Genomic DNA, 142,795 nt, shown 5'->3' with positions numbered 1-142,795 from the left:
CTTTCTTGCTTGCTCTTTAAACATAAAATCAGATTAGATGAAATATGCATACGCCAATATCGTCCCATGACAGCTCCGTCTGTTAATGTAATAGGCGAATCGCTTGCTAAGCACATGTTTTCCCATCTCCTCTGCAGACTTGTGTTAACCGCCAGCCCATGAATTTTTCATCTTCCATATGTCATGGTATACAGATGCCATAGAGAGGGGAATTTAGAGGAGAAATGCGTACATGTTGTAAGTCAGATTTTCTAATCAAGACATGGACTGTATGCAACAATGATCTGATGTTTTTGGGGAAAGCCACGTTTTCGTACACTGATCTTACATATCTTTACAATGATATAGCGTTTTATATGTAGTAATCTTTATATGTTATTTGCAGTAACTGGCCTTAACACACTTACCTATCTTGCACGCACAGTCACTATTTTAAGTAAAAGCACTTTCTTCCACTGGCATCAGCAGCATTAGTATGACTTCTGGGCTGTAGAATGTACAATCTTCTTGATTATCCCTATTATGTCATCAGCAACACACCAGCTTGCTTGCTGCTCATCTGTTTTTAGCCAACCGCACGGACAGATAAACAAGCTTCGGGCTATAGGCTACTGGATTTCAAATGTCTGGACCTGTTATACAGAGCTCAAAGATTTCTCAGAGGAGCACGACTGATCGAGGATAATTGACCAGAAGAGGAAGAAAGGACTCATAGGTATACCCCTTGCGTAAGTTAAAAGATCACACCAATGGGTTTATAAGTCTTATTTGGTGCAAATCACACATGGTTTTAAGAACTAAAATCTCCTTTGACTCTCCAGCTGTCAAAAACCAAGAGACAAGACAGAAGCTGATAAAAATATTGATGCACTTTAAAAAGTTATTACACAGTCACAAGCTTAATAGAAGCAGTGATTTGTTCTTTTTTTCCCTCCTGTGCCCTGGATTTTGCATCTAAGGTAACTCTAAAGGGTACTCCTGATGGACGGGGATGTACGTGCAGCCTAAGACAAAGACTGCACCTGGCAAAAAAAATTGTTTTCTTTTTTACACATCCATTCCTCCATCCATTATCTGTAACCACTTTTCCTGTTCAGGGTTTTGGGGGTCCAGACTCTATCCCAGCTGTCATTGGCCGAGATGGAGGGTACAATCTTATCAGGTCACAAGTCTATCTCAGGGCCAACACAGAGAGGCATACAGTGCACAGACAGACAACCATTGACACCTAAAGGGAATTTAGAGTAATCAGTTACCCTAACATGCATGCCTTTTGGACTGTGGGATGAAACCGGAGTACCTGGAGGAAACCCAGGCAAGCAGTGGGAGAACATATAAAGTCCACACAGAAAGTTCATAGCCTATAGGTAGACTTGAGGGACCTTCAAGCTGTGAGGTGGCAGCACTAACTACTCCACCACCGTGCTGGAAGTCCTTTAAATATTTTTTAGGTAAAACAAATAATCCAGGATGACCTTTTAAATAAGACAATTTCAAGATCAACTAATTTAGCCCTCCCACCCACAAAAACATGTATTAGTAGTGTATCAATTATATTGAGTATTGAAATATCCACACCAGATGTTTTAGTTTTGTCATTTGTTGAAAAGTGGTGTCATAATTGTGTTATTTGTTTAGATGTATAACACATTTAATCACAAAGGGCAATAAAAAGCATTTGGATTCCTTTATTTTTGTCAGAAAACCAAACCTATACCTCTAAATATTTTTTTAAATTCAGTATTACAAAGGTAACCAACAATTTGTAGATTTAGAGATTTCCTTTTTTCTTATCATTGCAGCATGAAAATATTTTTATGGGCCATTCAACACAGTAAAACATTTAGTCATCTGCCTATTGTCACTATTGTGAAATCCATTCCTTGTTGGTGCATTCATGGATCCTCTGACATATAAGATTTTGTAGATAAGATTAGACAAGATATGACTTATTCTTACAAACAAACAATATTTTAAATGACAGTAACAGCCAGATTCACATGATCATGCCAGATATGTGGTTTGTACAGGTTAAAGTTTTCTTCAGCTGGGTCTGACTTTCATACTTAGGATATCTGATTGTCTTTGAATGCACCAGCAAAGATCAGAGAATGAAAGGTAATGAAATGTTCAGTATGAATGATCACCTAAGACAGGTGTGTTGTAACAAGATGATGGTTTCCTGGAAGGCTGGAAATCAATCACAATAAAACTTTTATAGTTAATTAACATCTCTCAGAAAATAAACATCGTATGTGCATTCTAAACTTGTCTCCATCTAGAGTGAGTGATTAACAGCTGAGGCGTTATGGTTACAAATATTCTGACAGGTCATTATTATGCTTGGAGGTAGAAATACAGCACAAAAGATGGATTTTTTTTTTTTTATCAAAGCAGTTGTGTAGTTTAAAACTGATAAAACTTTAACCAACCAGGTCAGCTTGACCTCACTCATAGTATTATGTGATTATTCCAGTAATACATCAGTGTTGTAGAGTGGTGGTTTAAATCAAATATTGTATTTGCATCACTTAAAGATTCGGCAGCTGAAAATAGGCACACACTGAGTAATTCTTCAAGAAATTCCAGATGCAAATTGTGATACAACTCCTCAATGCTCCGAATAAAAATTAAATGCAGAGCATGTTGCAACTAAGACTGAACATGTCTGACTCATCAGTGTAACTGTAGATGCTGTTTACAAAGTCTGTCTCTGTCGGTGAGGCTGGCATTAAACCAGCTCATGAATGCTGCCTTGTACCTTGTAGGGCAGCAGGTAGAGGCTCGTTGCCCGTTGTTATTTTTTGAAAAGAGCTTGTGTAACTTAAGTGACGTCAAAAAAAAAAAATCATTGTTACACTGCTGACACATGACAGTAGCAAAAGTGAGGATTATAGTCTAGGTGGTGGTGATAGATGTTTCCTGTTTGGATTTTTTTGTATCCCAACATGGCATGGACATTTCTTGGAAAGGCGAATAACTGCTTAAATGGTGTCACTGCTGGCGGTTGCTTTAGACACGTGTTCACTACGGTGTTACTTTGTTTTGAAAAATGAAAAACTAGAGGGACGGGAGAGAGCTAGTTTTGTTATTATTTAATTATTTCCGGATTTCTGGACTCTTAAAATCCCTAAAATACAGTACATTAGCATATAAACAAGAATAAATGAACAGAAGATAAAAGTATCCATTGGCCTATTTTGTTATGGGAATGATGATTATTTATAATCACCATGGCTTAATGCTGTGTAGCTTTTCAAAATGATAAAGTCCCTATGATTGGGCTCATTGGCCAACTCAATCCCATCAAGTGTAACTAGAGCGTGATCTATTAGAATACATATGTTTTATTGATGTATGGGCTCCGTGTTTATCCTAGCATTCATTTATTTATAGGTCGACGCTGTGATTTTTTTTTTCTTCCTCCAGTAATGAATAGGATAAGCCTTGAAGCTTATCCACTGCTCCCTTTCATCTCTCCCTCCCTCCCTTTCTCCAATCCCCCCCCCACCCCATTTCCCTCCCTCCCCTCTCCCTCTCCCTCTCCCTCTCTCTCTCTCTCTCTCTCTCTCTGTCTCTCTCCTTCCAAAAGCCAAATTGAAATACTGTATTTTTTTAAAGCTCCAGTCGTACTGAGTTGCTGCTGCAGTCTGTCAGTATCAATGATGTGGAAGCGTTTGAAGGTTATCCCGTTTTTAGCAAATCCTGCACATTATGTAACTTTGACTCTGTTTTACATTTGGCACTCTTGGAACAGTGGGGTGTGTATTTGGGACAGTCCCTCTGCGTGCTCCTAACATTTCTTTCCAAAATGGGATTTATTTTTTAATTTCCTCTGTTGGAACAATAGCCATTACTTGCCAACACTTGGGCACAAGCAAAAAAGCTGAAAAGTAACATGTTCCCTTGTTAGATATTTACAGCCTTTATTGTGTTGTAGTGTATTTGTTTTATTTTTGTCAGCAGAGCAGTGCTGTGAGTTATTACCGATTAAATACACACAGACGCATTGTGCCATCTTGTTGGACTTTAACCAACACCAAATTGTTTTTTCCTATGTAATTACACTCTGTGCGTGTCTGTGCACGTGTGTGTGTGTTTGTGTGTGTTGTACTAAACACTGAGTGATATTATTATGTTACAAAAGGTCAAAGTTCATTGCCCCCCTCACTGCATTTGTGTGTGTGTGTGTCTAAGTGGAAGTGGCTTAAGATTAAACTCAGTCATGTCTCAAATGTGATGTGTGTCCGTAAGTACTTAACAGGCAAGGCTACCATCATGAGAGAATCACATGAGGTGGACGGAGTGAAACAAAGACAGAAGAAGAAAGGAGGGAATGAAGAAAGACATTTGAAGGAATGATTTTCTCTCTATAATTTCCCACTTATTTTGGCTGTAAATTAGGTTTGTGGCATTTCTCTTGTAAAACATGTAACACAGTGACTGCATACCATAATTTTCTATTTACTTACTAAATGGAAAGCTTGAGTCAACAGCCTTTATGAGTTTGTGCAGTTGTAAAGTACACACATTCACACCCCTGTCGAAACACACACCCCAATGAATCCGATGAGAATGATTTTATAATCCGTCGCAATAATAAACTTCTTTGAACAGTTTAATTGGCTCTTCCTGGAACGGCACGGCTTCGCTTCATTTGATCTGATGAAAGAGTAATCTTGCTTCTCCCCAGGGGGAGCATGCACAACGGCACACAAATAATGAATTAAGAACACTAGCATTTTTTTCCAAATGGCTGCCATAATAAAGCAGGTAAATTCACACTGCACTTGTACCAGTTTCCACCTAAATTGCTTTCATGTTTACTTGCTTATGTATTTAATTTTCAGTTCATTTTAGGTGAAAATAATCCTGGTTCCTGGAAGGGTAATGGATTGTGGTCACATGGAGATTGATTGTCACTTGAAAGCAGTGTCGTCCTTTGAAACATTTGGAAAGCTTCCAGAAACATTCCTCGTGTGTGAAGAGTCACACTTATTGTACACTGTTCTAGAAATGGTATTACACTGAATAGCTTGTATGGCAAGGGGTGAAATTTGATTTGAAGGCATCTGGTGTGTGTACAAGGGAAACTGGAGTAGGCTATCCAAAAAGGAAAAAGGAATATGTAAAATTGAAACTGACAAAGTCATGATGGTTTGGGAGAATGTCCTCTTTCCTCAGCTGAAGAATATTAACAATGACAGTGTGAGTGGAGAGTCTGTGTACAGCAAGAGTCTGGTCACAGAAATGAGCCCAGTGTGTATGTGCACATGCACCCACACGCACACATTTATTTGAATAATACGATGTCGAGAATATTCCAGGCATTTAAACATGCATCTGTTAATTGTAACCCCTAACTTGCCTGATCCCAAAGGCAAATAAAGTGAGTGTCAAACCGAAACCGTAACCTTAACCAAAATTATCCTCAATTTAATTCCTGAAAAATCTCTTTCCTTAGTCTGGCTTGGCAGGAAGTCCTCTCTCCCTCTCCCTCTACCTCTTTCTCTCTCTCTCTCTCTCTTTTTCTCATTCTCTCTCTCTCTCTGTCTTTCTCTCACATACATACACACACTCACACACACTCTCACACACACACACACACACACACACACACACACACACACACACACACACACACACACACACACACACACACACACACACACACACACACACACACACACACACTTTAACAGTGCTCATGGCTCCAGTAGCTAAAAGAACGATTTACACAATTTTATAAGTACAAGATAAAAATATGGGAGAATATTTTAATGTCTGTGTAAACACATACTTGCTGGGATGTGGGCTTGTCTCCATGGTAACGCCAGTCAGAGCGTGCCGGGCCCAGCGTTTTGACAGGTTCCGCTGATGATGATTGATAATTACTACCTGACTTGTTGTCCCTGTCTCCACAAACATATGGTGGGAGCTGCCCTCCGCCATATATCTGCTAAAATGTTCAGTTTTCTGATAATAGCTTTTTAATGTTGCATTTTGTTGTGCATGCATAGCAATCACCCCACCTTCCCCAACCCCACCCCTTTGTAATTACATTTGCCGCCGCTCACATAGTTATTACAGAAAGGAAAGAGAAATAGATATGGGAAGCAGAAAAGTGGGAGAAAGTTAAAAAGAGGATGTGTGTGTATGGGGGTGGGGTGGGGGTATTTGATTTCACTTTGAATTGATGTGTTCCTCCCAGTGCTGCTGGATTTAAATTTGACAAATCGTCTGGATTAACACAAAGAAGAGCGTTTTTACAGTATAGTCACATATTAGAATATAAACACCAGATAATAGCCGTTGTGGTGGGCTGTAGTTTGAAATGGCAAGCGAGACTCTTTATTCCACATCCAGGCACACGGTATTTTATTATGCAGTGTGTTTCTATGCATAAAGCTTGTATTTGGCTGCAATTGGAAGCAATCTTGTTATATTCACAGAGGCCATAGAGGAGGACATCAATCTATAAACATGATTTATCTACTGCGCACTATCTACTGGTGCATTAGCATAGACCTTCTCTTCTGCATCTTATTACCTGACTGTATGCTGCAACCTCAGACTTCAGACCTGACCGCCATTTAAAGCCTCAGCCAAACTGAAATTAAAGATTGAAGCGTATTAGTATTCCTCTTTAGGTTTGTAAAAACAACATAATTGAGGCAGTTTAGCAGAAAGGAGATAATGAGTCCTTCTTTTTATGGAAATATGAAAACATACAAGTTTGAGCTCCTCCTCATATGTGCAGGATGCATTTATATCCATTTTGTTGAGTTATTTTATGTTTCTCTGTTATTTATCCAAACAGTTTATTGGCCTCAACGACTGCCGCTTCCAGGAATAGGAACATTATCAGCAACACTCTCTCACTAATTATGTCTTGGCTTCCGTGAGCTAAATCGGATGAAACTATTAGACCTGATTTTACATGTCTGTAGCTGCAGATGGGCAGGACATCTACTTCACCTGTGCTGGTTCATACAATGCATGGCGCACCTGCAGCAAGCAAAACCAAAGTCATTTCTAATACTGTGTGATTGAGGTCTGCCACAGGCTATGGCAGCAGACAGGCTCTGTGAAGGAGATAATGATGCTTGCACACACAGCTGTCAGTCACCAAGCTAAGGGGAATCGTCTTTGAGGGAAATAAAAACAGACTGTAGCCGATATAATGCTGTATTTGTGTAGGAAATGATGGGTTTGGGAAATAGAGTGGAACGGGGTGTCAGAGCTGTTGCAACAAGGATAGGAGATCTGGTGAGAAGCTCCCCAGACCACAAAATCTCACATTCCTATCTTTTAGGTGTCATTATAGTCATATATAGTATAGTCATTTATACTGAACAGAAGCATGGTGTCTGTTAGTGAGGTTCTGTTTCTGACTCATTGAAATGAAGATAACTGGAATTTGGTTTTTGGTATTTTTTGCTTTAAGAAAATAGAAACAGTGTCCTTGTGATTCTGGATAATCCACAGGCAATTGGAAGGATTTATTTATGAAAGTCTGCACAAAGTCCACCGTTTCCCTCTTCGATTTAACATCTTTTAGCACATTATTTTGGTTCTTTTGGTTTGTTTCCAGCACCAAACAACAAGCAGACAAAGTTAGCAGCTAGTTAGGAGCTTTTAGCAGTCGGTATTTCCCTCAGGCATTAGTGAAGACCCAAAGAGCTAGAAGGAGAGAGAACATTTGACTTCCTCTGTGACAAATAGGACTCCATATAAATGTGCTGTTGCTCTATGTCTACCGGCAAAGGTTGTTTGCTAACAACTTCCCCGTAGGAATTTTAGAAGATGGTAGTATTGAAACTGTGTTGACAGGCCTCTTGTTTTCAAGAGGGTCCTGAATCACAAATACAGAAATACATCCACTCCCACCCAAACCCCTCAAAACCTCAAATAATGTACATAAAATTCATTACAAAACCAAATAATATGTCCAATACAGCAGCAAATAAAAGATTAAAGTAAGCCCATTAGAAACATGTGACAGTTGCTTTAAGATGTGAAAATAAAGATGACTGGAAGCAGTAGTAAGAGGTGATAATCTAAAAGAAAGAGGAAGGTTATTGTTATATGTCAGTACTATGTCTGCAAATAAATATTTAGAGTAGTTCAAGGTGGATTTTAATGCTGTGGGCATCACAAGCAAAATTCTACTCACTTCTGTTGTAATAAGGTCAACAAATGGAAAAAAAGAAATTACAATATGAAAATGTAATTTATCTTATTCTCTTGGTAATCTGGATTGACTTGCCCATTAAGAGATTGAAGCTGAGTAAATAACGTGATGTGTGGTCAAACAGGCCTGTCTAGAGAAGCTGTTGAGGACCAGTGAATGAGTCGACTGCACCTCAAGAGACTGTTGTTAGAGCTCTTTAAGTAACAAGCCGGACTAATCCCTGCCTTTTACTCAGGCATATGCTCTAATAGCCTTGTATTACACAGGGTTTCTGTGTCAGTAGTCAGGGTAGGCCTTCCTGATACAGGTGACGTTTTCAAAACACACCACTGTTCACTGGCTCCGATATTATTTGGTGAGTGATGTAAATTGGCACTCTGGCTGCTTGGTGGCGTTTTTTACTGAATTTTCTCATGTTGCAGCTGCATCCACAGTTAAGAAAATAATGAAAACATTTAAGCTTTATTTATGTTAACCCCCCCATATGAATTACTGTACTTTTACATTCTGCTGTGAAATGTTGTGCAGTTTATCAATGATGATCTCCCTCTGTGTAATTATGAGAAATTAATTAACACTTGTATCATCTCTCAACCTACGTTTTGATGATTAATAAAAACAGTGCACTTCGTCCACCCACACACTCTGTCTCACTGTGGCAGCGTTGTGTAATTTTTGAAGATTGCTGCGATAAAGATGCTTGAAGTATTGCTGTTCATTAAAATTTTTTTAGTGCTGTCAGTGTGTCTCAAATGGCTCTGCGCACGAAACATGCCTCGAGCACAAGAAGAGAGGAATAACTTTGCTGTCAGATGTGACAAAGTGAGAATTATACACATGTACAAAATGCCTGATATTGGAATGTGAAATGACAGTCAGCAACAAACGATGCAGAGGAGGGTTTGTTTAATACTCACTGCTTTACATATGGAAAATCATAGTGTAGTTTTGGTTTCAGCTGTGGGGGAGAAAGAAAGCGAAGTTTGTAGTAGTCCAACCAGACAAAAAGTGATTTATTTTCATGTATTTACTTTTTATTAACCTGGAAAACTGCTGTGAGGACACTAGTTCTTGTGCTGACCACAAACATGTGGCTCAAACCGTACTGCACCTAAAAATCCTTAACTACAAATCATCAAAGAAAGGTAAGTGAAAGGCTGTGAAGCTATGTGGCGTGAGAGATTGAACTCAAGTCAACTCAAGGCAAAGAATTGTTTTTTTAAACTTGTTTCTTGTTCTCACAGCTGTTGTCTTTCTGACTAATGGTAACTTTGCACTCACCACCTCCACTGTGGATGCTCGAATAATGTGACTCTGGCAAAACAATGTCGATCAACACAGTAAGCACAGAAATCATTATTTAGTGCTAGTTTGAAGGACTTGTGTTCCTAATTTAGGTAGCTGTTGCTCAGAAGATGCAATTGGTCATGAACTAATCCATGGTCACTGGTCCAATTCCCAGGATCAACATGTCCTCAGGTAAGACTTTGAACCTCAGTTTGCTTCAGTGCTTTTCACTGTTTTTAATGCAAATTCTTGTATAAGTCAGGTACGATGTTGCCTTCTTATAAGGGTTGGCCTGTGGGCCTAATAGTTTGTGTAAGAAAAGCATGTAACATGAAATAGGTGTTTCACAAACCTAGCCACAATGAAAACATTATATTTTTACTAAGAAATTATCTTGAGAAAGAGCCATTAACTCAGAGACATTTCTTAATTTCCATTGCCTCCCTAAACCGTGGTCAGAAACATACAGCCCTTGAGGACCGCTTTTGAAATGTTTCCAATGTCTGCGATCTTTGATGTATAGTGAAGACGCACCATCGCCTGTCACTGCTGGCTGAGGAATCAGTCATCGCTGCCTTTTTATATTCTCTCTGGTGCTGTTGCCTTGCTACTTTGGAGCCTCCCTTTTCATATCCCAGTGCCTCCAGTGGAGTCAAAATGTTCCACCAAAGTGTAATATCACTTCAGTGATCACACATTTAATGCTCTGCTGCTCTACAGATTAAAGTGGGTGTCTCAAGAGTTGTATCACAGTGTGTTTTGTATCATGATTTGTCATCTTTTATTCATTATTTGTTAGGTTTTATTTACTTTGCTTATTTTTTTGCAGTCTGGCAGGTGCTATTATTGTTCCTCGTGAATCATATTCCATTACATTCTGTTATATTATGTGTAAATCTAAATGTAAGTGACACGTCTGCTTCTGTTTCAATCTGAAAAGTTCCCCTTTTTCTGCAGAACTATTGCTTCATTTTGGACATCTCTCTTCTTTTGAATTTTTACATAATCTGTTCAGTGAGTGGGTTTGAATACTGTCTGTCATAGCGCTTTATTTTTATGACTGGCTGTACAGTTCTAGTGGCCCACTCTAACCCAGTATGTCAGACCTGAGTACCCTTCTTTGTCTGTGTGTGGGCATATTCACAGGTGCGGTTTCATTTACTGTTATATCCCGGGAGAAGATTCGTCCTCACATGTCCAGATACAGTAGCTGTCCTCAAGCTGTGGTCAATGTGATCTGCACTCACAGGATGTTTTACAGATGACTTTACACTGCGTTTGCTTAAAAATCATTAAAGTCCTCTAGCTCCTCACCGTGTAACTCATTAAGGAGTGACTTCAAATTGACTGAATGGATCTCTCTTGGAGAATATACATTGATTATAACAGAGCCGCTATGTAACCCTGCCTGTCATTGCCTTGTTGCCACTTAACTAACCTGTTTCAGCATTTATTAACATTGATTTTGTTGTGATATTTTGTAATTTTATGTTACAATTTTGTGAGCTGCACTTCTGGTCAACTCACTCTTGCATAATCTCAGTGAGGCATTACTTGTTTACGTAAAAGGTAAATTATTATTATAACTAAATTGTGCACTATTGTATTGTGTTCTGTCCTGAGGGACAAAGTGTACTGTGTGGACGAGGCCACGTATTGCAACATGGATGTTACCTTCGGATGTGAGCTATGCTTATAATTGCTGAGTGGGTGTCAGGCCTTTAGTGAATTTGCAACCAAGAGACAACAAAATATGTCAAAACATGTTTTCCACCTACCACTGCTTGTTCTAGTCATGCCTCACTCATCCTCCTCCCCCTTCTTCACCTTTTTGTTTGAACTTGGACCTCATTATGGTGCAAGGAAGTTGAAGGTAAACTGTAGAATTAAGAGTGTGAGTAAAGGCATGAGTGGGAGTTTAGTTTCATCCAAATGCAGAAGGGAGATTCAGTCAGTCACTCACAGTTTGTCATGGTGATGAAAACTCTTAGATGTAACTATTTCACATCTGATGAGTCAGAACATTTGTTACATCTGTAAAGAGATTAGTGATTAATTTGTACATAATTTACTAAATGTTGTTTATTGAGCTCAGTAGGTTTTATAACATGATGTTAGGCCAGAGTTGTGGTGTTTGTCAGCAGTGACTTTTGCATTGCAGCATTTACTTTATAAGTGATAGATTTCTATATGACCTTTTATAAATGTCCATAAAATGAATGATCAACATTTAAAACAGCAACATTGCACTTTTGCTTACCATCATCCTTGCAATCTGATTTCTGCAGTATACAGTAACAAGATGAGTTGACAGCCATGCTGGAAGCCCTGTGAGAAGCTTTAAGTTAGTGCTGATATCAATATGGTAACAACCTAACAATTCTAAAATTATGATTTACTAAACATTAATTGCCACTGCGGCTGACAGGAATTATTTTTGAGTGTATGTCAAAAAATAAATAAATAGGTAACTATTGCAGGCATTTGAAGTTATGACTATTTCAGTCAGTTATTCCAATCTGCCAAATGAGAGGTTAGGTACATTAAAGTAATTTTAATCCCTGGGCTCTCCTGTGTTGATCAAATTGAAGAATGTGAGCAATTTGTCTGATCTCCTTCAAAGAAATGATCATGAAGTGAACACATGTAGATATTAAGCTTTTTTTTCTTTTTTAGTCAATTGTGTGAGCGTTATCAACTGAGACATCCATCAGTTGAATTCTCCAGTTGGCTTGATATGTGTCTCCATTCTCAGCAGCCTCTCAATCAATCAGTCCATTTTGTTGTGGTTCCCTGTGGGTCCACTTTGTTGATGCATAGAAGCATCAGAACCCTTCTTGAGCTGTCTCTAATGTCTTTTTCATTATCTTTGGCATCAGCTGAATGGCATCTGAATGGAAACAGAGGTGTTAGGGCTGTGTTTAATTGAATCTGAGAGGGTAGAAATTATTAGACAAATCCATGTTGTAAAGCTGTGAAGAGCTGAGAGCATTCAGCTGGAGATCAAGTTGTTAGCATGTGCATCTCACAGCTGAAGTCGGCGCTACGTCCATGGCTCAGGGTTGTGCTCTGTGACAAGACATGATGGATTCACACCCCAGGGAATACCCCTTACCTGTGTGTGTGTGTGTGTGTGTGTGTGTGTGGTCTCACTTCGCTCCCACTGTTCACTGCTTTGTAGCTCTACATTGTAACAGCAGTGTGTGTATGTGTCTGTTGTGCATTTGTCATGGGGTTGTGAGTGTGTGCGTGCGTGCGTGTGTGTGTGTGTGTGTGTGTGTGTGTGCAGTATGCCTTCTGGGGTTTGTGAAGGACCAGGCACGTGTCCTTTGGTCACTTCAAGGCACATCTCCAAGTCATATCAGTGACCCAGATAAGCTGAAAGCCACTGACTGAAAAATAAGTAACTCATTTGGAAGAAAAGGGAACCTGGTGGCTTGTTCAGCAGCCATTTTTAGTGTATGACTAAAGTGCCCAGTTGTTGGCGGAAGTATCATGTATACCTAAATAAACTTGTTCTTTTCTAGTATGGTGACAAAAGCACTTAAGGCCCACTGAGTGGTAAAAATATCACATGTCTCAGGGGGATGTAAAATCCTAAATGTTTCCATTGTAGAAAATCAATCTGCACAGATTCAGTTCATGTTTGATTTCTTTTTGTGTTTTTCTAAAGCTGATGCCTCCTTCCTTATGCAACTCTGCCACAAGGAGATCACTCTCAGCTCTGCATAACTTCTGCCGCACAGAAACATTGCTCGCACTTGACCTTGTGTGCCTGTTTGTGCATGTTTACAAAAATACACGAGTGCAGCGTTTGGCCTCAGTTTGCATTTATATCTGTCTGGGTTGTTTAACTACGTCAGGTCGTCCTTTGTCAATAAGTCATTGAATTTAAATCTTCTCGTTCTGGTGTCACCGTGTGTTATGCAGAATCGTTTTGCTGTAATTGCAGCATTTTCTTACACAGCAGTATTTAACCTGATGAAAAATGTAAACAGACAGGCAGGTTATGCAACTGAGTGTACGGTGTCAGGGGTTTTGATGATTGGTCTATAAACAGAACCGCACTGAGAGTGTGACCTCACTCAAACCTGTGTGATGTTTGTTTAGTGTTACATGTTAAAAAATAAATCGCTTATAAGTCGAACCTACAAGCATTTGTCATCTGTCACATAATGTTTGTTTTGTATGATTGCATATGTTTTTAAAGCACTGCATATGTCATGATTTTTCTTTAGATGCCATGTAGTTTAAAGTGGAGTCTATTTATAATATGTCTCATTTAGTAACATATAGCCAAATTGCAAAGTAGCTTAGGCAACACATGCTGTATTTGCCATAAATCTTTTTGTGAATCTAGCTTTTCAAAATAGACATAAGTAAATAAATAAATAATAGGGTTTGTGCCATTTCTCAGCATTAATGAGTAAGTTGAATATGTGGCAGAGTGAGCAGCACAGTGAGAAAACACTCGGGGAAGAAACACACCCAGAGCTTTCTAAGTAAAGATTACAGTGTTGAAAACTTGTTTTTTTTGTGCCAAAGGGATGACAAATGCACAACAAATGCCCTTGGAATTTTCCCTGGGCTGTTTCTCCACAGCGTAGCGGTTGTGAAAATAACAACATGAAGTGATATGTTGCTACAGTAAGTCGTGATCATTTTACCCCTTTTTATAATGACTGCCTCTGAGTTTTCTTCAGCTCCAGTGTTGTTGTAGCGTTTTCTTGATGGGAATTTGATCCGACAAAAATAATCACAGGACCCATTTGGCGGAGTACAACCTGGGATGTGACTTAATTGTCATTGCAGATGGAAAGAAAGAATGTTGATGCTGTGAAATACGTGACTGAACTTGGATTATTTGAAGTTTCTGTCTTTTTCTTTCTGTCTCTCTCTCTCTCTGTCTCCTTTGAGCTTATCTCTGTTTGTGTTACTGCGTGGAGGGAAGGCACTCTGCCAAGAAGTTACATTACAGTCGCGGGTTGACATAAATGTGGGTGTACAAAGGACTTGGAGAGCTTAAATACTTTATTGTGTGTGTAATGTGAACTGAGCAATTATACATGCCAGCCTTTCATACAAAAATCTCATATCAGGCAGGTTCATGTGTTTTTAATTAACTGTGTTCAACTGAGACATGAGCAGGCCTATCAGAGACAAACCAAAACTGTATATGATATGGAAATCAGTCCATCTAATGTGCTATATAATATGATTTTGTATTAGACCAATGTTGTTGATGAGACAACAAATGTGCCAGATCTGCTGTGAAAAACAAGACAGAACAAGATATCATCATATATGTTCTTGTGGTGAGAAACACATACAAGCTTTGTGTTTTTGTAGCATCTGTGTTAAATATTTCTCTGAGCAGAGACCATTTGTTTAAAATGTCTTCCCTCTTGTGGGTTTGTGGTTTAAGCAGCATCTGTCATTTATAGTATTACACTAACTATGTGACTGTTAACGACGCCCTCATATGAAACCTTAAAAATACATCTGTCTGAATTTAAATGTAGTTTCTTTTAGGCTGAGAGGGAATTTGAGGATCATGTTTACTAGCACATTGGAGCCATTTGGCACCCGGCTACCCCCATGCAGCACAATATTGCACTAATCCAGTTTAAAAATAATTAGCTACAGGCTAGCAGGCCAGTGAAATTCCATTCCCTGATTGTAAATGTTGCTGTCAGCATTCGTCATCTTCAGCTTAAAGTTAATGTTCCCTGGGAGGAAATGCATTTTGGGTTGTAAATGTTTTCATATCTCTTTTTACTCTTCCTTTTAAATATATTAGGCAAAAAAAAACTTGTCTTGACCAAATATTGGCAGCAACAAGCTGAATATATATATATTGATAAAATGTCACAGTGCTACATCAGCACATGTGTTTCTGCCTGAATAGATCCTCTCATTGCCATTGTTTCCTTATCCTCAGCTCCCAACCTGAAGGGGCGACCTCGAAAGAAGAAGCTGTCCATCTCTCAGAGGAGGGACTCCCAGGGTCAGGCTCAGGGTCAGGGGTCATCAGGGTCAAGCCAGGGGTCAACACCAGTGGCAGCACAGGACCCTTGCAGCCCAGAGAACAAACCTACTACAAAGGTAAGATAAGAAAAAGTAGCGTACGACTTTATTTATCCCAAGGGGAAGTCTTACAGTTTTACAGCTGTGGTGCAGTAGGTAAGACATTATACAGCTGCAAGTAAAAATTGTTTTTGTTTTTGATTTTCTCGAATCATTGTCATCAGATCGCCTGTTGTTGTTGAGCAATATGAAAAATATAAAAATACAAAAATGTGTGATTGCTTAAGACTGAGACCTGGAGAATATTTATTAGTTTTACTTTGAAAATGACTCAGACAATTCATTATTTTTCTTTCCATAGGCCGTGATTAGTCATCTGACTAATTTATTCTTTGATAGATCACTTAAGTAGGCAGAGTTATTGAGTAACACTCTTGTTTGTCTTTGTTTTTTCTCTTCTTTTAACCACACAATAGTCATTTAGACAGGTACAGCATCCAACAGTGAAGCTATAGTGGTTTCTCTGTGTTTATTAGAAATAAGTCAAATCATTACATTTGGCATTTTTTTTACTTTGTATCATTCATTCTCTAGTACTATTTGTTTTTCTACTGAATATATATTCAAATATAATTTTCTAAGTGAAGGAAATATCTACCCTGAAAGACCCTCAACAGCTGTTATTCCTATGACCTTGGACAGTTAAATCAATATTAGCAATTCTCTCTCAAAGCTTGAGTCAAACTAATCTGTGTCTAATCTGTGATGACAAGAAGTGCTGCACCATTGATAATCAATGAGAGGCAGCCTCTGTACCCCGTAAGAATATTTGTTTGTGCTTGAACCAAAATATATTTCATCCAAACTGTCCAACATAATCTAAATAACACTCTGTGAAGGGTTCAATTTTCATGTAAAATTACATCTGCGGACTTTTTTCTCCGCCCTCTCGCTCTTTCTCTTTGCAGGTCAAACCAAACTGTAAAACAGTACCCAATGGAAAAATAACCCCAGCCAAACATAAGGCCACCAGCCTTAGCAGGAAAACCTCAGCTGAGGAGAAGGAGAGAGGGAAGGAGAAGGTGAAGGAGGAGAGGAATGAAAAGGAGGAGAGGAACGAGGAGGAAACATCAGAGGAGCCTCAAGCAGAGGAACAGGCTTTCTTAGTAGAGCTCTACAAATACATGAAAGAAAGAGACACGCCTATAGAGAGGATCCCCTTCCTTGGCTTCAAACAGAGTGAGTAGGACAACTTATAGTCTGATTCCCTCACTGGCAATGTGTAAACAATGGAGGATGTAGGTTAGACTCAGTAGTTTAATAGTAATGTTTGTTTGGGTACATCTTCTCTGAGTCAGTTTGGACATTTGGGCCGTAACATAGTCGGGCAGTGAAGGTAACATAACGAAAAATAAAATAACTGAGTGAAAGACAACTGTAGAAACTGTAGAATTTTTCTTCCACAGAGGAAGAAAAACATACTATTTGACCCCTGGATTGGCATGTGCTCTGAAAAAAAAAGAAAGAAGAAGATGTATATGTTTCAAATAACAGTTCAGATATTTGAATATTGACTGGACTCTGTAAGTCATGCACCAGAGGAAAATTGGCTGGGAAAATCCCTGTGTGGATTTTAATCAGCATCTCTTACCACATGTTATCTACTCTCCACTCTGTTCTGATCAGATATGAAAGCAGTAGCTGCTTTTCAGTCAATTCAAGGGCAGACTTTGTCTTAACATAGAACTTTAGCAATTTAGGGGAAGAAGTCAAGATGGATGCCAACTACTGCAGGCATTTTGCCCAAAATCTCTAAACTACACTGCTGTTAAACAGTAAAAAAAAACACATTCAGTCTGTGGTAATATTAAACTAAAGGAATAATACTCTGGGTTGGGAAAAATCACATCTAGCGGTTAGTAAAAGACTCTGGAGTCTGCCTGTCAGAGCACATTTTGGTTTACTTTTATATAAAGAGAGAATACCTTCTCACATTTGTCAAAGGGGTTTCCTGTGAAGGCCAAGAACGTCCTCTAACAGTGTTAAAGAACATCACATATATGGGAAACACGTCTGCCCTGAGATGAAAGATTTTCTAAAATAGGTCGAATGCTTAGTTTGCACTTGGTGTGCACGGGACAGGGGGAAGAAATGTGCTCGTAAACATCGTGAAGTGCGCTCTCTGGTCTCTTTAAACTGAAAACGCATGCTCGTTTTATGTGTTTGATTTTTGGGCAAGATGCATGAGAACGTAAGTTCTCGTGTCAGAACTATGGTATTTCAAAATTTACCTCTTGCTTTAACTCCGAAATCAAGGAAGGAAAATCACATTTGCATTCATGTCAAACAAGCCAAAAAGGATTTAGAGATTCACATCAGAACGCAGTGCCACAACATCAGCAAATTAATAAGACGCAGGAGAGGGATGGAGTCGTCAATGAAGTTAACAGGGATAGTTTATAGCACAGTAAAAGTCACTACTCTAAACTGTTACATGAAGGTAAGCTGCGGTCACCTCGAGTCTAACCTCACCACGGTATTTTGACAATTCTGTCATCTTGACTGTCGACACGTTGTTGCTTAAATAGGTCATTGTGGTTGAGGGAGATAAAGAGAAGGAGCGAGGAAGACGTAGAGAGAGAGAGAGAGAGAGGGGGAATTACATACCCAACATGCTTTGGTTTTTGTTGGCATTTTTCGGTTTGAGCTCCGAATAATGTCGAGGACCGAACGGCAACTGCTTTACATACAGTGCACGCTTTGAATCTCAAAACCAGACACATCATAAGCAGGGCCCTCATTAAATGGTGAAATCATGCTGTTTAAACTTCGTCCTTGGCAGTGAGCACACATCAGCACATGTAAGGAGAAGGCTGAAAAAAGGAAAACAAATCATAATTAATACAACAAACCCTCAGATGTAATCAGAGCCGTTTTCATATTCTTCTCTTTAAACTCGCTACAAATGCATTAAAAGATCAAAGAACTCGCTTTCCTCTAATGGAAACTGAAATTATGTTATTTTAGTCGCATTTGAGAAATAATCTTTTTATGAACTTCTCTGGAGTTTAACAAAGCAACAGATGGTTGAATTTTACCAGACTCACCAGTGCTTTGTTGGCTGAGCCACAACAATATCCATTTGATTCAGCTCCAAAACAACTTTTTATCTGAATCTGAACATGGACTATTTATGTATATTTCACCTCATCTCCTAGCTGAGTTTTTCTCTTTTTTTGAAGACTACAATTGGGACTCTTTACTGCCTGGCAGAGATGTACCAAACAATGTATTCAGTCAATCTGCCTTTACCTTGAACGTAGTAATCTGGTCTTTTTACATTTGCTGTTTGCTTGTCTGAATCTCATGTTGAATTTATAGTTTTACCCCTGGGGTTGAATGCATTAAACATCTAAGAGCAGAAGTGATGATGTGAGAGCAATTGGACTCTTAACTCCACTCTTTTAATGATAACATGTTTTACACTACTATCATTATTACAACTAACATCATAACTATCATAATACCTTGTTGAGAAGTGGTAAAGAAATATATTTTAGGGTTGCAACTAACAATGATTTTTCAGTTAACCGATTGGTGAATGTACATGTAATGGGGGGCTTTGGCCTGTCTGTGCCCAGGGACCCATTTACTCAAATGTCTAAAACCCAAAGATATAGTGCTGGAAATAAAATTAAAAATGTATGTTATAAAGCAAAAAGAGTCCAACGTGGCATCTTTAGATGTGTTGCTTTATCTAACAAACATTTAAAACTCTCCAAATATTTACCCAAATCATATAAAAAAAGATACGAACAGGAAATCTTTACCTAGGGAAAGTACATGGAATGTTTGGCATTATCACAGTTGTTGAATATGATTACTAAACTATAAAAATGTTTTTCATTTGATCAACTACTCAATTCAGCTGTAATGTATGTCTCATGTTTTATCTGCTGGACGAAGTGGTCTAAAGATGGTTCCATTCAACAAACCTTCACTATTAGAAAAATGGAAAATGTGTCCCTAAATGACTTCAGTTAACCCATTCATACAAGCTGTATGCACACTTACAGTTGCACCTGAATCACAGGAAATGACAGAAAATAGTAGGCTGTTACATTTTAGAAGAAGTACAATTGGAGAGGAAAACTGTGGCGGCAGTGTATTCGAATTGCGGTCCTTCTATTTTTTTTATCACTTGGTTAATATTTGCTTTGCTCTACAGCTGCTGCCATTGAAGTTGTATGGGTGTAGCAGAGGCAGTGAAAGAAATCAGAGAGTGGATTGAGGAGCAGAAACAGGAACAGTAGTGGTTACATTGTATATTCTGAATGCCCTTGATCTGCAAGATTAACTGCTAACTTTGTGTGTGTGTGTGTGTGTGTGTGTGTGTGTGTGTGATAGAGAGAGAGAGAGAGAGACTATTGCAGATGCAAACATGCTTCAGCGCTTGGGCATGAGCATGTGATTGTGAACATCATTTCCAATTTGTCTCCCTCTTTCAGCCTTGTTGTCTAATTGCCATGCCATCGGTGTGTCATTGAGGGTGCATTGTGTTCCTGTTTTGTCATCCTTATCTCAGTGATAATTGCCCCTGCCAAACAGAGGGGAATTAAGAAAAGAAATTGCTAATGACAAGACATCTAAGAAAAGGCATGTTCTCTCATTTCCTTTATCTGTTCTGTACCCTCCCAGTCCCGTGTGCTATTGTGGTAATTACAGTCGATGCATAACAAGCTAGTTAAATAGACCATCTTTCTGTTTCTACAGTCAGAAAGCACAATACGGCAGAGTGCTCAGTTCAAACAGAAAAACCTACCCAGCTCCCTTTGTTATTCCACCCGTGCATTGACAACGGTCGCAGAGAGGAGGGAAGGAAAAAATCAATGCTGTCAAATGCGGAGATAGGAAAATGTCATTTTGACAAATGCAAGGCTTTGTGTACGCACAGATTGAATTTTGATGGATTTCTCCCTAGGCGAGGCCTCCTTTTCTTATTTATAGGCCTTCATATAAAAATGTTAAACAATGATGTTACAGAAAGCCAATACAAATGTCATTGGCACAAAAAGTCCCCCAATGAACTTGTGGTTCTTTGTGGGAAACATTTTCTTTCAAAGACAGGCAGCCATTTGAAGCCTTTCTAACAGCTTACATGGTTATTTTTAGGAAAATGTTACACAAGGCTTGTATTATGATATGGCCTGTCATGGGCTATTTGCATGGGGAAATCAATGCAAATGAATTTGCATTAGTTCAAACAGAAGTTTGAGCATATTTCCAAGCGTTTGATGCTTGTAATGGTTTTCATTCATACCTGCAGGCTGCTGCTGAGGGTTAACAAATCTCTTCGTCAGAATGAAACATATGCTGTATTTTATCACATGCTGTAGCAGTGATTGTACAAATATGCAGTATTCATTTGCATCTTTCTAGCTGAAGTGAAGTGTTAAAAAGCTGTTTTCACTTTGCCAGGAATATGTAATTACCGTATAGCTTCGAGGTGTTCCAATAAACATGATAAACTATCAGTCTATCTACAGTATTTACAAACTATATTGTATGATATTTGTACTGCACCACTTTTCTAAAGAAAATATTGCTCTTTTTACTTCACATTTCACAGTCCAACCCTGCAAATGCAAATATGTCTCTAAAAGGAACATAATTGCAACTGGATTATGTTTTCTGTCAACATAATGAGGATATGTTGACATTTAATGAAAATGGCAAGTTGCATATAAATGCTGGAAATATCATTAAAATTTTCCATAAATGTTTAGTTTTGTCTGCCAAAATATCCAATGTTTCAGCAGAACACCCAGTTTGTCTGACTACAGCATTATTTAACTTTTTTCAGAACTTGAGTCACTTCATACTTAACATGTTTATTGACCTTCAAACTAAACTTTGATCTTTCTCTAACTTAAGCTTAAGTGCTTTTATTGCCTAAACTTAACTTCATTATTAGTTTAGTTGCATAAGATCATACTTTTTCAGGAACCAGGGTTGCAAAGTCACTGCCTCATCTTTCTACATAGACTTTCATCAAATTTGTATATAAGTATGTATCTACTTTGCTACTGTTTGCAGTATTTGCTTCAGTGCTAACTGGGTCTTGCTATTCTGATTATGGCAGATTTTATTTTTATTTTTAACAAAATGTATCATTAAGTTAAAAATTACGGTAGATCAAACAACAAAGCAGTATAGCAGTATACAGAATTAACTTCAACATAAACAGCTACAGAATTTTAAACACTACTTCTATGTTGATACTACCAATATTATGAGAATATTAGGCATATGAGAAGATAACATTCTAAAGGGGCCCAATTTGAATAACTATATTTAGGTATATTGTGTACAATAAAGCAGTAGAGTTGAAAGTGTTAAAGGAGCACTTTTACACTTTGGTATTGATTCTTTTACGTAACTGAGAGCTAAATGTTTCCTCCAGAACTGTAGTTATCTCGTCTCTCTGGTGCAATGACTGTACATGACGTCATGTATTTCAGCTCAGGTCCTTTCCCAGAGTCCCTGACTGACTTGTTTGTCTTCTGTCTCCCACAGTCAACCTTTGGACCATGTTTCAAGCTGCTCAGAAACTCGGAGGATATGAGTTGGTAAGTATTCACATATGTGGCAATATATTGCTTCTCTTTTGTTAAGGCCCCTCCCGCCTTTCTTTATATATATCTCCTTTTTCTCCTCCTGATGTCTACCCCCCAATCTCTCTCCCTACCCACCGCCCCTCTTTCTTCCCTCTCTCTTGTTTCACTGCCCTCCCTTTGCCCCTTGAGGTCAGTCACTATTTTCCCAAGAAGAAAACCTTGCTCACAGCTACATTTACTAAAAATGATGCTGTTGTTTCAAAACCCTGTTGGAGTGGAAAACACATGTTCATCTGCTCTGCACTGGTCAAAAGGAAATTGGTCAAATCGCTCATTTTTTCCCATGTTGGAGATGAAGTAAAACGCACATTTATATACCCACAAGTGTGCACTGTATGCACACACATACACACACACACACACACACACACACACACACAATGTGAGTCAGAAATAAAAGTGCACAAAGCAGTGGCATTTAACTTGGCAGCCTTACCTGCCATTTATTGACTCACTATTCATGTGCATCGTGTTTCCAAAGTGAAGTCAATGTTTGATATTAAGTCGTCAAACGTATTGCTCATGCCCATTTCTTCATTAGCTAGCTGGTATAATGTCATCCAAACAGACAGCCAGCCTGCCTATAAACAGGATACAGCTCATAATTAGGGCTCATATCCTTTTAAAACCCTCATATCTGCAGCTGATTATCTCACTTTCATGTCGAGGCTTTGTTAGCTCTGTGGCAGCCTGGAGTTTTGTGTTTTGTGTTGTAGCCCATCATCTGTTACGGAATAAGGGGTTATAACAGGAACAACTGACTGTATGATGTTAACGGAGCTTATTATGTTAGAGAATTGAGTGCTGAGGATTCAATAACTGGAACATCATGACTCAATAACTCCGTAAGACCTCAAAATGATCTCAACCTCTTATGTTTTTCTTTTGTTTTTTTTGTTTTTTTATTATTATTTTTCTTCCTTTATGTTTTTTTTTTTTCAATTTTTCTCATCTTTGCCATGCTTTGTCTCTTTTTTCTCTTTGTCTTATCACTCTTTGTCTTCTCATCTATTCCTGTAGATCACAGTCCGCAGACAGTGGAAGCATGTATATGATGAATTGGGTGGAAACCCCAGCAGCACAAGTGCTGCCACGTGTACACGGAGACACTATGAGAGGTGAGTTATTTTGTTCGACATATATAAATATAGACAGTATATACACATTATGGCTATGCATGCACATATGGGACAGTTTGCATCATCTGCAGAAAATAAGCTCCCTCACGGCTTCAGCATCAAATATGATTTCACAACCCTTTATTTATTACATCAGGACACTGTAAGACAATTATTGATCGTATTCAGAGGAACTTAATGCACTCAAACATATGTGAAGACTAGTGCTTGCAACAGTATGATAGTTTTCAACTCACTCCCCGTTTCACTGTTCACTTCTCACTGTTATGGCATGCAGTCATAGTAGTTTTAAGAGATGCATTTCTTATAAATAACTTCATAGTGATGAGATGAGAGTCACTTATTTTATCAGAATTAATTGATTAGTTTGGTGCAACTATGGAACCAATTATGCTGTAAATACTCATGGCGCAGCAAACTGAAGTGGATTTGAAAGCTGAATTTTCAGCTCAGTTGAGCTGAATTGATCTGTATAACACCAAACCACAACAAATATCATCTCAACGTACTTTGCATCTTAAGGTCAAGGCTTTGCAGGATCTAAGAGAAGACTGAGAGCAGAGTTTTGTATTACTAACTGACACACATGGATACATATATAACCAGTAACCACCTTTGCTGCCTGATATGCATTGCAAGCACATAAAGCTAGGACATAAAATGAATCTACGAGTTTAATGTATTCATTTAATCGTTCAGTCAGATACTGCAGCATTTTGCACACATTATAATCACTCAGATGGTATTACCAAACCAAAGCAAGCATATGGATTTGATCCTGAGGGATCTGTGAGGGTATTATGCACCGCTGCATGCACACACATACACACACACGTGCACACACGCCCACTTTCCCAAGGTTAAACAAATGCCAAATACGATCTCCCCAACAAGAGATAACCAGTCACTCACCAAGCAGGTCATTCCTCGGGGCTGTCGACCCTCTCCCCACACACCACACTACCCCCAGCTGCTGCAGGTTCGTGCGTCGGCATAGCTTGGGCACACACACATGCACACCTGTCAGTAATACAGCAGTATGCCAGCGGTACCATATGAGGGAGCCAGGCAGCTTCATATTGTGTCAAGACTGCATGCTGTAAGTGAATTTGCAAGCTCATGCAGAAGCTGCTGGAGCAGCTTTTCCAGAAAATGTGTGAAACTATAGGTATGAGAATGTATTGTTTGTTGTATTTCTAAACAAGGTGACAATGTGACACTAAATGGTCAGGTTTCTTTTTCATTGTTTACACTGTCCAACCAGTACTTCCTCATTCCCACAAACAGGAAAATATTTTATTAAAGGAGGGAGCTGCTGGTTATAGGAGTTGCTGGGTTATACTAGTAATTGACATGACTTTCAACACCTGGCATTAGAATAAATTCTGGTTAAAATGTAATTTTTCTGCCGTCACAGTGACCTTAAACCATGTTGTGTGAGGTGCCTGTGCCTAAAAATGACTTTGAAACCAGATGTGAAAAGCTAAATTGTTAATCAATTTATAAGGGTAAAAATATGGTCGTAGGGAGGCAGTTGGGGTAAGACATGACCGTGTGGGAACCGCTAAGGTGTGACTGCTGCTGCGCTGGCCTTTCCCTCTCCAGCCACCGAGAAGCAGCTGAGAGAAAATAATGCTGAATCAATACAAAGCAATAATATCCACACACTGCAGTGGATATCAGGCTGACAGAGAAAGAAAAGGTGTAAGAGGGAGGGGTGAGGTTGATGGGGTGTGTGTGTGTGTGTGAGAGAGAGAGAGAGAGAGAGAGAGAGAGAGAAAGCATGAGAGAGATCAGCTAAAGCTGAGCAAGTTTCTATTCAGGGGAATAATTTTAGCTGAGCCTTGGTGTTTGGGCTGCTTGGAGGGCAATTAGCCTCATTGTATTAACTCAGCAAACACGACCATTCTCTCTGCATGATGAATGAGGCTGTTTGTGGGCTCACTGAAGTGTGTGTTTGTTCCCCAGAGGCGTCTTTGTTTCCACCTTTAATCATTAGTCAATGTGCTACAGAAGTATAATTCACAGGGAGGAATGTACAATGTACAAACTGGAACAACATTTATGTTTCCCTCTTCTCTCAGAAGGATCACTTGTGATATGTCTCAGCGGGGCAAAGTGGAGTAGAGCAGAAAATAAAAAGGTCTCAACCTCCTAGAAAAAAAAGGAAACAATATTTCAGGACATAATTGCTTTAAATTAAGTGGATATTCTTGTTTGTCTTGGTGTTATTTGGGTTAAAGACTGTGAATATCCACAAGCATTCAGCTCTCGTTTTAAATTATGCACATTATCCCTTTACAGCCCTAATGGTAAAATCATATGAAATGGTTTCCTAGGAGATGTTATTGTGAAAGATGTAGCCAGGAACATAATCACTATATTTATGCTGTCCAGGAGCAGGCGGTAATCACTGTAGTAATAGAGTTACATAGCTGGAATTGAACAGGAGATAACCTCAGCTAATTGTCATTTTCAAAGTTACTGTTTTTTAGTCACAGAGCACCGTTCATTAGCGTGCAGGGAAAAATCAATGTAGAAATGTCCGAGCCAAGGTCTGCCACTGCAGCTACGGGGAAGCTTTAATGATATTTATTTAAACCGTTTCCCGAGATTAGCTGTCAGGGCCCAGTGCTCTGAATTAAAAATGAGGTCATGAAAAAGATGGCATCAATAACCTTGAAATAGACTGCCTTTTGCTTCTGTGCTGTGCCATTTTCTCTGTGCCCCCCTCCTCTTTCTCTCTCTCCCACTCCCTGCCTTGCACTTCATGCTGTTTCTTTCATTATACAGGTCAGCGCCTTTTAACAGCTCCTACATATTTAATCTTCCTGGTTTCCTATGTGCTCTCTTGTTACAGAAACATCACATTTCACTATCTCTGTTCATTTCTGCCTGTTACAGATTTTTAATACCTCACTGTGCCTTGGCACTGTAATGTAATTGCACAACGGGGTTGGTATTGGGGTGGGAAGGAGTTTTGGAGGGGGGTATCCATGGCAACAGAGAAGCAATTTAGAATAATTTGCTATTTAAAAACTCTGAGGTTTTGGGAAATAGCACACAGCACAGATGAGGGCTTTTGGATTAAATAATTTCATCTTTAAAGTATTAGATGTTGCCAGATTTACTATACATAGAGTCTGTGGCCTTTCAAATATTCTCCAGCTCAGATCATGCAGATGTTTTATTGATTTAGCCTTTATTAATTCCTCCTGGTATGTGTGCTCCTCTGCATTCACTAACATTGGTCTCCAGATATAAAAATACATTTGTTGCTCATAATTATTAGGAAACCTTGAGTCTGCTCTGAGAATTATAATATAGCGCAGTTCTGATTTGGGGACAAAAAAGGCACAGGAGATTGTTTGCTGCACTCGTCAGCATCTCTCTGCATTGTCCTTGCAGTATTGCAGATACATGAAATGTGGCGCATCACACTTTAGCTCGGCTTGTTTAATACAGGAGCTCAAACACTGATCGGAATTATTCTGGTCCCTTGTTACAAATCCAAGGGTATCATTGGATTACAACAAGAGGTGGGGGGGAGGGAATATCACCTTAATGTCCTCTTTGCTTTTTAATTCCCAACTGTCTGAGACGGAGGGAGAAAAAGGAAAACCACCTTATATCCTAATGGATAAGCAAACGTCAGTCAATATAAAGAACCAAACAGGAAGGAGGCAGAGGGAGAAGTTGCAATATGAGAACATCACTGTAGTGTCTGTCAGCATTCCTCAACACTATAAACAATGTCTCAACATGTTGTCTCCATCAAAAGCAGAGCCAAATTCTTTGTATATCCATGACTCTTCTACTGAATCTGGACTTCAGCTTCGGTGGGAATGCAGCCAAAGAGCTGCTTGTTCTTTACACTAAAATAGCAGGCAGCTATTCTAACCTTTGAGAGTTAGATGGTTTCCCCAAGACAAAATGCTTCATTGAGCATTCAGAGATAAAAACCTCTTTTGCAGCAATCTAACAAATCACAATATTAGATGATTTCTTTATGCGTGGAATTTAATCAGAGGGTCCGAGGTTTCTTTTCCCAGTGGCAATGAGAAATCACAAATTACGGCACTGACGTGTGACAGGCAATCGACTGAATGAGAATCTATTCAAGTCTACTGAGATTAATAACTAGTTCAGTGTAGCAAATTAAATTAATGACATTCTTGCCAAGATTTAGGTCCACTTTAGGGCAGGAAGGGGGAACACATGCTGTATATTTTTAGTTATTAATACTTGAGTGACTAAAAGACTTGAGTGTTCCTTTATGGAGAAAAGAACACTTTTATTTTAAACAGTTAGCTCTCTTGGCTCACACCTGCTACGGTGAACATTTACTGCAAGCAGCAGCAGCAGCAGCAGCAGCAGCAGCTAATGAGAGCAAACCCTGGGGGAACAGTAGAGGTCATTTTAAATCTGGTATTTTCAGACTTGACAAAGGACTTAAGTTTTTCATACATTCCTGCACTGCCCTCCTGTTTTAACTGCATGAATAAGGGTCACCTCAAGTGGTTTGGCTTCGAAACAAAAGAGGGGCTTTGAGGCATGAATCCAAAGCTGAGGGACCAGCTACAATGTCTGTTTATCCCTCTGCTGGCATCTTGTCTCTCTCTTTCCCTTTCATTCCCTCTTTCTCTGCAGCACTTGTTCTCTTATTGCGCTGATGATGTTTAATCATTTCATTTGGATATGATGAAGATTAGATTTTCTCATTTTACTGTATTCTCTTTTCTTCACGGGCTTTTAAAAATAAGTTATTTCTTTGCCCCAAATCTCCACAGCCCCTGGGGCTTTGTCCACCAGCTTTTTAAATAGTTTATTTTACTTTTTAATGCATGAAGCAGGTTTAGTGATCTTAACACCAGCTAAAATTAATTTCAGCATGAATGGGAGGGAAATATTTGAAATGGAACAGCCTGCAGGCTTTTTTCCATTATTTTGGTGACTTAGGCATTTCTTGGATTCAAGCACACTACTTGTTCCTGTAACACAAAACTCAGATGAGAGCAGCACATTGCTGGTAAAGTCACCTTGTTTTTGCTAAGTTGTCTTTTTTGGGGCGCGGCGCTTTGTGTGCAATCCATTATTTCAAAAGCACAGACACGGTTTGCTGACATCTGTGGTGTGATTTATGATGCTGATATTAGTCTTAGTGACTCTGAGAGGAGTCAGATACATGGCATTATGTGAATATGAAGTCATATTTTTAACTTAATTACTTGACACATATTCTATCTGTACTATTTAACATTTAATCTTATTACTGCTTGTTATCAACATGGAAAACGGCTGCTTAAACAAAGGCCGGGTGATAAATTGGCATGAGAGGAAGTTAAGTATTTATTGACCTCATAAAAATGTTGCCTCTCCTGCTTTAATGAAATTCTTTCTTGCAATGTCTGAGAGTAGCACACGCCCCCTAGGGGCTCAAATTATTAACTACATCTGTCTTTGACTCATCTAACACAGTGGCTGCCAAGCTCAGCCCTTCTTTGGAGGAAATTGCTACTTATATAAGTGGTATTGTGTTATGAGAGTAATATTACATGATCCTGAATAAGATGTGTGTATATGACTATGTATATATTTATATCTCTAATATATACATAGTCATATACACACATCTTATTCAGGATCATGAATATATATGAATATATATATATATATATATATATATATATATATATATATATAGAGAGAGAGAGAGAGAGAGAGAGATAGATAGATACATGGCATTATGTGAATATGAAGTAATATTTTTAACTTGATTACTTGACACATATCTATATAGATATAGATAGATATATAGATATATACACACACACACTTCTTGACATTATTCCAGTCTTTCACACTGAGAGCTCTATTGTTATAATGTATTGTTGTTGTTTACCTTAGGGTTAAAAATGTTAAAAATGGAAAAGGGAGTGAGTGCCCAGAAGTCTGAACTGTGTTTGGTTATTCAGCCATTCGTGTTAATTTGAATAAAATCGTATAATGCTAGGTATTGAGCTACAATTTCCTTTAAGTCATCTTGTATTTATTAACCAAACAAATGATTCTTACAATATGGGGAGCTTCCTGAGACTGATTCTGTGTTTCCTGACTAACGCAGCTTCTTAGTCTTTCCATTTGGAACAATTTAAGACTGCGGTAATTTCCCAATCTCAGCTCTTACATTATCCGGGTCTGTGACTCCCCAACCCCCCACCTCATAATTGACATTCCATAAAGTTGACCCAGGCCAAGCCAGCCGTCTCTTTCCCACAGATCACTGTGATAGTCAACAATGCACACTGGTACACTGTGTATGTACAATATATGCCTCTTTTCTGCAGTGATCAATAAACATTGGCACATGGGGAATACACATTTACCATCCTGAAGAAATCATATAGAAAGTTTCATAATTGTTTTATAACGTGTCTTTTCTATGTAACTGTGCCTAATTATTGTGAGAATCTAATTTTAGAAACCCTGAGAATCACTTCCCTATTTGTGTGTTTTAAAGTTAAAAAGACAGTGTGTTTTTCTCTGTGTTTCCTAGGATCCTTTGTTCTTTCATTCAGAATCATTTTTGCTCTTCATTAACATGTAATTATCCCCTCTTTCACTCCCTCTCTCCCTCTGTTTCTTTTCCCTTTTGCTCTCTTAGCCTGCCCTCTTCTCTTTCACAACCCCTTTGCTCTCCATCTTTCCAATAAGTCACATTTAATAGTACATTTCCTTTCTTGGCCTGGGGCCTGGTGCCAGACCAGCTGTATGAAATGTAGTTTCACCGCTTTCCCTGCCAGCACTTTTGTTCAGAGGAAAAATAACAAAAAATCCCACAGAGCCTCTTGAACTCTCTGAGGCTTTTTTTTTCTTCCTTTTGAAGAGGAGGCGAACCAGCTCTTGATTCATTGTTTGTTTTACCGCCATGTCCCTTAAAAGGAATAGTGCAACCATCTCTTGTCGTTACACGAGAAGACCTTATTTTTTCTTGTGACTGAGAAAGTCATGTTTCTGTCTGGCTTTTATGGATTGTTATTGTAAAAAAACTGACAGAGCAGAGGAGCTAGAGAGATTTTCAGAGGAGCTTATTGAAGTTTGGAGTGTTGTAGATTTTCAGTTGTCTTGGTTTCCTCTTCTCCAACGTTTCTTATTTCTGGTCTAGTGCCAATTTCCATTTTCTTTTTCTAAGCAATAAAGTCTAAAATTTTCCCTTGCTGGGTTCCTCATGTTATTATTTTACACATGGGTATTGTTATGTTATCCAGATCCTAATGTTCCCATTAGTTGTGACATCAGATACGGAAAATTGACTTGGGAAGTATTCAGAAGAGAAATAACAGAAGTCAAAAATAGTTTCATGTTTTCAACAGACTGTTCCTTGTCACTTACTATGGACTTATAATTAAGCTGGAGTATATGCAGCCATCCTGCATTAAATCATGTCGACTGGGCAGTGTGTTAAAAACTGCAGCATACTTTTACCAGCTGAGATACTTTATTATTGTAACTTCTTTGTGATCAGTCATATTAGTATATTCAATTAGTTGTTATATACTGTGAGCTTTCTATAAACTATTCGATTTCTTTTGTGTCTGTTCTTTTTTTTTTCTCGTTCCCAACCACATTAGCTTTTCACACACAACATGCACATATTCTTTTCTCTCAAGGTTAAACTAATACCAAATGTGATCTCTCTCAGCAGACATAACTGGTTATTCACATTCTCTCTCACAAACACAGACATTCACACATACACACACACACACACATACTCTGGCAACCATCTGAACCTGGATTTCCCCTAACCTACTTTAATTACAATAGGATTGTTAATGCTTGCCAGGTATAAAACCAAGGAACTTTTTAAGCACTACATTTGATACACTAGATGCCTGTGGCAAAGCTGCAGCTCTTTCTGTTTTTGGTATTAACAAACACAATACTTATGTGGTTTATTGTACTTTAATTTCTACTTGTTGTCATGGACTTCTTTCAAAAAGTAAGAGTACAGGTGTGTCTAAATGTTTTGTTTGGTTAGAAAATATGTTTTGTGTGTGTAAATCTGCACTTATATAACAGTTTTCCACCCATTGGTACCTAAAGAGCTTTACATTGCTTCTCATTTACTTATTCACACTCACAAGCACACACACACACACACACACACCGTTTCAGTGTCTTGCTCAAGGACACTTCGACATGTGACTGGAGGAGTCGGCAATTGAACCAACAACTGTGGGATTGATGGATGACCACTCTACCGACCACTGTACCCTTAACAAAAACATCAATTATGCTTGAAATGTGTTTTACGAGTGTGACATAAAATGATCATACCAGAAGCTCATCTGCATTCCTCTGCCCTTATTCCTCCTCAGGCTCCTCCTTCCATATGAGAGACACATTAAAGGTGAGCAGGACAAACCCCTTCCCTTATCCAAACCCAGGAAACAGGAGGGTGGCCAGGAGAAGGTCTCAGGAGCCAAAGCCAAAGGGGTGGGGGCCAAAAAGCTGAAAGGCAACAATCTTAAGCCGGGGAGTAAAAAGGACAGAGGGGACATCGTGAAAGACCCAGAACAATCACATGTAAGGAACTGGTGTCTCCTCAGGATTCTTTCTTGCTCTAAATTCCTTTTAGTATTTAATTTGTGTTTAATTGTGCTCCCTCAACAATGCAAAACAGCCAAATAACTATAAAATATCAGTGTCTTTTATTTTGTGAACAAACTCTTAAGAAATGTAATTTTTCTCCATTCAGGACTCCAAGGGGAAAGAGGAGAATCATGAGCTGTCCACAGTCGTAAAACAGGAGGTATCTCCTGACGATCCAATTGTAATAGAGGAGGAAGAGTTACATCTTACCCTGAAGAAAGAAGAGTCTTTGGCAGTGCAGCAGCCATCTTCATTCTCTCCCAAAGAGCCAGAATACCGAGCCCCACATGCTGAACCACCCCTCCACACAGGGCCTGGTCTCCAGCCTGAATGGAGGCAAATGAGTGAGGCCCTCCAAGTAAAACTGTCATGTGAACAGCAAACTGAAGGGCATTTCATTCCTAAAAACCCATACTTGCCTCACAGATGGGATCAGAACAAACCTGCTGGACATGTTGGTCTGCCTGAGTCCTCCTCCAGGGTCAAAGACTCTATAGAAAGTCATGGTGGGAGAGTGGGGAAGGTGTTACCGATGTGTAAGCAGGCAGAAACACAGTGTATAGACTTGAGCGCAGATTCCCTCTCAGAAAAAGAATACTATGGGGTGATAAAGAAGGAGTCTTTCCAAGGCCCCGCACAGACAGCTGCCTACTGCAAAGCCAGCCAGGGGGTCATGTCTCCTTTGGCCAAAAAGAAACTTCTCTCCCAAGTGTGTGAGTCCAATCCTTTCTCCTTTACTTCAACATCTCTTCAGCCTGCACCTCCTACAGCTGCCTCCTCTCTCCCCGTCATATCAGTGGTTGAACGGGAGAAGGAGCAGCGAAAGAGTGAGGAGGAGGTGGTGGGACAAAGGCACGGGTGTGTGTCAGACAACATCCCAGAGGTAGCGCCTATATTCAGACCGTCAGTCATTCAGCATGCCCAGAGCAGCAAGCCTCACCAACAAGCCACCAGTATTTCATCAGAGAGGAGCTCTGCTGGGGAGCTTACAGACACTTACAGCTGCCGGACAAGCCACCATCTCCAGCCTCAAGTCACTGCCCCATGGCAGCCCTATCTCCCGCAAACACATGCATCGGACAGTGTGAAGAATACTGGTGAAAAGCTACTCCAAGGCCCAACTTCTCAGCCCCGGAGCTACGCAGGCGACTGCTACTCCTCCCCTCACCTCCACAACCTGTACAGGCAAACTGAGACCTGCCTGAGCCAGGAGAGGATGGCAAGCTTTGGCAATGGAGAGCGAAGAGAGCACTACAGCAGGGACCGTGAAGGCACCCAGAGCTTTGTCTGTGGTGGTTTAGAACAGGAGGGCTTGGCCTACAGATCTCATTATAGTGACAGGACTCAAATACACAGAGAGAGCAGAGAGGCAGAAGATGAGCCTAGAGACTTCACAATTTCTAAACCTCTCTCTCAGAGGGTCTCCTCCTTCTCCAAACCCTCCTTCTGCAGTCTCACATATCCCATCATACAACAGGGCTTAGAATCTCACCCTAAGGCTTGCAGAGTTACTCCTATGACCATCTCTCCCCCGAAACAGAGCTCAGCAGAGTCGTTGCAGTCATTTCCCAGCCCCAAAGCTTCAAGTGATTCGTCCCTCACCAGCCCGGTTCGACCCAGTAAACGGAGCCTGGGCGAGGCTGACAATGAGGAAGTCCCAGAAAGGAAAGTCCGCGTCGTGACGCCAATCCACCCTGCAGGCTCTATTCGCCGTAGCGACCCAGAGGAGCTGAAGCCAGCTGAGCCAGCCCATCCAGTTCACCTCAGCAACCACCTCCCTGAGGGCCACCCTACAACCACCTTCCCCCCTCCTCACGCCGCACACCTCTACGCTGGCATGTACCCGCCTGGCAGCCTGGTCACACCAGGAGCCCAGGATGGTCTCCAGCAGCACCCAGGTCTGCAGTACCTAAAGAGCCAGTCAGCAGTGTCTCCCCTCGTGCCCCCATTAGCTTTCCACTCCCTGATGCTCCATAGGCATATGCTGGCCTCCAGCCCCAGCCCGCACCACTTCTACAGGCATCCAGGTGGTGCAGCAATGTATGAGGACTTGTTGCACCACCTGTACCCTCTCTCCACCCTCCCACCACCTCAGTTATCCTCGGTACATCCCAGCACTAGACTGTAAAGGAGAGAGGACATCTTTCTCTCCTTCTCCATCCTCAGACTGTTTCAGCTTTGTTTTGTCTGTCTTTGCTCGGGGATTGTGGCTCAGTTGAAGGAAAACACTTCGGCTGATTACAGACTGAAAATTCCACTTTCTTTTTTATTTGTGTATGCATTTGTTTATATACTTTGCACTGTTCTTTATTTTTATCACCACTTACTGTATCTTTTTTTGTTGATGTATCCTTATTTGCACAATGCTCATGTGTATGTGCTCACAAATCAGTTTGCCATTTTCAATCACCATGAGTCAGGTTGTTGCTCTGTGTGTGTGTGTGTGTGTGTGTGTGTGTGTGTGTGTGTGTGTGTGTGTGTGTGTGTGTGTGTGTGTGTGTGTCTGCGTATGTGAGAGATTAAGAGAGAAAAGTGTGAGAGAGAAAGAAGAGTGGAGGGAAACAGAGAAAAGCCATTTGTTTACTGCATCTGAGGGCTAAACTTTGTTGCTTAAAAACACTACAACTAACATGACAACATAAATAAATGTCTTTATATAAATGAGATGTGTTCACCATTGCAAACTGCTCTTTAGCGCATTATTACACTTTAGGCAGCCAGTAGTGTTGTATCTGTTTACATGTTTCCATGCTGAAAGTGGTTGTCAGTTTGTGTCACAGTAACTCCACCTGGGCCCTTTGGAATAGACATTAACACTTGCTGCGGTGCTGCATAACATGAAATAGCTTCATCATAACATTCAGAGGTGCTGTGTATGACAGATGTACTGTAGACTCACTTTTTACTCAGTTCAGGTTTTATTCATTATGTATTTCATTTCACATACAGCATAAGCAGTTATCATGTTTGATCTGTTGACAAACCACAAATGTTTTAATGAGTTAATGAAAAGCCGTTTTAATTTTTTCTTTCTGAATTAAGAGTAATATGACCCCAAAATCCCTTGTTATGAGTAGACTGTAGCAGCTTGTTTTTGTCTGTAGGACCAGCATAATGAAGCAGCCGTCTGCTGTGGAATGCTCACCACAAGAAATCAGCATTTCATCTTTTTGTTCATGACTTGAAAAGCTTTTTTTTGGGGGGGTGAACAAAACAGACTCTTTTATTTAGCACGCTGAAAAGACTCACTGTATGATTTGATAGGAATGTTGTCACTTAAGATATTATTGCTTTGCAAATATCTGTGCCTTTTGCAGTCTTGGATTAGAGTTAGCACTACAGTTGTTAAGGTTCATCTTCTGTAGCAGGGTAGGAATATCAATATTACTGTCACTCTTGTCTGAAATGCATCGCACATACACTCATACAAAAGCTCTATGGCACACTTGGCTATCAGACACCAGACTTGATTAACTTGGTAAGGCACAATGTTTAAAGTTTGTAAACTGTTATGCATTAACCTAATGGTTAGTAATTGTGCTTAAATAAATACTTACTACTTACATAGCCTAACTGGCAGTCAGGCTGTCAATTATACAAGAAGCTGGAGAGATTTACTGATCTTGACGAAATTAACACAAGCCTGGTGTCTGTCACCTGCAGGACATGTGTGCTCTATGTGTTCTCTAACAGTGATGAAAAGGTACCAGACTCCATAAAGTATACCTACCATGCTCCACAGCCTAAGGTAGAAAGACAACACCTGCTCTGGCTTTTACAGCCACCGTAATTGCAATCCTGGATAGTCGAAATATACAGTGAACATGTCTGGTGTTTCAAAAGAAAAGAAAACTGTAAATGTCTATGTGTAAAGTTTTACTAAATACTTAGATAAAGACATTGATTTCTGATTAAGTACTGTACACTGCTGTGTGTTAGGTAAGACTGGCATTAGTGCTGGTTTTTGTACAGAACATTCATATGGGATCAATTCATGACAACCCCTCTCTATGTAAATAGCACTGTAGATAGTATCGCGTGGTTGTTATCACATAAACTGTTATAACCTGTAAATAGTATAAAAACAGTATAAAAGTCGGTTACACAATCTAGCTGTGTCCTTGTTTGCTCCGTTTCAAGGTCACCGTGATCATGTTAGTTAAACACTATGATTTAAGAATTAGGATACTCTTATTTGTTGTCTTTTCACTTTCCCCCCCTCCCACATTGTTTCCATTGATGTGCATCCTGAAAGTGTTTTTGATACAGTAGCCATCTGTTTACCAATCACCCAGCTGGCGAGCAAGACAAAAATAAAGACTTTTTGTATTATATGACCTCCTGTATATTTAATTAAAATATTTTACTATCAATACATGTTTCCTCCATTGTTTTTAACTGCAGATAAAGAGCCAGGGCTGAATAAACTGATATTTAATGCTAGTATACTAACGCCAATATAATGTTCTTTTTTTCCTGAGTAATGCAGCGTGAATGGGGTTTTATTATTGTAATACCATTATCTGGCTATGAGATTCCATCCGCCTTAATCTTCACAACAGGCTACTTCTGGGCTCATAGCCAGAGAAGCCTCTCCAGTATTTGCTGCAGTAGAAAAATTTGCCAGTGCATGTATCTCTGAGATGTGTGTTAGGCTGCAATAAAAGCTATGCTTTGACTTTTATTGCCACCCCCTGGTAAACCTTTACAATGAAAAATATTCAGTAACACTTCCAAGCTCAGCAAAAATAAAACAGCCTCACCAGGGTAGAATGTAGGCCATTTTATTGCAGATCAGCAATAATAATTAAAAAAAAAAAAATAGTTAGCTTTCAAGACAACAGTGAACAGAGTGATGAGAGAATTGCACTTCCAATATGAAGATAACTACAATATTGTTTCACATTGTACCAGACTCAAATTATACAGCACTAAAATCACTACTCACTAGTATATAAGAACAGTCCCTCTTAAAGTCTAAATAAGTTGTGCTGAAAGGAAAACTGAGATGACATGAAAAAATAAAGTATAAAGAACATTTAAGACATGCTAGAAATTACTGCTGTTAAGTTATTGTTGCTGCCTCGGGTAATAGAGACATGAAAACACTATTTTTAAAACATGAATATGAAATTGACTAATTTGGCTTTTTATCAACTGTCCCTGTAAAAGCATAAAGCAGCTGTAGAAGTTTTATGCATTAAAAAAACCCACCATTTCTCAGCCTGATGCCCACAGAAGAAACCTCTCCTATACTATACATATTAAAACAGTGAAAACTGTTTTAATATTACACTGCACAGTTATTTGTGTCTTTCTACAGAACTTGCAATATATTAACTGATGACTTTAGCCATAACAATAAAACAATATTCAGTGTCTAACAGTACTGGATATGTTCAAAATAGAAACATAAGGGCATTCATTATTTTAGCCACTCAAAAGTCTCATTTCATTATGTTTACAGCATTTATGGCCTGCAATGTTGAATTATGTGGGACATACTGTGTAGCCACTGAAAAACCAAGGTCACTCCATTATTAAGACCTCTGGGAAATGGAGAAGTGACATTAGTGCTTGCAATTGCTCCTAAAATCCTGCTCCCTTAAAAACAGCTATAGTGGTCATAAAGTCATCACAGTAAGTGGAATAAGTCAATAATTCCAAAAGGAATGGCTTCTCCACAGTTGGCCAATGGATCAATTCCAATTTGAGTGCTTTTGCAAACGTTCTTCCTTCAGCCCATGTTCCAGCAGCAGAGCTGAGAAATAAACCTTTCCATTTTAGCGGGATTGATGATGGCAACGGTCAAGCCAACATACAGCTCTCAAATTTATCTATGGGTTAGCTGCACATGTAAAAGTTTATAAAAAGGAGCTGGACATGTATCAATACAATATTGATATTGCAGTGGGAAATGCGTGGGACAGTTATCTTATTTTACGTTTTTAAGAGACCATGCCATGCATCTTTTAAGTAGAATAATTGTCAATTGACATTTGGGAAAATATGCTTACTTGCTGAGTTGTAGGAGAGGATTGTTACCACTTGTATTGATCGACTCAATATGAAGGTGGAACACCTGCACATAGTGAGCATAACATGGAGTGAAAGCAAAGGGAAACAATTACCCTGGCTCTCTCAAAGTTAAAATCTGGCTCTAAAGCTAACCATTAGAATTTCATTTAATTTGTTCAAAAGCTACAATGTAAAAATTACAAGATGGAATTTAAAGGAGGTCATGTCCTGGCTCCATCTTCCTATTTAGCATATAGATATTAGAATTGTAATGATCTCTTCATAAAACTTTTAAAAGCAGACAAGAATCCTTCACAAAAAGAACCACACAAATAGTTATGCCAAAAATATCACAGTATCATAAGATAAAGTCAAATCCATTACAATATCAAAAGTGATTTTATCAGTGTTACCTAGCTTAGTTAAAAAATCTGTAATTGCTGTTGTAGTTATTGGTATTAGTGGTAAGAAGGGCTAAATGATAAAAGGTCATGGTCACAAAGCTTTAAGATTCATCCTCTCTCTGAAAGACTTCCTCAGTTTGCTCCTTGGTGCAGGAACTGGAGCAGGACCTTGACTGGGTCTGATCAAACCATGTTCAGCCGTGGAATCAGAGGTCTGGGTTTGGTTGCTCGGGTACTCAAGGTGCTGGAGAGGGGGTTGAACATGACTTTGTGGTTGTACATCAAGGACGCCCAGTGGAGCATTTTTCCGGCTGAGGGCTCCAGTTCCGCCAGCATTATTACGCTGGAGCTGTTGGATGATGGCAGAAAACTTGGCATCCAGAGATGGCCTGCCAGTTTTGGGCCTTGTGGCCAGGCGCGAAGTGCAAGTGTCGGAGTTCTCCTTCTCCTGGTGCGAGAGGAGGGGACAAGGATGAAGAGGAGGAGGGCGGGGAGGTCTGGGTGGATGACTGCGAGGTATACAAGGCTCTCTTTCAGTGGGAGGGGGTGGTGCACGCCGCTTTTTGTTGCTAGTGGATGGAGAGCAGGTGTTGGGGTTGGGGCTTGAACAAGGAGTGGAGGTTTTGCTCTGGGACACAACACTCTTCTGCACTACCATTGAATGGGAACCATAAAACAGAGTGGACCAGTTAGGCACCTCTTTCTCTTCTTCTTCATGACCAAGAAGAAAACGGCCATCTGTCTCCTCTATCCTGTTGTGAATAATATCTGTAATGCTCTCAAACTTGCTAGGTGAATTTATACCTGTAAGAGAAGCAAACTAAGGTAAAATTAAGCGTATCAAAGAAATGTCAACTTTGTCTTTTCTTGTGCGTGATGGGTTATGCAATGTCAACTATGCCTAGTTCTAATTACCATGTAAAGGGATTTTACTTTTATGCATTACCGCTAAAATTGAAAATATTTGTATTGTTAAATGACTTGTTTTTTAACTAAGCAAAAATACAAATCCTTGAAAAAATTAAACGTCATGCAGTCAGCGAATTATCAACCTCCATCTAACTCACTTCAGCTACTTGTTCCAATTACTCTACTCACTGAGGTCGTTGTAAACAGAGTCAGCCTGTTTGGTGAGGAAGAGTGATGGTTTCCGTGGCGAGACAACTTCGATCTTCATTAGTTGGTCACAGCAATGCAGCCAATGGCCTGGTTGTAAACAAGAACAGGTTATATATCTGTTCTTGCTAAGAGGAGCTAAGCTAAATGTCTGTTGCATTTTGTCCTGCAGAGACTGATTTCCAAACACAAATCCTGTAAGACCATGTGCTTTATGCTTACACCGAAATACACTCACTCTGATCATAGAGGTGCTGGTGAAGGGCGTCCAGCCAGTCCTCCAGCTCCTCCCTTGTGTCTGTGGTGAAGACAATGGTCTGAGAACCCTCTAGCGAAGTGTTGATAATAGACAGATTCCTGGATTTCTGGCCCGCTGACTCCTTTTCCATAATGTGGATCCGGGTGTCCTGCAGAAACAATCCACAGTATACACATAAGAGCTCTGTAGGTTCTCTTGCACTAAAAGGTATATTATTATTGCCACAGATGCAAGCAGGATCTCGGTGAGTAATGTGGCATTTTGTAATCTGGTTATACTGCAAATGTTAGGGAATATTCAACTGAAATAAAAATAACTGTAATAAAGACTGATTTTTATATTCAGTTCTTCTAAAAACAGCTTCTGATGGTCCCTAGACCACACAGCAAAAGATCCCAAGCATACCTTTTCAGCTCAATGGTCACACAATGGTGAAATGAGCTAATAAAGTCAGCACACTCAGCAACCTCATACTGAATATTAAGAAAAAAAACAAACAAAAAAAAAACATGGTGAAGACATTGCTTTTCTGCTAAATAAATAAGATAAATAAATGAATGAATATCTGTCAAACAGAGATACTTCCTCTTATAGCACTGCTTTCAATGTCTTTTCACTGACTTTAATTCAGTTTTTTTTTTTTTTTGGCTTGCCTTGTACTTCACCTGTAAGCTGCTTTGGATGAAATCATCTGACGAATGACTAAATGTACATTTCACAAAGAAATTAGAGTAGTTAGGGTAAATTCCAGTACTGTAATGTTTTTAAAGCAGGTAAGGAAGCAAAACATCAAACGTAAAAAAATATAGAAGAATTTCTCTGTCTTACCTTATTGATGGGTACAATAAGAGTGGGCTGTACTTTAGCATCAATTTCTTCAGGGGTGAAGTAACAGGACAAAAGGCCACCACTTAAAACACAGTAAAGCCTGCAGCAGCAGTTCATCCCCTCCACGCTTTGCTGGAAATCATGAGAAAGACAGAATACAACTAATGTGTTTTAACAATGGAACCAGCTTTGGGGCAACTTCTAACAATAACTGCACCCAACTCACCTTCTGGCTCAGGTAGCCGGTCATCACACTCAGTGTCATACAGGCAGGCTGAGCCACCAGCCGGCAGCAGAGGTTGCCATAAAGTGGAAGCCAAGATGACCACTCAGCTGTGTAGTTAAAGAACAATAGCGTTGAAAGCCCAGAAAATACAGATTCATAAACATTAACCCTAATGCTTTAAGGGGTATGCCGAGAAAAGAATTACAAGAATGTATTTTCTTTTTTAAAAGAATAAAAAAGGAATAAATACAAACTGAAGTGAGATGAGAAAATAAAACCCTCTGGGTATAAAAAAGGATGCAGTTTTACAAGACAGATGAGCTTTTGTCATTTGAATGTTTAACAAAAACAGTCATTAAAAAAATTAAATCATGTTTGCTTTTATTAAAGAGTAATTTATCATAGTGGAAACTCATCTCATAGCTCATAGTTAATAGCACAACTCATAGCTACCCTAAAATTAGAGCTTGTTAACAAAACCTGGTTTATCCATTTAATCACAAATAGGAAGGAATGTAATCTAAGCTCAACTTCAATTATAGATTTTTCAGCATTCCATTTTAATGGTGTAAAAATATATCAACACACTATTGAATCAAATCTGAATACTAAACAGCAGAATTCCTTTATTACATTTCTGCGCCCTTGTTTCTTACCATTTTGAAGGACAATGAAGGAGTGAGACTGAAAGCTGCCTTCAGCCTCAGCCAGAGACAGTGAAGTATAGGCCAGCAGGCTGTATTTGGCTCCCCTGGTACAGAAAGATGCACACACAAACACATACAAAGTGTTAATCATTATTCCAAGTAAACTGCCCTAACTTTATTATTCTTCAGCTTCCCAAGCTTATTCATAAATGAATAATACTCAATCCTAGCCTTACAGTAAAATAATATCTAGATACTTCGATATATGAAGACTCTCACCCTTTAATCCCAACATGTGCACATACCCTACAGTATTTTGCCTTTTGTAAACTAATTTCCTCATGCAAAGGTCAAACAATCCCAGTATTATTTGTCCCACAAAACAGGTGGCAAGTATCACTTACAGATGTTCAGTAGAGAGTGTCATTTGATGCTCTAAATGCTGTTAGGTAGGCTTTTCCTCTCGGCACAAATAAAATACAGGTAGGACCATTTAAAAGCTTTAACATGTGTGAACACACACACATAACAAAAGAAAAAGAAAAAAACAAACAAAAACAATTAGCACTAAAAAGATATCAGTCATACATGACACTAAATGTTAGTTTAAACCCTTATTACATTTCTGACATTTGTTGGAGCCCGCAGCTACATTCTTTGTTTCAGTTACAAGTAATAATAAAGTCAGTTGCCAACGACAAAAATCTAAAATACCACGCCAAGAGTCTGTAAAGGGCTTTATGGGATTACACAATACATACGGGGGAATTGGGTTGTACTGGAGGAATGTGTCAGGGTCTGAGCTGTCCAGCAGAGGGCAGACTTTCTTCCCAGCAGTTTTTCCAAAAGAGTTGCGGAGCTTCTTGGCCAATTTCTTTGGCGTGTTTACCAATGCGACCTCTTCCTCCAGTGCACAGCTCCACAACTCCACCTTCAGCTCAAACTGAGGAGTGACTTCTTTACTGCAAGAGGAAATTTTAATTGAAGTATAAACAGCAAAATGTTTACAACAGAAAGACAAAAGCAAATGCTATGGACAAATACAAAAAGAAATTTTGCAGGACTCATGCAATTGTGGGCAGTCACATCTGTTTGTAAAAGCTAAAATTATATATTCTGCTATACATGTGGCTACACAGTTCCATCAAAAAAAAAAAATTTCTCAACACCACATTACGTTTCCACCACTGTTTGACAAAAAAGGGCTCCTGAAAAGTAAGTGCAGAGGCTTCAAGTGTATTACTGTGCATAATGGACATAACAAAAACTTACAAGATGGTTATTCCATCAAAGCAGATGTCAGTGACTGATCTGTCCACCACCACCATTTCTGTGTCAAACACCTGTGTGCCGATCTGCAGCAGACAGAACACCGCCATTCGACGTGAGCCTAATAAATACAAAAAGTGTAGTGTATGTGTTAGTGGAGAAGGCTAAACAATAAGAACAACTGTTAGCAGAAGGTGGACAAACGTACTTCCTCTGTCGTTAAAGTGGTCTGAATCTCTCCACATCAAAGGAATACGCAGCCCTGAATCATAGACACATAAAAGATGAAAAGTCTATTCACAAAGCAGTTTTCTATAATGGTCTATATCCATTTTGTTTAAGTAGATAACTTTAAGTACTTTAATATACAATTTATGAATTTCCGGTGGTGAATGATTCTTACCAGACAATGCAATTGTCCCAGTACAGGGCACGCGGCCATCTGAAACAGGATCTGAGTGTCTAAAATAAAAATACCAATTTATGCTTAAAAGTGATAATATATAAAGACTTCACTGCAACAAAAAGCAATAGGAATAAAAAAAAAAAACCCTGCTTTCTAAATTCCACTTTATTTCTGTCTTGCTTTTTCTCCTTTTTACCTGGATTTCATTTCTTGATTGAAGCAGACATTAGTCTACAAACTTAGATTTTGTTTTCTAAAACTGAAATCCAGTGATTGAAACTGCAACTTTTACAAGACACCTTACACACCAAAGAACACAGCAAGAACTCAACGCCTTACCTATTGACTGCTCTCATCATGTCCTGCTGCGCTTTTGTCTTCTGCAGCTGAGCGATATAAGCCTTGATCCTGGCATTGCAGGTCATCAGGTTCTTGGAAGCATTAAGAATCTGTTCTCTCTTACTGCAAGCCAGCAGCAGCTTGTAGGCCCCCTCCTGCATTCGCATCTCAAAGTCAAGCTTTTCTTGTACGTTCGTGTTCTTCTTGGACATAACATAGACAGGAGAAATTAAAAAATGATCACATTATTACATGCTAAACAACATAGACTGGCAGCTCATTATGATGTTTTGAATTAGGTTAGCCTATGAAACAATTTTCTATAACAGAAGGGGATGAGATTGATGTAATGGAGGGGAAACATTTTGGTGCAGCTAAACCAGTGAAGTTACTGTGAAGTTGCCATTGAATATGTTATGTCACCTTGGTGAAGTCAATTTATGTCTAATGCCTGTTCATCCATGAGCAATTTTGAGGGAGTTAGCATCGTCCTTGCACTTTTACAATAAATTACATTTTACACTGGGTTGGCAAAAAGAGAATAACAGCTTAATCTTTCTGGCCTAAACAGAAGTTAAGTTTCCAAAGATATTTGCAAATAACAGTTATAAGACAAGTGGATATTCACAGAAAAGGGGATAAAGCCTGTAGGAGACTGTACTAAGTAGAAAAGACCATGACAGTAAATTTGTTAATTGTTTAATCTATTTGCGTGCAGATGCAACTATTACAATTACTGCAACTACTACAATTGATGTACCAGCCAATTAATTTATTATTTAACAAAATAATTGTTACAATAATAGACTGTCAGAAAACAGCAAAAACCTCGATCCCAGTATTTCATTGATGACTTCATCCCAACATTCCAAACCCCAAAGACAGTAATATTATAAAACAGAAAGGCAATTACTTATAGTTCATAAGCTGAAAATACCATCTGTGCATAAAATATTACCAAAACGACTCAACAGTTCTCAAAATACCAGAAGTAAATACTAAAGAGCAACAAAAGAGGACGGTGAGGTGATGTGGTGGATCAGGAGGAGGCGCTCTCCCAATGACCAACATATGCTGGATGGAAGTTGAAAATTAACTACATGATCTTTTTAAATATAACTATAATTTGACCTGTAACTTCTTAGAAATCCGGCGAAAGCACAACAAATTCATATTCTCTACTCTCTGCAGAGTGTCATCGCCAGGACGCGGGCGTCCTTCCATTCGAGCCTTTACTTCCATGTTGTTAGAGACACCGTTGCTGCAATTGTGTAACTTTAAGTTACAAACGGCCGTTAGCTTGTTAAGTTCGTATTGTTACTGTTGTACTTTGCACCCGCTCTAGCGTTTCAAGCTCTTTCCGTGTCCCGGTATCGCCCATACCTCTGTTTGCAGAAATAAGGCGCTCTCTCGTATTTTCTTCCGTTTAACCTCCATTGCAACGGCAGAACCAGGTGATAATAACGACCAGAACCTGCCGCTCCGTTTGGAAGTTTGAACGTCCCGCGGATCCTCCATGTTGTCCATCCATTCGCTAACCACAGCACATTCCTTTTCCTACTTTCAACGGACAGCGTGGCTCGATTTCTATCACCGTATCTACCGGAGTGGAAACACTGTCCAGGAAATCAAAGCTAAAATAACTTAATTTGCTTGAGTCCGTCTTTTGCTACGTGGTAAATGTTGAGAATGTGAAACATTCAATTAAAATAGAATTTAAAAAGTTACACTTAAAAAAGAGCTTAACTAAAAAAAAAATAAGTTAAAACCAACTACACTTACTCCGACATACTAACTAGAAACTACAAAATATTATAACAATCATCGTCAGGTGTACTGTCAGTAAATGACTATGAAAAACCCTCCGCCTTTTCACGCGGCGTTTTTCTGTATTCAAATCGAGCACTCACGCAAAGGACAGACAGGAAGCGTCATTGCGCCATTGTGCCAGACAAAACAGGGGTATCACGTTAGGATTTTGAATTTTTTTAGGAACAAAAAACATTGTGTTATTATTTATGCTATTATGACGTTTGAAGTGTATACTTAGAAAATGCCTTTTAAATGCACAGTTAATTGTGTTTAGCATTGTAAGACGTTCAATTTACACTTTTGTAGCAAAAACGCCTAATTATTATTTGACAATCTGTAACGCATTCATTTATAACATCATAGGTGAAAAAAGAAAACATGGCGCGTCAAACCTTAAAATACGCTAATTATTTTAAAATGTGAGAACTTTCAACGAGTCTTTATTTACTAAGTTATTTTCACAAAAATGTAATAACATTAGTGTATTAGTGTTTTTAAGTGATGCTATATTCTTGTATTGCAATATCTTCGTTTTATTTGATTGTGTTTCGATTGTGATTGGCCCGTATACGGCTTCTGGTCATTTTCGGTTTTTTAGGCTGCGCATCTAACAGCAGGAACTGCATTCATTTTCTGCATTAGATTTAAACTGCCAAGCTGCTCAGCCCAGCTGATGATGCGCCAACAAAAGATCCTGGAACATGAACGTTGAGTCCAGGAAACCCGCCCAGCCGGTTCTGGCTCAGAGCTTCTGGTTGAGTTGGAAGCATCCATGGTTGGAAGTGTAGACGCAGGCGCTGCTGTGGATGAGCTGTGTGAAGTCAGACCCAAAACCCCGGAACGTACGAAGCTCAACTTTGAAAATAAAAGCGTGTTATTTGAAAATTAAAGTAAGAGGATGCGGTATTATCTGTGCACAGTGATGTCAGCTACTTTGCCATCTGTGGGGATTTACTTTGTATCTCTTCTGCCACACGCTGTCATTTATTTTTGGATACATCTCATCCTGGACAACTTTAAAAAGAACATTAGGAAATATTGTAGCTGAAGCTGATTTGTGATTTATAAAAGTATGAGTTATTTCAAAATCTATACCCTAACCTTAGTATTTTTTGATTACACTCAAATTTTCATTGCAGCCTACCTAAAATGTGTCTTACGTTCTATGAAATATAAAAATTTAAAATTCTGAAAAAAATAAAATTACAATTTTTTAAATTTCATCCCTTAACTCATGGCAAGGCAGTATTTAATAAATAGTTTTGATAATAAAATAAAAGGTTGTTAATCTACAGCTTTTTAGATGTCGGGACGAGGGACACAAAAGGTTCCTCACCTAATGCTTTTTTCTATGCCTCAGCGATGACAACAGCATAGAGATAGTCCATCCATCCATCCTTCCCATTCCTTTAAAATATCTCAGAAATGCCCCAAAAGAACTTCTTCAAATTTGGCACAAACATCCACTTGCACTCAAGAATGGATCGACTACATTTTGTAAGTCATAAGTCAAAAGTCAAGGTAACTTTGACATCACATCTGTCCAGTCTTGTGAACACAATATCCCAAACAAATTCTTGAGAGATTTTTAAATTTGTTGCAAACATTCACTCAAGGATGAGCTGCTAAAGCTTTGTTGGTCAGGGGTCAACGTCAAGGTCATTGTGATCTTATGTCATTCTGATTGTAGTGAATGAAATGTCAAAGTAATGTCTTGATTGAATTTCTTCACATTTGACAAGCACCCACGTAGAGAATGAATAGATAGAATAAATAGAATAGTAATAATAGTGACTAGAGTGGCTACTTTAACTAGCCTAGATTATATTGAATCCACATGTTTTTCAAGTTAGTTTTGATCTACAAAAAAAGTTTTTTTTTGTTTGTTTGTACAATTGGTACTGTTGGTCTAAATCACTTGTCTATTTTATGAACTTTGTCAGATTTGTGAGAGCATATTACAGCCCGTCATCTATTTTGATCATTTTTAGTGATGCAAACAAAGCAGCATCAACAGTGTCTAATTTAGGTTAGACTTACACAGACCTATTATCAGTCATGCTGCAAACCAGTTAATCTTAATTCAGTACATAAAACATTATCTAAATTATCTTGTGTTACATTATGAAACTAAAAAGCCAAAGTAAGATGCAGTTTTCACTTTGTCCCATGCACAGGATGAGATGTAGACCTGTGACATAAATAATGCTCCATAATTTACCAGACCTTAATAGTGAATGCATCACACATATGCTAAAAAAAGGTGTTCAGACTGTGACTTGACAATAATAATGCTTAATAATGCTTTAGATTCACTAAGTTACTTATAATCCTAGTCACTACTATATTCGTGTGTTTGCTTGCTGATTCAGCTACTTGGACAGTATGTGTATTAAAACAAAGGGGTGCCAATGTCAGTATGCCGGGATTTTACTGTGAAGGTTTTGACCGGAAGTCGTTGGTCGTTATCCCCTGGAACTTTGCAGTGTGGGTGTCAGGACGTTCGTCCGCTCGCCGCTATTTCGCTGGGCGCAGGCGTTTATTGCTGAGCAACTGGGGGAGAAAAGGCCGACGCAAAGAGCCAGACTGAACCACAGGGCTGGGCTCCACACACACACACACACACACACACACACACACACGCACGCACGGTCAACAGCAGCACACCAGAACGAAAAGGGGTAAGTGATTGGAGAACTTATGTTGAACAAGCAGCCGAAAATTCTGCCTATTTGACAGCGGGCTCCTAGCTAGCTAGATAACAATCCAGTCGACCGTTAGTTACTCACGTGAAGTTACGCTAAACACAAAACAGTCGGTGCGCTTTTCTGTAGCCTATCTATTGATGTCAGTGTGGGGATGTCACTGTTCATAACGCGTTTGTTGTTCGATTGTAGAGCTTTTCGGATTAAAATCACCAAGCCCAAATTGTAACCTGTGCTGAAAACGTAATAAACAGGCGTATCAGTCCTGTTGTTCTCCTAACGGCTACGTAGACTCCCTGTTGGCTAACTGGATGGCTACTATTGTCAGCAGCAGCAGCAGCGGCAGCAGCATGACCAGCCTGCCCAGCCTGCCCCTGCTCCGCCTTTGCAAAGGGACACAGCCTTATCACTTTACCGTCTCTGTGGAAATCCCCGACCAAGTCTGTCTTCTATGCGGCTATTATATTTTGGGAGGGTTTTTTCTTCTTCTTTTTAATACTAGCAGTAGTTTGTCTATTAGTTGGAACCTCCTATAACCGCACAGAGGCCGTAGAGGCAGGATGCACGTCAATGAAGGTCGAACACATTGGGCGCTTTGTGTTTATGTCACTAGAAACATACCAGTCTGGGGGTTCTCTTTTTGAGTCTGTTATCATTTAATGGATATAGATTATACGACTAGTTTTCTCATTTTATGGTGCTTCAAAGATATCGGACCTCTTCTGAGTGGGGTCTTTGTTTTCGTGTGCAGATGTAGCTGGCCTAAGGACATGCCTCTGAGTTCTTTGTGCTGAGTTTGATTTCTGCTGCCATCATCACATAACGCGTAAAACTTGAGGAAATTGCGAAAGATGTACTGTAAATCTCATACTTTATGTTCGACACTGATATTTTTCGCCATGCCATCTTTCTTATGACACATTACATCCATTCCTAATCAAACCAATGGATACTTTCAAATTATCAAATAATTATTGTTTATTCATAAGAGGACTACATTTAGAATTTTGTCAAATTGCTAAAGGCAGATGGAGTACAAATACAAAACTAAACAATTGAAACTTCAGTAACTCTCTCACTTATCAATCTAGATCATTCCCCATAATTTCATCCAAGAGCATCAAAGGTAACAGTGAAAAATACTTGCATTCCTATTGAGGGTACTTGTGCATTCAGTCTACAGAAAAGTTACACAGACAATGCTTGCCGGGCTAATGGGTTCTTGGAAAGCTGGAGTGTACTGTATATACTTGCGCATAAGAGAGTCTTGTTAGTCTCCTCCTCCTGCCTCGACTGTAAGAATTCAAATTTTTTGGGAATGAGCCACAGAATTTGCAGATGACACCATGCGGTGCGGTTTTGCTGCTTGCTTTTCCTTTTATTCCTTCATTATGTCTTTTTCTGCCTCTTTCCTGTCCCAACTGCAAATGTGGCTGCCAGCAGGCTGGTCAGCTCTACTGGCGGTTGCATTTTTAAAAACTGTGTCAGTATCACAGGACGGTTGCTGCACTCATAGAGAGGAAACTATAGAGCAGCAATGTCCAAGCTAGGCTACAGCTCAGGCTGCCTCCCTACATGTCCATTAACACGGGTAAATTGCTCAACATAGCACAAGAAATCGTATCTATAAATAGTTTATGTATTTTTATATTTGTTGAATGTTCGTGAGTTCTGTTATTCCTTTTTAAAAGCAACAAATAATCACTGCCAAGTTATCATCACTGATTGGGCAATTTATTACTTCATATTTACTGCCATGAGGTGACCATAAATGCTAATCAAATAAAATGAAGTGACATCCTGTTTTCTCATCCTCTGCAACTTTCTATCTCATCTACCTTTAAAGTGTTTCAAGTTCAGCCTCATAATTCTTTGTATGACCTTGTAGTCAAGAGCGGTGTGTATGTGTAGTATAGGGTTTCCTTCAACAATATGAACCCATTTTTGGTTTAGTCTGTGGTTGGGATTCAGGACGTTGTTGTCCGGCCTGCCCACGGCCATTGTGTATAGTAGGAAGTTTAGGAAGTGAGTTCATTTTACTTCAGTGGACAGTGATTGTTATATGTGACTGAACAACAACACAGTGTAAAAAAGTCTACAGTGTTCTATTTAAGAGGTTTTTTATAATTGTGTTTTGTATTAGATTGTCTGTGGATTATATAACTGTGAATCTGACTTCTGTATTCTGCCAGAGTAGAAATGTTAAAGGGGTTACGGGAGTCAGATAGTTTCTCCTAGTGAGGCTCCTGCTTGTACATAGAGACAGAGGAAGGAACAAGGAAAGTGAATAGAAAAAAGTATGTTGTAAGAAATGTTTAGAGACAGTGCAGCAGAGCAAAAAACAATAAAAAATACATAATCATCAGTTTTTTCCCTTGTTATGGAACATCAAGGGTGTGTCTTGCTTTTTTCCTGCATTTAACTTCTCAAAATGAAAAATATAACCCATCTGTTTTGGGGTGTAACAGACTGTCCAGTGAGGTTCCGGTATTTTGTACTTCTTTCCACTGCAGATATTGATCTTGTATTTGGGCAGTTTCCTCTCCCATCTCTTCCTCTGCCAGGCGGTCCCTCATTGTCCTGTTATGCAAATTGTTTTTCTCTTAAGTGCCAGTGTAGATTTCAGTGTGCAAGGTTTCATTAATTTTGTCTGTTGCTGAGGCTATTGGTGTAAGCTACATTTAAGGTTGGTGCTGTAATTAACTGGGTAGGGTTGAACAAATATTAATGTCCCTGTTAAAGAGCCTTGGGTAAGTCATTATCTGCAGAACACGGGTTAAAAAAGACTATTAGATAATCGATATAGATGATGGTATACCTCGAATTTTGTAGGCAGGTCATACAGTGATTAATAAATATAGGATAAACATATTTTAACCTAGTGAAAAATAGGATTTTGTTTGAGGACACTGGACACACATAGATTTTAAAGCAAATAAATTAAAAAGCGTACATTTTAAAACACATAAACAGTATCACCCTCATGAAGGTAGGATTTATTGCAGTTGTATTTTATTAGACTGCATTAGTTTTTGCTTGGGATATACCTAAAAAATCTATTGTAAGCTATGTCATATTCACATATAAAACAGATCTACAGTAAATTGAAAAAGATAAAGAAATTCAATGAAACCTAATTGTGTTTGTGTATACTATTGTTATTATAGTAGTAATATTTTTTATATGTATTACTGCAGTTAAACATAATTCAATAATTATAATTATTGGATTTTAGATTAATCTTATTATTTTGCACAGTTAACCACTTGGATTATACAGTGTCATAAACTCATAAAAAAGTGCCTGATGCAATTTTACACGTTCCAAGTTTAAGGCCAGTAAGTTTGGGGAGTGGAAACCAGAGAACATTTGTGTTTTTTGTAACAGTTTTCCTGAAACTATTAATCCATTGTAAAAAGTGTTGACAGGTTATTATTTTTTCTAAGATAAACAAATGTAAATGAAAATCACTGAGAAAGATGTTGCAGGGCATGTGCTTCATTAATGCTTTTGTATTATTAATGATATATATAATTTCTTGATCAGTGCAAGAGCTTGTTCAGAATTCTAATTTTCCCTCATAGACTATACTTAAAAGATAACTATTTTTACAGACAGTACTTAAGGGCAGGTTGTTAGTTTTATTCTAATGCTTTACAATTCTCACATCTATGAAGTTTAACTTTCCATATATAGGTCTGTAGGTCATGTGGAACACAGGGGTCAAGCACGAGATGGGTTCTTGTCTTCAGGCCAGTGATGTGCTGGGTTGTGTATGGTGATAACTATGAAGCAGGCTGGATTAATGCTGACTAAATGAAGATGTTTGCTTCTTTGTTCCTTTTACCAACTGCTCATGTGATGCGTGTGTGGCCTCTTTCTGCACCATGTGGTTTTTGCTCCATGGGGCTGTTTTTTTGTCTTTCATCCATGTGCTGCAACTATTGTATATGCCACCTTAACACACTTACACACTTACAATCTTAAATGCACATGAGCACTCACATTCCTTCAGACTTGAGGTTGTAAACTGACAACTGACTGATTTATTATGTCTCTGTATGGTGCTATGATCATGTCATAAGAGATTAATGTTGTTTTATTTATTTTATTTATATTTACACAGCTGGCTGCATGAATGATAAACTATTTTCTAAACTTTTCTTTTTAATTTTTATATTTTCAAATTTGAGTTTACGATTTTTAACTGGGTCCAGAATGCATCCTTGTGGAAATCCCGTAGACAGATGGAGGGGAGGTGAATGATTATGTATTATTACACACTGAACGACTTGGCAAGTGTGATGCAATCCATTTTATGCTACCAGAGGAAAAATTTATATTGCACAATTTGTTCAATAATACCTGATGATTTACACTGTCATGAGGCTTTTTAAAATCAAGAAATATAGCACCAACAACACCACCCTTATCTAGCAATGATTTTATATTTTCTGAGTAAGCTAATTACAGTTTCAGTGGAATGTCTAGCACTAAACCCAAACTGCATTGGATGAAGGGTGAATGATGAAGTATTCAGATGATGTATGATCTTTTCAGCTATATGTTTCTCTGCGACTTTTGACGCTACAGGTAGAATACCGATTGGCCTAAAATTAAAACCAAAAAATGTTAAACTAAGATCTAAAACTGCAGACTTCCACACATTAGGGAATATTGCCCATGAAACTGATTGGGTTACGATTCTAGTTACTTGGTTGATTAGGTAGTTCTTTATGCTTTTTCAAGCAGTTCTTTCAACATAAGGGCATCAATACCAAAAATACCCTTAGTTCTAGATGGTTTTAGAGATGAAATGAGCTGTGAAATTTCAGTTTCAGTGATGTTCCTTATACTTAAGGCTGGCTCCAAATAGACAGTTGGGTAAGGATATAGGTTGTTAGGTGAAAATCACTGAGCTATACCTTCTACATCATCTATAAAAAAATATTGAAGGCATCTGCAACATCATGCCTATTGTTTGTCAGTTTTTTCATTTATACAAATTTCTATCGACTTATTTCTCTTGGGCTGTTTTCCTGTCGGATTTATTTATTTTTCCCAGATTGCTTTCAAGTTGCCTCAGCATTTTTAAAGCTTTCCTGTGTGGAATGATTTCCCTATCTTAATTCCATTTGAGAGTATACTTTATTGATTTTTATGTTCAGATTTTTTGCCCTCCCATTAAAAATGTCCCTTCTTGCATTCAGTTTTAATCACATTTGAATTTGTTCTGCTCGCACTCCGAAATGTTTATGGGCTCTCAGATTTGCTGTGCTCCACCTCGAACCCCGCTCCTTGCACTCAGGTGCTGCTGCACACTTACAAAACGTCTGCTCTTGGATCTCTGCACTCACACTCAGATTTTTTTTTTGTGGACAAACTGTGACAACACTATCAAAATTACCCAACCAATAGGCTTCACGCTGCATTGACCAACCATGGAAAATCAAGTATGGTACTGGGTTTAGCATTAGCATTATCCTGTGTATCTACAATGAGTTAAAATAAAGGAATCTTAAAGCTGCTATTTTACATTCCATGAGTTGTACAACCTGCTATGAAGGATTTAGAACATGAATCGTTGTCAAGCAGCCTGTCTCCAAATCCTTATCTCAGGTTAGTATCATTATTGGTTATTCGTTTTTACACTTTTAGCAGCATAGCTAACTAAAACAGAGTGGTCTTGGACTAAAGCTAAAAATGCATAGTAACAACCCACCAGACAGTCTGAGTATTTATTGGAAATAAGGTTTCAGGTTTAGAAATAGAATACACTGACACTAATAAAGGCCTTCTACCTACATACCAGTGCTAACCAAAACTAGCCAAGACTCCTGTGTGTATGGTTGAGTTTTAATTTGCTTATAATAACTACAAAGTTTGAATCACATCTTACTTATATGTCATGTCTGCCATGTCTGACAATTATGTTTGTTTAATTGAACTTTTATGTTTTTGTGGTTTGTAAGAAGTGTGTGTGTGTGTGTGCACACATATATATCAATGTGTGTTGTTTATGTTTGTACATGTAGGTGAGGACCTGACAAACCCAATTCTTCAAGTCATAACCTGGAAATACATGTTCCAGTATAATCCTAGATTCTGAATCCTCATTTGTGAACAATTTCTCTGGATGAGCCAGGGCCCACACAGGCTCCTGCCCTTGAAATTACATTAAAGCAAATTGTTAACACTATGTTGATTGTATTTTAAATCAATTGTGGTGGTGTAAAGAACCAAAATGGTGTAAAATAAATAAATAAAAACATTCAAATACTTAGACCTGAGATGCTGTACATGTTAGTTACACCTAGCTATGCTATCAAGTTTTTTGTTTAGTATGTTCTCCATTATACGGTGATTATTTTTTTAGGCTACTAATATTAATCTTAGCTGGGTGGACAAATAATATAAACAGTACTGATACAGTAGATTCAAAAAAGCAATAGAGTAAATCCTCCAAAATGGCATTGAAATATGTAAAAATAATGTAAATTTTGTTGTGGAAATTTCAGGGATCAAGTAAGGGGTTAACAGCTAACAGCTTTCATGCAGCAATGGAACAGATTATTTCCAAACGCTGTCTCTGGGCAGTGTTGAAATCGACAGTGCTACTATATATTTTTTAAATAGAATATTGTTACATCCAGCCATTGTATGATGAAATTATAACATACCTGAAGTGTGCCACATCATCAGCCTGTGTTGCTTTTTACCTGATAATTAATGTAGGGGTTAAAAGAAAAAAGGGAGACTGATGCCTACAATTCAGTAAGTTTTATTTTAAAAGATGGTTGACCTGGCATGTGAAACTACAGATTACTAGGACTCTGTAGAGGTAGAGATATTTTCTGTAGACCAGTTGCAGATGGTGAAAGCCTCCCTGGACGAGCTGCTACTCCCAGAATGCTGAAGATATCCTCCATCAAGTCCCACCCGCTGTGAGACACCTGAAATTACACAATTAGTGTTATTAATACAAAAACAACAACTACAACTCTGAATTGCTATATTGCCATTTATGTTGAGTTTATACAGCAGACTACACCTATGAATGTCATTGAGTTGAAATATGTGTTGATTAATGCATTTGTTAAGAAATATGCTGAGCTGGTATTTTTTTACAGTAGTTGGCAGATACATGTAGTTAATGGCATCTAATCAGTCCAGCAAATATTAAAAATGTACTGGATTTCTTTTTTCTATACGGTTCAGCAGTTATAACTGCTTTATCACTTGTTGGTGTAACAGTATAAATAAGTCTTGGTTTTAGGTTAGTTTAATTTTTACGCTTAAACCTGTTTTGTGTTCTCGTCAGCATCCCCCCATTCTGTGCTTGGTCGATGCAGCATGAATCCTATTGGTTGGGGAATTTTGAGTGTTGTCACAGTTTGTTCACAAAAAGAATCAGAGTGTGAGCACAGAGAAGTTTTGTAAACACGCAGCAGCAGCTAAGTGTGAAGAGGAGAGTTTGAGATGCGAGATGGGAGATTTTGAGTGCAAGGGCAAAAATCCTGAAAATAAAAATCATTAAAATATGCTCTCAAATTTGAAAAAAGGCTCTGGAATTAACATAGGGAAAACATTGCATACTCCGATTCCGACAAGTTCATTCGTACTCACACAAGGACAGAATCTGTTTTTACTGAGTTTTCTAGCCACAAGTGTCAAATTGTGTTTGGAAAGCACAGTAAACATATTAAAAGAATTTATAATTCTCTCTGGTCTGTTACTAAAGATTAAATGGATTTGGGTTCTGGTTGAAGTAGTAATTCTTAATCTAAAAAAATCTTATTTATCAGCAATTCCTTTAAGATTTTTCCTGCAAGAAGTTTCCTCCCAATTAATGTTAGAATATCCCATAATAATAATTTCTTTTTAAGTTACAATCCTTCAGTAGCTTCTCACATTTATCATAAAAAGCACTATTTGTACAGTGCTGGGTAGATACGTGTCACAGCCCACTTCCCATAGCCCACTTTTGCGTTGATGTGGTTTGTTTGTTTGTAGTTCATACTTTTTGCCATTCACATGTAATTGTTGATGGATGTACTCAGGAATCTGAGCCACATCAACATCAACAGACTTTATAGACAAAATTTATAAGCAGACTATAGACTAGAACACCTTTGACAGCTCCAGTCATACCTGCGGCCATCTTGAATACCTTGCATACCTCGTCTACTGTACCCTTTCATGTCTTTAGTTCCACAGTAGACTAAACCATTGGGGACTGGAAATGCTTTTGTCCATTTGCCTGTATAACCAGAGGTTATCTTGACTCTGTTGCTTGGCTTGTTCTTTACACCCCTGAGGGTCTCTAGACTTCCTTGATTTCTAAGCATCTCTAGGGTTGCAAGACCGATACAGCCTCCTTTGTCTAATCCTTATTGACATCGATTTGAACGTCCTAACTAACATTACATGAGCACTTTCAAGGGAATAAGCTGCTGCCTTTCTACTTTGTCCTTCAGTATTTTTTCTATTGGTCTTGTATACAGTATGCCCCCAAGGTGCTCTCCAGCACCTCATATCCTCTTTGCTTCTATTTGCTCACTTTTCATGATACTCCCTTTAGATTTCTTTGATAGGTTATTTTTTATACAGGTGCTGCTGTTTTCTTTGTTACTGTCTTTTCTAAGATACTGCAACTATTAATTGCTATTTACATCAGACCAGTCACAGTTGATGCTGCTGTAAACATGAAATACATTGCCCTCTGTCAGCCTTAGGATTCCGACTGGGAAAGACCAATCAGACATGAGAGCTCAGAACAGTAAATACCTAAAAGCTGTTTTGCTATGTCCAACTGTGAATGGCTTTTTATTTCCTATAAAATTACTGCACATACTGTGGGGACTGCCAAATATGTTTTTTATTTTATGAGTTAGCATCAATAATAGCTGTTGTAAATTTGGATGTAGCTGCACTTAGCATAAGACTTTAAAAGTTTAGATAGACAACCACACCCTTACTAGTCCTGTTTTGCCCTCATCATAAGATTCTGTCGAAATGTATGTGAAAAGAGTATGAGTTGTCCCTCTTTACTTGTCTGTCTCTTTCTCTATTAACTGTCTGTCTCATCTGTGTTAGCTTAGTATGTGAGTGTTTGTCCAAATGTGTGTGTGGAGGCTACACACAGCAGGCGTCAGGGTTTGTGATGTGGTGTGAGTCAGCTATCAGGGTCACTGTGGGAATGTGACAGTCTGGGAGGTTAGAGAGAAAAAGCAGATGAGTAGTGCTGACGGTTTACCCATCTGTTTCATCATCCTGGGATACACAATGCAGCCAGATGCTACGTGGAGAGCAGCAGCCACGTGTTGCTGGAAAGAAGCATATTAGGTGATGGTGGTAGATAAACTGGTACTAATATCACTTCCTGTCTCTCTTTACTTAACAAATTTGAATTGTTGAAAAGACGATTGTTAAAGAATGGAATGGAAACATAGCTGTAGGCTTTAATAACATCTCATATAACAAGAGCAATGTTCAAACTCTCCCCCTTTTTTTGGCTTTAAGATGAGCTTTTTCATGACAATGTTAGTCCGTTCTTTTGAGTTATAAATGAGAAGCCTCACTGCGGATGACACAGCACCTTGACACCTTTGAAATTAAGTGAGGAGAAAAAAAAAGTGTGTGAGTGAAAACCTATTGTTTAATGAGCATGTGTAAAGCAGACATTATTTGCTTTCCAGCTGTATCTCCTTCATCAGACCTACCATTGCATTCCTTCAGCTTCAGCTGTATCTTTTATGTTTGAAAGTTAGATGGTTGTGTTAAGTCACCACACAGGCTGGTATGAATCACATTCAAGCTTCTTAACCACATTCTCGTAAACCTTGCATTCTCCAGTAAGCGTGCAGGCTCTCTGATGGTTTGGTTACATTGTGGAGGAGAAACCACAGATAATTATAGTAGAATGACAGTGCTCTCTTTCTGAGTAGGTTTTCTCTGATAATGTACAATGTTGCTTTCAAGTACATATCTGGTTAATATCCACAATATCTGACACATGCTTGCCTGGGTCATGTAACAGCCATGCACATCATGCTGCATTAGCATAAGAAGCATTATAATCCTGCTTTTAAGTTTGTTTTGATTTAGTTAAATAAATTCTCATATTGTTCACTCTGTGTTCCCTTTTAGGTTGTATGTAGTTATTTTGTAGCTTAAGTGCTGGAGTGGGTTTGGTTGTATTTTAAGTATGAGAAACAAACATTTGGCTCATTCCAGGCAAATCCAGTCTTTCAAGTGAACTTTTTTGTCCCTATTCCCTTAGTCCACATATTTTCCTTCACTAACAACATTACATCCTCATTAAAAGGGTCACATGATATCAAACCTCATAGATATAATGAATGATTACTGCGATGGAAAACTGACCCTTTTCACATCAGCGACAACTCCTGATGTTATTGTCATGTTTCAAACAACATTATACAAGGAACTGTCAGAGCTGTACAGTTGAAAAATTGTCCAAGGGATTATTGAGTTGTTATAGTAAGTACTCATGAGGTCAAGTGAGCAAGAGTTTAGCTAAATAATCTTTAAATCCTCCAATGATGGACTTTTCTTGGCACTTTCTACACACGCCAGAGTCCCTGTTATTTTAATTCCACTTAAAATTACTATGAAAAGTGTGTGAAACAAATTGAAAAATCAAATCATTAAAAAATATTACCGCTGCTAAATTTTATAGCCAATACAGATAGCATCACCATCAGTTGGTTCAGTTTAATGCTTTTCTCCAAGGCCTGGACACTTATATGTCACAGTAACTGGCTTTGGCCTCCTTTAATAATCTAATGGAGAAAATGGGAAGGAGGGATACAAGAGAGAAAATAAATGTACTACTGGTTAGGTCGGCCAACATTCCTACATCACTTCCTCCTCCAACATCTGGCAATGATCAGGGCGTCAAGGAAGAAAGAAAGGACGTATCTTACTGGCTGCCTTAGTGTTTATTTTCAGGCATAGACAGTGAGGGATCAAATTACCGCCCACTCACCCTTATTCCCCTAACCAGCAATACGAAATGAAGATGAAGTGACAAGATGTGACAAGTGTTTTGATTTAATGTTTGTTCATATTTTTCATGCATCTGCATGTTGCATTACAATGCAATCTTGTCTATAACTGTGAAAGTAAATAAACAACAGCAAAAATAAAAGCTTCTGTTTCCTTCTTCTCTTTCAGGATGGCGTAGTTGTAGTGTGCTGTCAGTGATCTGCCAGCAGTGAGCTACCTGGACCAGAGGTGTGAAGTAAACTTCACAAAACCACACTAATTCCATTTTTTATATTTAAAGTAACTGACTTCATAAGATGCATTATCCTGCCATTATCTTTAAAATAAAGAAGAACAAAGCTGTCATTTTCAAATATTCAAATTTCAAAATTGCTCAAAATAGTGACAAGGCATGTTTCTCTTCTAAACATGTCCCTTAATTGATTTTTGCAAATGAATAAAACCCATATGTATTAGTCTAATTAATTAGCCCGTACTACCTCTTAAAGGTTTGCTTGTGTCCCAAATAAGTGAGAATTATGGTTAAAGTATCTGAATTGTCATTTGATTTGGTAAACAATTTAAGCTGTGAAAGCAGTATTACTGCTGTTGGATCTACTGCAGCTAAATGTCAGTTATACTTACTCAATAATAAATAATACTGAACAATTACTTATTTGCTTTTGTCTCCATAGGTGTGTGCTAGAGACAGCAGCCGGGTGCAGTGATGAGTTTGACATCTTGGTTCCTGGTGAGCAGCGGGGGCACTCGCCACCGACTCCCCCGTGAAATGATTTTTGTTGGCCGTGATGACTGTGAGCTTATGCTGCAGGTAGGAATGCTTAACACACCCTGTGTCCTACCTAGTTAAGTTTTAACATATTATGATAACTGGTCAAAACAAATAGCCTGACACATGTATTATGGTTCTTCCTAGTGGTTTATGTAGACTTCTGACATTGCAGTTCTCCATTGGAGTCCTCATGCAGTTGCTCTTGCAGCAGAAGAACTTTTTTATATGGTTGCATCTTTTTTTGTTTGTGTAAAAGGGGTATCTGTGCAGCTGTGCATATATTCGGAGAGACCACGTGTATGCTCATGTGTATTACTGGTCACTGTACTATTAATAGAAAGTGGGGCAGATACCTCTTGAGTAAGATCTTATCGGACTCAGTGAGTTGTAGTGGGTAGAGGGTGCACTGGTGGCTTCATCACTGTCTGATATGGCATTAAATATTTAGAGACGTTTTTGTTGTTAGCAGTACATCCAGAGGTGTAAATGTCAATGGTGACCTACACTCAGATATGTTTGCATGTGTTTCTTCTGTACTAGCACGTCCAAGGCTGTGAAGAATACACTCTTGTTACTACTGTGTTTGTAAAATTTACCCTGGCTTTTCAGATTGGTCTCTCTCTATCACATTTTTTAATAAATAATAATTTTTAAATCCAAGTGCATAGTATCAGTACTAATTTTCTCAAAACGTTTATTTTCTGTGTATACACACACACACACATATAATATATCAAACTTCATATATCAAACTTCAAAATAATGTATTTTACTGTTACTTGAGTGGCCTGAGTGTGTGTTTTGTAAATGTACAGTATTGTTCTCATCTTACAAAATTCCCCTGCTTGATTTTCATTTGTAAAACGCATATAAGTGGCTCTGACAGTTGAGCTACTTATGAACTGTGACTTCATGCTTACAATAATTAAAAAGGGGAAGTAACTCAGTGGTCACAGGAATAGTTTCCATGACCCTCTATCTATCTATATCTATATCTATATCTATATCTATATATCTATCTATCTATCTATCTATCTATATATATATATATATATATATATATATATATATATATATATGTGTGTGTGTGTGTGTGTGTGTGTGTGTGTGTGTGTGTGTGTGTGTGTGTGTGTGTAGATAAATAGATACATATAGATATAGATATGCACACACCTATATATACATACCCCTGATTCTCACCTTTTAGTTCTTTTGACCTGCTCCACATCTGCATTGTAAGTTGCCTTTGCTTATGAGCCAGTCAGCAGTGTATCTGTTACAGCAAGAATCCGCTTTCTCATGTGGTTTGAGTTACAGCAGGAAATCCAGTTGGTTTTTATGATGTTTGATTTGGCTAAATCTCACTAAGATAATCTATTACACGGTTCTCTCTGTAGTTGCTTCCCTTAGTTTTACTTCAACATCTTGTCATTTTATGCTTAAGTGTGCATAAGTGTCCACTTATCTTCTCGTTAAGCAAGGAGAGTCATTGGGTTAAAGGAAAGAGCCGTGTGAGAATTAAATAGAGATCGAGCTCATTGCACAAATTATCTCTGCTTTCTCTTGCTTAAATCATTGTTTTCCATGTTGTGCCATTCATGAGTTAGAATAAACCAAGTGTTGCACAACACTTTATTGCCCTTGATGAATTTCTTTGATGGATAGATGTTGAAACAAATTCACATATTTTTCAGATACAACTACTGTATTTGGAAAGTACAGATAAAACTGAAGCTAAAATGTATGATATGAAGAATCTAAAGGAATTTTTATGTAGAGCGGCAAAGATGAAGAGTAAAACAAGTGTTTTTGACCTGTGGATGTTCTACATCTGGACGAACTACATCTGGTCCCAATGACCAGAGCTCAGTAATCACCCATGTGTATCTTTTTGCTTGAAGTCCCGCAGTGTGGATAAGCAGCACGCAGTCATCAACTATGAGGCTGGGACTGACAAACACAAGGTCAAAGACCTGGGCAGCCTGAATGGGGTAAGTACATAGATAGAAATATGCAAAGAGAGAAGTTTGGACAAGTGATGGGTTTTCAAGCTTAAGGAAGAAAAAGAGAGACTAGAGGGAGATGAAGAGATATAGAGACTGCAAACAGAAGAACATTTGAGAGATACAGGGAATAATGAAGATATTGAAAGTAAAGTTAGAAAGAGATAAGGCTCTGAAAGGCTGGGGGTTAACCTGTTTTCGCAGTCAATATGAGTTTAATGTACTCACTCTCTGTGTTACTGAAGATTGCTATTACTGGATAAGGTCAGTTTCAATCAAAACCTAATTATTCAAATGTCTACTTGAGGGCACGGTCTGTGGTTCAAATGTGAACCAAAGGGTCACTGAACCACCACAACTCAAAACACACCCTTTGGGTCCTGCTCTCATACCCAAATACACTGTTGCCCATAAAGGTGAAAAAATGTTTTTCGGCCACGTCACTCTCTTTTTTACAAAGGTTAATTGTGGTTTCATTTTCACTCTGATATGTTTGGATGAAATGAATAAAGTTTTGAGAAGATATACACTTGATATGAATAAATGTGACTAAATCACATTGTCACAATAATTTCATGAAATGAGGTAAAAAATATTTTAATTCAACTTTAAGGGCAATGGGGTATATTTCCAAGTTGTTCATAGAGGGATTAATAGCACTTTATGAACAATTTGGTGACATTAATGAACCTTTAGAGGTACAACGGCTTGTCACTGGCACTGTACCCCCTAGAAGGTCACATTTGTGCCCTTCATACTGAGTACTCATTTGTAACCTTTGTGGTTTTTTTGGAGCAGAGAGCAGCAAAGCAATTTCTCACTGGTATGAATAATAAAATGTTTGAATAGGGAATCTTAATTTTACAAAAAAGTTTTTTGTGCCTGGCACAGACTGGGTCCTAAAATAGTATATTGACTAAATAAATAGTGCATATATGTATATAAATGTTGTGCGTGAATACACCACTAATAATGACCCAATTAAACAACCAGAGCTTGAGATAATGTTTTCAGTGATTTATTAATGAATTAGGTGCAAGGAGTGTAGAAGGGCTTCAAGAGGAGAACACTCATGAGGAATCTGGGAAAACAGGAGAGACAGATTAGTGCCAGCTCTAATAATATTCAATAGTATTCGCTGAGAGAAAAATGGGGCTTACTGGGGAGATGAAGTAAGAGAGATGAGTTGCGTAGAGATGAGAGTTCTGGTAGTGAGTGCGCATTGGGGCTCGTGCAACTGGGCCAAAGGAATGCTGAGAGTAGGGGAAAAGGAAGAAAGCGGAGATTCTCAGTATGACAGTCTCACATTAACTGATTAACTGATTCTCCTAGTACTCAAAATCAAAGTATGATGACCCAAATCCTATCCAAAAGTAGAACTAGGTCCAATAGACCAGATTAAGGGTGTCCGGAAGGGATATAAGGTTAGTAGAGCCAAGGTCCATAACAGTGAAGTCAGAATATTTCGGTCTGAATGTCGAGGGGAAACTAGAGATATTGAGAATGGGTGAGTCTGGAAGTGCTGATGTCAGAATAAAAGCCCAAAAGCGTAAGTAAAGCTGGAAACCATAACCCCTTTACCTTCCACATCTTTTCTAACTACTCTTTTAGCCCTTGGTATTTCTCAAGCTTCTCGTGTTCCTTCTACCTCATGTTGCTTTTTCTTGTGATTGGTACATCTACCACTACAGCCTTGTTCTTCTGTTTGTCTATAACTACTATGTCGGGATTTTGTGTCAGTCTGTATCTGGAAGTCCCACAGGGTCTTAGCTCTGTCCTTTTAAACAACCTTTGGAGGTGTGTCCCATTTTGACAGATGTTCCGGTACACTATGCCAACTACTTGGTTGTGACATTTCATGTATGCCCTGCCTGCTAGGATCTTAAACCCCGCTGTTATGTGCTGGATTGTCTCAGGGGCATGTTTGCACAGCCTGCACCTGGAGTCCTAACTGGTATGGTAGACTCCAGCCTCTATTGATCTTGTACTTAGGGCCCAGTCCTGTGCTTCTAGGCTTAGTGCCTCTGTGATGTCTTTCAGTCCAGACTTGTCCGGCCACTGGTAGGATTTTTTGATGTCAGCTACTTCTTCTATCATGTCAAAGAGATAAATATGAAGGTTAAGACAAATACAAAATTAGTGCTTTGCTTATTTTTCACAAGCTTAGTGTTACTGGCTAGAAATATCAACTAAAGTTTCAAGATAACAATTCAGCCTCTATTCTTCTCATGATACACTAGGTCAGTAAACTGGTTACAGTTACTATGTGGCTTTAGTCATATGTAGTGATTAGTACTCAGTCACAGACCCCTGATTGGTCACATATGCAGAATGTCCTTCACATCCTCTTTAGCTCTAAAACAGGAAGCCAAAGTCAGAGTCACTTCCTGCTGTGTCATTAACCATCCAGCCTCTTTTGACTGGATTCAGAGGAAGTTTTTTGTTGCTGAATCAGTGGATATGTTTGAGCAGTGCCATCATTTACCTTCTTACCGGAGACTTCATTGCTGTGTTTTGATTACATCTCACTTGAGAGGAGACAGGAATGTATTACTACAGCAGTTAAAGTATAAATTTCATTTGCACTTCAGTGAAACCTGATCTATGTTGAACACTACACTAAATAGTAGAAAGAGGGGTAGAATAAGAGATAGGAGTATAAAAAGAAAAAGGGCCATAAAAAAAACGTGAAAAGAAAAGGAATGGTTTGTCATAATCAGACCTGTACTGCAGGCTGAAGACATTTAGTTTTACATTTCTTAATCCTGAACAAGAAAAATATGTCTTACCAACATCTAAGCAAAAGTTGCTACTTTCACTTAAAAAGTGGGAGGAATAACTGTTTTTATTTGTTATAGGGAAAATGTGTTGTTAGACAAAACAAGCAAAATAAAATATTGCTGTAGATGGTAAGAAATTATTATTAACAGACAATTTTCTGACATTTTACAGAATTATCAATAAACTGTGAAAACATTGGCAGATTAATTGCTAATTAATACAATTGTATGTTGCACCCGAAACTTCTGCTTAAAATACAGACAGTGTTATGCTGTATGTGACAACACTGCAGCAGATTTTAAGCAGTTTTTTGTTTACATCAGGGGTCGCCAACATGGGGCCTGTGGGCACCAGGTCGCACCCAAGGACCACATGAGTAGTCCACAGGCCTGTTCTAAAAATAGCACACCATAGCACCATTTACCAATGATCTGAATCAAATTTTTATGCTGCTATTCTTTTTTACACCACATTTGATGTAAAAAAGAATAGCAACATAAAAATTTGATTCAGCTGTGAGAAATCATTAACATGATCTGTGTTTTCACATAGATGAATATCATTAATTTAAATAATTATTAATAATAACATATAATTAAAGGTAAATTGAGCAAATTTCGCATTAATCGGTACCCAAGAAGTAGCTCTCAATTTCAAAAAGTTTGATGACCCCTGGTTTAGATGGAAGCTTCATGGCTGTTTCCAAAATTACCCCCTATTTACTACATAGTTCATACACAGGATACTTTTTCCGTCTTTACTGCACATCTGAAATGTTAACTTAATGCTTTGTTACTGTCTCTGTCTTATGGTTGCATTTGTTATAGGTTACCATCTCAGTTTTAATTATGCCTTGTCTTTTTGTCCACAGACATTTGTAAATGATGTCCGCATCCAGGAGCAGATGTACATCACTCTGAAATTGGAGGATAAGTTGCGATTTGGATATGATATCTTTTCACTTTTCAGATTTTCTGATTTATTTAGTATTATAAAAACCGGGCAAATATTTTGTGCTATTATTTTCTTGCTAAGCTGCTATTTCTTTGTGTTACATGAAAACAGAATATACACATTAAAATTCTTTTGTTGTAGTTGTAAATTGTTTAATTCATTATTGTGTATAAAGTGTGTATGCGTGTTAATGTTAATGTTATTATTGTTGCTAGTATTTCCTTAACCTGTCTGTCTTACATACCAATCTTTTCACGGTGGTAAGAGGAGAGCTCACTGTGCCTGAGGAGGCACTCAAGGTAAGATAAATACTCGTATCACGTAATACTTTCTTATATTGTATCAAGTATCAACATTTACTATGATGCACATTTGTAGTATACTACTATAATCTTTATTTTATTTGTATTTTTTTCATTTCTTTACTTCCCTCTAGCACGAGAAATTTACCAGTGGCCTCCAGCTCACCAAGAAGCCATCCAATGGCGAAACCACTGCTGTTACAACCACAAACAAATCTCCCACAAAGACCCCAACAAAAACACTGAAGTCTCCCATTGGCAGTAGGCCAGGAGAGAGTAGAGCAGCAGATGGAGTCACTTCCTCCAAAGAGACACCAACTAAACCTTTGGACTGTCATAAAGAGGAGAGGATAGGAGGTGAGAGAAAGAACAAAAAGGAAATTAAATGTGAATGCATTTTACAAATAAAATGTGAATATAATGTCATATAATTTAAAAAATGCACTAATACTCTTTTATTACTAAAATGCTACTATTTGAATACCAGTTCACCGAATTTGTATGTTTTGTGACTTTGACCAACCCAAGAAAACTAGCTTCTGCGCATTCATATATTGTAGCTAGTCCACATTTGCACGGCAACAAAATTTAAAAAGGTTTTTAAGGATGGATATTCCCTCTGAGAATACATTTTCAGAAAGAATATTTTGGTGGGGTTTTATCTTAGGCCAGTAGAGGGTGGAGATGGTCACCAAAGAAAGGGCTTTAACCACCACACAAGCAGTCACATATTATGACATATTATGAATATGGGTCTGAGGGTGTTCCTGACAATTGACACCGCTCACCAGGCTAGGAGGGATTCTGGTTAATCTCCAGATGTTAAAACAAGGCCACATGGGGCTTGCAATATTGCACAGATTAAGCAGTAACAGGGTCAGAGTATCTCTGTAATGAAAAAGCATACGCTAGAACTACTTTTCTTACAGTAAGGTTCATAGGCATGCTCATATTGTATATGTGCTTATCTGGACCATGGTTACCTATCTGCAGTACATGCTTATAATGATACCCTTTCTGTATTTCTAAGGTTGTAATACTGCAGTCTTACCACTTTAATACCATGCCTCACCCAGATATTATACCCCATAGTAAACCTGCATTTAGTAGGTTTTATGTAGAAGGCTCCAGCTTGCTGTACACACTTTTACTCAGAGCAACTATAATTATCAGGATATACTGTGATTAAATTTACATAGCTAGGAATAAGGAGTACTTAAAAGAAAATAAGGAAGAGGGTGGAGCAAAGAGAAATTAACATAGTGTGAGGTCCTCTCTAGCAAAGAGGCCTAAGACATAAGTCACTGCTTGAAATCCAGTTGAAGACTTTTGTTGCATATCGTCTAACTCTCATCCTTCCTTTTTCTTGTCTATTGTGCTGTTTAACTGTAGTTATACATGTCAATTTTTCACTATGATGAAGACAAGGTAGCAAACGAAAAAAAGTTTTATTTGAGGTACATGTGTCTAAGAATGAGAGAGCATGATAGATAGTATTCAAATGTGTGTGGACCAGGCTGCTGGCTGAAGTTGTGAAAATAGGTCAGTGGTGCAAGACGTGACTAAAAGGGAATTAATACACAAACACACACATACACAAGGAGAAGCTGTGTTCACTTTCTGGCTAGATCACACAATTAACTATTTAGTCATAAAACTGCACTTTCTGCAAGGCTTTGTTAGAATTTGTCTGCATGTGTGCTTCTGTCCCAGGGGATGTTACAGCACTGCCTCGTGGGACCCCTCTGTATGGACAGCCTTCTTGGTGGGGGGATGGGGATGCAGATGACGAGAACTCCTTTAAGCAGGAAACCAAATCATGCTCCAAAAAACATGACAGCTCAATTTCAGGTAGAAGATATTCTAATTTTTATATATATATATATATATATATATATATATATATATATATATATATATATATATATATATATATATATATATATATATATATATATATATGTTCAACAAAAAGACAAAATTACTTGTAATGTATGCTGTTTGATAGCCCATAGATGAAATAAAATGCTAAGTTTATTCAAGCAATTATTTTTATCTTACTGAAACTGAAGCTTGATCTAAATTCTCTCTAGCTCACTTTATTTGCTCTGTTTTTACTGATTGGGTAATGACCAGCCAGATTGTGCGTTTGGATATGTAGCAGTGTATATCCAAGTCCACACAAAGGCTTTTTGTGTATATTGTATGTGCGTCTCTTTGCCTGCAGCTTGTTTGTGTATAGTGGCCACAGGACTGGGGGGATCCCGTTAACTGCTGGTAGATAGTCAGAGTAACAGGATTAGAGCCAACACCAATGGTAAAACAGCTCAGCTGTGCAAAATCAGTCTGTGCCACCCTGGTTTAGTGTAGAGCAGTGTGATCAGAAAGAGTGGGGGAAGGTTTATCATACACAAACATTTGAGAATCCTCGGAGCACTTGCTACATCTGGATGGATAGTCTGGCAGTGCATTCACCAGGCTAGAAAGGAAAAATTTGTGTGTTTGCTGTTTTAACAAAAATTAGTAACCACACGCTATACTATGTAGATTTTGCTATGGGTTTCAGTACAGCAAGTGAGACTAGAAAAAATTAACTCTGGATGCATTTTAGAGTAAATCTCTGCAAGAGTGGTGGGGTAATTAGAAACATTGAAAGCACTCAAAAAAATCTGGAGAATGGGATTAGCTACCTCTGTCATGGAACTGGGTGAGTGGAAACCGTTTTACCCTCTTTGACCATTGATGTTCAGACTGAGTGGTGAATCGATGATGTGATGCTGTTTGTTTTGTAAAGCAGCATTGTGCAAGGTATGTTGCATAGAATTTTTTTTAAATATCTTAAATGCACCTTAGTGTCAAAAGTCTTATCAGACCAAGTTTTTTTCAGTAGTGTTCTTAAAATTGTAATAGCAAGCCCTTATTGCTGCATAGAACTGCTATAGGACCGAAAAGGAAGTGAAATAGAAAGGATTTAGAGCAGGAAGCAATTCTGTTTGAGTGTGTCAGTTAAGTTTAGTGTGTGTCCTTCCCGATCTGAATATAGAGACTGTGTTGTCAGAGCTCCCTACACCCCTCCTTATGTATTGTCACTCAGGTTGATTGGGTCATGCCATTGACCAGCTCCCCCATTCCTCCCAACACACACACTCACTCATACACACTATTCGAACAGACCACACACTCACTCAACACTGCAGCTATCACTAGCAAACCATTCTCTAATTGTCTAGTAAGTATTGCTCTCAATTCCATTTACTGTGACAAATGAAGTTGGAAAAGAACCTTTAGTCCGATTGAACTCTGTTTTGTTGTGACAGCCACCTTCTTTTCTATCTCTTCATTACCTGTGGATCTTAAAGATTTTTTTGGTCAGTTGAATTTTATTAGCCTTAATTTCTAACATAGTTCTAATTTGCATCGGTTATACATGCAATGTTATTTTAAGTTTTGCCTGTTATTCTAAGTCAAATTTGTCTTGTAGCTAATGCCTTTTTGTAAGTATGTTAAATGTCCACTTATTCCAGGATGTCATTTGTAAAGCTGCATCTGTTGTAGTCTTTGTAAATGACTTATAGCAGATTCTATAAATCCCAAGGTTTTAATGTTTATAAGCTCAGAAAGAAAAATTCTTTAGCACGTTCAGCAGTAGTTCGACCTGTATGGCTTTTAAATGAATGACATTAAACTAATTTATGAAACTTAACAGAATTTGTGAGTTGTTTCCTAGAGAAGCCATGTGACTTATTGTGGTCTGATAGTCTACTACTACTCTCCTTTCGGCTTATCCCGTGAGTTCGGGGTCGCCACAGCGGATCATTGTCCGCATGTTGATTTGGCACAGTTTTTACGCCGGATGACCTTCCTGACGCAACCCTCCCCAATTTCTACCGGGCTTGGACCAGCACTGCATCGCTGGGGAGGGGGAATGGGCTGTTAGGGGTTCAGGGTCTTGCCCAGGGACACTTCGACATATAGCCAGGGCCGGGGATCGAACCACTCACCCTGTGGTCCGTAAGCAACTGCCTTTACCAACTGAGCTATAGCCGCCCCTACTACTTATTATTATTATATTATTTTTATATTATTATTATTGTGGTCTGATAGTATTCACACTTATTCCATTTTATTACAAGTGTGTGATACAGGACGTTTGGTTGCTTTATTGTTTTAAGGTAGGAGCAGATAAAGTGAGAAGTGTCATTTAATGTATTTATTTCTCTGTGGATTACATAGTTGTTTTTACTCGAAAGCTCCCTAAATTGATACTGTAGATATGAATAAAAAGAAATGTTACCCTCTAGTTACACAATTGTATAGAAGTTGACTTTTTTTCTGATTACCTTGTTGCATCATTCAACATATTTGTTCATTTGTAATTCACGTTGTAGATGTTCTGAAAATGGCAAAGAAGCTTATGCAAGCAAGATTTCTTCAGTGATAACATTGAAGTAAAAACAAGCATTTTGAGTCTGCAGTCCTATTTGTCTCATACATCCTTAAGCCGCATAGTTTTATTTTTACATTACTATTACTCACTATTTTAGAGTCAATACATTGTCCAAAACAGTCTCTCTTTCTTGTTTCCTATGGCCAAATGCCATATGTTGCTACATTAGCTCTCCAACATGAAGCAGATGGCCCTTCTAATTTCTGAAAGTACAATTTATCATTTTCAGATCACATAGAGGCCCGGTTTGTTAATATGAACAGATGAGAAAATAAGTGCTCCATATTGTAATCCCCTAAAGCAGTTGGGTGAGCTGTATCACAACATCTTGTCCTGAGTGTATGTTTGTGTGTGTCTATAGGACAGATATAAAATTAAAGACACAGAGACCTGCGTGTTCCTTTTTACAGAGGTATTTGTATTTTATGCCATAGGGCTACTTGCTGTCCCAGAAAGAGACAGAAATTCTTATAAATGATGAGGCACACTCGATGAAGAGCAAACCATGTTTGAATTGGTCCATCTGGGGCACAGCATGAATTTCCATTTTCATGAATTGATAATTGACTTAAGAATTAATTTCTTACACTGGCTCGGGTTGTGTTGTGTTGTTTAAACTAAGAAAGGTATTTCCTATTTGCAAGATCTGGCTAGAAGTGGTGCCAAACTGTGGCTATATTCACTCTTGTACCTTTCACTAAAGATAACCTGAATAGAATATTCGTATGATTGTACGTACCCCATTCTTTTTTATAACTTTATAAATAGAATGTGGTATAGCCTATTTTTGCTATACTATTCATACAGATCTGTATATAGAGAAATATTTTACATAATTGCACTGTAAATAACCTGGATAAACTCAAGCTGGAACCAGGTTATGCATGCATCCGTGTTTAAAAATAGAACTCAAAAACATCAAACTTCAAATCATTAAACTTTTTTGCTTTTTATGTTTATTTATATGCAGAAAGCAAAGAGGTTCATCGAGGTGAGAACGATAAAGGGGACAGCATTTATGCACCCACTGCTCATGATTCCAGTTACCTTGAGATTCCCACCAAGGAAGGTCATATAGCAAGTAATGGCATCCATGAGATTCCCACCAAGGACACAGAGGGCACTACCACTCATGCTGCCGGAGGTAAAGCATATGTGCATTTATTGTTACTCTTGTTAAATACAAGCATTTCTGTATAAATATTGGGTGTTTTTTTTGTTTGTTTTTGTTTTATCTTTTAGAGTTTAAACACAGTGTAAAGATATGATATCTGCATTAACAATTAAGTCCTTTTATGGTTTTTAAAAATATAGATAGTAAATCAATGCTACAAGTTAGGTATTGTGAAAAATATTTCTTACTCCTTTAAGGTTAAAAGAGACGATAATCATTCAGCAACAGAAGCCGTCAGCTGATTTGGTGTACAGCACACTTTACAAAACATAGAAGTCAATTATGTACATCGATTTTTCTAGCTGTACTCACTGACACAGAAACAAAACTGCATTATCTGTTCCACAGGCCAAGGTCATGCCTCCTTCACCATAGAGTTTGACAACACCTCTCCAGGAAAAGTCACCATTAAAGATCATGTGTCAAAGTTTACATCTGACCACCACAGATCTCGCTCCAAGAGGAGTGGAGCGGGAAGTGGAGGCACAGGAGGGAGAGACCTAAGCACTCTCCAAGCAGCTATGATGGCATCAGAGAGCAAGGTGGCTGATTGGCTGGCCCATAATGACCCCACTCTGGTGCGCAGTGAGTCAACGGAAGACGACAGCAAGAGCATCAAGAGCGATGTGCCAGTCCATCTCAAAAGGCTGAAAGGTAGAGGTTTTTTCCTGTTAACATTACTCCATCTGCCAATTGGGTAAAAGGTTTTGCTGTACTCTGTTCTGGTTATGTGCTACTTCCTTGATCGTTTATCCATTCTTCCCTTCTCTAAAAGAAGATTCTCATTTAAACTTTGCAATGATGTTGCCACTGGAGTTATCAATTATTTTACCAGACTTATTATCACACTAAGTGTCACACCTTTTTTACATGTTTGTATTATGTGAAGATTAGGTGGATTCTTTGAAGTATTTTAAGTAATGTTAATCAAACTGGGCAATACTAACAGAAACATTTACACCTCTATCTGCTTCTCCACTGCTCTGACAATGACAAGTCAGGAGTCATGAGTACCAACTTACAGAAGCAAACCAAATTTCACTTTTTTGCCATAATATCCAGTGAGAACCACACACCCTGCATAAGCTAGTTGTGGTAGTTAATGTCAGTGTGTATTTCTAAATTTTACTTAGTAAAGTTTGTGGTGTTGGTTGCTATTCTTAGGTTTGAGATTCCAGTGACTTCAAGCTCCTCGTGTTTCTTTATTCCTTTTAGCTGCAAGCAGCCAACTGGTGAGCAGGCTTTTGAAGCCAGGGGTCTTTGTGGGAATGGGCCTGAGCAAGGCTATGTTTGGTTTTTGTGCTGTTTGGAAATAGACTTTCTGCTTGAAACTAAACTATGGTGACTACATGCTGGTTAAGAGTTTATTAAATGGATGCCAATTTATGATATTGTTGACATGTACTGGGCCGTGACCAGCACCAGGAGCTGATGAAATTGTAAATCTGTGAGGCTAGATTGGAATGCATGGCAGCTAATTCATTAGATAGGGTTATTACTACATGCATGTGAGTTCATGGTCGCAACAGCGGATAGCTTGCCTACAGTGATAGCTGATTCTTTCACTCACTGACTGACTGTTTAGTTGACATTTTTGACTGCTAGACAAGATAAAGCTATGGCTTATTTATTCTTGAAGGATAGACAGAAGGCATGCAGACAGCTGGAAATATGCAAGGTGTGACAAAACTGTGGGAACATGGGGAAAAATCACCAATTTAATGCTGAGAGCAGCAATAACAGCAAAGGTGATTGGACAAAGAAAGGCAATAAGGAGAGAGACAGAGGAAGAGGGCTTGGTTGCCTGGACTGCAGTGAAAGTGGAAAGGGAGGTCCCAATGAAGGAGAAAGCGGTTTTTGGCAGATAGTTGTTATAGTAACAGCGATGGAAATGATGGCAGGGAAAGAGAGAATATAGACATAAATGTATAAATAGCAAAAACCAGCAGCAAGGATCTGTTTGTGTCTGGTTGTGTGAAAGCTGCAGGAGCGAGACATTTCAGTGCTGACTGAGTGCGTGTGTGAAGCATGTGCTGCTCAGGAGCGAATGTGGCTGAAATTTGTCGCGTCTGTATTTGCTGCGTGTGCTTGTTTAAGACATGCTCAGCACTGATCTGCAGGCAAGCAGTGCCGCAAATGTGAGAAGAGGCATGTAAGATGTGCTTAGGGTGTGTCATAGAGGGACCAGGCAGAGGTCTGACAAGAAATTAGTAGGAGGCAACTGAGCCAAAGCATCTGATTTGTAAGCATCAAGGTGAGTGTTTCTCTTCTTGCAGTAATAAGCGGTTTAGACCATATATCTAAACCATATATCTTACTATATGCTGTCTTGTATTTCGATCAGGCTTGGCATTTAAACTGAGCTTTTTCTTGATTCTGAACAGTGTCAAACAACAGTATATGGCAAACAATTTTTTTGTAATTTTCCATTACTACTTGTTGTAGAAGTGATATTTACTAACAGTATTAGCAAAGGCTTAATGTATACACAAGGGTTAAACCTCATTATTAGGCTTAGACACAGAATTCAATGCATTTTTTAGTAGCATGTTTGCTTGTCTGTTTGTGCAGCTGAACATGCATGTAAAGTAAGTGTAACTTTGTTTTGGATGTGTATACAACTGTGTGGGGCATGTGTTCATGCATGCAGCCAGCGATGGACGCAAAGGGCAGATCCAGTGTGAGTCATGGCGGGGCAAGTGGGGCAGAGCACTGGACTCTCACAGACATCTCTGTTCTCCTCTAGCCCTGCCAACGGCTTCTTTGTGTGGGGCACACAGCTAGAAAGAGCTGGGTTTCTGTCTCCTTGTCTGCTGATCTCCTCATGTTATTGTATTGGCTGGCTGCCATCTCATCATATTCCCTGTATGCTGTAATTTTCCTGTTTTTAAATGTATGCATTAAAATGCATGAATTTTATATCATGATGAAATGCAGGAAAGCTAGCGGAAGAAATGAATAGTGAAATGTGACAAATGAGCTGTAAACTCAAACTGTAAAAATGCCCATGGCCATCAGCTATTGTTATACCCCAAAGAAGCAGTACTTATAAAGCTACACCAGCAATTTAATATTATAGTTTACCAAACCTGTGAGACTTGGGAGACTCAGATAACTTCATATGTAGTTCTTAATAGTGGTCAACCTTTAAAAATATTGTGTCCTGCATTACCTGTAATTCAAGATCATTTTGTCTTTTGCTATACTGTAACGTTCCTATCTTCCAAACTACCTATACTGCCCCCCCCCCCAATCTTAACCTTACCAGATACCTCTTAGTTTTAATGTAGACTGTCAGTCATAAATTTGAAGTTTTAAGATGAGAGATTACCCCTCTTAACACGACTATGACATTAAGTTTATTTCTTTAGAGCGCACAGTGCCCCTAGTGCCCCTATTAAACACATTATAAAACAGGGTACCAAAGACAAGTAAACAGATCAGTTCCTTTTTTCCTACTTTATTTTCATACAGAGTTTGACTTTCAAGTGGATATACTGTATAATACAGATCAAGGTATAAAGACAAACGTGAAAAAACCTTAAAGCATCTGACTAATTCAGATTCCCTGGGCAAATCACTCTAGTCCATTTAATTATGTGAGCATTCTCTTTTTTCATGGAGCATCATGGAGAGTTTCTAGAATGTTATTTATCTTTCCTGCCTTGGTTACTGAAAAATCTTGGATCAGTACATAGTTGGAAATACATTCCAGCAATAATATTTCATTGTACTATCACGCTGATAGTAAATCAGCTTACATCCCCAGTTCAAAAATTGGGACGATGTGTAAAAGGTACATAAAAACAGAATGCAATGATATGCAAATCTCATCAACCCATATTTTATTCACAATACAACATAAACAACATATCAGATGCTGAAATTGAGACATATTACCATTTCATGGAAAATATTAACTAATTTTGAATTTGATGGCAGCAACACATTTCAAAATAGTTGGGCGATGTTAAGTCTGTAAACATCTGGGAAGTGAGGAGACCATTTGCTGGAGTTTAGGAGAGGAATCTCGTCCCATTCTAGCTATTCAACAGATCTGGGCTTTTTTGCTGGATTTGTTGTTTTATGATGCGCCAAATGTTTTCTATTAGTGAAATGTCTGAACTGCAGCCAGGCCAGTTCAGCACTAAGACTCTTCTCCCGTGAAGCCATGGTGTTGTGATGTATGTATGTGGTTTAGCATTGTCTTGCTGCAATATGCAAGGCCTTCCCTGAAAGAGACATTGTCTGGATGGAAGCATATGTTGCTGTAAAATCTCTATGTACTTTTCAGCATTGATGATGCCATTGATGAAGTTGCCCACGCCATAGGCACTAATGCACCCCCATACCATCAGACATAAAGACTTTTGAACTGTCCTCTGAAAACAAGCTAGATGGTCCCGCTTCTCTTTAGTCCACAGTACACGACGTTCATGGTTTCCAAAAAGAAATTCGAATTTTGATTAACCTGACCACAGAACAGTTTTCCCTTTTGCCTCAGACCATTTTAAATGAGCTTTGGTCCAGTGAACACAGCAGCGTTTCTAGATCATGTTCAAATAAGGCTTCTTCTTGATATAGCTTTAACTTACATTTGTGGATTGCACAGTGAACTTTGTTCGTAGACAGTGATTTCTACAAATGTTCCTGAGCCCATGCAGTGATGTCCAGTAGAGAATCATGCCTGTTTTTAACGCATAGCCTAAAGATCACTTACATCCAGTTTTGACCTTCGGCCTTGTTCCTTGCACGCAGAGATTCCTCCTGATTCGCTAAATCTTTGATGATATTATAAACTGTAGATGGTGGGTTTTTCAATGTCTTTTGAACATTTTTCTGAAATTGTTTCACAATTTTTAGACGCAGTTTGTTGCTCATCTTTACATACAGAGGCTCTGCCTCTCTGAAATGCTCCTTTTATACCCAGTCATATTACTGACTTGTTTAACTGACCTGGCCAACTAACCTAATTAGTTCTCAAATGCTCCTCCTTTATTTTTATTTGCAGCAGTTACTTTTCTAGCCTTTTGTTTTCCCTGTTCCAACTTTTTTTTTTAGATTTAATTTAGAATGAGCTAATATTTTTCATGAAGTGGTAAAATATCTCAGTTTTAACATCTTATATGTTGATTATGTTAGCTTGTGAATAAAATATGGGTTGATGAGATTGGAAAATTCTTGTATTCTGTTTTTTTTTTTACGTTTTACACGTTGTCCCAACTTTTTGAATTGGGTTTGTAAAATGTGGTAAAATTGATGCCTTTAATTGTTCTACAAGTGACTGTGTAATATTTTGTGTAAATTGTATAATATAGATTGATTTTATAGTATGATATCATGTTTACACTGGTTTCTTTTAGGCATGTGTGAAGTTGGAGAAAGAATGAGAGAAATTATTGAATAGTATTTGCATTTGCCAAGAACGGAGGCGGTGCAATGTTTTATCATGTGAAGTGAAGTTTTTTCTAAATATCACCCATGAAAATAGTTATGCCGTCTTGTGTCTGATATGCCGTTTCACTAAGTTTGGGCTTGTTACCTGACCGGCTTATTGTGTTATTGGCTGCCGGCTCTAGTGGCAGCTTACTATTGCATTATATAAGAATGCAGTTAAGAGTGCTCTCTGTTTGCCTTTTGCTTTTCTCCGTCTTAATCCAGTTTATATCCTTTCCCATCCACCATCCTTTTTTATACATTCCCAAACCTCTTTCCTTGTACAGCCTTCTCCTTTTTATTTTCTTGTTCTCTTTTTCATCCCCTCCTCTATGCTTTTACCCCTTTCACCTCCCTACTGACAGTCACATCTAGCCTCCTACTCTTCTTCCTCCTCCATGTTGTCCTCCTCCCCTCCCCCTCACTGCACTTTGTCCCCAGTGAAGTAGGCAGGGCCAGTAACCATGTGGGTGGCATGTCTGGATTAGTGTGGCACACTGCCATTGCACAACACTGAGTAGAGATGCTGATGTGACCCAGACTGATCAAAATGTAGTAACAGCACTAATGCGGTAGGTAAGCCAGGCATTATGAATTTAGGCTCTGTCTGTAAAGCTGAATGATTTCATTGAGGCCACAACCAAAATTTAATTGTTCATGTTGGTTGTAATGGTTTGCAAACTTTTGTTTCTTGTTTCTTTATCCACAATGGATGTGACTTCGGGAACATGTGGATTATATGGGATCTTTTCTTCTTCTTAATGGTTCCTTAATTTTAGTAGACATCTAAACAGCCAAGCATATTGCTGGGCTTCATATTTATACTGTATTGTATTTAATGCATGCATAATATAGTAGTTGTTTTCTGTTGCTATACCACTGCACCCATTATGATGTTATCTGATGTAACATCCTTTAGGTTATCATTAGTTACAGTATCAAAGCCTCAGCTGTTGTCAGTAGTACCAAGCTACTCACACATCAACTTTGTAGTAGTACATTATGATAATATGTAATATTTACTATTACAATGTGCAGTACTACAATGTGTAGTTTTTTGACAAACTATAACATATCTACCATTGGTTCTTTTTTTTTATCTTAGGCAGCAAACATGAGGATGGCACCCAGAGTGACTCTGAGAATGGCCTGGGCCTGCGTTTTGCCAACCGCCGCCATGCCCTTGAGGAGCGTCTAAAAGCTGCACACAGCCACGTGGGAGGAGGAGGAGCATCAGGAGGAGCAGGAGTTGGGAACATAACCGTGAGTGGTACCAGAGCCACTGGCACCCGCACTGCCTTCATGATTGAGTTCTACGACGAAGAAAACCCACGCAAGCGCCGGTCATATTCTTTTTCCCAGACTGCCCCATTGCTGGGAGGAGGAACTGGTGGAGAGGGACTGTGTCCTCAGCCTCCATCTCATCCTAAAGTGTTCAGCATTTCCACCTCTGCAACTACAGCTTCAGATTCAGGTAATAAACACAAAGACTAATACACACACATCCAGAATCCATCCTTATTCAAGAGTTTTTGTTATTACTTTACAACTACTGTTGTTGCACATAACACACATGACCTTGGGCATTTATAATCAAAACTCAGGTACTAAAGCTTGTCTCTGTGTTTTGATCTTCTGCAAAAACATGTTAGGTATGTTTTTCCTATATTTGTATTTCTGCTATGTCTTGTTTCTACAAGGTAAGGTTCCTGCTCCAATACCAGCTACAGTGACTGTAGGTGCCCCTACAGCTGCCCGTGTGCTCCTCAAGCAGAGGTCAGAGGACCCAAGTATTGGTCGGAGCTCAGTCAGCACCGGGCTGGCAACAGGTAGCCCCACCAGCCCAAGTGAGGACGCTTCGGCTGTGGGGAGAGGTCCAGGAACAGCTGGAGGAGACGCAGAGGACGACCACAGTGATAAGGGAACCTACACTATTGAACTGGAGAACAAGAACCCTGAAGAAGAGGAGGCCAGGCGCATGATAGACAAGGTAAAAGTGTTCAGAGATGTTCGCAACTGCATGCACCATATAGGATATTTTCTTGCCTCTACCTCATCATAATACTACTACTAATTGATTCAAGAACTACTTATTTCTTGCATTAGTTTTTAGATAATATAGCTAAGAAACAGAGAGAATCTCGTTTTTATATGTGCTCTAAAGGGGACATTTTTATTATGAATTTATGCCACAGAATTCCAATTTGTAATAAAGCATTTTGCTTACCCAGTACTGTCTACTGAGCACAATATTGCAACAAAATCCCATTCCACTTAGCTCTCATTCCCACGGATGGTCCATAGCTCTGTTTTCCATTGCTTTGTTAATGTTATACTACTCTGGAATGAATTTAATTTGCCAATCTAATTAATGTAATCAAGTTTTAGTTAATGTGAGGTTAAATAAAGTTACCTTCAAAGCAGCTAAAGTTTGTTGCAAACAGAAAAATATTTTCTTTTCATGATCATGTCAAATCAGTGCTGTTCCCCCATATCTCATATCTAGATACAATATCTAGATAATACAATAATTTGAAAGTTTAAATGGAAGTTATTTGGATAACTAACATTTCCCTTTTTTACTAAAAGGTTTAAATTTTAGATACCTCTAACTGCCTTAGCTACTTCTCTTTTCCAATTTTGCAAAATAACGCAATATACGTGTCTCATTCAATGTTACTCTGCAGTATCTTTAAAGATGAGAATTTGACAATGCACACACAGAACAAAGCAAGGTAAATGGTGTCTTTATTACCTCCTACGTTGGCACTTTTAGCAAATCTTGTGAGACTAGTTTGTGTTGTTGCCACTAAAACAAAGCTATCACATGGTAATCCTTATACTTTTGTAATAGCCTGGAGAGACTTGTCAAGCGTTGCCCTGTTTTATTTAACAATGCTCCAGGGAGGCTGAAAAGAGTAAGCTTTATTGGCTTTGGCTAAAATTGTAGAAAACCAAACATTTGTTTAAATACAGTAGGTACAACACAACCAGAGAGTGCTAAACAGAACTTCAGAAGGCGTTTTAATTGCAACTTACCAATTTTAGTAGTTAGGATTGGAAGCATATCTGCTGTTTTTCGGAAATCACTGTTAATAGACGCTATTACCCATAATTAAAATTTTACTAAATGGCATTTTACAGTGTCACATATGTCATTAAGAGTTGTAGACATGTTACCTCAGGAGGAGCAGTAATATAATTAGTGGGGTGTATTTCAAGTCACTGTTAGTCTGAGTGCATTACATTGGAAACTGGAAGGGTTGTTACGCAAATTCCTATAATTAGCTGACATGTTAATTGGTACACTGCTCACAGTTCGTTTGCTGAACTGTTCTCTCTCCTTTTGGTAAATTTTGTGTGTGCATGTGTGTATGTGTGATTTCTATTTTTCTATTTGTTGCCATGACACTTAACTATCAAGTGCAGGTTGGTGCTTAAATTCAGAACCTTTACTTTTGTTCATGAAGAGGACTGTAGCATAATATTGCTATGTTTGATGAGGAATACCGTACTCACATACTTATGCCATAAGATTTGTATGCATTGTTACTCTGCAAATATTTTCACCACATTATCAGCTATTCTCTTCTTTTCAATGTCTTAAGGTGTTTGGTGTCCAACAGAACCAGGACTCCTCTATTCTCTCAGACCTGAAAGGAGAAGGAAAAGAAAAGAGCACAGCAGGGCCAGGGAAAGAGGTAAAAAACTTGTTTTTACAGTATGTCTAGTTTTACTTTTTGTTGCTTAGTTTGTTTGATTGTCCCTTGTTTCTCTTTGTGCTTCTGTATATATTCCCATGCCTTTCATATGAATCTATATATCAAGGTTCATTGCTTCAGTATTGATGTTATGTAATGCTATTGTTTGAAAATTATATCTGACTTGCATTGTGCCTTTAAGTTAGACTAGCATATGAGCCAGTCTGTAAAAATTTATGGGTATGTTTCACAACGTGAATCATTATAATTCCAATGACATGACTACTTTACTCCCGTAGTTTTTGACTTAGGAGGAGGCTAGTTCTCCATGAGACTGACCAAGATGAGGAGAGACATGCTAACCCCCCTGGGAATTTCCAAGAAATGTGGTGACAGTCTGTATAAGCACTGATAACCACTCTACCAATGTTTTATGGCATTTATATAGATGTCCTTTTCATTAATATCATAAACAGCTTGTAGAATGAAATTTCCAAATATGATTATGATACCCAGTATTTGTCAGATTAACACTTCCAATTAGCTTCAAATCAGAACATTTTAAATATAGGAATTTGCCTTGGTGTCCCTGCCCTTCATTTTCACAAACTGGTTTATTTTCACATTACTTATTTCTGTTTCTGTTTCTTTCTTTCTTGTCACCCCTTCCCTATTTCATGTCCCCTCAGGCTCTTCCGGTTGACTCAAGCTGGGTCTCTCAGTGGGCTTCTTTAGCTGCCAATCACACCAGGACAGATCCAGAGGGCTCAGGAGCAGAGACAGCCGTGTTCATACATAAAGAGAGAGGCACATAGTCACTTTACCATTAGAGAATTAATGGGCCTAAATGAAATGTTTAGACTAATCATATACATTTTTCTTGGAAACATAATTTAAAAACAATGATATTAATGATAATCACTCACTTGAATATGCTATCATGTAAAAAAAAATCCTGAATCTTAAGTGGGCTAAGTGGGCTTGTCCTTTACTCTCCAGAAGCTGATCCCTTTGAGTCTGGTGCACCGCTTAAAAGAGGGGAATCCTCCTCCAGTCTGGCTGACCGTAAACGCAGGACCCTTCCCCAGCTTCCTGTGGATGACCCTCGGGCTAAATCCAGCAACAAAGTTCTGAGGTCTGAGATTGGAGAGAAACAGGACACTGAACCGCAAGAAAAAGAGAAAAAGGGAGACAGAGAGTACCCAAAGCCCATGGATGAAGGTGAGATGACCAGTAAACGGAAGCAAAGCTCCACCTCTTCTCCATCCAAGGCTCCTGTCCGAACCTCTAGCACCACTGAGAGGAGAAAGAGGTCACAAGAAAGAAAAGGAGGAGGAACAGGAGAAGGAGAGAAGTCTGGGAAGCCTTTAGTGCGCCAAGGCAGCTTTACAATTGAAAAGCCCAGCGCTAATGTCCCTGCAGAGCTTATTCCACGCATCAACAAAGGGAGCAATGGGAGGGAACGTAGCGACTCTGTGGGCAGTATGGATACTGCTACACTGCTGAAGGACACAGAAGCTGTCATGGCATTCCTGGAGGCCAAGCTAAGAGATGAAAACAAACTAGACCAGAAAAATAGTAGATCAGGCATCACTGCTCATGGTTCAGGTTCTGCTTTTCCTAGTAGAACGGACTCCATCTCTCCTGAGTCAGATGTAGACACGGCCAGCACAGCTAGTCATGCAGCTGGAGAGGCAGAGAGGAAAGCTGCTGGTTGTGTACAGAAAAGACGTTCCCTCAGCAGTATGCACCGGGAGAAGAGCAATGTGAGCACATCATCCAAGACTAGTGTCACTAATACAAGTGCTCGTGAACGCTTAGAGAGGAAGGCTAAAACAAGAACTGTGGAGATGACAAGCCGAACTGATGTACGCCGATCTGTTCAGCCATCCTCCAGAGGACGCCAGCCTTCTCTGGATCTCACTGATGATGACCACACTTCCTCATTCCCCATCTCTGACATCCTCTCCTCAGACCAGGAAACCTACTCTGGACCTTTGGGGCACTCAGCACATGGACGCTCAGATGAGGTCCTTCTTTCCAAACCTGATAACAAGTCTGCTAAGACCTCTGCCAGTGGTTCCTCCAAAACCAACCGCACCCTACAGGCAGCCACTGCATCCTCTCTAAACAAGCAGGCCTCACTGCCTCAGCCCCGACCTACAAGAGCCTCCCTCCTCCGCCGTGCCCGCCTAGGGGATACATCTGATACGGATCTAGCTGATGCAGACAGGGTGTCTGTGGCTTCTGAGGTATCCACCACTAGCTCCACCTCTAAGCCACCATCTGGTCGGAAGGGAATGTCACGACTGGACATGCTGGCTCAGCCTCGTAGGACCCGTCTTGGCTCCATATCAGCCCGCAGTGACTCAGAGTGTACAGTGACCCGGAGCTCCACTTCTTCACAACGGCTGTCAGCTGAGACTGCTCTGCGTCTTGGATTGCGCACATCAACACCTACAGAAAACAGGCTGACACCGAGGATGAGAGCCAATAGCGTGTCTAAGCTGAATGAGACCAAGACCAGGACCACTACATCTGGATACTGCTCGCCCACAGGTGAGCACATAACATTATTTAGATTTTTTTTTGCATATTGTAGGAACATCTAGAAGAGGAAAAGTAGTTTCTTTGACAAATGCTGTGTAAGGATCCAAAAAGTCTACGCCATTGCATAACACAATTTGTGTCAGTGTCTAAACATTTGTCTGGTAACATTTTCACTGTGTTGACGTACTCATGCATTGGTTTTCATCATCCAGAGAGCTCTCTGCCTGAACCTGAGGGTGGTGAAGGAGAGGAGGAGCTTTTGGGTACTGTACCAAAACTGTAGAGCTTTCTTAGGATTGTGTGTTTGTGTGGTTTTTTTGTGTGTGTCAGACCTGGGTCACAGCAATAGAAGCCACCTATAAGCTCATTTAAAAGTATAATTTGTTTGGCAAAATCCAAATGGTAAAAATGGTTTTAGGAATAAATGAAAAGGCAATGTCTTTTTTTTTACATATTACAGAATTTTTGGGAAAAAAGTTTAATTGGTTTGAAAATGTTCAGATGTAAATGTATCAGTGTAGTTTTATTAATGTCCGTGAGTACAATGACCCAGCTCTAGCATGTGTTTCAGTGTCAACCCCATATCTCTTCCCTTAAATCCATCATGTAAGGCTAAGATGAAGACCTAAATGCTCTACCCACACTATATTTATATTTCAAAAAATGGAGCACAAACTGCAAAACCTGTAAGCACATGGTTTTGGAGCAGTGCTCCACATTCTGGAGAGATTTTCTCAAACACCATTACTTTGATAAATGTTATACACAAGAAACTGGTAGAGCATAGTGGTGTCTCGTCATTGTGCAGCCACATTAATGCTGGTACAGTATGTGATCATTTTGAAGTATTTTAAAATTTCTGGCTTTATTGGATGCTGTGTTTTGGCTGCCTGAGAGGGAAGCTTTCAGATGAACTCAAGTGTGTAGTTTTATTTATTGATTATTAGAGTTTTTTGTTTGTTTGTTTTTTGTTGCTGCTGCTGTTTCTGATGTTTTAAGTGTGATTTTACTATTGCAAAAACATTCCTGCTGACTCCCAAGAACAATAATTTAACAAAGACAATGAAAATAAATTAACATGCTTGGACTAACCACCATCATCTTTCATATTCATTGTCCCAATTTTTATTTTAGTTTAGGGATAGCATCTCAATTTCAGTCTCATTAAAAACAATATGTGCAGCCCAGAAATACAGAATTACTAATTATATTTATTATTTATCAGATCAAAGCATGATTGGCTGGGGAATACCTCATAAACAAAACATCTCATGTTCACAAGCTCTGTTATTAATTTTATGAATAACTAATGTTGTAATGTATTGAAGTACAGTAATATTGACTAAACAATTATATTCCCCTTCCATTACAATTGCAGTCTCCAGCAGCAGCAGATGGAGACGTCTGCCGCCAGAGTACGGCTCCACATCAGAGGAAGAGTTTGGCTCAAACCGGAATTCTTCAAAGCACGGAGGACGCTCAACTGTACGGCCTCATAATCTCACCCCTCACCGCAGCTCAAGGCTCGGCACGTCCTCAAGCACCGGCTCTACCATGGTGACGGGTCCAGGTGGAGTTGGGATTAAACATCGCATGAAAGAGCAAGAGGAGTACATCAGGGACTGGACGGCACACAGTGAGGAAATAGCCAGGTATTCATCTGAAGAATTAAATTTTTTAAAAATCTATGTAATATTTCACTGTGATATTGAAACATAATGTTTAGTAACAGCTGTCTTTAATGGCTTAACTTTAATGTTGATGTATGTGTGATTATAGGCTATAGTGCATATACTGCAGGTTGCATGTGGTCACATAGATGTCAATTCCGATTCCTAAAGAACCCTGTCTGATGGTTAACAGGTTATTCCCCTGTGTGCGCAGGATCAGCCAGGACCTGGCTAAGGACTTGGCCATCCTAGCTCGTGAGATCCACGATGTGGCTGGTGAGATCGACTCAGTCAGCTCATCTGGTACAGCACCCAGCACTACCGTCAGCACCGCCGCCACCACCCCGGGATCAGCTATTGACACCCGGGAAGAGGTAGGCCCTGCACATGCCATGCAGCCGGACATACAGGAGAGCATGAGAAAGGTGCCTGTTCTTCTTCTTCTAACATTTCCTTACTGTGTGTTTCCTCTGCGCCTTTGCCATTGTATTTGTGCAACAAAAACGTTACTCTAGTAGCTTTAATGAATTTCTTCCACGTCCACGTCCACTTCCATTCAATTACTTTGATTTACCTATTTCAGTACTGTAGTACTAAATTCTGACTTTTTCATGTTGGACTGTTAAACCTTGTACATGCTTAGACTGGAGAGAAGTAATTCCATTCCATTTCTCACATATTTTTTCCTAATTCTATAAATAAATCTCCAATTACACTGGAAGGAAATTATTTTTTTCTTGTTTTTGCTGCCCTTAACATCTTTCCCTCTTTGCCCAGTTGGTGGATCGCGTTTTCGATGAGAGCCTCAACTTCAGGAAGATCCCACCTGTGATTTCAACCAATAAGGCACCAGAGATCAATGGTAAGCTGGTGGAACTCCGTCCTCGTGCTCCCGACAGTCTGGAGCCCCGAGCTCTGAGGAGACGCACATGGAACAGAGAGGAGGTTAGAGGAAAATATCCTATATTGGGGGCTTTCGTAAAAACATTTGCCAACCCTTTTAGGATGTTATATATCACTGATAATTATTTGACCTCTGTATATTTAGGCGGTGTTGGACAGCCTGCTGCTGAATTCAGTCTCTCAGCTGTCTACTAAGATCAGACACTCTGTTGACAAAACAGCAGGAAAAATCAGGTTATTCAACTTTGTAATATTATTTCCAATTTATATGTCACAGTGTAATTTGTGTGTATATACCCTCAAGATAGCAAAAAGATAGTGTGAATGATTATGTTTTTTTTTTTACTTCAGAATTCTGTTTAAGGATAAGGACAGGAACTGGGATGAAATTGAGAATAAATTGCGTTCAGAGAGTGACATACCACTTCTGAAAACCTCCAATAAGGTAAATATGTCTGAACAATATTTGGGATTGGGAGAAGTGTAGTGACATTGGAAGTTAATTATTTTTTGTTTGATTGTTTTTCTAACATGCAGGAGATTTCCTCAATTCTGCTTGAACTGAAGAGAGTTGAGAAGCAGCTTCAAGGTAAAGTAACACATGTACACCTCATCTTATGACAAATTTCACCTTCTCTGATATGTATACAGTTGTCAGTATTTTTGATCACAGGATCCCTTTATGTCAGAGTATCAAAAAGTCAAAGCAAAAAAGTGGTGACAACAACTCAGATAAGGGCTGAGGTATGTTTTTACACATTCCCCAATACTATATTGTTAATCCACAAGTTTTACACTGTCTGTCAATAAAGTCTGTCGCTCTCAGAAATTTAAGAGGATTGGGCTGTATAAAACATTCTTTTTTGAAAGCCCTTAACACAACAACACTGAGTACACTGTTGGTCAACATCCAGCAGCCATATAGCAAAGGACTTCCTGAACCAATAAAAAACTACAGTAGAGTGTGAGACTGCATAAACATGAGAGAGGAAACATTCTCAAAGGGCAACCAGGTAGAGAAACTAATAAATCAAAAGGCCAGCATAAGATGAAACACAGTTGAAGATGACAGGAAGCACATTTAGCAGTACATTTAGTTAGATTAAATTGGGTTCAGCATGTTTAGTGTGGACCTGGCCAGGACCACCAGAGTGACTGCATAGCACCAGCTGTGAAGCAGTGGTGAAAGTTTGCTGACACAGGGCTGAGTGGGCATAAAAGGTGTATGGTAGGTGAAATATATAGTGGGCACTATGAATGTCAAGTTTGTAAACCCAAAGAAAACATAACTGTTAAAGTCATCCATATCTAGGAAGATTAAATCTGTCACCAAAAATAAAGGCAGATATCAGTGGTTTACATACTTTTGGCAGTTCTTTTTTGTTTTTTTGTTTTTTAATGGCATTTCTTTAGTCGCATAAGATTTTAGTTTTTTATTAAATGGCTTCAGTCCTAGATTTTGGGTTAAATTAAATATGCTTGTAACAAACAGATAAGATTTGACATTTTTATGATATTGACAAGTTTAGCGGTCTTCTGTATGTAGATTTATGTTATCAAATATTCATGCTAAACAAGCAACAGACAAAGTGAAATAAAAGTCTTTTAGTAGCAGCCATTGATTTATTTCCCTGTTTCTGTTTCAGTGATTAATGTGATGGTAGATCCAGATGGGACTCTGGATGCTCTGGCGAGCCTTGGCCTGACCAGCCCCACCACACCTACCAAGCCTCAAACTGCCAAACCAAGTTCCCCCTCTGGCACCACACCTGGGTCTGTGCCCCCAGCCAAAGAATTGTTGCCTGCGATCCTTCCTGGCCCTGGAAGTTCAACAGTCTCCTCCAGGGTTCAAGCGGGTTCTGCCAGCACAGAGGAGACTGTACGAAACCCCAGTGTGGGGGTGGGATTACCAGGCGTTGGAGGACTACCCTTCAACCGCATGAGGCCAAATGGAGAGGAGACCATCGCACAGAAATGAACAAAATTTTCTTGAAATGAGGATTATGTGAATAAACATAAATCTAGATTAGAGGGCAGGTGCTTTTGAGAAAAAACAGGTGTAGAAACATTTGAACATTTCTTTAAAGAAAAGTTGCCATTTTTTTGATTACACCAGTTTATTATGAGTTTAATATCAACGTAATTTAGGTATGTTTTACCATGCAGTTGGAAATGAAGTGCTTCAGATATCCTTTGGACTTCACAGGCTAAATCTTTACTGATGCATTTCAGATGGAACAGAAACTGACCCATGCACGATTTGGATATTATGAGGTTTTCAGCTTACTTCAACTCTTCATACTGACAGGACAACATGGCTTCCTAACAATTTAAATGCCACCTGGCGGCGTTCTCAGTGGACAGATCTACATCATCTTCTTTCTTAAATCTCTCTTCTCCTCTTGCCCTCTCCATGTGTCTGGACTCTGCCTACACTAAGGACATGCCTTAAATAACATTCTTGATGGTAGCAGTATACGCCCCATTTTCTAAAATACAAGACGACTTCTAAGACTTATACAGTACTTTAAGACAAACAGAATGCATTGTAAAATAACACTTGCAAAGTTTTTTTTTTACTTACACTATGATAAAGCAACAAATTGCAATAATATATTAGCTCCTGTTTAGTGCAAAGAATATTTCAGCAGCCTTAAGTAACCACCCTGATAAAATACAGTCAAAAGTGAAATGCTCTAGGCCTGAAACAGATCACAAATTAAGCTGAATAGCAGAAGTTTTGATGTATTTTAACTGTCCGTCCCGTGAACTCTCTCTCAAACTGACTGAGATGTGTTGTGCCTGCTAATCTCTGTGGTAACCAACATTTCCTTCACCCTTCACCCCCCATTTTAAGTAAGAATAATCATCTACCAAAGTTCACGTTATCATTCTCGAACAGTACACCCACTCTGAAATTAGGGTGTTGCATAAAAACTGATATTGCAGTTTGTATTGCATATTGTATTATTTTGATGGAGCTCAACTTCCTTGTAGTTTACCTATTCTCTCCAAATGTCAACAAATCAAAGATTCTAAAAACTTGTATTGTGATGAAACACAAATTTAATCATATCATATTTGGAACATGTGACATGGCCTATGACAATTAATGCCCTTAGAGCTTTTTGCTACAGTACATCCACTCAAGTGTCCTATTATTTCCAATTGGTTTTTTCTACTTATTCTGGTTAGACAATGTATTTTTTAAATTTGCAATGATGAGTAAAAAAATAAAAACTTAAAGCTAAATATTTTATATTTAGATAGTGCTATTATAGATATTATACTTCTAAATGCTTTGAGTTACCAAACAAAATAAAAAACTTTTTTTATGTCACCAACCATTGTGAGCTAAAGTACATACAATACCTGAACATGTGAAATCTGCTAGAATTGTTTTTATTTTTTCCTAATGTCTTGTTTAAAAGGACATAAACAACTTACAAGAAGGTCTTCTGTGGCTTTAAATATGATGAATGTCCGTGAGTAGAAATGATCTTTGAAAGTTAGCTCCACATTTATTTTAAAAAGTTTGTTTGTACTACAGCTTCATATCAGTGTACATACAGAAGGTGTATTGTTCTGCTTCCACCAAGGGGGAGGGGGGTTCCAGCGCAGTGATATTGTAGAACTGCAGACAGGTTATATAGTTATAGTTCTTTCTCACTGATTTTGCTGCTTTTCTATTTACTTTTTTAGAATAACAATTTTCTGAATCTTTGTTCAGCTTCTAGTCTGTGTTCTAGAGTAAGATAACTTCAATTAGTACTTAGATACTCTTTCAATAGTGAGTTTAGGTACCAGATTACATCTTAATTTCCTTCTCTATACTGTACTGTACAATGTTAGTCAATGCCTCAAAGTGCCCATTATGACCACATAAGGGCATTGATTACAGAGAAAAAAATTAGTTGTCTAAAACATTTCTCTTATTTTGCACATTAGATTGTGGTGTGCTTTCATACAGATATAGTGAAGAAGCAGTGAGGCCACTTCGAATGTCACCGGTTTGGACAAAGAATGAGATCAGTATGAAATCAGAAGTGACTGCTTTGTTTCTCTGGAAATTTCATGTCTGTACAAATAAAGCCTCTTACTGTTGTATTATTCCCCCATTTTATCAGAATTTTTAGGGACTGTGAATGCTAGGTACATGTTTATTTTTTAAATTCTACGTCTCATCTGATCAGTGTTTTTTGTTATGCTTTTCCTGTTTATTTTGTAAAGAAATCTGCATCATTTTATTTATTTTTGTTTATTATTTTGTGGATGTTATATGTATTTTATATTTGTTCGATTATCTGCATTGTTTCTTACTGTTAATAAACAGAGCCATTCACTTGTCTGAATTCATGTGACTATGCACTGAACTTTCAAATCCAGGCAGACACATAAAAGCCTATTTTGAACGGAAAGGCCATTTTGTCCACAGTATGTGTTCACCAGTATTTCCATGGAATTTACCCCTCAAAATGAAAAACCTGTGCTTTTCACAGTGTCAGCACTACTGAAAGAATATGAACATGTATTTATTTTTTCCCAACTTGGAAGAAAGCTTATGTCAGTGTCATTTTACACAAAGGATTTATTCTTTATATATTACTACATTTCTATATATCTCACTAAGTACACGTGTCTTCTCTCCAGGCAGAAAACGTAAATGACTCAGCTACCCATTTGTGTGTGGCTGAACCTAAACATTTGCATTCTCAACTGATATAAATTTTCACACAAGGAACAATGTCAATCATAAACTGCAAAGAGTGTTAAAGTTTTATTACATTTATATAAATGTAGATGTCTGTGTGCATTACAGTGTCAGCTGACTGCACAGGATCCAAAGCTATTTAAAGTGGGGGTGGGGAAAAAAGACAAACATGTCTCTCTGTTGTTGTGAAGTGCATTTTATTACCACTGATGTATTTCCAGGTTTTATGTAGACTAATTTGACTTGACAAACTGTTTTAGTTGATCAGACAGCAGATGTAGATACTTATTACAGAGTGGTCTGTGCGAGGAAACAGGTTAGCCAGGGGGCCATCCCATCATGCGTCCACCAAGGATGTGGACATGAATATGGTAGACAGACTGGCCTCCATCGGGCCCATCATTGATGACAATCCTGTAGCCTTTAGACAGGCCTGCATCTTGAGCACACTTCTTTGCAACTAGCAACAAGTGGCCCAACAACTAAAAAGACAGAATGAGAATTTATCAAGGAGAAATTAAAAATAAGGTACATTAAGTGAATTTTAGAACAAAAGCATACAATTCCTTGATTAAAATGCAATGTTCAGATACAGCATTGTCCCGCATTAAACAACTGCAAAGGGTTCCATCTAGTGGTTAATCATAGAAACAAATCACTAAAATCATCAGGAGTAAGTAATTTGTAGTTTATTAAGCAAACAGGGTAATACAATCATACTTACTGCAGCATCACCTTCCTCTGCTTGGGACAGTTGAACAATTGGCTTTTTTGGGACAACAAGGATGTGAGTGGGAGCTTGAGGAGAAACATCAGGGAAGGCTACACACTGAAAAAGAAAACAAAAAAAAGTAAATACAGGCAGGTAAATTAAGTACACTGTAATATTGAATCGGGCACTGATTTTTGACATGATCCTAGTTATTTAACAACAATTAGTGAAACAGTAAAGCTTTACTACCCATAAAGTAAACTAAAGACCATGGATGTATTAAAAAAACTCTTTACCTACATTCAAAATATAGACAATAAACTGCAGCTAATGCACAATTAATAAACTAGTGCTTGTGCTAACTGCATAAGAAGATCCAAATTAAAGGAGCCTGATTTTGTCATAATGTATGAAAAAAGCAGGTCACGTGTAAACTTACATCATTGGGCCATAGTGCATAATATTACCATAAGAGACTGAAGGTTGTGCATGTAGTGGGAGGAAGCCTAGATGAAAACAAAATGGTAAAAGTGTTCCTGGCAAAATAATAGCAAACTACTGAAAAAAAAAACACTAAAAGTTTTTGTATGTTTTGCATAATTTTACTTCAAAATTACCTATGTGCATGCAGTGGGTGGATTACTAACAGTAACCAAAAAGAGGCAAACGTGGCCAAATGGACTTTGTCATATTTTGGTGGAGAGGAAAGTGTCTGCAGATGCCAAGTGGTAGCTAGTGTAACGTGCAGTTACTTTCAACTAAATCCATACATAGGAACCGTTAAATTGTCTTTAACAGCCTCTTTGATGCATTTTCTATACTATAGTATTCTATCCTTTCTATATATTGTAATCTGTGTTGTACTACTGCAAGACAGTATTAGTTTGATTAAACCCAGCTTTAAGCTTACATGTAACACATATTTCTAGATAAATATTCCTTAACTGCAGCACTATGACGTTAGTTGCAATTTCCGCGAAGCTAACGAGGAGCTAACATAGAGGAACTTGTAAGACACACTGTCTTTGACAGCATTGCCTAATTGCACCCACATATAAAAATTGGAAGGCATACCAGATCATCCTCATAGATAAACTTAGCAGGAATCTCTTTGCGTACGATTTTCCCAAATATTGTGTCCCCGCCCGGCCGGGCAGCCTGCGCTTTTGCCGTTTCATCAGCCATGTTGGCGCAGCGAAACCGCCCGTGTGCGCTGCTTTTGGCTCTATACAACGACAGCGAAGGCTCATTGGATATAAAAAGCTATGCGCTGATTGGTTATCTTCTGCACCGGAAGTGAGCAAAATAAGTCAACATGGACGCTCGGCTGAAGGTGGGAATGCTAAAATTATGTTAGAAAATTACCATTTTGCTCCTTAGAAATAAATATTATTTTTACTTCACTTAGATATTTTTAATGTTATCATATTGTTGACTACATTAGAAATTCATAAATGCAAATTCAATCGCTAAACACTCGTTTGTCTTAGTTTTCCAAAGGTCGTCAAACAGTACATTGCATCAATTCGTGTTTATAAAGCTGTCAAATATAAACTAAACTTGAAATTGTGTAACGTGCAGGTCCTAGGCGTGTTTAAAGCCCTACACAGAACGAGGATGGCTGTATTCAAAGAAGACAACAAAGCATTGACAGGTATGTTATGTGCCTGGTTTGTCCTAATGCCCCCAGTAGAAACAACAAACAGGAGATAAATATATGCTCTTCAGTATAAAATGTGCTTTCTTCCACAAGCTGCAAGATTAAAGATCAATGAGGAGTTCCGGAAAAACAAAAATGAAACATCGGAAGAAAACATCAAACGGGTACGTTGCGGATTTCGTAATCTGCTATTCTTCGTTTTTAAACATTTTAAACAAACAGAAATATAATGACTTGTTTATGGTCTGCATATCGTTAATTAATTTACCAGTTTTGCATTGAAGTATGTATGTGAATATCCCACTACACTCTATCATCACTGCTTTTGGAGTCATGGAAAGATTACAGAATATGTCTCCAGTGCAGAGGCCTGGGAGGTAAAAGAACCCTATACATGCCAGTTTTTGTTAAGAAGTCCAAATCATTGAAAACTAGCAGAGTTATAGTTTCTATATTTTTGTTCCTCCATGATTCAGCTACTCAGAGGACACTACAGTTAGCATGCAGGAAACTTAACAAACTATTTGATTGTTAACATTGATAGATTCCTAAAATACACTAAAACAGCCAAACCAGTCTTTATGTGACCGTTATATGACAATAAAACTGAGTTGTATTGCCCGTCGCAGCTTTGAGAGGGATTTATACAGCATTTTTGATGTGACCAAATAATTAAAGTTAAGGCACATAATGACACAAATGTCCAAAAAGACATGAATCAGGAGCGGTAGTTTAAAGGGGCAGATTGTACTTATGCCTCCAGAGCCCCCTTCTCATAATCTGTGCACGTCTCCAGTATAATAAAAGTCATTATGTTTTTCCTTTTACAGATGATCAAAATGGGCTCAGATGTAGAAACTGTTCTTCGAGAGTCTGTGTTACAAGTGGAACATAAAGGAGAAAATACGCTGTGTATGTTTTCTATTCTTCTTAAAATGGTGCTACCATGCCAGAAAGTAGTTTGTATGAAAAGAATATAAAGCATTGATCTTAACTTATTGCATTTTAATAATTTTTCCTAATTATCTGTACTTACTAAGTTGTTCTTCTTTCACTGTCACAGTGCTGCGACCCAGAGAGAGTCTTCTTTTAGAAAACGTACCTTTTTGCGACCAGCCAAGGAAAAAGCCATGACAGACTGTATGATGACACATTTATCCTTATAAAGTTTCCAATCTATGTAGAATTTAATGGAATTATCCAAAACCACATTTCAAACTGTTCAGAATTTCTTGATGAAAAACAAGTCCTGGCTACATGAAGTTGTGCCTGTTTTTCACTCACCAAAGATTTCAGCATTTCCATTTCAAAAAGATCTGTACTGTACATATATGCTAGAGTACTTCATCTCATGTAATTTAAATGTTGTCATATATGTTGGAGGTTTTCTGGCTCTGCCTAAGAACTTCAGATCCTAAACTAAACACGTTACTGCTACTGGAAAATGTTTCCTTATATTGCGACTGAGGTTTCGCCTGAATTTCATTTGTGGTTCAAACCACTAAAGATGATCTATCACAATGTAGTCAATGGTTTAGAAAAGGACTGGGTCTTTTTATTTAGTATTACTAATGCAAGGCTGTATAAGCTATACGGATGTACTAGAATCGGAAATGACATTTTGTTTTATTGATTATTTGTATTTGCCACAGTGTGACATGCGTCTGTAACTAAGGTGTTAAGGGACTTGAAAATGAAAAATATTTTTAATGATGTGTATTTAAAGACTTGTTTCACATGGAACAGACAGTTCAATAAATGATAAACTAGAAGCCAGTTTGGCAAATACAGACGTATATTTCTTTTAATGAGACCCACAATGACTAACAACCATACTGAGAATTCTTTAATGTAATCAGTCTATGACCCCTGAATTTTGCAGATGGTGTATCCAGAGGAATTCTTTACAGCAAATGTTCAAGAGTTATTTAATTGCTTTAATAAATAAGCAATTTGCAAGCAAAGTATAACAATGTTATATACTAATTTCAACTTTTTAGTTGAAGATTTAGATTGAAACTTTATACAGGTAGTAAATTAAGGGGGCCTGGTGGCTCTGCATAAGAGCATCGGTTTACCACATAACCAATGTCAATGGCTTTCGGGCTGTCCTCTCAAGGGTCGCCACAGCGGAACATATTCATTTGGGTTATGTTTTTACACCCGATGCCCTTCCTGCCGCAGCACTCCCATTTTTGCAGGGTTCGGGACTGGCACCAAGGTTGCCCGTGGTGGCTGGGCAGGGCCAAGCCTGGTGGCCCCCGAACCTAATAACCAATGTAGAGGGGCTTTATTCATATGTTTTATAAACAGGCCTGATTGCTAGAATATAATATATAGGATATGTAGGGAGAGGGTGAAAACGGAAGATGGCAGCAATACAACAGATGGGACGCCGGCTGCCATAAAAACTTCCAAAAGAAGAAGAAGGTACTACGTTTCCCATAATGCTTATTATGAGGAATAATGATTTCGTCATCGAAATGAGCCGTTGCTCTGGTAACGCTTATGCCTTTGGTTTAGCTTGTCGATGGTTTTGACAGCTTTTTTGTTATACTTCTAAGATGATGCCAAAATTACAGTGAGTATGCGGATTTTCCTCATAAACAGAATATCGTAGAAATAACACCCCTTTAACAACGCGTCCGTTTTGTCTGGTATTCGTTAGCTCAGACACGTTATGGGAGCATGCTGCGGCGGAGGTCCAGAGTCGGGAAGCCGAAGGCGGAGGGGAAGGAGAGACAGTCAACGAGAGGAGCGTGTTGCTAATGGGCAGCAAGGCTGGTGTACGTTTACCGCCTGACTGCAGCCTACATTGGCTGCTTTCATATAGAGACGCGGCTGCGTTTTGGTTCGCTAACTACGTGCGTTAATTTAAGCTCCCCTTTGCTCTTTTCAGGGAAAAACGTCCATTCTCCTCAGATGCCTCGACAGGTGAGTGTGATCTAGGTAATCAAAATGAGTCCCCTCAAAAGAAGTAGCATTAGCCTCATGATTGGATCCATGTTGCCTTTAACTGTCTTTAGACGCTGTGTTACGTTATAACGCTATCAAAAAAAAAATAGACATGGCAATTAAACAGTAATACTTTGAACATGGAAGTTTAATTCTGAACACGTGGGAGTACAGGTTGATAATATGTGCTTCAAGATCACTAGCTGTCAAAGCTTTGAACCCATGGTTTTTCTCAGAGAATAGAACTGATAAAGTAACTTTTGAGTTGGATTAGGTTCAAAGCACAGGAGGCAACTAAGTGGATCTTTTGGTTTGAATTGTTTTTCTTTATCCATCAGAGATGAACCACCCAAGCCAACTCTGGCGCTGGAGTACACCTTTGGCAGACGAGCCAGAGGACACAGCACAGTAAGGACAATTAAAGAGACAAAGCTGATAAGTTTTGATAAACTTAACCATGTACATTTTAATTAAAGTTATGTAACCCTGCTATTGATAGTGAATTGTTGCAGAAATGTAGAATATGTTTACAATTTTCCATAATGCAGTTTGTCATGAGATGGTCAAACTGATAGTTTCACTTCAGCCCAAGGACATAGCCCACATATGGGAATTGGGAGGAGGGACCTCTTTGTCAGACTTGGTCCAGATCCCCATCACTCCTGTCAGCATCAGGTGGGTTGGTTACACACATTACTGAGGTTTTGTTGTCTCCGTAGACTATTGTAGGTGCTACACTTGCATTAAAATAGCTACAATATTGTATATTTAAAATCATGGTTTCAGCAGCAGTGCCTTGAGGTTAAAATTAAAGTTATTGTCTTTCCTCGGTCTGAACCTCACTGCTGTAGCAAGAGCTTAATTACTATATCATGCCTCTTTAGAAGAACTGTATCCTTGTTTCCAAGGTCTCTCTCAGTCATCCTCATTCTGGACTTGTCTATACCCAATGCCCTGTGGGAAACCATGGAAAAACTGCTGCAGGCAACACAGGCGCAGTTGAAGAACGTTTCTTCACAGGCACAACAAATAGAAAGGGCCAAAGGAGGCGCTAAACACCAGACACTGGTGCACTCAGCAGCACGTATCCTGCCTAAAGATTATCCCGTAGGACTCATTATATACTTGCCAAACATATTAACGACATGGTAGTTCACCAAATCTAGTTGTTTGCGAAATTAAACCTCGGTTCCTAGATAAACTTGAAAATGGATGTTTAAAGCTTTTTTTGTTGGTGTGGTTGGGTTTCTGGTGTGCTGCCATTATAAGATGTCATTGTAACTGTGACTTTGTCAACAGGACAGAGAACTGATTAGTCCCTTTCCTGTTCCTCTGCTCATCATTGGGAGCAAGTATGACAAATTTCAGGTAAAACAGACTCTTCAGCTTATACTGCCAACAAACTAGTCACACGTTGACCCAAAAAAAACCCAAAACATTTGATCCACATCAATTTCACTCCCTCCCGACTAACTTCTGATGCATAGAACTTAATATGTTTTTAGGCATCACAGTTTTTCAAATGTTACAGTAGTGAGGGTTTTTCTATATGTGTTGCAGGAATTTGACTCTGATAAGAAGAAAGTTGTGAGTAAAACACTGCGTTTTATTGCCCACTACTACGCAGCCTCACTTATTGTAAGTACTTTCACCATACAGTTAACATAGAATAATTAATTACAGTTATTTTAACTTTTCAGCATAAAATTTAATTACAACTTGGTGCATATTAGTTTTGTAATATTTCTTCCCTGTTTGCTTTCAGTGATGATTAAATCTTATTTCAATTTTTTTTCTTTCTATTTCTGTGCTTACATTTTTCATCAGTTCACCAGTGTTAAGTCGGAGAGTCTAATGTCAAAAACATCTCACTTCTTCTCTCACTTGGCTTTTGGTCTGGACAGAGGGTGAGGATGATCATTCAACATTGTACACAGAAAAGTACTGGACAACAGTCAGAATTTGTAATAGCAATATTACCAGCATTCTGTACATTCCCCAGTTCCATTTAACACACAATGTTCAAGTGACAGCTCCAAATGGATTAAATAGAGATGATGTATTTCACCATCTTCATTCTGTAACACAGATGTAACATTTATTGTTGTTTAATGATGCAATAATGATTTTGTGTAGTTTTTCCACTATTTATTTTTTTACTTTATTTTGTCATCAGCAAAACTGTTTCCTGTGACTCAACCAAGCCCCTCATCATTCCAGCAGGTTCTGACTCTTTCAGCCAAATAGGTGAGAACAGCAGTGCTCAGTGGCCAAAGATAGTAATTCAAGATTCAAAGAAGTTCTTTGAATCTTGATTCAAAGTGTTTAAAAAAAAAAATTATAATAATGTATTTTAATTTTATCTTGACTGTGCTGTATAAAATGAAAAACACTTGATGTAGAGCCACTTTGATTAGTTGTTGTGAACAGGCTGTATCTATATATTTATAGTATTTAAAATTATGCTTATGCTGTAGGTTCCCCTCCTATTGCTGACATAGACATAAGTTCCCTGCATGCCAAAAACCCAAAGGACCTATGGAAGAAAGTCTATGAGCGTGTCTTTCCCGAAGAGGTAATTTAGTCAGTGTTAAATTATTTGCTTTTATCAAAATCGATTTTTTTTTTTCATCAAATAATTTTTATAGGAAATTAGTACTCTCAAGCTGAACAATCGTTTTAAAAAATGTTAAGTGTGTATATTTATGAAAAACTGTTTTCTAAATAAATATGCACAATTAAATCAACACAGACATCTATCGTTTTCCATCTTCCATCATTTTCTGTACTTTTTATGTAATTACAGACATTTAACCAACTTAATCTTTGCAGAACACCAGTGAGCAAAGGGAACTAAAGGATCCAGCCAAAGACCCACAGTACAGTGAGCTGCAAATTGATGCAATGAGAGCCCAGAAAGACCAGGTAACACATCCTAAATAGAGTTCACACGGTTGATTCAGTATGTTTGCATCCCCTTTTGTTGAAACAGCACAGACTTGATTGTCTGGAGACAGATAATATTTTTTTCTTTATGTTTTGCACCCATACAATTGTCATTACTTTACTATAACTTTATTATACAGTTCTTGACCATTTTTGGTCCTCTGGTGATGGAACTTTTGTACTAGCTGAATGTGCAGTGAATAATATGTTGATAGGGGGAAAAAATCTATATATAGATATAGATAGATGGATATATAGATATATCTTTATAGATGCTCAAGACAGTGTTGTGCACTCTGCTCCAACCCTGTTTTAAACCAGGGTAATGTTCCAGAATAACCTTCAGTAACCTGTATGCAGTCACATTTCTATCATAGTCTTATTACTCACTTTATGTATGATGAGGTTATAAACTCAGAGATGATTACTCTACTTGTCAGCCTGCCCCACTACTTGAACTGCAGTAACCCACTGGAGTCAAACATATCAGTCAGCGCTGTTATCGCTGACTATCTCTCACCTGATATTGCTCGTCTTGCTCGGCCGTTGGATGGCACATCACATGCTGTATTTGCTTTGGGTAGCCATCAGAGAAATAGGTTAAAAGTTCATTCTACCTGGTTTGTAAAAAGGTAAAGGCAAAAAAGGTTTGTAGAAGCTTGATTGCATGTCAGGACAGACTGGTTTGTCTAAGTGGATACACAAAATGAGTTTGTTTACACGTAGCTTCTGTATTAAAATCTGTCCACTTTATATTTTGTTTTGTTATCTTAATTATAAGATCCAAAATAATGTAAAAAAACTAAATTAGTACACCCAAATATTTGGGACCTCTTTCCAGAGTTTAAGTGAAAAATGTACAGTAAGATATAATTAAAACATTTTACCTTTAAGGCCCCGCCAATTTACCTTACCTTATCATACATTGCCTGGCCAAATAAAGTTTACTACCCGGCTTTAAATAAGCAAATAGGTAAGAGTCTACTCCTGGATAATTAGTTCAGTGATTAATGTGGTAACAGGTTTTTATTAATTTTATTTTTTCTTCCATGGTGACATGAGCATATTTCAAGATCAAAATACTGGAATTCATCAAGCTCAAATTATGAAAGAGTGGTTCAGGGAGCATAAGACATTAGTTTTACATATTGAGTGGTCATCTTAACCCCACTGGGACTTTTTGGGATGTGCTGGAGAAGACTTTACATAGTGGTCTGAGTCTTCTATCATCAATACAAGTTCTTAATGAAATATTAATTTAATTGTGGATGGAAATTGTGACATTGCATAAACTAATCTGAACAGTGCCATGGCAAATGTTTGCCATAATCAAAGGTAAAGTAGTCCAATGAAAAAAGTGTGTGGCCCTTCTTTTAATTTTTGGCAGACCAGTGTTTAATGCCAAGTATCACAAAATTAACCTCTTTACAGCTTAAATGTATGTGAAAATTATTACTGCATTTTATGCATCCAAAATCTGAAATGAGCTTTTAACTTTTAAGTAGAATCTCTATTACATAGTGCTGGTCTGTAAGACCTTTCCAAAATCCAGAAAAAGTGAAGAAACTAGCCCATCTCCTTCACTCAAAATAAAGCCAGAAAGAATGTTCACAGTCCGTCAGCTGCACTGTGTGAACTGGAGTAGTCGCCTAAACGTCCCATATCTTGCCGGTGTTTTAAAAATGATGTTAATGCCCGCTTATGTCTGATGAAGAACAAAACCATAGCTACAGTTATGAGGAGTTTGAAGGCATTCCTGCATTTTAGCATTTGCTTCTACCTTTTCATCCTACTTCACTCTCTTTCTGCATCTGTGTTTCAGGAGTTGGAGCAGTATAAGAGAAATGCAGCTAAATCATGGAAAGCACTGGAGCTGGATACTTGAGAAAATCTCCTTTTATGATGTCTCACACATTTATAAACGAAACGTCTGTTTGATTTAGTTTTTTGTGCTACTCTGTTTTCTTACATAATGTATAGCTCAAAGTAAAACCATTCACACTGTACTATTGATAAAATGAGTTCTAGAAACATAAACAATTTTGCATTATTACAATTGTAATCACAATATTTGAACAAAAAAGTCATTTATGCATGTTGTTCATACAAAATATGACAGACCTTTTGAAGCTTAGAACATGTATTTTCTGGTACTAAATGTAATAAACAATCACTAAATTCTCGTTCAAAATATTCAAAATGAGTACTAGTGCAAATAGTTCAAACATCAAGTTACATAAGTTAACAAAAAAGACTTTGTATGTTTATACAAAAAGCAGTATCTTGAAATTTGTGTAAATATTAGTCAGAATGGCCTATTTAAACTATAGTATACTGAACTTGAGGCTAAATCAGAATCAGATTTATTGGCCAAGTGTGATAACACGTACACGAATTTGCTTTTGCTGCTCAATGGTTGCTCTCAAGGACACGTTCAAGGAGTAACAATAAAGACAATATGAAAGTGATGAATATCATACAAGGAAAAAGGGAAAACTGCAACAATGTAAGAATTGCCTAAAGAAGGCAGGCCCAGGTGCAGTGTGTGTGGCAGTTCCAACACAATTACTTGTGTACTTAATGTGCTGTGTGTGTGTGTTTTTGATTGGGCATGTTGTAGTTAAGTGTTAGTGTGTCCATTGTATACAGTAACAAGGATAACATCTATGTATCCGTAAGTATGAAAAACTCTTCTGGTGTCTGGTGGTTTTGACAGAAAGAGCTCCACCTGCCAGACAGGTGCTACAAGCTGAATGAGGTTGTGTCCGATGAGTGGTCAGTGGGGATTTTCTTTACCTGCTTTGATGTCCTGGAGAGTAGGCAGGGGAGCACCAGTGATTCTTCCTGCAGTTCTTACTGTCCGCTGCAGTCGCTTCTTGTCCTGTTTGGTGGCTAGTCCTAACCAGACTGATCGACGAGCACAGGACAGTGTAGAACTGAATCAGCAATTCCTGTGTCAGGTCGATCCCCTCAGCCATCGTAGGAAATTCATCTGCTGCTGAGCCTTTCAGACGATAGAGTCAATGTTGTTTTCCCATCTCAAGTCATGGGTGATAGTGGACCCCAATAATTTAAAGGATTTCATAGTTTTCCCATCCCTACCTGCTGTGTTCTTTTAGGAAGCTGGTGATCCACTGACAGATGGAGGAGGATGCAGAGAGATGGGAAAGTTTGGGGGACAGGATTTTGGGATTTTTGGCATTGAACGCTGAGCTGAAATCTACAAACAAAAGTCCGTATGTCCCAGGGCTGTCGAGGTGATCCAGGATGTAAGGCAGTCCTACGTTAAATGCGTCGTCTACTGACCTGTTTGACCTGTATGCCAACTTCAGGGGGTCTGGCCGGAACCCTGTGATGTTTTTCAGGTGGTTGAACACTAGTCAGTCGTTGAAAGGATTTCAGAGCCACAGATGTCAGAGCAATTTGCCTGTAGTCATTTAGACCTGTGGTAGCACCTTGTGTGTCTTGAGGTGGAAGTATGATGGTAAGTAACTCCTGTAATTTGTAATGTCCAATGCTCCCCACACTGCTATGGCATCACTGGCAGAAAAAACGTTTTCCAGCTTTTCAGCATAGTTTCTCTTTGGCACCTTGATCTCCTGTGAATTTTTGCCCTGGCTGTACAGTATTAACCCCACTTCTATACGCTTCCTCTTTAGTCCTGCAAAGCTGTCTCAGTCTAGCTGTGAACCATGGCTTGTGGTCTTGGTTGGCACATACATTTCCTCACAAAAACTGACATATGATGTCACAGTGTCCATCAGTTCATCAAGGTTTTTAGCTGCAGCTTCAAAAACACTCCAATTTGTGCAGTCAAACAGTCGGTACAAACGCTTCACAATTTTACCTAAAAGATTTGCAGATTTTACCTTTTGCTTATAGGTCAGCAGGAGATGAACCACACAGTGATTTGAGTGACCCAGAGTTCTGGGAATAGAGCGATAAGCGTCTTTCAGCACAGTGTAGCAGTGATCCAGTATACAGCATTATTGTCTCTGGTGGGACACTTTATGTGCTGTTTAGATTTAGGCAGTTCGTGGTTCAGTTTTTGATAAAATCCCAGAATACAACGAAAATAGAGTCAGGGTGTTTTAATTCCACACTGGTTATTTTCTCGGCTAATAACTGAAGTGTGTCATTTACGTAATAAAATGATTTACAGTTAACAAATAGTTTCTTGGTTCGGGCTACAGGTGCATCAGTACACCTGCCTTTATTGATACAAAAGCCCACTCCCAATCGGAATTAATTGGTTGATTTTGTTAAACATTTTAGAAATTTCTTATACTGGTGTCATTGGTCTCAACTAAACTTAAGGTCTGAATGTTAGAGGAAAGGGTTAAATGAAAACAGATTATACGTTTTATCAGGACCAACAGTACTTTATTATTCACAGATGCTGACGTATACTATATTGTAAATATGAAGTCTAAACATTAAAAGCCAAACACAGGGCAGCTTCCTGTTTAAACTCCAATTTCTCTCACAAATGTTTGTCTGGCGTTTTAGTGACGCACAAGCTTGTCTCTGATCTTGAAGCTGATCATGCCCAGCAACAGAAGAGCAGGGAGGAAGGAATACAGGAGAACAAAATCAAGCGTGTATCTGGACAGAGCACCAGGATACCCCTCATCAATGATCTGACTCCCATGAGTGACAAGACAGGCTCCCGGCAAAGGTCTGGAAGTATCTGGAACGATTCACCACACCAGAGAGAAAGCGTAAACAGTTATCTCATTTTGCAGAAACAGCTTATGTTCCAAATGAGTGTACTTCAGTCTCTCTTGCCAAGTGTCCTTGAACTCTGAACCCATATTTACAAAAAGAAAAAATGTAATCGGCAGGTTGATCGTGTTAAATTGATAAATCGAAATCGCTGATAATAATCTTTCCTCTTTCATTACACACAGTACATGTAAAAGTAGTGAACTCAACAATGAAAATAACGTAGTTAAAAAATCGAAAACAATCAATTCATAACTACAGTTCCTGTATTTTAAATGTGGTTTAGGTTTGAATTTCCGACAATGGCCCAAAAAATATTCCCCCGTGTCCTCAGGTGGTGAAGTTTAATCAAAAGAGGCCGTAAATGGTAGTTAGGAAAGTTTTGATGTTCTTTTTGCTGTAGACAGCAATGTTAGCCAGAAAAGCTGTCATATAATAAGTTAAAATTGCTTCGTTTTCAGATCTAGGAACTTTATTGGGGTGGCAAGACTGGGGAAAACACTCAGCATTTTTGCTTTTCACATTGACGGGTTTAATAGTGAAAGAAGTTTTTATCGCCTTCTGTGTGGCATTAAATAGATCCTTATTCTTGAATTTATTCTACACCCACACACAACCCACCCACCCACAACAGTACCACACATTGCCACCCTATCAAAAAATTATAAACTCTGTCATTCTAAGGGTAGTTAGACACAGGATGATCCTGTGGTCAAAATGACTTACTGCACGTGAAGTCAAGTCCATGGAACTCTGTGACTATGAGCAGCTCACAGCTGTACTTCTGGAAGGTCAGGTAGCTGAGCCACTGGAAGACTATGGGCATATGCTGAGTACTCCTGTTGAGACAAAGAGGAGAAGATGATGCATACTCAATTTCTTGAGTGATTTCAGTGGCCACTATATTAATTTCTATTTAATACATTATCAAAGGTGAAATATATTTGCCATGAAGTTTCATTAAGTCACTATTCAAATAAAAACACATGGTGGTTTACCTTAGGAAGCCCGATCCCACCATGATCCCTGCAATATTGAGCAGAGCTACTCCAGTGTTGACCATATTAGGGTCTTGGACCACACCTAGTAGCACCACAGTGAGCAGCTCACCTGAAGAATAGGAAAAAAAAAACATGCTAAATTTCCAGTCAAGTCAAACACATTTGTATCCTTAATGTTTTTAATTCTTGAAATATTAAGTCTCTCACTATCAAAGCATTAGCAACAAAGTAGTGAAGACAAATGTTTTAATATGAATCACTGAGATAAGCAAACTAGTTGGGTTTTAGCATAAGAGGATAAACCTTTATTTTTATAAAAAGGGAGAAAGATGTAAATATGAGCTCGTTAGCTTCTTCATGTCAGCAAAAATATGTTTCCCGTTAATACTGTATTATCCACTCACCTATAATATGTGGTACCAGGACGACAGCAGTGAAACACAGGAAACGTAAGCTGTCAGGGTGCATCCCCACCGTCCTGAGAGTAAAGCCCAAAGACTTGACAAACTTTATGAGTTTATGTTGTGGGTGCATATAAAGAGTGTGATTTCTTAAATTCCCCCAAAATATTGTATCAAACGCATACACACTTAATACCCACCAATAAAGGAAGGAGGTGAAGATTATTATACTCAGGATGCTGAAAGGCAGGATGTGGAAGATGTAGGCTAAGAACATTTGCCATTTACTGTACAAACCATCCTGAGTCTCTTGATCACTGATGGCTCGCAATGCTGGGACTGTCGAACAAGCAGACATGTTGATGAGGAGGGAAATATACAGAAACCCCACATGACACCATTAAATGACTGCAGTCATTGGTCCAGATTCCAGATTACCCGGTGCCTTTCACACACACACACAAACACACACACACACACACACAGTTATCTAGACAACTCATTAAACCTGATTTTTGGAACATAACAGCTACAGTAGTTGGTATCAGTTGTTATCTATATGATTCAAGGTCAGTATGATATCCACAATCGGTACCTCTGGCTGTTTGGGTGCCCATGGACTGCTGTTAATTATCTCTTAATTCTGTGGTCATTTCTGCTCAGTCCAGTCTCTTATCACATCTCTAAACTCCAGTATCTGTGCGAGCCAAAGCCCTGAAGCTGAGATTTTAAACTCTGCTGATAACAGAGTAAGACAGTGATGAGATAATCACTGCATGCAGCCAGCTTCCTTTATCGGCTTAATATCTGATTCCATATCATCTTTCACAGAGGTTGATGTTACAATAGATTCTTTTAAATTCTTACTATAAATCAGCCCAACAACATCTATCACATTTGTAGGATTGTCTGCAAATACACTGGAAACCACAGCTATTGTGGTTAAAAAGGTATTGCTTGTACTGATATTTGTTTTTGACACTCCTCCTATTTTAAGTTCAATTTACTGTGTCACTTGATCTTTTATTCTGACCTAAGAGAGAAGCTTAAAAGTTTGTACATGACATGTCCTTAGGCACTTTCTCCAGGCAAAATCCAAGCCACACTCGCACATTTTGCTGAAGGTAACTAAAATAGTGCCGACGGCAGAATCCTTTCACCCCCTCGGCTAGAGATAAGTGAGCTTGCACAGCTGAGATAAAGATGTTTCAGACTTTCTATTTAACAAAGATAATACATCACTTTCATTCAGATGATAGTTCAAATACACTTAATGCATTTCCCTGAAGTCATCATATCCACCTCATATTTATCGGGTTATGTTATCAGACACATGCTGTCCGATGGCTTATAATTTCATCCACACATTATGTAACTTCTAAAGGAATTTGCCTCACACAGTTCTTCTCTAATGTTCCAGTTATTTCCCAGCATATAAGCAATTGAACTACAAAACAGACCTCGGATTTGGTCCTGTCGTACCAGTACAACACAAAGCTATACCGAATGTGATAAATACATTAATGTATCAATAATTCTAAAATAAAATGCATTAATGTGAAATGAACCTTTCTGCGTGAAGCATACTTTTAGTACTTCAGCTACTTTTCGAGCTAATACTTTGCACTTTTACTTTATTTTGAATGCAGGACTTTTACTTACTGTATTATTGATACTTAAACACTTAACTTAAAACATGTATGTAAATTGTTAGAGGCGGTAAAATCCAGGGGACAGTTGTGGTTCTCCCCCGTCTGTACAGATATTAGATGTTGGTGGAACTCACAGAGAGCTACAGCGTTCAGCATGCCAGTGTAGGGCGAAGCACCAACGCTCTGATAGATGATGCCAATGCGGTCCTGCACAGCACCCTTGGTGACGTCGTCGTCTAAATGCATGACGAAGAAGGCCACAAAGAGACCATAGATCAGGTTCTGAGACAGACGCATGAGAACACCCATCCTATCTCTGGACAGGTTCCTTAATGTCCGCCTGCAAACAAATCACACATAGATACAAAGAGACACATACAGCAATCGAATAATGAATGAGTAATCTTTGGTTGACTTTGTTTAGCTATGTTTTGGATCAAATCTCACCATTATGTATTGCAATAATCAGCATACATAGCAAACAGATCTAATAATCTCAGTTACGTCAATTGTCTTACATATATGTACATTTGTTGTATGTATGTAAAAAGTACTTATATGACGTACAAACGTTTTTCACTTAGATTTTTAAAAATATTCCCTTTTTTAAAAATGAAAATGGATAGGTATATTCTCTAAAATGTAATATTTTCTCTGCTGGAACTATCAAGTTTATATTAGTTATATTAAAAACAGGGATTGGAGACATGCTCAGAACTGACCTGAGCAGAACTTGAAGTTTGGCTGCGCTGCTGGGTGACTCTTTGCTTTTAAAGGGGATTGATGGTTTGTCTGCCTGCTGCAGGCTCTGTTCCACTTTTACCAGCATCCTCTGATATATGGTCGACCTCTGATAGGACGACGTGATCTCATGCATGCGGCTAAATGTGGCTGCCTCCCTGTCGCTGCTGCGTGTGTCCACTGAGGTGAAGTCCACTGTTCAAAAGCAAAGCAACATTTTACCAAACATACTATACGTACTTTATTCATTGGTTACTGTCTATTCTTATGTTTTACATATTGTAAACTTGTATGTGTTTCTTTGTAAATATACAGTACATAATTCAGGCCCTACCATAGATATCAAAGGGGTTGCAGTACTCTGGACACTCATATCCACATTGACTGAAGAAGTCCACCATCTCTTCTGGCTGGCCACAGAACACAAGCTCTCCACGGCTCATTATGGCTATCCTGCTGAACACCTGGGGGACAAACACGGGCATATATGCCAACAAATATTAATTAGCACATAGAAAATCCAGTGAGCTCTTGGCAATAATCTCTTTTTTTTATCATAAAAAACATCTGATCTGATCTTCAACAATTTAAGCTGTCACGTCTTTATGGAGCATAACCACCAAACATTCACATTACCGGTAGGGAAAGTAGGTGAACTTTTGTAGCTCAAAAGAGAAACGTCTGCATAAAGAGTAAATTATAAGTTAAAAAAGCTGTAATGTTGGATTATTAGATTTGCCTGCTGTATCCACATATTCACTTTTGCTGAACTCTCAAACGGCTGTGGGTTTTGTCTGCCATTTTCTCCATTAATTCTTCCTTTCCTTTCTGCTCTTCCCTTTCAGGGATCACCACAGCAAATCATGTGCCTCCATCTAACCCTGTCCTCTGCATCCTCTGCTCTCACACCAACTAACTTCATGTCCTCTCTCACTACATCCATAAATCTCCTCTTTGGTCTTCCTCTAGACCTCCTGCCTGGCAGCTCCAACGTCAGCATCCTTCTACCGATATATTCACAGTCTCTCCTCTGAACACGTCCAAACCACCTCAATCTGGCCTCTCTGACTTTATCTCCAAAACATCTAACGTGAGCTGTCCCTCTGATGGACTCATCCCTGATCCTTTCCATCCTCGTCACTCACAAAGAGAACCTCAACATCTTAAGCTCTGCTGCCTCCAGCTCTGCCTCCTGTCTTTTCTTCAGTGTCACAGTCTCTAAGCTGAAAAACATCGCTGGACTGACCAACGTCTTGAACACCTTTCCTTCCATTCTCACTGAAATTGCATTGCAATGCATTATCTCCATTAAAATCACATTAGAGACAATTACTGTGGATGTTGTTTGAGCAGAAAAAACATGAAACCATCCTTTGAGGGACGTTTTTGTGTGTCACTCTTTGTTATTTCTTTAGTTAATCTCAGAACCCACCTTAAAGAGCTCTGAGCGTGGTTGGTGGATTGTTACAATGACAATACGGTTCCTCCGTGCCAGTTCTGCCAGCAGCGCCACAATCTGATTGGCTGTCATGCTGTCCAGACCAGTTGTTGGCTCATCCAATAGGACCACCCCTGCAATGACATTACCCTAAATACGTCAGCACCTTCATGCAGGTTTGTCACAATGAAACACTGAGAACAAGAGAGAGGCAGGACAAAAACTTTTTCCCTCTAAGTTGGAAACTTTCAATGTACTTTTTAGTAAGTGGCACATGCAGGACTCTCAGTGGGGCCAACTTAATTTGTTGAGATAAGTGAGTTCTTTTTTTAGTTAATTACTCTAATTAGGACAATTAAAAGATTGCCTCTTTGCATTATGAAAGCAGAGTGGAATTAGCAGATGCTTTAATTGTGAGATTAATTCATTTCCTGGTTGATTGGAGAGGCAGCGAATGGGAACTCCTCATTACTCTCTCTGTGTGCGTGTCTGTGTGTGTGTGTCCATTGCCATTCTAATCCTGAATGAAGACTGAGACCCTTTATCCTCCCTGGAGAAATGTAGACCTGATAAACTATACCTGAGATGAGCACAGGCACACTCAGACAGAGGTGAGTCTCTGCTCATCCCTTTCATAGTGTGATAACCCAGTCTTTCATTACTATTCCCTCATCATCATCTCGCCCTCTGTCCCCTGCTCCATCCTTTCCTTATTCCTCTCTTACTTAGATCCCTTTGTATTTCAGTGTGGACCTCTGAAACCCTGGGGAGTGACAGGTCTTGTGGTTAACTTTCTTCTGTCCTCAGGTACTTATGACACAGTCTCACCTTTAGTGCTGTTGCTTCCAAGACTACACGCATGAGATATTGTGTCTTTATATACAACAATTTACAAAGCGGAGTGTATAAAACATTATTACTGATACTTATTACGGATATTGAATCACAGCTCCTTTTGTGTATCCTTGTCCTTTTGTCCAAAAGCAACCGAAAGATTGCCTTAGATCCCTCTTATTATCTGCTCTCTATCTCCATTTTTGATTCCTTTAACGACTTTAAAGCATGGTCGCCTTTACCTCAGTTTTCCATCATAATGATTAAATTTTGCAGCAATAGCACCCTTTGGAAGTCTGAGTGTGGTGATATACAGATAAATCTCCTGTAATTATCCTGCAGAGAAACTCACTTGGGTCTTGAAGTAGCTGACCGGCGATGGAGACCCTCCTCCTCTCACCCCCAGAGATCCCTGGAAAAACGCGACCTCCGATAACACTGTGGGCCACATGACTCAGACTTAGCTCTGCCATCACTGTCGACACCTACACAGGAGCCAGAGGCCAAGGGTCAGTTAACAAGAGACCTCGTACCACTAACAATTTGGCTAACAAGATTTGAATTTCTAGAAATTGGACCTATGATTATGCAAATACTACGAACTTTGAAACAAGTAAATCACTTGTAATGTAAACCTTGTCATGTAAAAATTAGGGTTCAAAAATCACCTCCTCGGGTTCACATCACATGGCCTTATCTGTCTTTAAAAAAGAGGAAACATCGAGAATGAGCAGAAAATTCGAAAGTCACCTTTTTCTTGATAGCTTCTGCTGAGTGTTTCCTCAGGGACAGCTGGGCTGTGTAGGTCAGGGTCTCCTCCACTGTCAGATAACTCAACAAGTTATCACTCTGACAGAGAGGAAGAGAGATGGGAAAGAGGCAAAAATAGAAAGAAACAAAGTAAGAGATGCAGTAGGACAAACAAATGTTTCATGTTTAGATAGGAAAGACCTTCAAATTGACGTCATAGGCGTGTGATAGATCCTGCCATTTTTAGGTATAAGACACAGGGCGAGTGAGACTATGAATTTATACCGAGGAAGGGTTCAGACATTGCAAAACAGATGGTGGATATAAACGCAGTTTTATTAGTAACCGAGTAATATATATGATTAATGATTTGTTTAAAATCTTTTTTCATTTATCAACAATGAAACTGCTGTGTATGTTAAAACGTGCAGTCACTGCCAGCAACTGGCAGTCAACATTCATGCTCCATGGTTGTTCTAAGCAACAGAAAATTGTAGATTTCACTATTTTTGTATCACATCCCAGCACACCACATCCATATAGAACAAATAAAATCGTATACTTTATATTCACGTATGTATATGCAAACCAACTAATAAATCTTTGCACAGACAGGTGCACTAACAGACCCACACATAGACACAAGGCTTGAACCTGCCGAACCGGCTGCCTCCCTCAATTAGCACGTGGTGCCTCCCAATCCCACTTCTCCTTTAGTCTTTAGTCTAAAGAATGACTTTAATGTCAGGAGCTCATATCACCTCCTCATCTACAGCTTAGCAGGGGAAGTTAATGACAAGGCTTAGAGAGATGAGTGGGGGTGCTATCAGTGAGAGGAAAGTGATGATTTAAGGAAGCAAGGCCAGTTTTAAGCCAGTGTTTTTAATTCAGGCTTTGGATACACTTGAGCACCTCTCATTGAGAGATTAGGTATATGAGGAGGCTATCAAGGGTCTAAAGTTAATTTCATACAGACGCCAGGGCAGCCTTTCAGGAGGTTTTGACAAATTGTGTGTGTTTGTGTTTTTCATGTAGTTAAAATAACAACTGGAAACTTGGATACTAGAAAACTAGCTGCATGATTCGCATATAGAACTATAGGTAAGAGGTAAATCTGGTGCAATGTAGGGCAAAGCAAAACCAAGGCGCTTGCATGGGATTAGCTGCTAATAACTTTTGCTTGTGTTTTGGCAATATTTTGGTAGTGTTAGGCCCAGTGTGAAACATCTATAAAACTTTAGCTGATTGTGTGGGTTTATTTTGTATATTTGGGTGTTTCTGTGTGTTACCTGCAGTACATAGGAAAAACAGTCCTGATACTCTTCTCTCTTCAGTTTCCTTCCATTAATGAAGACTTCACCCAACAGTCTACCGCGATTTCCAATCCTCCCAGAGATGGCATCTAATAGTGTGGTCTTCCCTGAGCCTGAACAATGGAAAGACAAAGACACATGAATATTGTACGTGTTACTTATGGTTAAAAAGACTTGTTATGTTTTGGTCATTTAAATGTTATATTTCTAGATTGAACAACAGCAGGTTTCTCCATTCTTCACTCTTTACTCCAGGGGATCTTCTTTTATGGTTCAACAAAGAGTATTTCGCCATTAATAGTAATAGTAAAAGCCATGATTCTGACCTTTAACTATGACCCCAAACAACATATGTTTTAAATTCAGAATGTCATTAACAATACTGCATTCAATACTATGTCTAATAACTAAATCACTTAGGGGGCCATTTTCATATGACTGTTTTGCACTGTTACGATGGCATCAGCTCACAGAACGGGGTCAACATGCTGTTTCACGTGTGGTTTGCTGATAATCCAAGCAGCCAGGAAGGTTTTATTTCTGTACTCTTATGTTCTTTGCTGATGGTTTCTTTTTTTTATTTCTTTTTTTTTTTTTTTTTTTTTTGCTGGTCGTTTGGTTACCCATGTTTTTTTTAAAAAGTCATAACTTACCCATAATTCACATCAAGTTATTCACACATACAATTAGACCTCAATTATCTATCTAAGGTTGCGCTCATCTTAAGTCCTAGTCAAATTCTAATCTTTGTGAAACCAGCACCAGAAACATTTCGGTTGAAAATGATTTGTTTTGTTTAATGGGATACGCCTTTTGATGTGCTACATTATGGTAAAATCAAAAGTTTTCGAAAACAATTGCAGAGGGTTAAAATACATTTTCTTAGTAGAGTACTGTTACTTTTGTAAAATATAGACAATATGTTTATTATTTTTACTTGAGTAAAAGAGTGGAAGTAGAAGATTTGTAGATTTGTAGTGGAGTATTTTCTAGGTCACTATTTGCACATTTACATCAGGATTGAGTTTGTGTACTTCTACCACCTCTGCACACTGTACCACCTTTTGCTGCATATGAGGACTGCTCAGAGTGGCCATGCTGACCCTTGTCCTCCATGATATTATTAAAACTACCAGTATTAATATTGTGGCTGATTGGTGAATTTTATATACTTAATTTTGTTTGTGCAAATGCAAACCTGAATTGCCCAGTATGCCCATGATCTCCCCACTGTCTACATGGAAGGAGACATCGTTGAGAATCTGACGAGTCCATCGCCTCCTGTAGGAGGGTAAATCCCACCATGGACCCACACGTTCACTGCAGCACCCAAACACACACATGGACATAGTCAATATATTTGACTTATTTCATTTAGAAAATAATTTCCTTTTGTGCAGCTGATCATCATTTGTTTTAAATATTTATATATATTGTCAACAATTAACATATGTTGTTGTAATTGTACTGTGGAGCTGCAAATTTCCACAAATCACAAATAATAGTAGACTATTAACACAATTAACTCAAAAAATGAATCGGACTAATTTTGATAAACTAATTGATTTAGAGTTCCTATCATTTGCCCTTTTGCACATTGTGTGTTTTTGCAGTATTTACCTGACTGTGTAGGAGATCTTGCTGACACTGAGATAACAGGAGAGCTCTGATCGCTCCTCTCCGCCATCTCTCTGTCCATCCTGCTTTCCCTCCGTCACAAACTTAAAGGACTCTCTAACTTTGGTCCCGTTTTCTGGCTCTACCACTTGCATTGAATAAAATCTGTTCATGTCTCCGGCCGACCTGCTACTACTCCAAACAACAGCTGTATCAAGTTTGTCTCAGACCAGGTTATGCATATCCACACCAGTCTTAAACCATATATGAAGCTCTGAAGTTAGTCAATTTACAGTCCCAGGTTCTGTTTTTGTGCACCCATTCTGTGTATAGAGCAGCGGTGTGAGAGCAATGAGTGGTGTATCTCAGGAAATAAAAACACACAGCGAATGCTGTGTTATCTCAGAGAACTTTGATCTTTACTTGTATAAAGAAGACAAAAAAACACACATGTTGAGTAGGCAGACTGGTAGTCGGTCTCACCTAAGTCCTTAAATTGTGCACAGGAATCAGAAAAGCCAATGATTGGCAGGACAGACCAGATAAACAACTGATATGAACTTTGAGGACTTTTGTGACAAGTTTGTGACCTGAGACAAGAGAAGACCTTCAGCTGGACTGGAGTCAAACAACAGAGAAGAAACAAAGAACGGGACAAACGGGAGATACCCTTAGAGAGAAAAAAAGAGGATCCTAACAGAAAAGGAAAAGGGGGGGGGCATTAACCTCTTGACCCTACAAACATCAACCAACAACTTGCACCATCATGGACACAGACATAGACAATGGTTTTAATTACAGAAAGGGCTCCTCACAGGTCAGTCTATTACATCAGATCAGTAAACAGATTACCACTTTTAGCTCTGCATACATACAGTATTAGATTTAAAGTACTTTGATATATCCTCATTACATTATCCCAACGAGCCACTGAGCTGAGTATGACTGCTGGATAACCACTGTTTTCAATACTGTTGGGTGCAAGATTTTCAATCCCTTTATTTTGAAAACTCAAAAAAAAATTTTTTTTTACTTCAACATAATATTTAATGGAAAGGGAGCTGTAGTTAAGTTGATGTCACGTCGTTCACGGACCACAGGGTCAGTGATTTGATTCCAGGCAAGCCTCTGTCATCAGTGTGTGAGTGTAATATTTATATTTTTTCACTTTTACATTTATTTATATATTGATATTATTTATTTAAAAATTAACTCTTTCTGATGAAGGGACATTTGTACAAGGTGAAAGTCCATTCAAAAACTGTGCTTATGAAGAAATTGTTTTTTTATTTTACTCTTTTTGCCTTTTCAAAATATGGGATTGCAATCTTTTGCACACAACTGAATTTTGATGTTTGTGAACCTAAATCCTGCCTGCTTAGTCCCTTTGTCTGAGAGCTTTTTCTGAGCCTTTTATTGTTTCTGGTGTGATTAACGTAAATAAAATAATGTTAGTAAATTATTCTTTACGACAACAGTTCGATGGGGAAAAAGCCTAGCCACTTATTTAAGACACAACTGTATGAGAAAACAAAGAGTTGATTTGTTTACATTTAATTTTCATTTAATAAGTAAAATTTTTTGTACAAATATAAAATATCTTTTATTTTTCTATAAAATGTAATATTTTTAATATGGATACATTTGGATTCATTTTACTGTGAGGGGTTCATTGTCTATTTAATAAAACTACAATTGATGCATCTTTGATTAACGGCTGTATTTAAATTAGCAGAATCAATGTGCAGTCTGAGATCACTATTTTGAGATTATATTTGTTTCCCACTTATTTCTAATTTAGATTAAATAATTTGATGACCTTTTGTTATCAGAGGGCCCTAAAACATATTTAAGTGACCTTACGCTATAATAGATGAGGGTGGTTTTTTTAAAAGATCAGTGGTTATAGCTGGTTACAACAGCGGCATTGACAATGGCATCATTTCATATTTCTGAATTACATAGATTAAAAGATGATTGGTTAATGTGCTGTTCATACCTAAAGCCTGTAGAAGCCACACGGTAGTAGGTAACCTACAGTATAGCTCAGAGTGTACAGTAAATTTGGTGTAAGCATGTGCCCCATATTGAATTCTATTCAATGTCTTTGTCTATTTTATTGGGAAACAAAATCAGAATTGCACAATGGTGAATTTAGAGCCATTTCTAAATGAACTCTGGACTCAAAAAAGCTCTCATTCAGCTAATTTTACAGACAAATACACGAAGCCATCCATGCCAGCACAGAGTCACGTGCACAGAGATGCACACAAGCTTAAACATGACCACAAACTCATGCATACACACAGTGATTATTAAATAAATGAGGGATTAAAATTGTTCATCAGATTCAGATGAAAGGTGTTTGTGATGATGTTCCCAGCTGCATGAAAGCCAGTCAATAATTTTTTTTATAACCGTATAACATTTGACAAATTCATCACATGCATGTACATATGAAATTTCCGAATATAGTTCGGTTTGAGTTGATTAATCTGAACTTTATAATTGTGCTGCATAGATGGAGTTAAGTCATTTTTACTGCTATTTACTATCCTGTATTGTATTGTAGTTTGTCCATTATTACTAACACTGTCACACATTTCTAAAAATCTAATGAGTATGTACTCATTGAACCGTCTACTCCTCATTAACAGCATCAGGACACAGAGCTGTTCTCGTCTGAAGAAGACAGCAGTCTCTACTTCACCTACAGTGGAGGATGCAATGAGCTTGAGGTCAACAACCTGCAATATGAGGTAACAGGCAGCTGCTCGGCTTTCATAAATACAGTTCTCTGTTTTAAAACTTTCTGCAGTGTACATGTGAGCACTGTGCTCATCATACAAATGTGCTTGTGTGTGTTCCCAGGTGGACACAGCGGCTCAAATCCCCTGGTATGAGAGGTTGTCAGAGTTCAAGATGCCATGGGAGATGAAAGGAAACAAGCAGACAGCCATCAACAAGCTCAGCCTCCGAGTCCGCAGTGGTCAAATGCTGGCTGTCATTGGCAGCTCAGGTGACATACACACACCAACACACAGAGCTATTAAGTTTTACAATTTACAAAGGTAATAAATCAAGGTAATAAATGCAATAAATTCTGACTGATGCCATTTATTCCACCAAATCTGGCCAAAGACTACATGTCAGCAGCATTTTTCACATAGGTAATGTAGCCCAATTAGTGAGATTCAAACTACAATTTGCAGGCAGTGGTGAAGAAAGACTCAGATCCTTTAATTTAGCAAAAGGACTGAACCAAAAATATATTAATAATAACATAAATCTGAGGGGTTATTAAAGGTTTAATATGGTAGTAACACAGGACAAACTTTGCCACACAAAGTACTGTACATTTTAATTAATGTTTTGGTGAAAAATAATGTTATTTTTCACCATTTTTTTATTTTTTTAAATGTATTTTTTATTATTTTTATAATTTTTTGTTTTATTTTATTTATTTATTTATTTTACTTTTACCTCAGTTATTTAAATGAAACCAGTGATAAGGAGGGACTTCTAGGAATTCACAGCCATCTAAAACATGACAAGGATCAGCTACAAGTCGCCACCGCTACTTTTGAAAGATGTCAAATCCAAATTAAGTTGTGAACCAAATGTATTTTTAACAACATAGTTTACGGTAAAATATATTAAAAAATCTCAAAGTAACATGCATGAGCTGAAAGTATGTGTGTGATACTTAGATAATTGAATTATTATTAACTACATTACAGAACATGTACAGTATAAATTAAAAATATTCTTGCTATAGACTCCAGGTTCCTGAACTTTTAAAACTTTAACTTTGAACACGAAACCTGATCATGGTTTTACAAAAGAACCTCAGAAAGGATATGTAATAATGGCTTCTGAAAGTACTCATGTACCTATTTTGCTTTCGCTTTACATCTTCTTCCAGGTTGCGGCAAAACATCTCTGTTGGACATACTAACATGTCGGGACGAAGGCGGCAAAGTAAAGTCCGGACAGATTCTGATTAACGGGAAGCCCAACACACGCCAGCTGGTGAGGAAAAGCATTGCTCATGTCCGTCAAGATGACCGCCTTCTTCCTCACCTCACTGTCCGCGAGACTCTCATCTTTGTTGCCAAACTGAGGCTCCCTGCCCACTTCACACAAGTTCAGAGGGACCAGAGGGTAAGACTAACTTCAGAAAATAAATAGGACTCAGGCTATTTCCAAACAGCATAAGAACATTCTCAACCTGTCCTTTTAATACTGACACTGACTAAAATCTTCATGTGATGTGAACAAAGTCTCTCCTTTTCTTCAAAATACAATACAATGAAATGCTATATACTATGTGTAAAAACTTAAACATGAGAAACTGTGTCTGTACTGTTGTCTGTCACAGGTGGATGATGTCATCGCAGAGCTGCGACTGCGGCAGTGTGCCCACACCAGGGTAGGAAACGACTATGTGAGAGGAGTTTCTGGAGGAGAGAGGAGGAGAGTCAGTATAGCTGTCCAACTTCTGTGGAACCCTGGTGAGACATCCACATAAACATTTATTGTGAGATGTAATCATATAATCTCTCTGGCTTTGTAGACACAGAGGCAATACCCAGGAAAAAAGAATGAGGGGATTTTTTATTAGGAAGACACCATTTAATTGTAATAATTACAGCAAGCCAAAATTGTTACCTCAACCCACTTGCCACCAGTTTATTACCAAAGTTAGGACAGGAAGTGGACAGTTCAGACTTGCAGGTAAACAAAGAGTTCAGTCTTTTAAGGATTGTTTAAAAGGTTTTTTACATTTTAGGTATTTTGATCTTGGATGAGCCCACATCAGGTTTGGATAGTTTCACTGCCCACAACCTGGTGATTACGTTGTCCCGCCTGGCCCGGGGAAACCGTCTTGTCCTGCTGTCAGTCCACCAGCCTCGATCAGACATCTTCCAGCTCTTTGATCTCGTTGTCCTGCTGTCATCGGGTTCGGCCGTTTACTGTGGTGCTGCTCGTGATATGGTGCCCTATTTCACTGCCCTGGGATACCCCTGCCCACGATACTGCAACCCCTCTGACTTCTATGGTTAGTGTGTAGAACACTGTCAAAATGCTGGCAATAAAAGGGGCTTCTTTGCAGCAAAAAACCACATGTGAAAGTTATCAAGCCAGCGCTCTCCAGCAACTCTGGGGTTATTTAGGAGGTATAAAATGGATTACGCATCTGTCCTTTTAATAAGCTTTATTTTTTTGGTGTGTGTGTGTGTGTGTGTGTGCGCGCATGTGTGTGTGTGTGTGTTCGCGCTTGTGTGTACACAGTTGATTTGATCAGTATAGACCGACGCAGTCCGGAACGAGAGGCCGAGTGTTTAGAGCGGGCCAGAGTTCTGGCTGAGCAGTTCATGGAAAAGGTCAGAGACAACAAAGATTACATGTGGAAACCTGCTGAGACCAACACATCCCCAGCACAAACTGAAAGGTAGACATTTGTTTGTGTATGTTTTTGTGTTTTCCATTTCGTCCTTTTTCCTCCTATTAACATTGGTCAAAATGCCCCAAAAAGTTGAGCAATTATTTTGAAAATTCAGTTCCATATTTTTAATGCAAAAATTCCAAACCTTCTGGGTTACACCTTCTGAAATCTGTGGATTTTCTACAGGCTTTTCCCCTGTTTTCTGACATTGTATTGATATATAAAATTACAGGAAGTAACAGGCAGAGTAAGCACCAATTACCAATATTATCAATTGTAGCCAACTAAACCTTCACATCATTTCACCCATTTTTTTCATTTCCTTCCTCTTTGTATTTCTTATGTTTCTCTTTACCTTCCTTTTCCTTTGGTATGATCGCACCTTTTAATTATTTCAAATCAATAATTGGAATGATTTTTAAACACTGTAGAAGTATTTCTAACGCTTTGCTCTTTAGTGTTGGATCTGGGTGCTTTTGTAGTATTTTTGAGTTAGGAATGCTTGCGTGGTTACAAAGCTTTTACTAATCCGCTTTTTACCAAACTATCAGTGTTGAATGACCCTGTTTTGGAGTCTAAAAAAATATTTTTTAAGGTGGACAAAGCTCTTCAAACCCAGAGTAAGTCATCTGTTGTTTTCTTGCAGCCCTAAGCCACCCAGCAAGACAGAAAGTGAGGAAGTAATCACTATTTTCAAGCAACGAAACAGGCTGCCTGGCAGACTACATCAATTTACCATCCTCGTCAGGTACAAAGACCCACACTAAATGTGTTTAGTAACACTGTGTGTTACTTTGTAGTAAACACTGACCACCTCTACTTTCTTTTTCTTCAGGCGTCACATGTATAATGACTTTAGAGACCTTGTCACCATACTGGTCCACGGCTTCGAGGCCCTCCTCATGTCACTGCTGGTAGGCTGTCTCTACTACGGGGCGGGGGATTCACGTCTGTCCATTCAGGACACAGTGGCCCTCCTCTACATGATCGGAGCTCTCACCCCATTTGCTGTGGTGCTGGATGTCATAGCGAAATGTGAGTGATTAATGTCATTCAGAGTTAAAGTCAGTCACTCAGCATCTAAGCATATATTATTGAGAACTTACAGTTTGTCTATATTCTTTTGATGCAGCTGCAGAAACAGAAGCTTGTAGGTGATACAAGAATGCTGTAGGTGAAAACCATGAGTAAAAACCTTAGCAAAGCAAAACAGCTACATAATCAAAAGTGTCTTAACAGAAAATACCGCAACAAACAATTTGTCACTCAAGATAGAAAGGTGACAGACAAGCATCTTCAACAAAGTTTGAAATCACATGTTCAAACCTGCATTAATGTTGTAAATAAAAGTTACAACACTTTCCAACTATTCTAATATTCTCTCTGGCAAGGCAACATGAATAAACTAATTAGAGTCAACCTTGGGGAAAAAAAAGACATAGGATTAGTTTTTAATCCATTTTATAACACCACATTGGATGAACACGTTAAAAGACAGGGTGTTGTTGGGCTGATATGTTATAGTTTTGTGCCTCGTTTTTGCACAAAACTATTCAATATTTTTTTGTTTTGCTTATAATGGTTTTGAGACATGTTAACACACATGGGAACTTGCACAAACCTAGCCAATATAACAAGTCTAAAGAGCAGGCAGGGACGTGCATTGACAGTTCTGCAGTACAGACTTCAAAAGGCATTTTCTGCAAGAATGTGGCTTCAATGGGATTTGCCTCATCTTTTTTGCCTGCTACTTAAGTTTATACAGATGTCTTGCATAGTCATGCACACCTCCTTGTACAGTAGTTTGAGTGTGACAATACATACACCCTAACTGAAATTGTCAGTATAATAAAGATTTATGTGACAAGAATCAGAAAAAAGTTTAAAGTTCTGATCCTATTGTGGAGAACAGAATTGGCACAAATGCATCACCTCACCAGAGAAAAACGTAACATAACAAACCAGCCAGAGCTTAAGATGGTTCAGTAAGTTATTAAAGGCCAAGTTATCACTAAGTTATCAGACATTCGTGGGAGATAGAGTTGGACTATGAGTTCTTGGACGCAGTTATATTATATTCAATCATAACAATTGCAGAGATAGAAAATCTTAGTTCAGCCAACAGCCATTAAGAATCGAGTTAGATCAAGGCCAAGTGACAATAAAAGTTATAAAACTAATTTAAAGTTAACTTAATGACTCAAGGTTAAAAATAACAGTTACGATGTTTAACACTGTTGGTCTCAGTAGATCCCTTGTCTGCTGCTGTTTAAGGTAAGGTTTACACACCAAACGGGTCAAACTTGCTGCCAGTGAGTAGGTCAAGAGCCATTGTCCTTATGATCAAAATTAGCTGTCATGTCTGGATTCAACCCATGTTTGTGCAGTATTACATATAATCAAGCAACGCTTGAACATCAACTTGTGTCACACTGTCCCTAATGTTTTTACTGAAATGCTGCCTGAGTCGGTCACACACAGCCAACCGATGCAGTGCACTGTGTGTGGGGTTATAAATGGTAAATTGGTTGGTTTCTATAGAGCTTTTATCTGTACGTTTACGTCACGTTACATTGCTTCTCATTCACCCATACACACACACACACGGCAGCTGCCATGCAAGGTGCTTGCCTGTCCCATCAGGAGCAACTTGGGGTTCATTGTCGTGCCAAAGGACACTTTGACATGAGGCCAGGAGGAGCTGGTTCTGTAGACACCTACTGACTCTACAACCACCTTTAATTTAATTAGCAGAAAGCTAAATTGCAGCTAAATTGCAGCCCCCACTTTTGTTAAGAAGAGTTTGTAAAGAAAGTTTTGATTATACTTTACAGTAAATTTAATATTATTTAATATTTCTATTATGAAATAAAACTTACCTTAAAGCTTTCTTTTTCTGACATTATAGCAATTATAAGGCCTGGTTCTGAATGTTCAAACATCGGGACGTACAGTGATAAAATCATAACATTTATATGAAATAAGTTTGAATTTGTTTTGATAGTCTTACACAGATTCCTATTGTGACCATTTAATTTAAAATCTAAGTAAAATTTACTCTGAATACATCTTTTGTTCTCTTTGGTTAATTTGTATTGTGGCTGTTGTAAGATCGTAGTTGTTTACAGATTAGATCCGGTTACTGTTACTGCAATAGGGTAACGATTCTTCAAAGGTCTAATGATGTCGATTTTGGTCTAGGTTAAACTACATTTTATGTGTACACCTTGTTCATTATAAACTTGACTTTAACTATTCACTTCAAACAAATCTTCCTATTCAGAAAGTCCATGTAATTTAAGAAGTTGCAGGCAATACATTCAGATTTGTAGCTAACAAGAGAGCAGGATTCCAGTGGTTAAAATGCTAATGTGACCTGTGTTCTGTGCAGGTCACACAGAGAGAGCCATGCTTTACCACGAGCTGGAGGATGGCATGTACTCCGTCACCTCCTACTTCTTCGCCAAGGTAAAGCACTATGCTCAAACTGCATCCCCAATAGGGGTCAGTCTCGCTACACGCTAGAGTCACCAGTGTCTATGTGTGTGTCCTGCAAACACAACAGTCTGGATCAATCCTGCATGTGTTTCTGCATTTTTGTCCATCCTGCATATTTCACTGAATGTTTTCTCCATCTTTAGATCCTGGGGGAGTTACCAGAGCACTGTGTGTTCACTTTGGTCTATGGGCTGCCCATCTACTGGCTTGCCGGGCTTAACGAGGCTCCGGACCGTTTCCTGCTCAATTTCCTGCTGGTGTGGCTGATGGTTTACTGCAGCCGAGCCATGGCTCTGTTTGTGGCTGCTGCATTGCCCACTCTGCAGACCTCAGCCTTCATGGGCAATGCTTTGTTCACAGTCTTCTACTTGACTGGAGGATTTGTCATCAACATGGAGAATATGTGGTTTGGTGAGGAGACAGATTAACTGTCCTCAGTTTATTTGTCCTCATGTATCAGTATTTGTGAGAATAGAGAAAAATGACTGGTGAATATGCACTGTTTACTCCTGTCCGTGTTTTTGACTCCCCAGTGGCCACATGGCTCTCTTACGCCTCCTTCATGCGCTGGGGTTTTGAGGGCATGCTGCAGGTGCAGTTCAGAGGAAACAAATACCCCGTCAGCATTGGAAACATAACAATCAATGTTGACGGCATACATGTAAGTAAAAAAAACACTGTAATCGGTACAGTGACAAGTATTTGTACACAGTTTTGAATACCAAGCATGATTGTGGAGTTTTTTTTTTGAAGACTTTATTACATAGTACATAGACAGTCCTTTCAGTGCACAGAACTAAAACTGCATGAATATCTTTTCTCTGTTTGTCTTTCAGGTAGTGGAGGCCATGAATATGAACCAGTACCCTTTGTACTCGTGCTATCTGGTCCTGCTGGCAGTCTGTCTGGGGTTCATGGTTCTCTATTACTTGTGCCTTAAATTCATCAAACAAAAGTCCAGTCAAGACTGGTGAACACATCTGGAGCAAGTTATCAATCAGACTAAGCTGTGTGATCAGTCGAGAGAAGTAATTCGGGTTCTGGTTTCGACTGGTTCGATACTAGTCTCCCTGTTTGCAGTTGTTATAAACTAGTTCACAGTGAAAAGATCTTAAATCAGGGAATAAAATAAAAATTCTTGTTTGTACTTGTATGCCTTTTTATGAACTGAAAAAACTCCCACCAGCTTTTCACAATGTTCAGTCTCTTACACCATTATCAGGTGCATTAAGTGAACATTAAATCGTTTCACTGATATACTCCAGAACCACTTCAATCAAAGAAACAAGTCAGTGAACAAAATCACATTGACTATACACATTCCGTCTTCATGTTTCAGCGCTGAGCCATGGGACATCTCACTTTACTCACAGGTCTCAAAGGGCCCCTGCAAGACCACATTAAATATATTGCAACGAGTCCTTGTGAGACCTGTTTTTATAAAACACTATTATTTAAAACAGGCCCTGAATTATCTTAAATATTTAATGACCCTTCTTTGTTCAAACATAAATGAGGCTAAAATCCAAAAAGTTCATTTGCTTCATGAAAACTTCTTTCAAAAAGAATAGTTGAAAAAATTATGGCTCACATTATATCAGCACTAATGAATGGGAATTATCACTGCAGTAATTGCGCTCGGTGCCATAACATTTTTAAAACAACACATTTTCATCATCTTCTCACAGGAAACAAAGTACAGTTAAAAGCCTTATCACATTTATTTTTAACCTGTGGATGTGATATTTTTCCGTGAAGTAAGATGACCTGTGACTCACTAAAACATGACCATGTGATCATTTGATTACCGTGTTCCTGCGGTTGGATCAGTGTAGGTGGTTCTGCAGTGTACAGGTGAAACGATATGTTTTCTTCATAAACCTGATAAAGGCCTAACAGACCCAACCGTTGCAAATTAATTGATATTGCAGTCCACGCGATACAGTGTGCTGAATTTATTTCCTCCAATGTACTGGTCACACATATTCCTACAGTTTATACCAATAATTTAAAAATCACAAACTCCTGGACTCCTTAAGTGTAGAACAAACCAGACACCTCCATAGGTTGCAAACCATGTTCAGCTCTTTTCATATTTGACTTATCAAAACAATTTCAGCATGAATCCAGTGATTACAATATAAATGTAGGAATAATCACAAGATTATGTGTAGCTTGTGTCAGAAAAAGCTCTTGTTGCAGTACAACTGTCTGCTGCTGGATGGCAGCAGAACACTGCAGTAACACCAAAGTTGAAGCAGTTTTTTTTTTTTCCTCTGCCTTTCTGTCTAGGCAAATGATTAGAACGCCACTGGCAGATATCCATCTGCAGCTTTTGCTTGTTCCATTTTCAATCTTCTTATTCCACAGCTTTATCTTTTTTGTATATGTAAGGTTATTAAGCCCAACAATCTGCGTGCCAGAATAGGGAGCACTAAAAAAAAAAAAAAAAAAGCCTTGTAGAGATTTAGTAAGTTACACTCAGAAAAAGATAGCTTCTACTCGTTATGTCTCATAGATTGAAGATTATGTAAGATGTGCGTTTTTGCACTAGTGCAAATGCCTGAAATATTTTACAGAGCTGGATTGAGTTCAAATTAGTTGAGAATTAAATCAAAATTCCTTCATGAGAGTGGGCTTATTTTTGTCTTTATACTCTGATGTTATTTGGCCTCGTCTTTCAGGTACACGGTATAGTCGTAGCTGTGCACTTATACAGCACATGGTGAAGAGGCAGGGTTAGGATTAGACCACATGAGACAGTCTTTCATGAAAACCCATCTTAAATCACACTGATAATCATTTGCATTTGTTCTGTATGTGAACATTTCATTGCATACTGTAATGTATGTTGGCAAATGCCATTGCTTACAAACATACAGTATTCAAATGTAATTTTAGAAAAGATCGACATCTTTTTCTTCAAATTTATACAGTAGTTTATGCAATTTATACATGCCAATTTATGGAGTTAATATGATGCAATGAATAATTATGATTTATAATGCAGGTTTTTAACCTTCCTGCATAAAGTAAAAAAGCAAAGTGACTAAAGTATATTTTTAAAAAGCTATTTATAGAAAAGACTAAAAGGTACTGAATTATTTCCAAATGCTACTCAAGAGGATCTAACTATAATTGTTATATCATAAGGTTTGCCTCGTTTTATTTGTAACATGATGTTACTGTAGGTTTAATGTGAACAATTTCAATCTGTAAAGAAACTGTAACTGTTAAGATTAATGTACCAAAGTATTTCCCTCTAAAATAGAATTAAGTAGAAGTTTAAAGTAGCGTAAATTGAAAACACAACTGTTAATACATTAGCAATGCAAAACAGTTGCAGCCACATCTGAGAGAACTTCTGTCAAACCCTGTGAATGAATTCAAAACCATTTAAACCACACAGAATATGGATTCCTAACATTTATTAGCATAAATATGTCTGTACACTCATCATCGTGGTCAACATCATCAGTATCACAGTAGACAGAGTAAAACACCCAACATTTATAACATTTCAGCGCAAACAAGTTTGTAAAAAAAAAAAAAAAAAAAAAAAAAAAAATCAAGGAAGAAACAAAGGATGAAAACTGATTTTGTGGGGAAGAGGAGGACAACTATTCTACTGCTGTGGTCTGAGCCTTGGCAGCTCTCTCTTTAAGCTTGTCTGCGTAGAACTTGAAGGACTCCTGGAAATGGGGGAAAAAAAAGGTGATTTTAGTTCTGGCATATTCCAAACAATCTGCATAAAATGCTCAACTGCCTCCTCCACACTGAGGCTGGAGGGTGTGATTGTATTTCACCTCTTTCCCAAAGTAAGCAGCAGTGGAGCTCCTCCTGGGGCTGTCTAAAGTCTCCACTCCCCAATCAGGTTGTTTCATTTCATCTTTAAATCCCCATTAATACACAAATAAGGGATTTGTAGCATAGTCCCTGAACACACTTTGGTGCCCCGCCTCTGTTCCTGGCTAATTAATCTGTGTTTTGATCCAGACAAAGTGTTGTGGTTGGTGAAAGCTTTTCTGCAGATTATGTCTGCTCCTGACAATGTACATTTGCTTATTAATATAGGCACTAATGCTCATAAATAGAAGGAAAGTAGGTGCTTTGAGCTGCCTTTAAAGTGTCAGTTCACTGAAATTAAAAAACACCCTTTTATTCTTCTAGGATTTGTTTAAAATTTCAGCTGCAACAAAATATAGTAAAAAACTTCACATTCACATTTTGTTCTGAGGATTATCACAAGTAAAAGAGTTGTTGGGTCTCATGCAACAATATTTCTATACTTTCATGATAAATCTGACTTTTTCCAGGGAGGTTCCTTTAATGTGTTTTTAAAATCAAAAATGTCAAAGTCTCTTTACACACAATCTTGTTAATTTCAAATTGATGAAAATAAGAATTTTAATCTGGGAGTTTTCACGTCTTTCTGTTGGAATACAGGACATAATCTGAAATTAATAGTTTGACATAAAGTCACAGGCTTAAAATCAGTTTTCAAGTTCATTGTTGGTGGTTGAGTGTGATAAATAGCCACAGGTGATGGTCAGTAACAGGACAGTCAACTGGCCAAAGATATTAGAAAGATGCTATTGTGTTTTTCCACATCCAAAATACTTAACAGTTCCCCATTGTGAAATGTCAACGTCCAATTTATTTTACTTTAATACTGTATTAAAATTCCTTTTTGAGACAGATAATGTGTTTTGTGTTTTGAAAGGTACTAGGTGTTAAGCACTTAAATATGATTCCCACACTGCTGTGAGAATGCATTTATATCATTGAAGATGCAAATAGGACACAGATGGAGAGGTGGGTTTCAAAGATGTGTTGGTGGAAACTTCACACTATTCACCTTTCCCTCTCCTTGCAACTCCTCTACCTCCCCTTTGTCTATAAAACCCAGCAATCACTTAAGTATCCTGACACTGTGTGAATAATGCAGCAGCTTCTATACCTTCATCCCTGCTCCTCCTATCTTTGCACTGCCAGGTGAGTGATGGGAAGGTAAGAGAGGCTTCAGTGTACACCTGCCTCGAGGGACAGCACGTCAAAGTGCAGCGGCTGAGAGGCCTGTGTGTGTTTACTTGTGTGTTTCTTCTCTGCCAAAAATAGACCTATTTCAGCTTAAAAAATGTACAATGTGCTGAAATGCTCAAAAACACTAGGAGCCATAAAATGAGAGTGGCTATTGCAGTGACACCATCTCGCTTACACAATATTTGCACTCTGTGACTCGGCCACAATTTCTGACAAACACATACACAGGAGGGCTTGCTGCAGGCCATGTGTGCTGAACTACCATGAATGGGCAGACTGCTCCTTCACATTACTATGGTGCACACAGACCACAGCACACAATGGCAAGTGTTAGGATGCTAGTCTGATGACTGCCAGCACTGGTTAGGAGCTGTGGGTGTATTTGTATTTGTAGAGAGATCTGTTTAAAATTTGTTGTTTGTGTGTGCATGGTTGGATCATTAAGGACAGGTGTGTGTGTGTATACAATTGTGTGCCAATTTAATGCAGGATTGGAAATAAATGAATAATATTATCTATGGACACAACAGGATGGTGACATTTAAAAATTGTAATGTTTGAATTATTAATTCTAAGCAAACAGTTTATTAAAAAGTGCCATTAAGATTTTTGTTATATTGTAAATACCTTAAAAAAGGGAACAACTAAACATCAGTACTATTATTATTATTATTATTATTATTATTATTATTATTATTATTATTATTATTATTATACGGATTTCAACAAATTATTCTGATAATCAAGTGTAAGTTATTGATTTTAAGGTATCAATGCCATATTTTTCCAGAGTTTCATTTACCCTGGGAGTATGATGCCCTCTCAGCTAACCACACAATAACAGATCCACCAAGGGCTGCACATTGTCATCTAATGCAGCTTTTTCTGTACGTTTGGGGATTCAAACTGGCGACATGACAGTCACAGTTTGCTAATTTCATTTCTGAGAGGGTTTGATTTAGAAGTGGTCTGAACACTTGTTGTAAACATATTATTTTGGTCACTAGCTCTAAACACTAGACCCAACATAACATATGCAAGTGTGTGTGTGTGTGTGTGTGTGTGTGTGTGTGTGTGTGTGTGTGTGTGTGTGTGTGTGTGTGTGTGTGTGTGTGTGTGTGTGTGTGTGTGTGTGAGAGAGAGAGAGAGAGAGAGAGAGAGAGAGACTCACAGGAGGCTCAGGGAAGGGAGCCTGCTTTCCTGCATCACGGTAAAGACCAGCCAGCCGTTTGAGTGACAGCTCATCTACCGCGATCCCCTCCTTCTGCATCTGCTCATGCAAAGCCTTGGCTGCTGATAAATCCTTATCCAGAACTGCCAGATGAGAGGGAGAGAAAAAGTCAGGAAGTGACACCAAAAAACTAAAAATGTCATTCTCATTAAAAGTAGATGTTTAGGGGAAACAACAACAAAAAAAAGACAATTTGGTTAATTTTCACTGTGGTCTGGAGTCACTTTACAACCACAGACTGATATGTTAAATACACAAGCATCCAAACGCCTGCTGTCCAATGTTTGTATGTGCCTGTGTTTTCTGCCAGCATCAGGTGGAAAAGGAGAACTTGTACAAAGTGTAAACTACTTTTGTTGCTTTTCCAGTGCACAGTATCTGCTCAACTCTACTTTTTTTGTTTTTCCATTGGGCAAATGTTGTGCATACTCTTATTTGGCGCCTGGTACTTTTTCTGCATCACCTCCATTAAGGTTTGAAGTGCGCTGAAAGGTCACATGAAAACACTGCAGATTAGTGATTGGCCAGAGAAAAGCGTCACTGCGGCAGTCCTCTCGTCGTCTAATCCAAATGCTGACAAAGTGGCTTTAAAACTTTTCTAACTGATTTTTCTCAGTATTCTTATGTCTTGCTGTGGTGAAGAACAGCTTTCCTTTGATATTGTCCTATTTCAACTATGTTGATAAGAAAGTTATCATCTCACAATAAATGACTACATCTTATAAAAAACATGTATTGGTTGTGTATATCAAAAGAGAAACAAAAAGAAAGTGACCCCCCACCCCCCCAAAAATAAGAGCAAGTTAAAGATGTGACATAGAAAAAGAGAGGAAAAAAGTACATAGCTGGGGCAGAGAACAGAGGCGAGCAGAGCATTACTAATTGTGTCCCCTATGGGTGGTTTGACCCAACAGCAAGCTAATGCTAATTAAATAGTCATGTCTGCTCATCTCTGGTGTGATGAGGTACGAAAGAAGGCAGACAGGAGGGTGAGAGGGTGATGTGAAGGAGAGAACACGAGGAGAGGAGAGAATGTTGTGAGGGGAGGATAAAAAAGATAAACAGGAATAAAATGGCAGAGAGGGCAAGAAGTGATGGAGATTGGAGCAAAAAAGGTGGGAAGAAAAAAAAACTGAGTGGTGGACCGTGTTACGATTAGCATGCTCGACTAGCTAGGACAGCTAACTCATTAGAGGACATGTGTTCTTCTAACCCCTGAACGTCTCTGCGCGCACACACACACACTACCCTGATGCATTGTTAATGTGTCCGTTGGTGTTGACATAGACACAATCCAGAGAGTTGCCTGCTGCATTGGTAGCTGCTTCCAAAGACTCTAAAAGGCTGTGTTGTGTGTGTTAATGAGTGTGTTTGTGTGTGTTAATGAGTGTGTGTGTTAATGTGTGTGTCTTACCGTGGCATTTCATCATGTACGGGTAAAGCACCTCCTTTTCTGTGAAGTCTGGAATCAGGCTCAGCAGGGTCCTGATCTTTCCCACCTGTGCACACAAATATTCATTTACATACAAGAAAAAAAAGAGGAAACACAAATACTGTACACACAAACAAACATACAATACTATATATTGTGTATATACTTAAACATTTAGATATAATTAAAGATAAACTTTATAATTTCAGACAAATAAAGATCTGTTATTAAAATATTCTCAATTGGTCTCTTCTCAGGAAATCTGTACAAATCTTTACATTTTTCCTTTAATGCAAATGATCGTGTTTCAGGATTCCACAATCTATGAAGAGAATTTTGCAGCAACAGTAAACATCATATCTAACCTATGTATATGTATAATCTATATGTTTAACAAACAGTACTAACACACATAATTAAAGACTGACTGTTTGTATTATTGGACAAATATTGCTCCCATTAATAACACCATACTTTTGATAATGACATGGAAATGCCAGACATCCAAACTTAATTTAGTCATTCCAAGGATATTACACAAGCAGTTGTGCGACTTTACCTGTCCAGGAATCTGAGCCTTTTGAGACAAGTAGGACACCAGCACCTCCTTCTGTTCAGCCAAGCCATTACAGCGCTACGGCAAGACAAAAGGGACAAAGGACAAATATAAATAAAGATAAACAATGTTGAAAAGAGTGTCCAACTGGTGCTTTTCAAAGAAAACAATGTAAACATACTCCTGAACCAACAATATCCTTGGCAGTAGTAGATTTTTGTGGCATATGAATATAAACACTAATTCAGATGGTAACCGTAGCACAAATGCAGCTTGACATGTAGAACTAACCCCTGATTGTTTCTAAATGTATTCCTGTTAAATGGGAGTAATCTTTGACAGGACTGAAGATTTAAAAAATTTTAAATTTCAGTGATTCAGATGTTAATAAATAATATACATCCAACACATCTTCTGTGGCTGAATATTTATTTTTTCCGTGACTGCTTCTGATGAAAACACACAAGCACACATACAATATTCTATAGTTGTGTCTCTGAGTTAGTTTTTGTGTGTGTGTGTTTGCAGCAACATTAACATTGCTGCACTCTGACTGAGCGAGCACAGTTTCCTCGATGAGCATCAATGAGGTCTGATTACAAGCCAGTCGTAAACTAACGTGTTTCGTTTCCTTTCCACCTCGTACGGAATTAAAATGCGGGTGGCCTGCAAGGCTTTTAAAAGGACAGCGTACACACACACACACACACACACACACACACACACACAATAAGCTGCCCTCTTTTGGAGTCACCAAGCGGCAGAACGGCTTTAGTACAATTAAGCAATTAGACCAACACTGTGCTGCTTCACTCAACTTTGCTCCATGCTCTCACTCACGATTTTTTTTTCTTCCCTCACTACACAGACCACTCCCAAAGGTGACACCAGAACCAGCCGGACCTATCGTCTCCCCTGCATCTCTCTCACACACGCACTGCCTAAAAGCTCTGGATACCCAGGGAATGATTCCTCCTATTCCTCATCGAGCATAAAGCGTATCTGTCTGTCACAGTTTCACTTCTTAATGACAAACTTCATCACTTTCCGCTCACTCCCCACCGACCTCAGCTCCTTCCCTTCCCGATAGCCTTGTCAGCATTATTGTCTGCTCGCCTACTTAAAAGCTTTTCAGAGTTTTGGTCAGGCTTCACTTACGACGGGATGGAAGGGTTGGGCTGCTACCCCCCAGTGACCCTGGAGGAGCAGCTACGAGGGGGGAGTCGGGGAGCTGAAAACAGGCCACAAAGAAGGAGGAAAAAAAAGCAGGGCAGTTTAACCTGGGTCACAGCAGTGGAGTTTTATTAACTCCACTGCAAAAACGTAACACTATGAGTTCAAAGTCAATTTGAAGAGCAAATTGTAGAAAAGTCTTCGCTATGATGGGTGGGAGCATCTATTCCTTGTTTGCCATCTACTTCGCTTTGTATCAGCGTGTTTCTCATGTCCTTAAACATTTTTCACTAACATCATGCAGATGCTATTTTACTTTAGCCTCACATGAGTCTGTAATTAAAACATCATCTTCAGTTCAAGTTCAATTTTACACCTATCATATAATGATAATGTCTAGTACAAGAAACACAACCAGATATTGTAAAATTGTATGTTGGGCTGAACTGTAAAAAATGCATGATCTCTCTTTCAAATTATTAAAGTGGACACACAGTATCCCAATTTCAAAGAAGCAGCTAATTAAAGCTTTAAAACCATGTAGTTTATAGTTTGTATTTAAATATTGATGAAGATGAGAGTAGCAGGAGGTAATGTATCTGTTCATTAACATGTATGCTAGTCAGACATCCGTGTTTAAAGATTGAGGGACAGTCACTCAAGTTGTCAGGGAAGGATGAGCAGAGACGTCTTATACGTCTGAGCGTAAATACAGAGGGTTTGATTTCTCCGCGCACCTTTGAGCTTTACTCCTTGTTAATCTGATGCAGAGGGGACACACCTGACCGCATTGTTAGCATGAAAAAGCTGCTGTAACTGACCCACGCTGCAAATTTAAGATAAAAAAAAAAAAGCCTGTTCAATTAAGCTTTGTACCCGCTATCTCCACTTCTTCAGCATGCGGTTTCCAGGAATTACTACAATTTACAAATGTGTCTGCTGTTTTACAGTACATTACAATAATATTTAACTATATGATGCTAGAAATCCACCGCCCTGTTGCATTTTCATCGTCACATCTGCTTACATTTACATTTAATCATTTAGCAGATGCTTTTATCCAAAGCGACTTACAAGTGAGCTACAAGGCAGCAAAAATCTAAGTCAAGGAGAAAACATCAAAGCAAATTCCTATCAGAAAAGTGTTCACATGTCACGCGATGGAAGTGCGAGAAAAAGCAGAAAAGAAGTGTTTTTTTTTTATTATTTTTTTTATTTTTATTTTTTTAATAGCTTTAATTGCATAGGAAGATGCGGAAGAGTTCTGTTTTGAGCTGTTGTATCATTAGTCTTTTGTCGGTACACTTTAGCCTCATACGTGACTGAATGACAGAGGGAGAATCACTCAATAAGTGAAAGAGAGAAGGGGGACATAGCAACAGTTTCTGTCTCTCTCAGAATATCTCTACCTACCTCATTGTGTTCATCACCATATACCTTGGCTCAAAGCAAACTCACTGAGTTGTAATGTATAAACCATGTTAAATAAGTGACATGGAAGGAAGCCAATTTCAGACCACGCAGACTCCGTCGGGGTAAGCATTTCTTGCCGTAAATGTGAGACTGGATAAATAAGTCAGCGGCTGCGGTGGAAGAATGTCTCCATCATTAACCAGGTTCTGACAACTGGCCCAATGCATCGTAGAGCTGTGATGAACTAAATTCATCTCCCGGTCCCATGTTGAATCGTTATAATTACTTTGATATACTAATTTAAAGTGAAGCCAAGTGCTAAACACTCAAATGTAGGCCGAAATGCTCCAAATGATTTAAAATTTATTTAAAGTGGTCACAAAAAAAAAAAAAAAAAAAAAAAAAAAAACCCCACAACATTTAAGAGCACTTTCTTCATGCCATGCAGAATCAAGAGTATTCAGCTGGACATGAAGATAACCTGCACTTGGACACTGGAAACTAAGAACTTGACTGTACTATTGAAGACTGATTTATTTTAGAGAAGAGAGTGTCAATAAAACATAAGGTTGGCAACAGTCACAAAGTCAGAATTCTTCAGACACAGCAAATGATTTTCCATTCGTGAGGGATTCTGTTTCACCTTCCCCTTTTTTCATTCTTATAAATTGTTTTTACGCAAAAGCAAAACGTAGAGTAATGCATGTGTAATAAAAAAACACATCTGCGTGATGCTTCAAATGAAAATGTACAGCCTTACAGCTTTTGGGCACAAGCACACACTCTCTTACTCACAGCCAGCATAAACCTGGCGTCCTCGACTTTGTCCATGTCCAGCAGCTGGAGGAAGAGGTCTGAAGCCGGTCTGTAGCAGGCAAAGTGGTTGGCTAGACGCTCTGCCATAGCACTCACTGCAACACACATTAGGTTTTTTGCATTACATTTTAAATCACATCATTTTGCTTGTGGTCTCATTGTGTATTTCTAACCACAGTATATACATATATGCATTGCGTGTGATTCGTACACTTATCTAGGGCTTTGTCATTGCCATTTTCCAAGACCTTCCTAAATACAAAGGACATGCTGAGGTTTTTGCTCTCTGGACTGGTGTAGATTTCCTCCAACAACTCTATTGCTGACTCCATGTTACTGCTGAAGAGGGTGGACAGAATGAAAGGGTTAGGTCATGGCTACATCCATAGCTTGTGTGTTTAATCTTTAAGCAGATAAAACGAGACAAACACAAATTTACAGACATGAAGGAATCAGAGAGAGAAACAGCAGTCAGCCAAACCATGATTTAGTTTGACACAGGAATAAGCATGTAATATATATTATTAGAAAACTGCTCATACATGCTTTTTCCTTATAATTAAAATATTACTTTCATATTTTGTGCTGTACAACCCCCGATTAAATTGCTCAATCCTCATTCTTCCACTAATGCTCACTCATACTGTGAAATGCTTTTCTGCTGAGGTCGCCACAAACAAACAAAGCCTGAGCACCAAAGCACTACAAATCTAGAACAACCCAATCTGGCAACCCTAAGCTTGCTACTAACACTTTACACTCCCTGCTCCCTCCCTGCCGTCACCAGTAGTAATGAATATTTAACATACAGAGTATGTGTGCGTCAAGTGTACGTGTATGTGCGAGCGTCCAGAGGTGGGAGAACATATCTGTGCTGATTGTTAGGACTGGAACCGTCTGAATAATTTATCAGGGGGCCCCTCTAAATGTGGTGCGCCGCTTTCCGGACCTGTTCGCTCCTTCGCCCCGGCTCTTAACAAGTCAGCTTGACTCAAATACAGCAAGGACGCACGTGTCAGAGCAGCTCAGAACGCAGCCCCGTAGGTCAAGGTTTGAGCCGACAGGCCTGCGCCACAATGGCCAATCGGGCGTGAGACCGCCTTGCTATTCTTCACATCCTGCTGTCCCTCCATGTTGGCGTGGGGACGTGGCTGCTCGAGCTGGGAGGACAGTGCTAATGCAATAAGCAGCATGATGAAACTTTGATGTACAGTGTGTTTTATATTTTGTTCTCTTTTGTTTGGACGATGGGTGTTTCCATGACATTAAAAGGAATCCATAAATAATCCTATTACGCCTGTCTTTCCTATTTGTCTGTGCCCACTCGCACTGTGGATTTTTACTTTAAGAGCATGTCAACATTTGTCTCATAACCCTGCTGCTGCATTAAACCCTTTATCTCTGCACACTAAAAAACACGACTGAAATCTGTGATCACTAAATTGCATCATTAATTGAAATTTCACGTTCTGCTCAGGTCACACGCACGCAGCGCTGCACATCTCCACTGGTTTGTTGGTGTGCTCCACAACTTTCTTGAAACAGAAGATTTAGGAAAATAAAAACTCCAATCTTCTGAATGCCTCTGCTTGAAGTTTTTGTGTATCATAAATCTTTCACAAAACTCAAAAATTAAATAGTCCATTAATAAACAGCAACAAACATGCTTTGCAATCTTACTTCTTGATGTGTGACAAAACCTTGTTGTTGACAAACACCATACTGGACAGGTTGAGGGTTGTTCCAAGGCCCTTTATTAGTGACTCAACTTCTTCAATGCCTGCCAAGTCGCCCTGGCTTCCCAGTGCTTGAACCAGTCTGGTGATGGCGAGCTGCGAGGGCACATGGTCCGCCTGCACCATAGACTTCAGTTTCTGAAGAGCATCTGCAGAGGAGCACAAAAAGTGAGTTTGTGAGGATGAAAATAATATATCTGTATGTCTGTTTGCATGTGTTTGTCTCTTACATCTGGCCTGGCCTTTCTTGCTGTGTGTGATGATAAGCAAACTGTTGGCGATATCACTCAGCTGGAAGCTGGGCACACGAGCTGCAGCACTGAAAGACAAAGTGACGGAATATTTTGCCATCAACCTTCAACAACTGAGGTCTTAATGGCATCAATCTGATGGAAATTACTTTTTCAACCTTTATTTATATGACAATATTTTATGTCAATATGATAATATGTACATCTATTGAATACATCTGCCTGGGAATGAACCTTGTAGACATAAAATCCAAACAATAACATAAACATGTTCTTTATCATTCTGCCATTCCATAAGGTCTTAATACAATTGACAATAAGATTGTCTATATTGTGTTTGGATGTAAAAATGTTTTTGTTGCTCATCTTTGCAAAACATAGTATGCAATGTGTTGACTGCTGGTCTTTATTAATTTGAGGTATTATTGTGCCATGTAATCCAACGCGGGATGGGTCATTTCTACAAAAATAAAAAATACATAAAACTTCTTAACAGTGTGGGCTGTGCAGAGCTATTATAAAATCCATTATTTCTGACTTTAAAGCTGACACTGGACCATTAAAAAGCAAATCTTTATAATCTGCAAGACAGAGACCTCTGTGGCATCTTTGTCTCAAAGTTTGTACTTGTCCATTATAATGCACAGAGACCGAGCGGATAAACACATGAGCTGAATGTCAGATGAGAGACAGGACAACGGGAACAAACATGATTGACAGAGAGTCTAAGCCTCTTGTCAAACGCCTGCTGTGACCCTGAAAATAATACAGACATCAAGCAGTGGGTTGATGTCACTGTATATTTGATGTCCCTTCCTGCTGAGCTCCCTCACACATTTTCGTACATCCGTGTGCGTGCTGTTGTGTTGCGGGGCAAGGCTGGACCGGAATGAATGCTGCTCCCGCTTCTCATCACTTCTTCCCCCCAACTTTACCTCCCTTCACTCCCGTCTATTTGTTGTCGCTTTCAGGCTTCCTTTTCATCCCTTTGCCACTAAAACCCCAATCAAGCTTGCCTTCTATCTTTTTTAATTTATTATTATGGCTCTGCAACCAGATTAATCCGCCCGCTCAACTGAGCATCAGGCCAGCAATCCTTATCACCACAGCGACACCAGGCCAAGCAGCATCCGGCAGCCGCTGTGACAGGGTCACGACAGAGATTGGAGCAGTAACAGGGTCGCCGACAGATTGCTGTGGAGTCCGAGTGGTGGGGGTGTGGAGGGGTCAGAATTATTCTTATCGGCTGAGAGGAAATCTCTAGCGGCCGTCTCTCACACACACAGCCCCTCTCTTGCCTTCTCCTTCTAGGGGTACTGTGCTTTAGCCAATGAATCCATCATCCACCTCTTTCCCTCTCTCTCTCTCTCTCTCATCATCACACTGCCAATCCCTTAATCTCGCTATAAGCACCCTGCTGCTCAATTCTGTACAGATTACCCCAAAACAAACACACACACGCTAAGAATTAATGCTTATAGTGTCTTCATTAACCTCGTATGTGATTAAATCGAGCCTTCTTCGCCTCATTCACTGCTCCTTTCTCATTTAGCTTGCTTTATCTCCTTCTTTTCCTCCCCATTTCCATCTTTCCCGACACTCCTTTCAGCTCATTTCACTTCTCATTTAGAGCACAGGCAAAATAAGCTTTTATCTAGGCAGGGATGCCATAAACCAATTCAAACACAGACTGGAGATGGGTTATCACTTGTATTGCTTCACGCTTGTTGAAACATCTAAAATTGATACGATTATTTCTCATAACATAAGAGAGTGAACCATGTTGAGAGACAAAAAAAACAGTGAAGACTGATAGTGTAATAGATGTTTTGCATGGGTTTTCTCCCTCTACAAATTAGTGACTGCATCGTCTTCTTTCAGTGTATCATTTGTCTTTTTCTGCAGATAAAGACAGACAAGCAGAGTGTAAAGTGAAATAAAGAAGAGAGACAAAGGGAGATAAACCAAAAAGCGGGAGATTACCTAAAAGACAGAGCAGAGAAGATCAGCAATGGATTAAAATCAGACCTCTAATACCTCTTTCTGTCCATTCACTTGTCTCCAGGCTCATGCCCTGATACGGCCCCATAACTGAACAACACATGATACATTACTAATTGGAAGAAGATTGATGTTTTTCCGAAAAGTCACCCACTTCCCAGAAATCCAAAATGAATCCGTACAAGTGTGTTGTTTTACTGGAGCTTAGCAAAACAACTGTTCATATTCCTGCAGGGCTGAGTGTGTTAGCACACAATCAGTTTATAATCCTCATGTCTACTATGGAGATGTAGTTTTAACCTGTGGTGACCTGCTGCCACAGACTAAGGAAATTGGTAACGCAGGAGAGAATTCAACACACTATATGTTGAATTTGCCAGTTTTTTTTTAACAAGCAAGAGACATGGGAAACTGTGTGGAGGATGAAAACTTGCTTTCATAGGAAGCCAAACCTGACCATGTGGTTATTGTTCAATGCAATTTTTTTCTGTTTATTCCTGATATCATAACTTATAATAGTTATATTTTTATACCTTTTTTGGAAAGGTTTTGCCAAATGTTTCTTTTGTCATTGCAGAGGGAAATGTTAAAGAACTTACATGTCCTTGACCACCATGGCATTCTCAATAGATCCTTCAGCCAACAGGGCACGGATCAGATGGTCGTACAGGGCAGGACCAAATACTATTCCCTTTTTATCGGAATCCTGCAGCATCTGACAAGCATCTGTAAAAAGAGAGTGACAAAATAGGAAAACAAAAAGAGTCAGAAGTTAGACAGGAATAAGAAAATCTTCTAATAATTGGATTAATGCAGTAATCTGCTTTTAACACAAACCGATACAATGGTGTTATACAATCTTAATATCTTCATTCAAGTCCAACAGAGCGAGTTTTATTAATTATGTATTGCTTTTGGTGCCATTTGCAATAAAAGGCACCAATCTTTTTCCACCTTTTTCAAACAGCTCTTTCTGTTGTGTCATGATTTCACACAACTGCAACCTTAAATAAAAGTCGCTTCATGACAAATTATCACCATATTTGGTGGTTTGAGTTTTTGTGAGCTTTTCTATGACTGCAAGCATTTCACCACATCTTTTACTGTGGATTGTGCGAGTTTGTTGGTTAGTTAGTTAGAATTAACAAGTAGTTCGTAGGCATTTTTTTTGCTATAAAAAAAAATGAAGCCAAAAGGTAGTCAGGAATATGGAATTTTTCTGACCCTTTAATGGTTAAAATGTTGTTGCAGTGTTAAATGTAAACTTTACACACTTCAGACCATTTCATTATCAAACTAGATTATTTTCCATTTCATTCAGCTCAGTGTTACGTGGGTAAACAATACTGGGACTTCCTGCTGCTTACCTTTGGCTTTGCCCCTTTTACAAAGTGCCAACAGGCGGGCCTGGTTTTCAGGTCTGTTATCGACTGTGGTGGGGGTTGTTGCTGGCTTCACCTGCTGTGTTGTGGCAGCTTGTTCATACCAAGTCTGCAAATGACACGCACAAAAAACAGTGATACAACTCTGTCTGATGTTTGAATCAAAACACAAGTACATCCAGCATTCAACCCTGTATTAGATGGTCCACTGTGTGCCTGCAACAAGCTAGAGTGTGTGTGTGTGTGTGTGTGTGTGTGTGTGTGTGTGTGTGTGTGTGTGTGTGTGTGTGTGTGTGTGTGTGACCATGGAATAATGCTGGGCAGGGAGGGCAGGGTCCCCAAATGCTCAATCACCCATGTAGCAGTCAGGGGAGGGGGTTAAGCTGTATTAGCTGGGGGCAAATTAGGTCTGGCACCCCAGGGGCAACAGAAAAGAAAGTGTGTGCGTGATGGAGCAGGAGTGTCAACTCAAGAGCCCCTGGGGTCATGAAGTTCGTCGTTCTAGGCCATGGCAATCACTTCCTGTCTCATCACACTTCGAACCATTGGAGCACGCTCATATGTGCAAACCAAAGCTGAGGAAAATGCAGGAAGGAGGAACGGAGCAAAAGAATATGAAGAAGCTAAATGTATGTAAAACTCTTCTCAATTAAAAACAAATTCTCTCCACTCACTCAATCAGAATACACTTAAACACACACATATGCACATATCTTGAATTAACTACAGAAAGCATCCAGCAGCAGCCATATGGTGGCATTTAGCTGCTGGCTAAATTAGTCGGGCATTACAGATTTACAGACAGATCAAGTTGTAATTCCTTTCACCAGCCGGCCCGTCTGATTGACCACACTTCAGATCAGAGCTTCAATCCTGTTTCCTCTGTATGTAATGAACAAGAGCTTAAAGTGGAGTAGGACATTGTGGGGCTGCATGGAGGGCGAGCAGCTGATAACGAGTTTTTCGAGGTTAGTTCCTTTGATCAAAGGTCGTCATCTTGCTCTGTAGTTAATCTATCCCTTAAGGAATGTTTTTATACAGACATTTAAAATTAACTTTTTGTGTCAGTGTGAAAATAACTGAATAAGACAACTGAATTATATCTACTATATGCGGCACCAATGGAGGCCTTTGGCATTAAACTTGTATGGTAAAGGTACAGAATTTTGAGTTGGCAGTCATTCATTCAGTGTATGATTTTAGGTGTTAAAGGTTCTAATCTTTTAGTTTTCAGTTATTTCTAATATTAATGTCAGGGTACAGGGTCATTTACAATTACATAAAAAAATAACAAAATAACAAAAAAAATGTATATATTTTTTAAGTTAACACATTATCAATTAATAAACTAAATTAATCAAAGGTTTACACAACCTAAAAAGAAATTGCTTTTTGTACAATACAATCTCCTGAAACTCTTTTCAGTGAAGTAAATAAACAATTTTAAACAAAATGCAAATTCGAGAATCAGGAAGCTGTACACAGAGTATTTTGCTTTTTGAAAGACTTAGAATATTCATAAACCATATGCTGGTTATACTATAAGATACTATAAGTTAGTATCTGCCCGCCAACTAGTTATTTCAGTGTTATAATGAAGTGTATGAAGGAGTACATCTACTTCATTGTATGCAAAGTACAAAAATATATACACAGATAGTAATTCAAAGTGTGTTAAATCATGGAGGCTGCGGGTGTGATGCCGGAGTTCTCAAAAGCTCTTGGCTCTTGGAATCTCCTAGCCTTTTCTGCTCTTTTTGCTCTCCCACAGCAGCCCCATAGTAATTACTCTTCTGGATAATAGATCAATCTAATGAGTGGTTTACTGAGATTTACATTTTATATGTTAAGAGGATTTTACCTCAGGCAATTCAAAAGGCACCTCCTGGCCATTAGATTTCAGGATGTCTGATAGCATACGCAGCGTCCTCTCCCTCGGAATGATGTTCTCCTCCTGCATCTTTGTCCATGCTGCTTCTGCCTTCTGCCAGTTGTTTGTCTCCTCTGAAAACAGCAAGAGACCAAGCAATGGGAAAAGGTGTGTTCTTACATAATTTGTCCTTCACCAGGGAGTGATTTTCGACAAACCTCTTCATACTGAGAGGGGACAATCAGTGCACTAATCTGATCAACTGACTCACCCTAAACTATGCTGTAATTTAAGAAACAAACCAACTAGGTGTTTGCATGTGTATGTGTGTGTATGCGAGTGGAGAAGTGGGGGTAATGGGTTGACAATCAGCTTTAACACTCCAATCATCACTATTATCTGCTCTATTCTCCACTGCAGCAATCACACCAGTTCTTCAGCTTCCTTCTGACTGACCCTGTTCTTTCCTTCTCTCTCTGTGTCTCTAGGAGCCTGGGACAAAAGCACTGTAGACTCAGAGGAACACACACATGAACACGCCCACAGCACACACATACAAACAGAGAAATAACATAAAACAACACACAGACAAATGACAAAAGGCTTACTGCATAAGCGGAGGATGTAACTGTACATCTCATCTCGGTCACACTCAAACAGCTTGGCTGTCATGTCCACCAACTGCTCTAAGGACTCCATCTATCCCCACATAGACAGTATGCATTTTATGATGGAATTTTTGTATTTTCATTTCAAATTTTACTTCTTTTCTCTATGGTCTTCAACAGTTCAGCCTGTTTGTGTTTGAGTGAGTGGCTGTGTTACCTGATTGGCAAAAATGCATTTCTCTGCATACCACTGCAGGCGTCCTGGCCTTGCCCTCAACCCAGGAGTCTACAGAAACAGATGAAAAGTAAAAAGAAACAGACGGTGGATAAACACCAGGATGAAACTCTTCCAGATGACAATGTAAGAAATTCATGTGAGTGTCATGTAGCAAATATAGTCAGGCTGAAAACATGGATTGAGAAAGGACAGCGCTGGTTTAATACCATTTGTGTTTATCATCTTCTTCTTCTATACAGTACAGCCCATTTAGAAATATCACAGTTCTCTCAGGTTGGTGAGTGGATGTAAACTGTGTCACCCGAGTTCAGTCAACGTTACTCTGTGGCCAGGTTGTTTTGAATAGACAATGTTAACCCATAAAAATACAGACAAGTTAATGTTTGTGTAACCTTGAGTAAGGATAATGGCATACAGCGTTAAAAAAAAAAAAAAAAAAAAGCCAAAATGCAGTCCAACACTAAGCAGATAAAAAAAAAGCTTATAAACCATACAAGTGTAGAGAAAATTGTTCATGACATGTTCCTGAACCAAAGTGATGTTTAAAAAAAGTTTCCTTTGTGTTAGCAATGGTCTAAGTGACAAATAAATGCCGTTAACAGTGATATTGAAACAGGGAAATGCAGCTCATTCTTCTATGTTAGAGGCTAGCCCCAGCAAGTTTTTGGGGTATTTGCTTTTATTGAAGAGGAAGCTCTAGGTAAAGGGCAGAGATAATAAGATGTATCAATCAAACAGGTTTTGTCTTGCTGTAACCCATTCTCTTCATACTGGATATTAAAAGATCAGTATGCAAACGTATAGGATAAAAACACAAAAAACAAACAATAAAAAAACGGGCTTTTAAATGTCCCAACATTCTTAGTTTATTCTTATAGTCTTCTGTTTTTGGCAGATTTGTTGTACTTTT

General features: G+C 38.7%; 9 protein-coding genes across 15 annotated transcripts in view; 5 read left to right on the top strand and 4 right to left on the bottom strand.

Moving 5' to 3' along the window:
• arid5b (AT-rich interaction domain 5B) overlaps nucleotides 1-36,311 on the top strand; it is a 73,248-nt gene extending 36,937 nt beyond the window's left edge. For both annotated transcript variants that reach the window (XM_067515600.1, XM_067515589.1), the window contains 6 exons: nucleotides 15,423-15,586; nucleotides 16,477-16,747; nucleotides 22,085-22,137; nucleotides 23,206-23,303; nucleotides 31,706-31,913; nucleotides 32,086-36,311. In XM_067515600.1, the coding sequence (XP_067371701.1) occupies nucleotides 15,423-15,586; nucleotides 16,477-16,747; nucleotides 22,085-22,137; nucleotides 23,206-23,303; nucleotides 31,706-31,913; nucleotides 32,086-34,107 (2,816 nt within the window). In that variant the 3' untranslated portion in view covers nucleotides 34,108-36,311. The remainder of the gene's footprint in view (nucleotides 1-15,422; nucleotides 15,587-16,476; nucleotides 16,748-22,084; nucleotides 22,138-23,205; nucleotides 23,304-31,705; nucleotides 31,914-32,085) is intronic.
• A 436-nt stretch (nucleotides 36,312-36,747) lies between these two features.
• Nucleotides 36,748-45,226, bottom strand: rtkn2 (rhotekin 2). Of its 3 annotated transcripts, none has more exons than XM_067515613.1 (12): nucleotides 44,875-45,226; nucleotides 43,492-43,694; nucleotides 43,150-43,208; nucleotides 42,955-43,008; nucleotides 42,750-42,867; nucleotides 42,239-42,439; nucleotides 41,487-41,581; nucleotides 40,831-40,937; nucleotides 40,605-40,736; nucleotides 39,756-39,924; nucleotides 39,500-39,607; nucleotides 36,748-39,205 (listed from the first exon to the last, which is right to left on the bottom strand). In XM_067515613.1, exons 1-12 carry the CDS (start codon nucleotides 45,016-45,018, stop codon nucleotides 38,493-38,495), a joined length of 2,103 nt encoding a protein of 700 aa, XP_067371714.1. In that variant the 5' UTR covers nucleotides 45,019-45,226; the 3' UTR covers nucleotides 36,748-38,492. The 3 variants fall into 3 exon arrangements, with proteins under 3 accessions (XP_067371714.1, XP_067371723.1, XP_067371732.1); XM_067515622.1 differs by having other exon boundaries at nucleotides 43,492-43,691; XM_067515631.1 differs by lacking the exon at nucleotides 44,875-45,226 and adding an exon at nucleotides 44,623-44,846 and having other exon boundaries at nucleotides 43,492-43,691.
• A 2,577-nt stretch (nucleotides 45,227-47,803) lies between these two features.
• Nucleotides 47,804-90,084, top strand: cep170aa (centrosomal protein 170Aa). The gene is made up of 23 exons (XM_067515577.1): nucleotides 47,804-47,984; nucleotides 59,208-59,267; nucleotides 59,714-59,850; nucleotides 61,713-61,802; nucleotides 65,467-65,545; nucleotides 65,790-65,848; nucleotides 65,986-66,208; nucleotides 67,565-67,702; nucleotides 71,269-71,442; nucleotides 71,821-72,126; nucleotides 78,014-78,382; nucleotides 78,609-78,898; nucleotides 80,517-80,609; nucleotides 81,299-81,416; nucleotides 81,609-83,168; nucleotides 83,372-83,422; nucleotides 84,538-84,811; nucleotides 85,044-85,254; nucleotides 85,607-85,774; nucleotides 85,878-85,966; nucleotides 86,084-86,177; nucleotides 86,270-86,321; nucleotides 87,379-90,084. The coding sequence occupies exons 3-23, from the start codon at nucleotides 59,746-59,748 to the stop codon at nucleotides 87,708-87,710; spliced, it is 4,875 nt and encodes a 1,624-aa protein (XP_067371678.1). The 5' UTR covers nucleotides 47,804-47,984; nucleotides 59,208-59,267; nucleotides 59,714-59,745; the 3' UTR covers nucleotides 87,711-90,084.
• Nucleotides 90,085-90,619: 535 nt separating this feature from the next.
• On the bottom strand, nucleotides 90,620-92,391 carry hint1 (histidine triad nucleotide binding protein 1). Its single transcript, XM_067515540.1, has 3 exons — nucleotides 92,230-92,391; nucleotides 91,168-91,272; nucleotides 90,620-90,925 (listed from the first exon to the last, which is right to left on the bottom strand). The coding sequence occupies exons 1-3, from the start codon at nucleotides 92,338-92,340 to the stop codon at nucleotides 90,761-90,763; spliced, it is 381 nt and encodes a 126-aa protein (XP_067371641.1). The 5' UTR covers nucleotides 92,341-92,391; the 3' UTR covers nucleotides 90,620-90,760.
• On the top strand, nucleotides 92,354-94,591 carry lyrm7 (LYR motif containing 7). Of its 2 annotated transcripts, none has more exons than XM_067515555.1 (5): nucleotides 92,354-92,488; nucleotides 92,737-92,809; nucleotides 92,909-92,979; nucleotides 93,646-93,727; nucleotides 93,879-94,591. In XM_067515555.1, the coding sequence occupies exons 1-5, from the start codon at nucleotides 92,471-92,473 to the stop codon at nucleotides 93,947-93,949; spliced, it is 315 nt and encodes a 104-aa protein (XP_067371656.1). In that variant the 5' UTR covers nucleotides 92,354-92,470; the 3' UTR covers nucleotides 93,950-94,591. The 2 variants fall into 2 exon arrangements, with proteins under 2 accessions (XP_067371656.1, XP_067371664.1); XM_067515563.1 differs by having other exon boundaries at nucleotides 92,484-92,507.
• Nucleotides 94,592-95,251: 660 nt separating this feature from the next.
• dync2li1 (dynein, cytoplasmic 2, light intermediate chain 1) lies at nucleotides 95,252-100,895 on the top strand. Of its 2 annotated transcripts, XM_067515516.1 has the most exons (13): nucleotides 95,252-95,396; nucleotides 95,484-95,601; nucleotides 95,715-95,749; nucleotides 96,109-96,178; nucleotides 96,357-96,445; nucleotides 96,679-96,877; nucleotides 97,070-97,138; nucleotides 97,331-97,408; nucleotides 97,598-97,677; nucleotides 97,947-98,017; nucleotides 98,248-98,345; nucleotides 98,603-98,695; nucleotides 100,539-100,895. In XM_067515516.1, exons 1-13 carry the CDS (start codon nucleotides 95,380-95,382, stop codon nucleotides 100,599-100,601), a joined length of 1,080 nt encoding a protein of 359 aa, XP_067371617.1. In that variant the 5' UTR covers nucleotides 95,252-95,379; the 3' UTR covers nucleotides 100,602-100,895. The 2 variants fall into 2 exon arrangements, with proteins under 2 accessions (XP_067371617.1, XP_067371627.1); XM_067515526.1 differs by lacking the exons at nucleotides 95,252-95,396; nucleotides 95,484-95,601 and having other exon boundaries at nucleotides 95,709-95,749; nucleotides 96,319-96,445.
• A 2,182-nt stretch (nucleotides 100,896-103,077) lies between these two features.
• On the bottom strand, nucleotides 103,078-113,549 carry abcg5 (ATP-binding cassette, sub-family G (WHITE), member 5). Its single transcript, XM_067515503.1, has 14 exons — nucleotides 113,192-113,549; nucleotides 112,770-112,891; nucleotides 111,548-111,684; nucleotides 110,259-110,357; nucleotides 109,861-109,993; nucleotides 108,669-108,808; nucleotides 107,571-107,700; nucleotides 107,218-107,431; nucleotides 106,630-106,835; nucleotides 105,044-105,182; nucleotides 104,847-104,920; nucleotides 104,440-104,551; nucleotides 104,168-104,280; nucleotides 103,078-103,406 (listed from the first exon to the last, which is right to left on the bottom strand). The coding sequence occupies exons 1-14, from the start codon at nucleotides 113,359-113,361 to the stop codon at nucleotides 103,222-103,224; spliced, it is 1,974 nt and encodes a 657-aa protein (XP_067371604.1). The 5' UTR covers nucleotides 113,362-113,549; the 3' UTR covers nucleotides 103,078-103,221.
• Nucleotides 113,550-113,678: 129 nt separating this feature from the next.
• On the top strand, nucleotides 113,679-123,278 carry abcg8 (ATP-binding cassette, sub-family G (WHITE), member 8). 2 transcript variants are annotated; one of them, XM_067515485.1, is made up of 13 exons: nucleotides 113,679-114,005; nucleotides 115,846-115,947; nucleotides 116,060-116,207; nucleotides 117,114-117,352; nucleotides 117,570-117,702; nucleotides 117,981-118,250; nucleotides 118,484-118,643; nucleotides 119,284-119,385; nucleotides 119,473-119,672; nucleotides 122,029-122,105; nucleotides 122,279-122,546; nucleotides 122,669-122,796; nucleotides 122,972-123,278. In XM_067515485.1, the coding sequence occupies exons 1-13, from the start codon at nucleotides 113,955-113,957 to the stop codon at nucleotides 123,107-123,109; spliced, it is 2,016 nt and encodes a 671-aa protein (XP_067371586.1). In that variant the 5' UTR covers nucleotides 113,679-113,954; the 3' UTR covers nucleotides 123,110-123,278. The 2 variants fall into 2 exon arrangements, with proteins under 2 accessions (XP_067371586.1, XP_067371594.1); XM_067515493.1 differs by lacking the exon at nucleotides 113,679-114,005 and adding an exon at nucleotides 114,109-114,329.
• A 2,416-nt stretch (nucleotides 123,279-125,694) lies between these two features.
• lrpprc (leucine-rich pentatricopeptide repeat containing) overlaps nucleotides 125,695-142,795 on the bottom strand; it is a 49,543-nt gene continuing 32,442 nt past the window's right edge. The window contains exons 26-38 of the mRNA XM_067515475.1: nucleotides 141,865-141,933; nucleotides 141,648-141,738; nucleotides 141,031-141,173; nucleotides 139,155-139,278; nucleotides 138,387-138,513; nucleotides 135,766-135,854; nucleotides 135,480-135,684; nucleotides 134,011-134,138; nucleotides 133,779-133,894; nucleotides 130,401-130,475; nucleotides 129,824-129,908; nucleotides 128,350-128,492; nucleotides 125,695-125,827 (exon numbers count right to left, since the gene is read on the bottom strand). Coding sequence (XP_067371576.1) covers nucleotides 125,756-125,827; nucleotides 128,350-128,492; nucleotides 129,824-129,908; nucleotides 130,401-130,475; nucleotides 133,779-133,894; nucleotides 134,011-134,138; nucleotides 135,480-135,684; nucleotides 135,766-135,854; nucleotides 138,387-138,513; nucleotides 139,155-139,278; nucleotides 141,031-141,173; nucleotides 141,648-141,738; nucleotides 141,865-141,933 — 1,467 coding nt within the window. The 3' untranslated portion in view covers nucleotides 125,695-125,755. The remainder of the gene's footprint in view (nucleotides 125,828-128,349; nucleotides 128,493-129,823; nucleotides 129,909-130,400; nucleotides 130,476-133,778; nucleotides 133,895-134,010; nucleotides 134,139-135,479; nucleotides 135,685-135,765; nucleotides 135,855-138,386; nucleotides 138,514-139,154; nucleotides 139,279-141,030; nucleotides 141,174-141,647; nucleotides 141,739-141,864; nucleotides 141,934-142,795) is intronic.

This window comes from Channa argus, chromosome 1 (assembly GCF_033026475.1).
Source record: "Channa argus isolate prfri chromosome 1, Channa argus male v1.0, whole genome shotgun sequence".
Lineage (NCBI taxonomy): Eukaryota > Metazoa > Chordata > Actinopteri > Anabantiformes > Channidae > Channa > Channa argus.
This window is presented reverse-complemented; position numbering and strand designations above follow the sequence as displayed.

Coding starts and splice junctions, on each gene's coding strand:
- rtkn2 (XM_067515613.1), bottom strand. CDS start 45,018: ATGGACAACATGGAGGATCCGCGGGACGTTCAAACTTCCAAACGGAGC. Junction 42,440..42,749: donor TTTGATGGAATAACCATCTT/GTAAGTTTTTGT, acceptor TTCCTCTTGCAG/TAAAGAAGTCACTCCTCAGT. Junction 40,737..40,830: donor CCGGCTACCTGAGCCAGAAG/GTGAGTTGGGTG, acceptor CATGATTTCCAG/CAAAGCGTGGAGGGGATGAA.
- cep170aa (XM_067515577.1), top strand. CDS start 59,746: ATGAGTTTGACATCTTGGTTCCTGGTGAGCAGCGGGGGCACTCGCCAC. Junction 61,803..65,466: donor ACCTGGGCAGCCTGAATGGG/GTAAGTACATAG, acceptor TTTTGTCCACAG/ACATTTGTAAATGATGTCCG. Junction 85,255..85,606: donor TACAGGAGAGCATGAGAAAG/GTGCCTGTTCTT, acceptor CTCTTTGCCCAG/TTGGTGGATCGCGTTTTCGA.
- hint1 (XM_067515540.1), bottom strand. CDS start 92,340: ATGGCTGATGAAACGGCAAAAGCGCAGGCTGCCCGGCCGGGCGGGGAC. Junction 91,273..92,229: donor TTATCTATGAGGATGATCTG/GTATGCCTTCCA, acceptor TTTCTTTTTCAG/TGTGTAGCCTTCCCTGATGT. Junction 90,926..91,167: donor CAGAGGAAGGTGATGCTGCA/GTAAGTATGATT, acceptor CTGTCTTTTTAG/TTGTTGGGCCACTTGTTGCT.
- lyrm7 (XM_067515555.1), top strand. Junction 92,810..92,908: donor AGACAACAAAGCATTGACAG/GTATGTTATGTG, acceptor TTCTTCCACAAG/CTGCAAGATTAAAGATCAAT. Junction 92,980..93,645: donor CGGAAGAAAACATCAAACGG/GTACGTTGCGGA, acceptor TTCCTTTTACAG/ATGATCAAAATGGGCTCAGA.
- dync2li1 (XM_067515516.1), top strand. Junction 95,750..96,108: donor CTCCTCAGATGCCTCGACAG/GTGAGTGTGATC, acceptor TTTATCCATCAG/AGATGAACCACCCAAGCCAA. Junction 96,878..97,069: donor TCCTGCCTAAAGATTATCCC/GTAGGACTCATT, acceptor CTTTGTCAACAG/GACAGAGAACTGATTAGTCC.
- abcg5 (XM_067515503.1), bottom strand. CDS start 113,361: ATGAACAGATTTTATTCAATGCAAGTGGTAGAGCCAGAAAACGGGACC. Junction 107,432..107,570: donor CAACCCCTTTGATATCTATG/GTAGGGCCTGAA, acceptor GCTTTTGAACAG/TGGACTTCACCTCAGTGGAC. Junction 104,281..104,439: donor GTGGGATCGGGCTTCCTAAG/GTAAACCACCAT, acceptor TTGTCTCAACAG/GAGTACTCAGCATATGCCCA.
- abcg8 (XM_067515485.1), top strand. CDS start 113,955: ATGGACACAGACATAGACAATGGTTTTAATTACAGAAAGGGCTCCTCA. Junction 119,673..122,028: donor GCTGGATGTCATAGCGAAAT/GTGAGTGATTAA, acceptor TGTTCTGTGCAG/GTCACACAGAGAGAGCCATG. Junction 122,797..122,971: donor TCAATGTTGACGGCATACAT/GTAAGTAAAAAA, acceptor TTTGTCTTTCAG/GTAGTGGAGGCCATGAATAT.